Consider the following 121,896-nt stretch of genomic DNA (forward strand, 5'->3'; position numbering starts at 1 on the left):
GAGTACCGCGAGAAGATGGTTGAGGTTGGGACAGTGGGTTACCGCAAGGGATTTAAGCTCAGTAGGTGGTTGACTTGGCGTGAATTTCCCTACCTCGACCTCAGCACCATCACGATGTATAAGATCACCAAGGAGATGGCCGTTGAAGCCGCGAAGGACCTGGACTCCGAGGAGGAGAGCGAGGACGACCCACTCGATGATAAGACAGCGGGAGAGGGTAAGGGAGCTGATGCCGCCGAGGACCACATGGAGACAGATCCGCCCGTCGATGCCTCTACTGGGGATGAGGAGCCCTTAAGTGACTGATGCCTCTTTTCTTAGACATCCCTTTGTAAATACTTGATGTCTTGAGCCTTCGAGCTCGGCTAAACAGTTGTAATCTTTCTTTTCTTTTTTTTTACCAGGTACTCGAAGTGCTTTATCAATAGAATGCAAGTATTTTGCAAATCCTGTGTGTGCAAAATTTTTCTAAGTGTAGATTTCTCCCAAGCTCGCGAGCTAAACCAAATAGGAGCAAAATTTTTCTAAGTGTAGATTACTCCCGAATTGGCGAGCTTGACTCAAATATGAATAATCTAATTGTTATTGTACGCTGGGGTGAACAGACACTGTAGGGTACATGCCTGACCTGTTTGTGCCCGGGCTACTTCGCCTTGCCCATGCCAAAGCGATTGGGTTTTAATGAGCCTATGCCGAAGAGGCGATCGGGTCTTAAGTTACCTATGCCGAAGAGGCGATTAGGAGTTCTCTACCCATGCCGGAGAGGTGACTGGGTCTTATATCGAGCTGAGGTCTTCTTGTCAGCTCAACACCATAGCCCTTAGGCTTCTGGGAGTGACTTAAGGTCCTCTCTCCAGTTCGTCATCCATAGGGTCAACTCGGTGATCTTATGGACTTAACCATTTTGACTGCGTTGAGGTTTACAGGCTCAAGGTACCTGTTTCCCTTCCATGGTCTCGAGCTCATAGGTTCCTTCTCCGAACACCCGTCTCACCCGGTAAGGACCTTCCCAATTCGAACTGAGCTTACCCACGCCGAGCTCAGGTACAATTACCTTACGGAGGACCAGGTCGTCGGTTCAGAATAGTCACTTCTTGACCCGTGCGTTATAATACCGACCTACTCGCTGCTTGTAAGCTGTAGTCCGAATGTGGGCCAGATCACGTACCTCCTCGACGAGGTCCAAGTTAGTTCTGAGCTTGTCGTCATTTGTCTTTTCGTTGTAAACTTCAAGCCACAACGTCGGTACTTCAATCTCTGCCATCACGGCTTCCGTCCTATATGTGAGGTTGAAGGGCATCTCATTGGTCGCGGTCTTGATGGTAGTCCGGTAGGCCCAAAGGACACTAGGTAGTTCGTTTACCCACAACCCTTTAGCTTGCGTAAGGCGAGCTTTCAATCCGCGAAGGATAGCCCTATTCGTCGCTTCAACCTGTCTTTTTTTTTTGCTTGTGGATGTGCTACCGAAGTGAAATTTTGTTGAATCCCCATCTCGGCACACCAGTTCTGGAATTTGATATCCTCAAATTGCTTTCCGTTATTCGAAATCAAGACTTTGGGCAATTTGAAATGGCACACAATGCTTTTCCAGAAAAAAATTTTGTACATTCCGGGCTGTAATGCTTACCAACAGTTCGGCTTCCACCCACTTCGTGAAGTAATCCACTACCATGACCAAGAACTTCCTCTGCCCGGTTGCTGGTGGAAAGGGACCGAGGATGTTGATTCCCCACTATGTGAAGGGCCACGGGCTAGTGAGATACTTCAAATCGGCAACAGGTTGATGGATGATGTTGGTGTGTCTCTGACATCTGCCGCATTTCTTGACGAGCTCGAGCGTGCCCGCCTTCATTGTGGACCAATAGTAGCCCTGCCTTAATGCCTTTTGAGTGAGGGCTCTGCCCCCCAAGTGTCCTCCACATAAGCTTTCATGGATATCGTGAAGTACAAGCTCAGGTTCTAAGGGTCGCAGGCAACGTAGGTAGGGGAGCGTGAAGGATCTCCTATACAGTTGTCCATCTATAATGACGTAGCAGACTGATTGATGCTCTACCCTCCGAGTTGCATTGCGTTCTGCAAGTAGGCTCCCGTGGAGTAGATAATCAATGAATGGGTCAATTCAGCTGGGTTTCGCTTGCAATACGGGAGTGACCTCCTCTACCCCCTCGAGGATGCTAGGCCGAGGCAGATCCTCAATGTACACGGTTCGCATAGTGTTGTCACTTATACTTGCTAGTCGTGATAAAGTGTCGGCCTCAGTGTTCTCAGACCTCGAAATATGCCTGATGAAACAGGAGCTGAAGCCTGGTAGGATCTCTCTGACTTTGGTCAAGTAGGTTGCCATAGTCAAGTCGCATTCTTCATAGTTATCATTGACTTGGTTAACCACCAGTTGAGAATCACTACAGACGAATAGGTGTTTTGTTCCCATTTCCTTTGCTAAGTTTAGCCCAACAATTAGCGCTTCATACTCTACCTCGTTGTTCAATGCCTCGAATCCGAACCAAAGAGTGTGACCCAATCTATGTTTAGCCACGTGCCCGCCTCCACTGGTATGGTGACCCGACCTAGAGGTCTCACTTCTTCTTCGCTGAACCCTACTAGTGGGGCATTCACTGGTTTCAAATCGCTCTGTCGTAGCTACAACTTGTCAAAGGTTTCTTTGAAGAGGATATCGACCAAACTGCCTGAGTCCACCAAGATCCGCTTCACTTTGAAGTCATTGATAATCATTTTTACAACCAAGGCGTCGTCATGAGGATATTGGATTCCACGAGCATCGTCCTTGGTAAAGTAGATGGGTTCTTCGATTTGAAGTCACTTGGGTGGGTTCTCTGCCTCATGTTCTAATTCTCGGACTGAAGCTTTGCCGACTGTTGCTGAGCACCCCGCTATAATGGATCCTCCAGTGATCATATTGATCACTCCACGGACCGACCTCTCATTTGGTAGCAGGTGAGGTGGCTGCTCGTTTTGTTTGTTGCTTTTTGGGGCATCTTTCTTCCGATCTCCCTATCGGTCTCCCTGTCATTTTTCCTCACACAAGATGTACTTCTTCAAGTACCCATGGCGGATTAGCTCTTTGATCTCATCGTGAAGGTTTCTACAATTTTTTGTGCTATGACCATGGTCTCGATGAAAGTGACAATAGATATTCGGGTTCCTGGTAGCTGGGTCTCCCCGTTGCCTGGGTAGCCATTTGACAATGGAGGAATCTTTAATGGCCGTCAAGATCTTTCCTCGCTTTGTGTTAAGGGGAGTATAATTAGTTCTCTCCACTGGTGGGGTCCTAGAACGTCGACCCGACTTGTAACTTCATGAGGGGGACTTACTCCTCGAGTTCGGGGACTTGCTTCTTCGCTTTGGAGACTTACTCTTTTTCCTTTTTTTGTTGCTCGTTCCTTCTTCCTCTCTCTTCCTCTTCTCACCTTGTTGGTTGTCAGTTTTCTGGTTTATTTCCTCTTCTGTACTAATGAATTGTTCGGCTAGCTTGAGGAACTCGATGATGTTCTTCGGTTTATTTACCATGACGTGCCACTTGAACTCCTTGTGAGTGATTCCTTTTCGCGCTATGGTGAGACGTACTACTGGGTTAAGGTCTGGTATCTGCAGGCATGTCTCATTGAAGCGCTTGATGTAGCTTCGAATTGATTCTCCTTTCCTCTGCACCACGTTCAGAATGCTCTCCTGTGACTTCGAACACTTCTTACTGGTGATGAAGTGGGTCGTAAGCATGTCTACGAACTGTGCCCAGGTTTTGATGGAACCCGGCGTGAGGTTTCTATACCAGGTCTGAACTACACCTATAAATGTGGTGGAGAAAGCCACGCACATGCAAACCTCGTCGGCCCCGGTGAGATGCATCTAGGACTGGAATGCATCTACGTGATTGTTAGGATCGAATGACCCATCATACTTGTCTAGCGGCGGTACCTTGAAATCTTTCAGCATTGGGGCCGCTAGGAGCTTGGGTGACAGGGGGGATGACCGGCTCAACAAAGCAGGTGTTGTTCTTGTGGCCACTAAGCTCACCTCCTCTCTTTCTCGACCTTGATGCGCTGGATGGCTGGGCTTCGCTGGTAGACTGTTCCTTGCTGATGAACGGCGAGTCTTGCGACGTTGTTGTTGCTGCTTCTTTGGTGGTGCAACGTTTGTATTGCCAACTTCAGTATTGTCAAGTACTTCGATCTTACTCCGAATGGTAGGGCGAGGTGGTTTAGGGATTCTCCTTGCCGCTTGTTCTTCATCGCGTGTTCGGTGTTGGCTGTCGCGGGGAATTGAGGGGTCTCCTCTCGAGCCCGTACCTCGGGCCCTGAGCTGATGATCTACATTACCTTGATGTGGAACTTGTTGACCACGCCTCTCGGGCTGGTTGGGTTCGGGCCTATCCCTCGAGCTTTCTCTTCAGGAAGCAGGGGAGTACGTCGGTCGCCTACTGTACCCCATGGTGGGGTCCACCCTGAGGGAGGAACAGGTACCTGTGAAGTTCTTTCACTGCGGGGAGGGGACTGGCGGACGTTCTGAGGAGCCCGGTGCTGATTCTAGTTCTGAGTCTGCCCTTGATGATGATTTGCCAGCTGGTTCGGTTACAACGGTGGGAACTACTATTGGTATTGTTGATAGAAATAGTACTGCTGAAACTGCTGGATCTGCTGCATTTGAATCTACATCGTTTGGACGCTCTAGACGAGGTCGTTGAACTGAGAGTGCCCGACCCCAGTGAGGATCACAGAAGGCTCCAAGAATGTGGCACTCACTTGGGGGAGTGGGACACTCACCTGTTGGGTAGTATGTGGCACGAACAGTGATGGAACCCCAAAGACAGTCAGTGGAATGGTGAACTGGCCAATAATCATCGAGGAACCCTGGGGAGTGACTGTTTGCTGCTCTTTTCCCCCAGTGATGTTCATGTTGCTCTTTCTGTTGTGGTTGGATGATGCCATTGAGGTTGAGATTAAGACTAAGACTGTAACTAGGATTGGGATGACCTTTCGATCGTTTTCCATAGACGACGCCAATTGATGATGCGCGATCTGGAATCTCCTAGCTGGAAGGCTGCCTGGACGTTGCTCACGTGGCGAGCTGGATCAAACTACAAAATAGGGACCTGAGAGACCGGGGTGGATGACTCAGTGAGGTCGCTCCGATGCTTAAGTTAGTATTCTTGCTTGTGGTTGTGAGTTGAAAGCTTGAATGCAAATAATCGCGCGTACCTAGGCCCTGGAGGGGTTGATGCCTTTATATAGCTGAGTTGTCGTGGGCCTTACAAAACAGTTCTGGGAACTTCGGCCTGAATAGATAAGATCCGTTTCAGCTTTATCCAGGGAGTAACGTATCAATCAATGAAGTTTATTGTTACCGCTTGATTTGGGCGGGGAGAAGATAAGGCCTGCCATTATGCAGCGTGATCCCAGGAGGTTCGGAGTCCGTTGAGAAGCTTCTGGAGTCAATTAAGTGTCACTTCGGTTCCTGGGCCCCAAACTGCCTTAGGTGCCGAGGTGCCTCTATACCGAGGTGACCGAACACCCGAGCTCCGAAAACTGCTGAATAGGCTCCTCTTGCTGAGTTGTCACCCTACGGGCAGATCGCGTCCATGTGACCTTTACTTGCTAGGTCATGGCAAATTACCCCTCATCAATATGCATTTTCAAGATTTTAATCGATTTGATATATTTTACGTTAAGAGTATATATTTTTATAAATTATTAATTGATATTTTAATTTAAATTTTATAATAACATATTTATTGTTTACAAAAATATAAATATTATTTATCAAACATTTAAGAATTAATTTTTAGTTGATTTTTTTGTTAACGTTAAAAAATAAAAAAATAAAAAATAGAAAAATGATATAATAATTCAAATATAATAGTTGCATATGCTTTATGTCTTACACTTTAATAGATAATAAAATAATATTGGCTTTTTGCATATATTAATTTGTAAAAATCTATATAATATTTCCCTAGACTCTTGATTGATGCATTATTTATAAAATTGTATAATATCTACATGTCCTACTATATTAAATTAATTATAATATATTTCTTCATATGTATATATATATCATTTAAATATATAATTCCTATGTATTTATATATTATGTATAGTTGTTTTGACATTAAACTTAATGCTATTAATATATTTATGGAATTTGTGTGGATTTTCTTAGCATATCCAAGCGTTTTCATATTTTTTCGTTCGTATCCATGCATTTTCCAAGCGTATCCATATCCAAGTTGTCTAATACGATACCCGATACCAATACTTTAATCCTTATATAGAGGTAGATCATGTGAAAGCTTTAGCCAGCTAAGGCATCACCCAAATAGTGAAAAAGTAGTAGTATGGGTGTTAATGGACCGGTTTTGGACTGGACCCCATCCCATCCGAAATCAATTTGGATAGATTGGATGGACCAATAAGACATATTGGATTGAACCAATTTGGTCCAAAAAGACATATTGGATTGAACCAATTTGGTCCAAAATATTTATTAAATTGGATTGGACATGGTCTGCTCGTAATAAACAGGGACTAAATTCAAATTGGACAAAATAAAGTCGAATTGACACCCCTAAATAGCAGTTCAATTTACAATTTAAACCTCACAATTAAACAGGGACTAAATTCAAAATTGAGTATTTTAGTTAAAAGAATGTTCCATAATCTTATTCATATTTTTTATAATAGTGCAAATATAGAATTATAGATGTGCTTAATTTTTTCTATAATTCTTTTTGTATTTTATGTGCAAATGTAATTCTGACATGTCACACTTACTTCTTGTTTGATATGATAATTTTATGATACATGTGCCCAAATGTTCTTTTGCAAAATTTGTGTATTTTGTTATTTTGTATTTTTATTTATTATTTATTTATTTATAACATTAAATGCTAACAAATTTGACCCAAAGTTGAACTATTGATCTTTGCTAAATAGTAAAATAATTTCATTTTGTGTAGTTCTAAATTATGTATTTAATTTTTTATTATAAATAAAAATAATTATTGTTTATTGCACTTATTTTTTAATTTCATTAATAAATATACCATAAATGTGCCTAATTTATTCTATATTTTGTAATTTTTTATATTTATTTTTATTTTAAAATTTTATTACCTAACTATGACTATATAGGTTGGTCAATTTGATTCAAATGGTTTAATTTCTTAGCCACCACTTTGATAAATAATGGTTTTTTTATTGAATTAGTTTTAAAATATATAGGTTTATATTGTTAAAAATATTGGCATAAATTTAATTAGTATCATTTATTAGTGAAAAATAACTTAATATAAGATTTAATAAGAGAAAATGAGAGTTAATACTTTAAGTTATAAGACTTAATGAGAGGAGATTAAATGAGATGGAATGTAATAGTTGAAGTTTGATTTTCAACCCTTACAATTAGAGATGCACAAAATAGACAAATATGGGCATTTTAATAACAATTAAATTTGACATTAAAGCTACAATAAAATAACTTTTATGCCATTTCTCAAATAATGAAATATGGAGTAATTTTAGTTCAAAAAAAATTCCACTCTGCAGAAATAAATATAAATGGGCCGATGGGGGGCCAACCATTGGGTTGGGGAGTGGGGGTACATGGAAAATTATATTATTATTAGTGAGGGATTTTTGGACAGGGAGGGGGGGGGGGGGGGGAGAATGGCTCCCTTGGGTCCCCCCACACTCCACCCTGGGCCACACCATCCTTCCTCTCAATAATTGAAATATTAAGAATATTAAAAATCTTCTTAAAATCTCTCTCTCTCACACACATACACTTCCAATCACCTAAATTATATCCTCCCCTAAAATTTCTCCTAAATGACCCCCCACCTAAAACTTTCTCTAAAAACATCTTCTAATCTATCTCACATTTCCAATGAACCATATAATTTTAATGTCTCTCCCTCCCTTCGCTCTCTATCTATTTCTATCTTTCTTCACCTTTCAAATACATGCATTTACTTTTTACCAATGTATTAAAGTATTAAGGTTTAAGTCAAAACTATCTTTCCAAAACTGTTTCAGTTAAAACTCAAATATTGAAATAAGATGAGTAAAAAATATCTTAAATACTAATAAGAGAAAAAAATAATAACACAATAAGAAAATAATAAAAATAAAGTTATAAAAGTTAATAACCAATTAAAAATATTATTATAATTATAAATAATGTTTTAATATTGTTATTATAAAGTTAATAATTAATAGTAATAATTATATAATTATAAAGTAGTAAAAAATTATTTCCATTTAAAATTATTAACATAATAGAAAATTCAAAATAAATTAGTATTTTTTAGTTTTAACAATAATAATTGTTAAAATTAATCACAATAATATAATACTTAATTTATAATAACAAATTTTAACATTATTAAAAATTTTTAATAGTAACAAACGTAGCATAATATCATAATTTAAAATTACACATCAATAACAAGTTATAAATAAATTAAAATTAGACAAAAGTATAAATATTAAGTTAAAATCATTTTAAATTCAATTTTAAAATAATACAAAATAAAAACAACGAGCCGGGTTTAATATGGGTTTACCTTCACCTTACCTAGTTCCTTCGTCATTTTGCTATGTCATCGCCTCATCGGGCTCTTAGCTATTGCCATGTCACACTACCTCCCATTTCACCGTTGTAACAAAGGCAGAAACTTCCAAAACATTAAGGTGGCGTTTGATTGCATTTTTCAGAGGTCTGAATCTGAAAATGCTGCTTTTCAGACCTCACCCCTTATTTGGTTGTACCTCTTAAACTGCTGATTTTCAGATCTGAAAATCATAGACCTTGGGGGGCCGACTCTTAATGTGCTCAGACACGTTTCAGAGCCAGTGCATAGTCCAAAATATCCTTACAATATTTTGGAAATGACACGAGTTACCCCTAATAACCCCAAACCCAGAAAACCTAAACATTTTTCCTGTTTCCTCAGGGAGGAACGATCCCGAAGCGCCGCTGGTGAATCAAGCTCAAGGAAGAACACTGCTATCCAAGCTCCAGGCTCCAGGTCGTCATTCTTCTTCTTCTTCTTCTTCTTCTTTATTTGATTTATTTATGTATGTTTTTTTTTTCGGAAGATGAGCTGTTGTTTGTTTGCTTTGATGGTTTTGGGAAGCTTGCTTTGTTGAACGGATGATTATTGAGGGCTTTTTTTCCTCTTTGCTTTGGTTATCCAGTCATGTACTCGCTTGCACAGGTCATTTTTTTCTCAGTAGCACAGGCATTAGTGTTCTATGTGCATAAAGAACAATCTCAGCTGCCTTTATTTTTTTAGTAGCACCATCATTTTCAGTAGCACAGTCGTTGGTGTTCTCTGTTTAGAGGCTTGGTGATGGCTTGAGGATGTAGTGAGGCGATCTACCACTACTAGAATGACTGATTTCCGATGTGAGACTGTTGGCCTTCAATGAAGTCCATCGAGATGCTGGACCTAGCATGATTCGGCCCTTGTACCATATCAGCCCACCTCTGTACTCCATTTTAGAGCCCCCATGGTTTTCGGACTGCAGATCCTGCAGACCCCTACTTCTAATTTTAGTTCTTCTATCCAATTAGAGGGCCCATAATTCTGCTTCTTCACGCCTAGATAGAGCATCACCCACCAAATTCTCTTTTCAAAATCATACAAATGTATTCTTCACTATTACAAGTGTATGACCCCTGTGTATTCTTCACCTGTCATACCCACCACATCCTGCAGACCCCTCCCAACTCCCATGTTTGAAATCATACACTTGCAGAATTAAATGTGTATTCTTCACTATTAAAACTCAAATGTATGTAGGTAAAAGTACATTGTAACTAGTAGGAACAAATGTGAAAAGAATCTTCTGAGAAGACCAATAACTCATGTCTTAAATGAAATAGAAACTAGAAGAACAAAAACCAGTAATAATTAATCTATATTATTTAACCAACCTTGTAAACAAGGAGATTATATTCACAAAGCATACCTCCATGGTTTCTCTGGATCTCCCTTGTATGAAACAGACCTTGCAGCCCCTTGAACACCCTGCTGAGAAATACAAGGGCAGTCCTCAACTTGTGTGATCCCACAAGTGTCTTCAGCCCATTATCTGTCACATATATTTAAATGGGAATTTCCTCTATTGGCAGAACTGTGGTGGTCTTTCTTTTAATTATTTATTCTCTTAATTTGTTAGAAGTAGATGGCATGACTCCATTAAGGAAGGATGCAAAACCAAGCAGGTGGAGAGGCTATAAGATTTGGCATTTTCTTTCCTTATTTTTTATCAGAAATCATCGTATGAGTCGACTGAATAATGGATCCCCAGCCACAAATCTTGCATCCCTTTGTTCCACAAATGCTGACCAATAACCATCCAACCCACATTATATAAGACATGTTGACCAGATCAGCTCCTAGAGAGAGATAGAAAGATGGATAAATAGGTAGATAGAGAGAGAGATTCAAAGGTTAATTATCTGACATATCTGGTGCCTCAGTTCTCTCAGCTGGTTTCATGTCTAGTACATACAAACCACCCATTCAGTTTTAAGCAGTTTTTGCCTTTTTGGATTGGCCAAACTGATTCAGCTCCCGTAGTACTTATCCGGAAAAAAAACCAAGGCTCTATAGCAAGCAATCCGTTATTGAACTTTTCCACTATGAAATTGATCAGAGTTTTAAGTGCCAACTTTTTAGTTCAATGGAAAGGTCTAAAAGGGGCTTCCCAAAAGAGTTTCTTTCTTTCCTCAAACAAATTTTCTCTTCCCTTACCAAATCTAATTTCCTGCCATTATTTTCATTTTTCTTCTTTTCTCTTCTCCTCTATATATTAAAATTGCTCTGTCCATGTCAATATGTCTCTCCTTTGAGAGAAGTTATTTATCTATTCTCTCCATTTGTTTTCATTTTTCTTATTTTCTTTTGTTTTAAAAATATAAAACAGTAATCATTTCTTATCTTGATTGGATTAATAAGGCTGCACACTATTAGAGAGAGACTTTTGGGTTTTTCAATGCCTCTTATTTTAATGCATGTTATTATTACATTTAAAAGAGAGAGAGAGAGAGAGAGTAGTAATAATAATAAAAATCGAATAATATAAATAGGTTGAGGTTAAATAATAAAAAAATTATTAAATTAAAAGTCCACTAAACTTTTACTAAAAATAAATATTAATAAAACTTAGTAAATATTAAAAATGTGTTTCAATTCCACTTAAAAATCAAACTTAATAAACGCTAATAAAGCAAGAAATTTAAATATAAAAATATTAATTGATAGTTTTAAACTTTAAATAATATTATTAGATAACTTGTGAGTTGAGACTTTATTGTGCACAATGAACTCATTAAAAATGATGAAAAATAATGAAAATTTAAAATCTAAAACCCATTTTATTAACAATATTTTATGACAAAAATTACTGAAGAATAATGAAAAATACCAACAATTAATTAAAAATTAAATGATAGCTTTAATAATATTATTAGATAAATTTGTATTAATGCAATCTCATTTAATTAATAATTTTTATGAGTTGAGACCTTTATTGTGCATAATGACATTAAAAATGATAAAGGTTAAGGAAAATTTAAAATGTAGAAAATATTTTATTAACAGTATTTTATTGAAAAATTACTCATTTGCAAAAATTACAGAAAAATAATGAAAAATACCAACAATTAATTAAAAATCTAGAAAATTATAAAAAACCTAAACATAATTAAAATAGTAAAATAATTAAAAAATATTAAAAATTAATAATATTTTATATTAATAAGGGTATTTACTGAAAATAATTAAAAAGTACAATTAATAGTATTTTATTATTAAAAATACCCATGCCATAAATTATTGAAAAATATTGAAAATTAGTTATATTTTTTATTAACTATGGTATTTATTTAGTTATTTAATTTATTTTTTCTTGAAGCAAATGCAAATTAATTTTGTAGTGACTAATATGCAAAAATAGATGCTGAAAATACTAAAAATTATTGAAAAATACTCATATGAAAAAGTTACTGAATAATAATGAAGAAACACCAAGATTTTATTAAAAAACCAAAAATTCTAAAAAACCTAAAACTTAATTAAAATAATTTAAAAATTAAATTAATTGTATTTTATTGCAAAAAATACTGAATAACAATTTAAAAAATAATGTATTTTAATTATTAATAGTAATATAATTAACAATAATTATTTTTAAACTATAATTAGTAGTAATTATAATTTAAGCTATAAATAGTAGAAAATTGCATTTAATTACCAAAAAGTTATATTTAATTATGAAAAATTACTTTTAATTAGTTTTAGCCAAGAAATTAGCAATATTTCTGAAGATATTATAATTTCCATAAATTATTGTATTTTAAATAATTAATAATATTTTAATATTTACAATATTTTAATTTAGCCAAGAAATATTCTAATATTTAGCCAAGAAATTAGCAATACATTAATTTAGTAATTACAATATTTGAACAATTAAAAATAAAAACTAACAAATTGTTTCTAACTTAACCTAACCTGATTAGATCTATAAATTTGCAAGTTCAATCAGCAATTTTCTTTTGAGTTAGGTCTAGCTGAGATATGCACCGTGCCTGCACATTATCAAGGATAATCAGCTTCGAAGTCTAATTGGGTGCTAAACTTTTGGAATCCAATGATGACTTTAGCAGATAGGACCCAAGCTAAACAACCCCTAATAAGCTCAACTTGGAAGTTATATGCATATATGGTAAATATTATTATATAATATTTAAATAAAAAAACTTATATTACTATATATAGAAATGTTATATATATATATATATATATATATATATATATATATATATATTTATACTAAAAAATCATAGTTTTATAATTAACACGAGCCTCTTTATCAACAGAAAATGTGTAAGCCCGAGCCCAAGCCCGGCCCGACCATCAGGCCTAGATCTTGAGCTCGGGCCCAGCCCTTATATAAAGCCTAAAGCTCGAGTCCGAGCCTGAACCCAGCCCTTAACTTAGTAATATTTAATAAATTAATAAACTAATTTATATTTCCTAATAGTAAATTGATATTTATTAATAATTTAAGAAGCATATGTGTGTGTGTATATATATATATATATACTATATTTTTTTTATATAACATAAGTACTTTTTTTATATATGTAATAGTATTGGGTCGGGGCTTATTTGAGAGAGCTCGAGCTCGATCCCACATGCCTAAAATTTTGTCTAAGCCTAAAAAATAATGGGTCAGGGCGGGCTGGGCCGTCAGGCTACCCGACCCATGAATAGGTCTAATTGTATATATAAACAATTGTATTCATCAAAAATCATATGAAATAAAAATGTAAACATTTTTTTTTAAATGGACCTCTCATAGCTTGGCTCGGTCTACGGCCTAGCTTGGCCCAAGGCTTGGCCCATGGACCAGTCTAGCCCACGGCACGCACCTCTACTTGAACTCGCTCAATATTGGGGATGGGGCAGGGAAATTTGAGGATTCCCCATCTTTGATGAGGAGTGGGGTGCCTTGCCCCTAAACTCACTCGACATTGAAGAGTGGTTGCCTTACCCTGAACTCGCCTAACACTGGGGACAAGTCAAGGATGGGATAGAGTGTCTTGACTATGGGGCAGGGACAAGGATGGGGTGCCCTGCCCTGAACCCACCCTGTTGTCATTCTTATATAATTGTTAATTATTAGTGAAATTAATAAAAATGTTAGCTTTTGTAATTATTTTTATTTATTTAACGTTAATCAAAATTTCATTAAAAATAATAACAATTATTAAAATTACTACAAATTATTAATAAAACTAAATTTATTAAAAAATATTTGTTCATATTAAATTAACAATAATTATTTTTGTAAATCAACATTAAATGAAAAATACAATTATTAAAATTTTAGATATTAATAATAGCTTTGAATACTTTTATTTAATTAACAACAAATTTTGATTATTAATTTAATATTAATTAATAATAAATAAAATTGTTAAATCTTTCAGATTTTCCCATACAACGCACGGGTCCCCGCTAGTTACCGTTTAAAACTCAAGGAGACATTACTTGCATGAGTTAAGGCAAGTAAGGCCTATTTCATGTTAAGCACACGATAATCTTCATTAGTGGTCAGTTTACAAGCAGATGTTTTTCATTATATTCTGTATTGGTTGTTGTAGATTGATTAGATGGTCCGATTTCCTATCTAGAATCTAATTACTCTTTAACGGTCACCATTTTTTTTTTAATTTGTTTCAATAATAGTCACTAGTTTCAGTAGGTTGGGAAATTTTAATTTAGTGATTTCCATAAATTAATTTTCATATTCTTTGTAATTTAATTTAGTGAGAGTTAATTTAAAATTTCTAATTTTTTGGAAATTTTTGATATTTTTATTAATAAATTATTCTTAAATTTAGAAATTTTTGAAAATTAATTTATTCATATCAATAATTAATGAAAATATTAAGAATTATTAATATTTACTGAAAATTTTCAATACTACTATTATTATTATTGTCTAAAATTGATAATTATTACCTAAAATTTTGAGTAGTTTTTAGAAAATTATTTTAATTACAATGATTAAAATATCAATTTATTTTGATATTTTTAGTAATTAATTATTCACAAATACATAATTTTTTTGAAAAATAATTTATTAATATCATTAATTATTGAAAAATTAATAATTAATAAAAACATTAATAGTTACTGATATTTAGTAAAAGTTTCAGAAAATTATTTTTTAGCAATTTTCAATAATTTTGAGGTAATTTTAGAAAATTGTTAATGTTAAAAAGTTAATTTTGCTAATGAAAAATTATTTATTGATATTTTCATTTACATTGGTTTTTGTAAATTTTAAATATTAAATTGGAAAATTGTTGGGGAATTTTAACTATATTTATAATTTCCATAACTATTAGAAAATTTTAACATTCTTTTGAAAATTATTAAATTAAAAAAATTAATAATTTATATAATTAATTTGGTAATTTTCATTGTTTTTTGGTAATTATTAAATTGGAAAGTTATTGGGAAATTTAAGTATTGATTATTTACATTTAGTAATTATTAATAAGTTCCATAATTTTTGGTAATTTACATTGGTTTTTGGTTTTTGTTTGGAAATTTTAATTTAGTGATTTCGATATTCTAATTTTTATAATTTAATTGTATCAATTGAGAAATTTATTTATAAATTTTTAAAAGTAATTTATTTATCTCAATATTTGTGCCAAGGATTTTTAAGATGTTCAAGTTTTTATTTCTATCATTTTATTTTTTGTTATAAAAACAATAATTTATAAATTTGTTTATTAATTTAGTTTTAAACATTCCCTACCTGTGTCAATTAGTTGGTTGGTAAGGTTTTCTATTGGTCCTAGGGAAGACTTGGGACTAAATCCCGTTGTTGTAGGGTTGGTAAGGTCCCCTAGTCATGTGTTTGACTTGAGTTAGTGCAAGCCCATGTTCATACCGATTGAACAACCTTTTGCAACCTTGCATTAGGAATATTATCTGCCCATGAAATAAAGCACATAACTGTGGAGATATTCCCAATGCAAGGCTATAAATAGGGGTGGCGACAACCGAGCTTCTCATGAGCTATTCGAGCTTGGCTCAACTTGGTTTAAAACGAGCTTTGAGCCGAGCTCGAGCCTAGTGAAGCTCGGCTTGTGAGGTTCATGAGCCTAGTATAATAAATAAATAAATTTTTTATTATATACCTACATACCTACATACCTACATACCTACATACCTACCTACATACATACATACATACATACATATACATATACATATACATATACATATACATATACATATACATATACATATACATATACATATACATAACATATACATATACATATATATAATAAATAATTTTTATTATATATAATAATATGTATATTTTTTATGTATAATAGTAAATATTATAATTCTTATTTTTTATATAAATATAAAACATTTTTTATATGTATAATAATAAATAATTTTTACAATTCTTAATTTTTTGTATGTAAAATAAAAATATTTTTATATTTAAAATTTTTGTTTTTTAGAAAAAACTTGACTTGTAGTCGAGTTCAAGTTGAGCTCAAACTTGCAAGCTTTGAATCGAGCCAAGCTTGAGCTCAAGTCTCTAGCTCGAATTGAACTTGAGTTTAATACAGTTTTAGTGAGCCAAGCTCAAAGTATTAGGCTTGGCTCGACTCGAATCCACCCCTAGTTATAAAGGCCGTTCAAACGGGTGCTCCACTGATCGAGGCCGAGTCCCCTGATCCTATAGCTCCATGGAGCAACAATTTTAACTTTTTCTATATTTTGACCTCATAAAAAAAAGAAAATATCAATTAAAAAAATTAATCAACTTTCGGGAGTCACACAAGTTATTCAGTTTTCTAATAATGTTCCGTGGATAAAAATGTAAGAACGTGGGTAAAAAATCGGAACCCTCCAAAGCCAAGATCAATTCGTGCCCCGCATGCACATCTCAGCATGTATTAGGAATATCTCCCGAAATTTTTAATGAGAGATGTTTCCAATACACGGTTGGAATATACTACGGGGCATATATGGGGCGCCCTGGCGCAGATGTGGATTCTCCAAAGCCAAGTAACCAACTAAGGAATTTCCTAATAATGTCTTGTGGGTAGAAACGTTGGAACAACTTGTGGGAAGCAAATCGGAGCCCTTCAAAGCCAAGTAACCAACGAAGGAATCACAAATCCGTCCCAACTCATAACAGCCTTTTGCAGCCGTGTATTGGAAACATCTTGTTATTGTATATTCCCAATGCAAGGAAAGCCGGGATACATTTTTTTGGCGGGTAAACTGATCTGGCAATCGGCCACGGGATCATCCAACTCAGTTTTCCCGCCAAGCAACGCCCATTTACCTGGCCAAGCCCCTTTCTGCTATCTCTCGCCACTCTCCTTTCTCTCTGTCCTTCGGTCCAACAATTCATCCATCCATGGAGTCCTCCGGTAACACAGAGCCGACAGAGAAAATTTCTGCAGCAGAACCCTCATTTTCGAGTTTCAATACCTTTAGGTCGAAGAAGATAATCAGATCGAGTTCGAAATCGGCTTCCTCGAATGAAGCCCAAGCAGCAGATCTGCACCAATGGAGCTTAAAGACACCGGAGAAGCCGACGCAGCTCCCTCGTCGAATCAGAAATCAAGGTTTTGCCCTTTCGGTAAAGGAAGTGAAGAAGATCGCTCAAGGGCTCCGGAAGACAAATACAGATGCACCATCCGATCAACTGAATCGGATTGGGACAAGCACAAATCTCTCGTCTGAATATGGACCGAGTGCCAGTGCGGTCGGTAAATCTTCCAAGACCGAAGCATCAACTAAGCTTCCTGAGAAGTACGGAATCTAAGATTAATTTTCTTTCTAACGTTGTGTAAACTATCTAGGTTTTAATTGATCTGAGCTTCAACCCATTTTGGTATTCGCTTTGGTGATTCAGGTATGAGATGTTGGCCGAGTTCTTTGACAGTATGGAAAGCTCAATTCGGCTGCTTCGGTTGAAAAAATCACTGTCGACGTTTACAAACATTTCACCGAAAGTTGAGGCCCTAACAGACCGGTAAGCCTTCCCCTTTATTTCTATTGGACTTATGTTCAACTCGAAGTGCAGAACTTCAACCCGGGTGTCGAAATTATTGCTCTGTTTGATTTTAGAATCAGATAGAATTTGTTCTGGGTTTTCACAATTGTTCTAATTATTTTCCTTTTTAACTGTTCTATGTTTTTAGGAGGTTTTCTTATGGGCATTTAGCTCAATTGAAGTACATTTTACCCGAAGCTATTATAATTCAGAAGGTTCTTATGCACGATGAGGGAACACTGTGCATGAAGCCGGAACTTCAGATTACTCTTCAAACAGATGCCTTAGAAAATGATGAGAAGCGGAAGGTCGGAAGTGGGTATTTGAAGTTGAGGAAGATTTTCCGTGAAAGGCTTTTGGATTTCTTCAAAGCTCACCCCGAGGTACTTGTTAGTTTCTTTATCTTCTGTTGTCCTAGAATGAAGAATCTGAAACTTAAAAGTGATTCTTTGTTCCCTTTTTCCTTGAGAGATTACCATTGTTGTCATTCATATTTACATAAATTCCAAAGGGACAGTTGGCCGTGACGTGCAGCGTCTTTTGTTTTAATTTCTGAATAAAATTAGAGATGGCAACTCAATTGTGAAGCTTTTTGTTTTATTTCCTATTGATGTGAAAGCACTTACTAGATTTAAGAAAGGCCTGTTGTTTTTCTTCATCAAGAGGTTCAATACTTATGATGAATTCAACCTTGTAGTTATTTTAGATTCACTGAAAATGTTGATAGTTTGCTATTGCAGCATTAGTCACAGTGGACAATAAAGATGTCTGCTTATCACTTTCTTTATTCTGGACTGCGTGTGCTAAACCATTTTAGCTTGCTATGATTCTTATGTTGAGTTGCTCTTTTATGCTCAGGGAGATGAAATTCCAGAGGAAGTGCTGCCGGAGCCATTCAATCAAAAGAAACAGAACATACTCTCAAGTGCTATCAAGACCTACAACCCCACACCCACACCATCTAATGATCTTCAAGAACAACTCCCGGTAGTAACAGCGTCTCATCTTTCTCGGTCTTTCCAGAGGCGTTTTTCACAGAGAGTTTCCATATCTAAAACAGAACACGATTTCCTACAACTACCCAGCGTTCCTCCCGAATCTTCAGTTTTATCAGTCTTAAACCGATGCCCCAAAGAAAGTTCTTCTATTGAGGAGCCTTGCACTTCTCCAGCTTCGTCACCTCTTAAATATTCTTCAAAATCATTGACCAGTAAAAGATTGCCAAAAGTTTGTGCTTCTCCATCTCAATTACATCCCTCAAGCACTATTGCAGAAGTGGGCAAAAAGGCAGAACTTATGAGGAATGAGGATTGTTCTTTGACAGAAACTGCTGGTACCCAAGGGACTCCTGCAAAACTCGTTTCAACTCCAGCCAAGCTGATGAGCATTACACCCACATTGCAGACACCAAAAAGATGTCGAATGAGCCCTGACAATGATTTTGCTAACTCACCCAACAAGCTGGCCAGGCGTCCAAACCGGAGCAGATCTTTGAAATTTGACACTCCTGTAAAGAATACAAAAACTGGGGAAGAAACAATTGAGACATGGGGGTCATCTGTTGAGAAGGGCATTATGGAAATTCTTCCGGAGGCACTTTTGCAATCGGTAAGTCCAGTCACGTATTCAGATGCTATAATCTTTTAGATATTTTCTTCTGACATTTTAACCAGACCCTAATCATGATGAAGAGATTTTTTATTTTTATTTATTTTCTGTTCAGTTTAGTGTAGAATTCAAAGGTTCCAAGTTAATAAATGTAGTTTCCATTGATTTCAAGTACTTAGAAAACTAGAAATTACAACTCCTTCAGATCCTCGTTCCCATTGAGGTGCCTTAACATGTCAACTCCATGCCCATGACGGGAATACTTGGCCAACTTGGATAAGTTAGTATTGGTGGATTAACCAGATTAGTTCTGTGCAGATACGAGAGAAGGAGAGAAAAGCAATGGAGGAGAGGGATGCAGGAATCTCTCAAGCGAAGAGGCGGCAACAAATGATTGCATGCCTACCCAAGCTGTTTGACATGATCCGCCTAATATTTCAGTCAGCTAAGCGTTCTGTTATGACAAAGGAGGAGCTTATGCACAAGATAATTGCCAGTCACTGTGATATAACTGATAAAAGTAATTCTCCTAAATCTTATCAGCTATTACTGTGAATTATTAGTTATATGGAATATTTGCACAATATATTGAAGCTTCATGTGATATTAATATTGTGAATTGCTTCTGCAGGGGAAGTTGAAGAGCAGCTGAACTTGATGGATGAACTAGTTCCAGATTGGATTTCGAGGAAGGTGGCATCTAGTGGGGATTATATATTCTGGTGAGCTTAACTCATAATAAGTTGCCTTTTTCTTCTTTTGTTTTTTGTGATTCCAAGCAATGGTTGACATTATATTTTGTTGGAATTTGTGCAGTCTCAATATGAATTCAAATCCTGAGTCAATACGCCTTAGACTTGCAGAAGCGGAGTGAGAATGTGCACTGATTGAAATTCAGTTGTGACGGAACTGATGATGTCCGGTAGCAGAATTCAGATGTCCAACATAGCTGAAGACAAAGTGATCAACATTGGCCAAATATCTAATTTAATTACCTCTTATTATCACCCCTCTATGTGGGTCTATTTGTAAATAATTTTCTTGATTCTTTTCCATTAATGTATAGCAAGCTTGTGAGAGAGTTAAGCTTGCTCTTAACAATGTATAATCACGTAGTCAGTTTGGTTCATTGTAAATGGCTAAATGCCAATTACCCTCTAATATGCTGTTCAATTCTTTCAAATGCCAACATATATTACAGAAGAATCATGTTAAATTATGGTATGAATATCTTGGATGGCATTTGAATCCATAGAAGAGATGTACCAATTTTCTTTTTTAACACAAACTCACTTCAGTGTTAAGGAATCGTGCAACCTAAAAGATCGAGCTGTTAGGTGAGGTGAGGTATCTGAATGAACCCATGTGGAAAAATTTGGTCGACTTGGGCTCGGACTTCCAAAATTCTGGGTCCGGTCAGTTACGGGCTTACGATTATCTGGATCCGACCCATTCTTAGCCCGGTACCGGTAGTTTCATGTTTCATCATCGCTAAAGTGGCAATCTCATCCGAAGTTGACCAGAATATCATCCGATCCATCTTAACCATATCCAAAGTTGCAATCTTATTCTTATCTTACCCGAACTACTCTCCCAGTCCCAGGAACAGTCATCCTCTTTTTCCTTTTCTGGGTTCTGCTACGGTGCTGGTGAAGAGCAGCAGAAGAACAAAGATGAAGATCATGGTTGCTGTCAAGAGAGTCGTCGACTACGCCGTTAAGATCAGAGTTAAGCCTGACAAGGTAAAAATAAACATAATTAATTAAATCAATTATCTTTAATCATCATCACCGAGTTCATGATTTTCGTGATTCAAACAATGACTACGCATGCATGCAAACAATCAGAGCGGTGTTGAGACGAGCAACGTGAAGATGTCGATGAACCCATTCTGTGAGATTGCTCTCGAGGAAGCTCTTCGGATCAAGGAGGCAGGACTGGCGTCGGAGGTGATCGCCGTCAGCATGGGCCCCAATCAGTGTCTCGACACCCTTAGGACTGGACTCGCTATGGGCGCTGATAGGGCTATCCATGTCGATGCTCCGCCCACGCTCTATCCCCTCTCCGTCGCCAAGCTCCTCAAAGCCCTTGTCGACGTCGAGAAACCTGGTCTCCTCATCCTCGGTAAACAGGTGCGGCAATATTAGCCTCCAATTCTAGCAGGTTACGGTCTTGGAGTTTCGAGTTCAATTGGTTTAATTTTGATCTCCCTTTTGGATTTTTGAATTTTGGTTACTGAGGGATTGCTCTTACAGTAGATTGCTTTCTGTTGGTTGTCCTAATTAATGTGCAGGCTATTGATGACGATTGCAATCAAACGGGGCAAATGGTTGCAGGGCTGCTCAACTGGCCACAGGGAACATTCGCTTCAAAGGTTCATGCTTTCATATTTTCAATACATAGCGGAATATCTGACTCCTTTAATTTTCCGCGTAATCAACTCGGACGCAGTATTTTCATTTGATTTAGAATACTTGATTAAAAGAAAGAAGAAAAGACTTTGATGATTGATTTTCTTGTTCTGATCATCATGTAATGTAATGATAGAAAACTTTTTATCTATCATTCTAGATAATGGATAAAGGAAGCCACAGTGCATAATAGTCTTTTGAACCCCCGTACCTACTCCTTTAGACCAGATTCATAATTAATTCATTAAACATAAGGCATGAGTCTTAAGTTCAATTTAGGTTTGCTTGGTGGTTTGTTCACTTTTTAGAATTGTTTTTAAATGTGCTTGTGGAAGATAGAAATTATCTCATGGCATCATATGCAATTCTCAATGTACGAGGATTGAGAATGTAGATCACCCTTATCCAATTCCTGCTTTATGGTGGTTTGTAGTTCTACATTCTTTAAGAAACTAAATGATAAATAATGCTAAGCTGGTATTCTTACTAATTTTCAGCTTTTAGGGTAAGAAGGTACATCTGTTCCAAGAATGATAGAAGTCTTGTTATGTTCAAAGAATTGGAGTTTCCTAATTGCACAAGCCTGTGGACCTTATGTTGGGAAACCCTTATTACGTTTTGCAAATCCATCAGACCTGTAAAGAAAAACATGGAAGGATGGGAACAACGGGAATAATGCTTGATTATTCCTCTTAGTGAAAAAAATTCCAATTGTCTGTATACTAATGGTTTGGTATCTGTGAAGGCCTGGTTTTCTTGACTACGAGTTTCATTTTCTGCTTATATGGTGACTTACAGCGGTCTGTATGCATGTTCCATCCAAATGTTGGAACCTAATGCATAGACTGTAGACTCACTACAGTCTGTAAAGGCCCTTTTTTTAACCTCTTTCTTTCTTTACCAATCAAAAAACTATTCCTTTCTTTAGATGTCTCCTCTGGTATGATCTGTATTCTTTTCCACATTCGTAACATATTGAATATTTTTAACTTTACTTTTTTTGATGCATCATGGTATGATGGCATTTTTAACTGCCTCTTTATTCATAAATCATATGGTTTTATAGATCTTGCAATTAAGCTTGTGGTTAGAATTTACTGGAAAACTTTGTTATTGGTCCCCAAAAATGGAAGGATTATGTTTGTTTCATACTGATAGTTCTTCTATTTTGTTATGATTTTGTTGTTATTTCTAGTAGGTTGTACTGGATAAAGAGAAGCAGGTAGCAACAGTGGAAAGGGAGGTGGATGGTGGTCTGGAGACTCTGTGTTTAGACCTACCAGCAGTAATCACGTAATTATCATATCTTTATTGTTTCTTATGTTTATGACAATTGACAATTGATTACATTTTCCTCTATGTTTATAATTGCATCTGCCAGTGCTGTTCCTTTTAGTTAGAATTGCAAATGGCATCCTCTTTATCAAGTGATTCTGGAACATACTGCAGATTGAAATGGTTATGCTGCTTTTTTGTTTTTAGTTGAAAAACTAGAAATCTATTTATGTTATCTCAATTTTCTAGATTTATATATCTTTTGTGACAGGATGCTTTATTTAATTGAACAACTAGAGTGTAGTATCTGTGCAGGTGCAGCTTTTCAATTCTCAGGTTGCTAATGTGATAGTCTTATTTTTTGAGCATGGAGATGCATATATTGGCTTAAGCTTTGTATCTGGTGTAACTTAATTTTATGAACACCCCCCCTCCCAGAAGAAAAGAAACAGAAAAAAACTTGACGAGAACATTGAAAAACTTGAAGGTACTATTTTTGAGATTTTAAATTTTCTGAGGGCATTTAGGACTTAACTTTCTTCTCCCTGGTGGAATCTAAATAGTTAGATATTTGATACCTTCAAGAGTGGGAAAATCTATGCTACCAGATTTGATAAATACCACCTGATTGTTTACCGCTTTTATGATACCGGTTGATTGGTTGCAAGTTTTTCCTGTATCAGAGTCGAACCCTTCAAGAAAACAGTATGGACATATATTTATTTCTGAGTGAAGCATCCTTTGATCTTTTGTACCATTGTATCCATCTTCCTAATTATCATGTATGAGGTGTTCCTGAGATTAATGTCTTCCCTGTCCTTGGAAAGGCACTTACATGTTTTTGCCATAGATATTTTTGAGTGGGGAGAAAAGGTTTACTTCAGTAACAAGTAAATAAAGATGCTACTTTATTAATAGTGGAAGGTATGGCTTGGCTTTGTCCCTGGAGTGGATATGAAAGCAGAATTTAGTCTTGGGACTAAGTTCTTGGTCATACCATGTTTTGTCTTATAGGGTATGTCAGTTTTCCCAGGGATGTTTAGGGTTGGAGAAAAGTGTCAAGGTTTAAGGACGACAAACCCACTGATGCATATACAATCCTAGGTGTGGCTTAGGGATGAGAAATCATCTATGAGGTTGATATCACGGAAATTATTTAATGGGTTTATTAGGGTAGGCTATTTTTCTAGGGATGGAAGGAAACATTCTTTCTCCATTAGGATCGGATCAATTAGGCTAGGAATGCAATAGAACATGAAGGATGGCAGCAAGAAGAAAGGCTCAGGAAGAAAGTATTCAAGAAGGCAGAGTTTTCAATCAAATATCAGACTCAGGAATTACTCAACAACAGTTAAGAACTGGCCAAGAATCATTCAAGAGTGCAGGATGGAATAGTTAAAAGAATAAAAAACAGAAGCCCCTGAATGAAATTTGCAACACAAAATTCTTTATTTAATAGAGGTACCATTTTTGGCTTTGTGAACATATTATATACTAGAAGGGAGGGTTGCCCAGCCCTTTAAAACACTCCCAATTCTGTTACTAAATTAAATAAAAGAGATAACTTAATGGTTACTTAATCATAAGCAGGCCCACGACCAAGTATGGTCCAAGTCAACTAAAGATGCTTATTTAACACTTATCTTAGACCCTTAGAAAACTGACCCATGTGAAAAGTTGATAGAAATTATAGAATTGCCTTACACTGCCAAATTTAGGTGATTTCTGATTTCTCCCATGAGTGAGATTATTTTGAGAAGAATAAATAGCAGGATGTGTCCTGGAAAAAAGCCTTAGGGATAGCTGGGGTGGTTGAACAGAAGAGGCTATGGGCCCCACTTGTAGGTATTCTTATACTTTTCTTCCTCACTTAGATCACTTATTGGTTGCATTAAGAAAGTGATCAGACATGTTTGGCATAAATTTCTAGAAAGAAACTTTTAAAACCAATACCTGCCAAAATATATCCTATGACAATAGAACTCTTAACTTAAAAATTTAATGCTTATGGATCTTGGAAAGGCACCCCTAAAGGCAATATTATACTGTCATTCCCTTTAGAGTAATTCTTTTATACTTTTAGTAATTCCTTCCTTGCCAAGGATACAAAGATCTTGGAGAGTAACTTGGAAGGTGTGTGACAACTTCTTGAGAAGGTTATGCCAATGCATGTTCATACCATCTGTTGTTTTTTTGGTAAGGATTAATTTTTAGTAATATGATATCCATTGCCCATCATCCTTTTGCTGTTGTTAGGTAAGGAATAGAAATTCAAAATGTATGGCAGAGATGTGAAGGAACATGTGCATTTACATGAAAAGTGCAAACAGCAGGTTTCAAGTTCATATCATGGGGAGGTTTGTATGATCTACATCCTGGATCGTCACCAGCCACATAATATGATAATATCAAGGATGTCAAAGTCAAACTATCAACGATAGTATCATTGATGCTGCTAAAAAACATTATGGTCATTTAGATGAAAAAGACACTTAAAAATGGAAAATTAAAAGTAAAGATGTGAGGCAACAGAAGGACAAGTTAAAATGTTCAACTTGTTTATAAATACTGATGGGTTTAATTTTTACATGCTTTGAGTATTAGATTCTATATCTTGGCATTATGTATAGTGATCATGATCTAGGATAGATCTGGATAACGGTTTCAAACTATCTAGAACAACTTGTGATGTAATTTGGTTAAATCTGGTGAAAGAAGAAATTACTGAGGCAGAATTGGTTTTTCTATGGTCCAGTCTAAATATGTTTTTCTATTGATCCACAATCCTAAAATTTCCAAATTGCACAGTAGTGTATATTAAGATGTTCCAGTGAAAAATTATTATTGTTATTTTTGGGCAGGTCTTTACAATGACTTTTTTGGGTAAGATCATTTATTTTTTTGTAACGACTGGAACAATATTGTTTTTGATAATGGGTGTCAGGGTGGTTTAGTCTCTTGAGATTGGCAGTCTGCTCAACTACTACTACTACTACTACTACTGTAACACATACTTTATGGACCACAATGAAGAGAGCTTGTTTTCTATTGTGAAGGAAAATCCACTTTCAACCTTAAAGTGATGTTGAGTGAAAAAATGAAACTTTAGGAGCTATAGGTATCAGGGACTCAGACCATGATTTAATATGGGACATCATCTATGCTGATTTTACCAGTGTGATGTATAAACTTATATTTTGTAACTTGCAATTTTGTGTATCATGTATCGCTAATGTAGTTAAAGGCGTTTGAGGTGTATGCTGGGGGCCTGGATGTCTCTGAGGTGTGTGTGTCAGGTGCTTGAGGCATATGCCTCCAATGCCTTTCGGAAGAAAGACAGAAAAGAAAAGAAAGAACTCCTCTTGATGAGGCTTACGCCTCGTGCTCAGGAGGCTTATGGTTCTTGTGTTCTGGACTAGTGTCACGCATCCAGGTAGTGGAATGCTTAAGCATTATGCCTCCACATTTTTAAAACATTGTTGTACCTAATGGCAATTACCCACTACCTTCGGGAGTTTGTAATAGTATTAGCTTCATTTATATGGCAATGCTTCTTCCACTGCCATGCCCTAAGATATTCTTATACAACATTCTGAAAGCATAAACGGTAGTGCTTAAAGTGCAGTAATACCTATCTCTAGAAAACTTTTTGGGACCTTCAGAATTTACTTTTTCCAGAATACATTTGGTTCATATAGATGTAACCTGTCATCTTAGCCTTTTCTCTTTTGTTGATAACAAAATTTAGTAGGAACTTGTTACTTGTTAAGAAGAGATTGAAGGCAAGGCCTAGTCCTAAAGTAAAGGAGAAGCAGAGATATACAGAGGAAAGCCCTAAGAAGAAAGGGAACACAACCTATTATGTTGCTCTCTCTCTCTCTCTCTCTCTCTCTCTCTCTCTCTCTCTCTCTCTCTCTCTCTCGTGTGTGTGTGTAGGGGGGTGGGGGGGCTGGGGGGTTGTAGCTTGTTGTAAGCACAGTTTCACCCAAACATGTTAATTAATCTCTTTAACTAACTATATGCTTTAATCAATTTTGGTAATCTATAACTTACAATAGTTTTATTTATCAAAAAAAAATCTATAACTTATAATAGATATGATTTTCTTAAACTTGATTCAAATTCTTGTTTGAAAAATACCTTCATTCATCTCTTCTGCCCTTGATGCAGCACGGATCTGAGACTGAACCAGCCAAGATATGCAACGCTCCCCAACATAATGAAAGCAAAATCAAAAGTTATAAAGAAGGTTACACCCCAGGAGCTGAATGTGGAAATCAAGTCTGATTTGGAGGTAGTTCAAGTTACTGAACCCCCCAAGAGGAAAGCTGGGGTGCTGGTCTCCTCTGTGGATGAACTCATTGACAAGTTGAGAAACGAAGCTCATGTTATCTAATCATTATTTTATTCTTGTTATACTCTGATCTCTTTTCCTTGCTGTATTCTTTTCCATTTCTTCTTTCACTAAAAGGAACTAAGACTTGCATATATGTAAATCCATATGCATATCCATATGATGCTTGAAGGTATGATACCAGAAGAACTTTGACCAAATTTTGCTTTTAGACCAACCTATTAGTTACCACTTTTATGATACCAGTTGACTGGTATGATGCCTTTCTGTATAAATGTAAAGTTGATCCACTAATATCCGAACTACTATGATCTTCTCTTTTCGTTACTGTATTCTTTTCCATTTCTTCTTTCACTAAAAGGAACTAACACTTGCATATATGTAAATCCATATGATGCTTGAAGGTATTATACCAAAAGAACTTTGACCAATCATAGATTATCCTATAAATTTTGCTTTAACACCAACCTATTAGGCCCCGTTTGGCATTGTTCTTTCCTGTTCTTGTTCCTTGAGAAATTCCTGTTCCACAACAGGAATGGAATTTCTGGTTCCTGGGGAATAATAACACTAGTGTTTAGCAATTTGTTCCTTAGGAGCAAGTTTCTATTTTAAAGAAATAGAAACAGCATTTGGATTGTTAATCTTAAGATTAGTTTTTCAAATCCATACTTGAACAAGTCCTTATACCAGTGGTTCGATTTGATCAAACCACTTGAATAAGCCAGATCAATTCAATGGCACCTAATACATTTTTACAATAAGTAAGCAAATTGCATGTCAAATAGAGATAATGAAAATAAAAAATAAACAAGGGCAAAATGCTTTGAAAAGCGAACTAAGCAAGGAGAGAAAGCTCTTACTTGAGCGACGGAAAGAAGGTGAAGATTGAGTGCAAGAAAATTGGCTGAAAAATGCGACCGATTGAACAATTGCAGCCTGGTCGAAGTTCTGCAAAGGCTTGGGAGTGCATTGGCAGTAGGAAGAACCCCACTAAGCTTGACTAGGACTTCCTTATGGCTAAATGGTTGCGAAATGATGTCGTGGGAAGTGGGAACTACGTGTTCCCAGTTTCTCATTCTTGTATTGGGAAACGAGATCGGCTTCCATTAAACCTGTGCCCACACCGTTTTAACAGCCTTTCCCAACCTTGTATTGGGAATATCTCCCCATGAAATAAAGAACATAAGTAAGGAGATATTCTCAATGCAAAACAGCAAAGGCTGCTCGAACGGGCTTTGTCCTGACTGAAGCCAAACTCACTGGAAATATGCTGTTCCCACTCCAAAAGAACACGGAATGATAGAAAATGTCATGCCAAACGTGTTCCCATTCTGCAGGAGCATCTGGAACGCAAGGAACACTCCCGCGGAATGATGCCAAACGAGGGGAATGATGCCAAACGAGGTCTTAGTTACCACTTTAGCTTTGATTGAGCCATATTGAAAAAAACTATTATAACTAACTTCATCAGAAAGTTGATTTATTAGAATTCAGATTCAGTCTTCTCAAGATCGTGCTCTCATTGTATTCACAGCCACTTGCAACTGTATATTGGGAACATCTCCATGTTTGTATGTTTTTATTCATGGGTAGATATTTCCAATGCACAGCTGCAAATGACCATGAAGGCGGTGTGAATTTGATCTTGATTTATTAACTCAATTAATACATATTCCGGCTTTCTAGGTTTTTCACCAAGCATAGCTTTTAGGCTTTTTTATGGGGCCCATTTTGCAAAGTCCGAAGTGGCCGCGTGAAAGCCCTCCAAAACAGGTACAAGAAAAGTGTCATTTGAAGGAGTCCGGATCTCCTGCCCACACAAACTCTGCCCACGTCTACCTACATAACATTGCAGCCACACATGGAGAACATCATATCCTCCTACATAATATTATGTAGGGGAAGATGTTCTTAATTCACAGGGGTAGTGTGTTGTGGGTAGACATTGGTAGAGTTCTCATGGGCAGGCGATCCGGAGTCCATTTGAAGTGCGTTAGAGCCCACACTCTATGTGTCTTATACAATGTTCATGACCATTGGACTGCTAGCAAATTTGCTTTGTTGAAATTACGTAGCTTAATGGTATGATCAATCATTCAATGGTTAAATTTTGGGCCCCATTTACTAGTAAATAGGGGGGGGGGCTCAACGGGCATTTCTTTTCCATTGAACAATTGGACAAATTTGTTCATTTTAACATTAGTTTTTTATGAGTAAAAAAATCAAAAGAACATGGGTAAATGAATTTATCTAAGTTTGTGTAACTTAGGAAACGTTTATCTTGACAAATACACTTGTCCAAGTAAATGAACGGGGCCTTGATGTAAGAGATGGCATTGCGGATCTTTGTCATTTTTGGATTTTATGGTGTTTTGGTGCCTATGATTGCCTTATTTTGATTGTCCTGCCTTACAGGCCTCCTGTTTACATGAGTTCAAATCAGCCCCCCACAATGTCCCACACCACTTCCCAGCCGTGTATTGAAAATATCTCCTGATAATAGTATAAAAAATAATAAAACATTGGGAGATGTTTCTAATACACGGCTGGAATGTACGACGTTGTTGGGGGGCTGATGTAAACTCTCTTTCCATCTTGTATTATTTATTTTTGATAAATTAATACCTTTAAAAAATTTGTGACGGGGATCATTTGATTTAAATAAAGGGACCATTTTAATTTGATTGAAATAATACCTGATAGTGGGGAAAGTTGCAATTTTCTTTTAAACGCTAGCTGTGTGACGTCAGGTCCAAGCAAGTAGTAGCAGTAAGACCAGATCTAACAAATTCTTTATATTTGCTGTATATTTTTTGCAATTATTAATTAACAATTTAACTTAAAATAAATAATATATTAATGGATTCTATAACCATTAGCTAGCATGTTAAAATCAAGTTAAGTTAATCCTTTTGCTTCAAACTTTCAATTTAATAACATAGTATTACTTATTATCCTGAAGTTTTTTAACCATTTCTAAACCTCTGTGAAGTTTGGTACTTGCAATTATTTCTCTTGAACTTTCTGATATAATTGCAAGTAGATTCTCTCGGTTCAAATCCTCTAACAAAAGCAGAAAAATGTCTAAAATACCAATGCAGTTACTAACAAGGTTGGTTCTTAAGGCTCAGTTTAGGAGTACAAATACAAATATATACAGTGTAAATACATACAAATTAATATAAAATACAAGGTTTTGCACTATATGGGTATTTTGGATATTTTCATGCCCCTTCTTAGGATTCTAACAACTATTTGTAATTGTGTTAAAAAGTCCAGATGACCCACTAATCTAAGGCAAATATTAAGAAAATACAATATTTTACTCAAACAAAAATACAAATATTAAAAAAATTATTAAAAACTATCAAAATTAATAAAACACAAAAATTGATATAAATTTGTAGGAAAAAACGAAAATGATAAAATAAAAAAAAAACATATATTATTTTAAAAAATTGAAATTGCATAGAATACCTAAATTGACAAAATTTCAAAATAATTATATATTTTAACCCAAAACTTGTGGAAAGTTGCACCAGATCTTGAACCTTCGTCGCCAGCTATCCCTGCAACTGTAAAAAAGTAGAACATCCTCTTGTTATATAATGGTGGAAAGACCAGAGAGTCAGTGTGAATCCAATCTTAGTCTAAGGCTGTCATTGCAGTGGCACAAAAAAAAAAAAAAACTTTCTGCAGTGGTGGAAAGACTAGAAGAGGAAAGATTTGCCCTGTCTTTCATTAGAGGTGAAGAATAAAAACACAAACATCAGCGGAGTTATTCGAACCTCTATTTGTTAATCGCCGGCCACCGCTGCATCTCCCTACTCTCTCCTTCTGTTGGTGGTGAAAAGGAAAAACACAACCCTCATCAAACTATTCAAACCTTTGTTAATCACTAACCGTTGCATCTCCCTTATGTTAGTGGTGGAGAAGAAACACTCAGCCGTCATGGAAGTATTCGAACCTCAGTTCTCTAGTCGTCGGCCGCCGCTGCATCTCCTTTCTCTCCTTTCCATATGCCATCCCTCGATTATTAAAAGTTGAATTAAACACTTTCCCCCTCTCCTTAGTTAATTCGACCATTAATGTTGTGACCCAATGGTACCCTTGACCCAACCCCACCCTGACCCTTTTCTCTTGACCCCAGTGGGTCACTTACCCATATTGACCCACGTACGTAAGAGATGGGTGGGCCAAATGGGTTAGTGTCAAAATTGCCGGTCCTTTGCAATTACCAAACTTCAGTAGAGGTTTTAACAATATAATATCAGAAACTTCAGGGAAGGTTTTAGCAATTTACCTTTTATAGTGGCCAGTGAATTAATGATGAACAGTGATGAAGGATAATTTGACCCAACCCATGAAACGACGACGCATGGACGTTGACAAAGCGTAAGCGACAACTCGGTATCGTGGTCCAGTATGGCTAAGTGATAGGCCCCTAAAGCAGCTCGCTACATGGTAGTGGGGTAAAGGAGGGGCTCGCCACAACGCGGGCTACGGGTCCCCCGAGCTACCTCAAGGGATATTCCGAGGAAAACTTTAACTTGCGAGCTAAGAAAGCCAGCTCGCCTGAGCTCCCGAACAAGGCAAGTCATCCGAGGACCAATTCTACCAAGGGTACTTCTGAAGTATTTGAAGCTCGTTGCAAAGTAGCTCGCAAATGGGCCGCACGTGCATTCCTCAGGAAGCTTCTATTTAATAAGCCGTACCCGTCAGACTGGGCCACGTTCCTAACTGACGGCGCAGTCCCTGTCCTTTCGACAGTCTGCGCCCACGTCTCTCAGTAGGCGGAGGCGTGCCTGTCACTTGGGGGATGTGTCACTCGCTCGAGTAAGGGGTACGTCCCAACGGCCACTTGCTCAGCCCTGGCAGGTAACGGCTGTGGCAGGGACCCAATGGCGGTTATGATCGATCTCGCAAGAGCGCTCCGATAAAAGGCCCTCAAGGCAAAGGAGAAACTCTCTCTTGAGACCTCTAACCTCTAAAATATAGTGATAAAGCGCGACCTCCACTCTTAGCTCTCGTTTTCTCTCTTTACTCCCCATACACAGTACTAACTTAAGCATCAGAGTATTCCCACCGGGCAAGTCCCCAGGAATCCTTCCTTTCATCTTCTCAGGTGCTGCGTGTTGTCGACAAGGAGCCAGCCAGCCGCTAGCTAGGAGTGCCCGGATCGCTCCGCATCATTTGGCGCCGTCTGTGGGAATACTTCAAAAGGCCTTCCCCTTTAAATTCTTTCAGTTACTTCTTCTTCCTTGAAACAACCCAACGCTCATGGCTTCCTCTAGCGACGTCGGACGAGGCACGGAAGTGGATAAATCCAAGGGGCAACCCTAGTCTCCTACTGTCTGTATCGGACAGTTCACCGTCCCCCTCTCAGCGGACGGAATCCCCAGCTTGAACGTGCCTCTCACAATGGCACTTGTCATCGCCCCACTCCCCGCTACAGTCGGAACGACGTTCACCGAACCCTCGGTTGTGCCCCCAGCGGCCAGCCCGAACCAGCTGGAGGACCTGATGCAGTGCATGAAGGCCATGCAGGCCCAAATGCAATAGTTCCAACAACTTTAGCTCTATCAACAGCACGTGCTGCACCAGGTCTCCCAGTACCAGTATCAGCAGCAGTTCCCCCAGCTGCCCCAACCTCAACTTCAACAGCCTCAGCACCCGGCCTCCCAGCAAGCCAAATCTCGTTGCCAGAGCGAGCACTCCGGCCGAGGAGAGGCCCCCCAAAATCTCCCGAAAAACCAGGCCTCCCCCTACGGCAGACGGGAGAGACCGGCTACCCCGATCTCGCCACGGGTGGACAGGTCGGGAGGACCCCGGCCCGACAGGTCAACGTCGCCTCGACAGTCGAAGTTCGGAACCCCGATCGTTGAAAACCGGTTCGAGATCCTGGCAACAGACTCTAAGCAGGCCCCTTCTGTCCGCAGCCATCACCAGCAGACCGGGCTACTCCCGGCGCAAACCGTTCTAGACAGCGCGGAGGTGAGCAGCACGAACGCCGAGCCCACCAAGAAGCAGAGACGCCGCCGCCGAGCTCGTCGATCTGTCACCCGCGATTTGCCCGAGTTAATGGGCAAGGAAGAGGTAGGCTCAGCCGAAGCCAAGGCTCCCCTCCTCTCGGTTCCGTCCCCCCCTATCCTCCAAACTCTTGGCAGTCCCGATGCCCAACGATTTCAAACTTCTCCCTCTTGACAAGTATGACTCATTCAACCCGAATGATCACGTAGACGCTTTTCAGTCACAGATGCACCTGGCGCGAGCTAGTGAGTCATGCATGTGCGTGGCCTTCTCCACTACTTTCAGGGGAGCAGCCCACACGTGGTACCGGAACTTGGCACCCGGGTCGATAAGAAGCTGGGCGCAGTTTGCACAAGCTTTCACGTCCCACTTTGTCACCAACAAACGGTGCCCACAGACTGAAGAAAACATCTTCAACGTAGCCCAGAGAGAAGGGGAGTCCATCTGAAGTTATATCAAGCGGTTCAACGACGCTTGTATGCAGATACTGCGCCTGGACCCCGCCGTACGCCTAGTAGTGGCCAAGAAGGGCGTAAAACACAAAGAGTTCAAGTGGCACATGGTCGTCGACCAACCCACGACCATAATCGACTTTCTAAAGCTTGCGGATAAGTTCATAGCCACCAAAGAGGAGATCAACCAGAAGGGTGAGGGCGCACCCGAAAAAAGAAAGAGAGAAGGGGAACCTTCCAGTCAAGAGGACACCCGAAGGAAAAAGGAAATAGTTCGGGTGCAAAGGCGGGTCAGTTGTTCCAAGCTCCTGCACCAGACCGAGCTGACTACACTCCATTGAACGCAAAGCGGGCCGAAATCCTGATGGCAATCAAGGATGCCTCGTACGTGAAGTGGCCGCCCCGTCTGAGGGAGAATCCCAATGAAAGAAATAAGAGTCTGTATTACAGCTTTCACAAGGACCACGGTCACAATACCGAGAGTTGTAAAAACCTCCGCGACGAGATAGAGGAGCTCATCCGTCGCGGATATTTGAGAAACTTTGTACAAAATAATAATAACACTAATAATGGTAATAAAATAGGTCGGCAAGGGGAGCATGGCAAAGACGCTCCCGAGTCCAGTAGTAGGCCGACCGAACAACCACAGAGACAGCCCCCAGAGGAGAGGCCAGTTCGGGGAACCATCCACATGATAGCGGGAGGTTCAATCGTTGCAGGGTGCACCTTAGCGGCATCTCGGACGTCGGTTCGCGAGGTCACCCGAGAGGAATAGAATCCCCCAAAGCGGCTGAGAACGGAAGAGCCAATTTTCTTCACAGAAGACGATGCGCGAGGGGTCCATTACCCCCACGACGACGCACTCGTAATAAAGCTGAAAATCAACGACTTCGAGGTTAGGCGCATACTCGTCGACTCGGGCAGCTCGGCCGACATACTATTCAAAGCCGCATTTGACCAGCTCCAGTTACAAAGAAGCGACCTGAAGCCCGCACACACTCCTTTGGTAGGCTTCAGCAGAGAAGTCGTCCGACCCTTGGAAAAATAACAGTACTTGTAGAGATCGGCACATGGCCTTGTGTGGTCAGATTCGAACACAACTTCCTAGTGGTAGCGACCCCCTCTCCCTACAATGCCATAGTAGGTCGACCGATCACCCATTCCCTACGGGCGGTGGTCTCCACTTACCACTTGGCCATGAAGTTCCCAACAGACTTCGGTGTGGGAGTAGCGCGGGGCGACCAGCTCGAGTCCTGCAAGTGCTATGTTGTCGCCCTAAAGGGGAAAACCAAGGTGGCCGATAACCTTGAACTGGAACGACCCACGGAGCAAAGCGGAGAATGAGCCGCGCCCACGGAAGAAGCAGTCACGGTCCCGACCTCAACAGCAGACCCAGCTCGGACGCTCCTGATCGGCGCTTCCATCCAAGAGCCCCTACGATCCGAACTGGTAAGTTTTTTACTTCAAAATTTAGATATTTTTGCATGGTCCGTGGCAGAAATGCCCGGTATAGACCCCAAACTCATAACTCACAAGTTGAACACTGATCCTGTAGTTAGGCCCGTTAGATGGAAGAAACGCAACCTAGCCCCGGAACGGTGGGAAGCGGTCGGCGAGGAAGTCGAGAAGCTCCTCGCGGCGGACTTCATAAGAGAAGTCCACTACCCAAGCTGGTTAGCCAAACCCGTCCTAGTAAAGAAGGCTAGTGGCAAGTGGTGCATGTGCATCAACTACACCGACCTGAACTGGGCTTGCCCGAAAGATTGCTTCCCGCTCCCCAGAATCGACTGTTTGGTGGACGCAACCTCAGGGCATGAGTTGCTAAGTTTCTTGGATGCCTACTCGGGCTATAACCAGATCAAGATGGACCCGAAGGACGAAGAAAAGACTGCCTTCATCACTGAATTCGGCCTGTACTGCTACAAGGTTATGCCCTTCGGGTTGAAAAACGCAGGGGCAACCTTTCAAAGGCTTGTAAATAAATTGTTTGCGCCGTTAATCGGCGGAAAAGTAGAATGCTATGTAGATGACATGGTTGTCAAAACCCAATCCTCACATGAATTAATACAAGACTTGCATTCTATTTTTGGAATTTTGCATAAGTTCAATATGAGATTGAATCCGAACAAGTGTGTGTTTGGCGTGACCTCGGGTAAATTCCTAGGATACATCGTTAACCGGTGCGGCATTGAGGCCAACCCGGATAAGGTTAAGGCCATCTTAGACATGAAACCACCCCGGAAGCCGAAGGAGGTTCAGAGGTTGAATGGCCGCATAGCCGCCTTAGGCCGTTTCATGTCTAAGTCGGCAGACCGCTGTTTGCCGTTCTTTAAGGCAATAAAGGGCAAAGGGTTCGAATGGACCCAAGATTGCCAGCTTGCGTTTGACAAGCTCAAGGAGTACCTCGCTGGTGTGCCAACCCTAACCCGCCCCAATGAGGGCGATGTTTTAGAACTATACCTCTCGGCAAGCGACGAGGTAGTCAGTTCGGTACTAATAAAGGAGGCAGATCGGGTCCAACGACCCATCTATTAAGTTAGCAAAGTATTGCAGGGAGCAGAAACGAGATACCCGGAGATGGAAAAGCTAGCATACGCATTGATAATTGCAACTCGGAAGCTCTGCCCGTACTTCCAAGCTCATACTATTATCGTCCTTACCGACAGACCTCTGAAGCAAGTATTGCTTAAGCCCGAGGTCTCCGGTTGGTTGACGAAATGGGCCATCGAGCTCAGCGAGTACGACCTCCAGTACAAGCCGCGAACTGCCATTAAGGCCCAAGCCTTAGCAGATTTCATAGTCGAATGCACATTCAACTTCGAAGTTCCTAGGCCGGTTGAGCGCGAGGCTCCCACCTCAGGTGAGCTCGAAGCTCCCAGGACGGTCGAGTCCGAACCCCGTGCAGTAGCTAGTGTGGCACCTCTCCTAGCTCGGCCGACCGCGAGCTGGGATGAGGAGCCCTGGATCCTTCACATAGATGGCTCCTCGAACCATCAGGGCAGCGGTGCCGGAATAGTTCTGCACGGCCCGAGTAGCATGAAACTAGAATACACGCTACGCTTCGAGTTTGAGGCCTCTAACAATGAAGCAGAGTACGAGGCGTTGATAGCCGGACTAGCCTTAGCCAGGGAAGTAAAAGCCAAGCATATCGTTATCTACAGCGACTCCCAGCTCGTGGTCAACCAGGTCACTGGTGAATATGAAGCTCGCGAGCCAACCATGGTCGCCTACTTAGCCAAAGTCAGAGAGGCCCTGCTAAACTTCCAATCACACTTCATCAGACAGATCCCTAGGTCAGAGAATGCTGAGGTCGATGCCCTGTCCAAGCTAGCCAGCACGAGCGACATCACCATGAGAACCGTGTACGTAGAGGACTTGTCTCGGCCTAGCATTCTCGGGGGGGCAGAGGAGGTCGCTCCCGTCGTTCAAGCAGAGCCGAGTTGGATTGACCCACTCGTGAGCTGCTTGTTACATAGGACCCTCCCTGCAGATCGCAATGCAGCTAGAAGGGTGCAGCGCCAGGCAGCTAAACGTCATGATAGACGAGCGACTATACAGGAGATCCTACATGCTTCCCTACCTGCATTGCTTGCGACCTACCGAAGCCGAGCTCGTACTCCGCAACACTCATGAGGGTCTGTGCGGCGGACACTTGGGGGGCAGGGCCCTCACCCAGAAAGCGCTTCGACAAGGGTATTATTGGCCAACAATGAAGGCAGATGCCATTGAACTCGTTAGGAAATGTGACAAATGCCAGAAACATGTCAATATTTACCACCAACCCGCTGCCGACCTCAAATATCTCACCAGTCCGTGGCCCTTTGCACAGTGGGGCATCGATCTACTCGGGTCATTCCCGCCAGCAACGGGTGGAAGGAAGTTCTTAGTGGTAGCAGTGGACTATTTTACCAAGTGGGTAGAAGTCGAACCCTCGTAACGATAACAACCCGAAATGTCCAAAACTTCTTTTGAAAGAACATCGTATGCCGCTTCGGATTACCTTGGGTATTGATCTCCAACAACGGCAAACAGTTCGAGGACATCAAATTTCAAGACTGGTGCCGAGACATGGGGATCCGACAAAATTTTACTTTAGTCGCGCACCCTCAAGCAAACGGCCAGGCAGAAGTCACGAACAGAGTCATCCTTCGCGGACTAAAGGCACGGCTAGACCGAGCTAAAGGATTGTGGGTAGATGAACTACCCAGTGTCCTATGGACCTACCGGACCACGGAAAAGACCGCCATTGGAGAAACACCCTTCAATATCACATACAGCACCGAAGCAGTGATCCCCGCAGAGATCGAAGTACCTACGTTGCGCCTAGAAGCATACAGTGATCAAACAAACGAAGATGAGTTACGTACCAACCTCGACCTACTCAACGAAGTAAGGGACCTCGCGTACATTAGGACCACAGCCTACCAGCAGAGAATAACTCGGTACTATAACGCCAGGGTCAAGAAGCGAAACCTCCACGTTGGCGACTTGGCACTTCGTAAAGTTATGGTGCCTGAGCCCAGCGCTGGCAAGCTCGGGTCCAACTGGGAAGGTCCTTACCGAGTGAGATGAGTGCTTGGGGAAGGAACATACGAGCTCGAGACCCTCGAAGGGAAACAAGTACCTCGAGCTTGGAATATTATCAACTTGAGGCAATATTACCCATAAGAATCGAGTAGGCCACGAGCCGCTCCCAAAGCCTAAGGGCCAGGATACCGGGCTAACATGACCTCGGCACAAGAAGACCCCAATCGCCACTTCAGCTTGGGAGAATCCAAGAGCGGACTACGGGTCCCTAAGCCTAAGGGCCAAAACACCGAGCTAACGAAGACCTCAGTGTGAAGAAAGATAGCTACCTCAATGGCGAAGGCAAAGTATGAAATATTAAAGGTGTAAGCAGCTCGGGTTTGAACCCTACGAAGCACAACTCGTTTCGATACGTCGGTCGAACTAAAGGATAACCAACCAATGCCTAGTTCAAACATGCATAGTAATCACTTCGCGGTATGCCATGGAGGCCCTAAACGTGACATAGGGAGAACGCCTACCGAAGAGCCCTACTTTGGGTAGGTTACTTCAATAACTCAAATGATGAGATCGCTTTAGCAAAAACGAAAGGAGTTCATCATATTCAGAAGAAGGGAGAGACTATCATCGTAAAAAAAAAAAACAAACAAACAGATACACTAAAGGAAAATAACAAGTGCAGCAACTGAGCTAAACAGCTCTGGAAAGGTTTGATCATTATAGGGCACGATCGCCCAACCAAAAACCTGGTGAAAGACCGGGTTTTCGGCACCCGGAAGCCACAGAAGTCCAGAGAAACGCCACCTCAAGGATCCGCCTCCTCATCCTCCGGAGAGTCAGGCTCCTCTTTATCTGCCTGGTCTGCTGTCACAGGGAACAGACCCTTCATAGTAATGCCATCGAGGTTGAGCCCGGAGAACTTCTTCTGAACCAGCCACCGACAGAGCTTGAACCCTGAGCGGTACGAACCCGAACCATACTCCGCCTGGAGGTCATGAAATTCCTGGGAGTCTTTGAAATCCCAGATCGCTTTCTCTCGCTCAGCCTCCACCATCTGATCGAAGTTTCGGGCCCGATTTAGAAGAGTGGACTCCAACTCCCGCACCTGTTGCCTGAGGAGCTCCCTCTCCCCCGCCATCCTCAACGACTCCTCCCTATAGTGTGCGCTCTCTTCAGTAAGCTGAGCGATTTGAGCCTCCTGGTCGTGGACGAGCAGCTCCTGAGACTCGCTCCCCTTGCGAGTGTGATGGAGCTCACCCCGGATCCGGTCGAGCTCGACTTGGAGCTTCTAATTGGCAGCACGTTGGTCGAGGGCGTTGACGCGATGGATGCGTGTCTGGAGAGCCATGGCATGGATGGCGGAATTTACCTATCAGCGAAAAAGAAGATCAGACGAAAAAAGGGCAAAACGAGAGGGAAAAAGGGAAAAAGGCCACTTACCACCATGCAGTGGGCGGAGGCGAAAGCAGAGAGATCCCCGGGCTCCATGTTTCCCCATTGAGCGATCTCATCATTACTGATTGCCTTCCGACTCCTCCGGCGAGCTACCAGATAATCGTTTACCCCTTCCCAGTTTCCCACTGGGAACTGGGGGTAAGGATGGGGCTGAAAGGGGTTATAGGGGGCCTCCCCCGGTAGAGAGGGCTCACTTCCCCCAGGGTTGACCCCACTAGTCCCCTCAGGAGGGGGCATTGGAACCTCGGGCGGAGGAGAGGGCAAGACCGACTCGACAGACCCGAACTCAGTGCTCCCTAAAGGAGGGGTCCGGTCGGGGCGCGTCCTCTTCACCTGGCGTCTCTGGCTGCCCGAGAGAAGGCGGCGCGAATCGGCACTAGACATGATGGCTGCCAAAAGACCACAAGATATTAGTCCAACATGAAACAAAACGCATGTATGCACAAGTCACAAAGACACTACGCGACCCAAAAAGCCGACCTACCCGGGTTCAAGCCTGCCTGCACGAGCTTCTCCTCGGCCAAGTAGTCCGAGCAAAGGAGGCCTATCGACGGCCAGGATAGCATCGTTTTCCGAATCTCAGGGGTCAGCTCGGCCCTAGGGTCCTGGATGGCACCCCTCCAAGCGGTGGGAAAGGGCCACCCCTCGGGGTTATGGACCACAAAGTAGTCCCGCTTCCAGGCAGGGATCTTATTCGGCAGCTCGTACAAGAGCTTGTAACCGCGACGGGGAGAGAAGTAGTAAAAGCGCCTCTCCGGGGGAACCTCAGGAGCAGCATTCTTTATACAAAGGATAGAGGCGAAAATGTCAAGGTCCAAAGGGAGGCAGTACTCGTGGCATAGGGATATAGTCCCAACCATGTTTTGAACAGCGTTGGGGTGAAGCTGGTCGATACTGACGTTGAAGTGGTTCAGCACCTCCACTATCAAGGGGTGATGGGGAAGACGCAGGCCAGCTTCAAGCTGTTCCTAGAAAATCACTATGTCATTGGGACCATGCTCCCAAGGAAAGTTGCTAGTAGGGAGGCTGTAAACCAGGTCCCCAGGAAGGCGAAAGTAGCGGATCAGAGACCTGAGTCTCTCCGCTGTCATTAAGGAAGGGCTAAAGGTATCAGGCTCCCTCCCCCTAGAAGTGGACGCCATGTCGCCAGAGGCCTCCCGGGCCTCTGGAATATGCTCCCTGGCTCTCCCCGAGCCTGAGGGAGCATCGTCATCGTGGCTATCGCCCCTATGGTAAGTATGGCGTGGGTACCCAGACATGGTTGACGACGATTGGGACTCACCAGAGTAAACGGAACGGAGCGGACTGAGAAACTCGAGTAGACTAAGCGAAGTACGCGACCTCAGAGCCCAAAGCAAGATGGCGTGGACGGAGATTGGGCCGATGGGGCCCCCCATTTATAGCCCTTGCCCTCTCAAACTGACGGCTCGGATCAAAGCAAGATCCAACGGTCCGCGGGCGCCCTGACCGCACGCCTCCTTAAAACCGAAGGCGATTGGCAGCACGTCTTCCACGATTAAGGTAGTCGCAGCCGCACGACATTTGGAATTAAAGGCCACCTCAGCACGTTTTCAGAATCCGAAAAGTCAGAGAAATCAGAAGATCTCTTGATTCCCGCAAATGCATTTATTGAAGACAGTCAATCAAGTTTGAATTTCGGTCAAACCAGTCCATCGAGCTTCATAAACTCCCCGCGCTATGGCAGCACCCTTAGCCCGAGGAGTGGGGGGCAATTGATGAAGGATAATTTGACCCGACCCATGAAACAACGACGCATGGACGCTGACTTAACGTAAGCGACAGCTTAGTATCGTGGTCCAATACGGCTAAGTGATAGGCCCCTAAAGCAGCTCGCTACATGGTAGCGGGGTAAAGGAGGGGCTCGCCACAACGCGGGCTACGGGTCCCCCGAGCTACCTCAAGGGATATTCCGAGGAAAAATTTAACTTGCGAGCTAAGAAAGCCGGCTCGCCTGAGCTCCCGAACAAGGCAAGTCATCTGAGGGCCGCACGAGCATTCCTCAAGAAGCTTCTATTTAATAAGCCATACCCGTCAGACTGGGCCACGTCCCTAATTGACGGCGCAGTCCCTGTCCTTTCGACAGTCTGCACCCACGTCTCTCAGTAGGCGGAGGCGTGCCTGTCACTTGGGGGATGTGTCACTCGCCCGAGTAAGGGGTACATCCCAATGGCCACCTGCTTAGCCCTGGCAGGTAACGGCTGTGGCAGGGACCCAATGGCGGTTATGATTGATCTCGCAAGAGCGCTCCTATAAAAGGCCCTCAAGGCAAAGGAGAAACTCTCTCTTGAGACCTCTAACCTCCAAAATATAGTGATAAAGCGCGACCTCCACTCTTAGCTCTCGTTTTCTCTCTGTACTCCCCATACACAGTACTAACTTAAGCATCGGAGTATTCCCATCGGGCAAGTCCCTAGGAATCCTTCCTTTCATCTTCTTAGGTGCCGCATGTTGCCGACAAGGAGCCAGCCAGCCGCCAGTTAGGAGTGCCCGGATCGCACCGCATCAAACCGGGCTATATTATTGTCTCTATGTGATTGATATATTATTGTCTAATTTATTTTATGCCATTGGTTTCACATGTAATAGATTGGAATGGAGACATTGGTTGATGCATTATTGATGAAATTACTAATTAAGTTATATCTTCATTAATTGTTCCCACATGTTGATTAAAGTGTATTTCTTCTTATAAATTATTAAAATATGTATTATTCTTATATCACATTGTTAATATATTTATGAAATTTGTATAAATTTTTATAATATTTATTTTTTATATTATGATATATGCCCGAAGTAATAATATTTGAATCTCAAGATACAGGCTGAACTTAATAAGCGGATGACTCATGGTAAGGTAAGTGGATTAATGAGACCAACCCCATACGTCCCTCTGAAAATGGAGGCATGGGATCAAACCCATGGAACCGAAGTCTCACCTGGACCTCAGGTTCCCGTGAGTGCCCATATAATATGTGATTAAAAAATAAAGGCAAATCAATTAATGCTAACATGTGATCAGCTTAATTAATTAAGAACTATTTTGCGTGATCAGCTGAAATCATCCCACGGTGGTCCTCATACATCAACCTTTGGATTCAACTATATATTTTACTTAGAGCAAGACCCGATAAAATATAGTAGGAGATGCTTTTAAGTTTTAATCAACTTGCAATTGCTTTCATCGATCATCTATTTTGACCTGAAGGGAATCTCCAAGTTTGGAGCCGGGACCCACACCCACAAATCCTGTGTTTGGTAATCATGTTAATTAGTTGCCACGTATTCTCCAAGCGATCCACTGCATGATGAAATGAAAATGATATTCATATTAATTTATTTATTTTTTTATTAAGTTTTGGGATAGTATCAAGTTAGTATTGGGAATGACGGATGGTGTCAAGTTAGTATCTTAGAAATTTGGGATAGTGCCAAGTTAGTACTAGAATTTTTTAATTTATTATAATATCCAAACTTTTAAAAAGTATCAAGGTAGTCCAACAAACTACGTTAAATATCATATAAAAAGACAAAAATGCCTTTCACCTATTGAATAAAAATCAGATATCTCATCTCTAGACGATAAGTCACTCATGGAAGGTACAACTCGTTGCATCATCCGGCAATGATCAAAATCGTTAGTTATGCAGTTGTGGTTCATACTGTTGCAGCTGCGAACGCCATTGCCGTAGTTGCAGTTGTTAGTTATTGTCATTGAGGTCGACGGATGGTGTCCGAGGATACGCATCATGGCTGCCAGCAGCAAAGTCGGATCTCGCCGTCACGGGATGTGGATGCCGAGATATGTCAAGCATATCCTTTAACTGAAGGAAGTCGCTGCTTGGCTCCGCTCGGAGACGGTAGAGATGCAGTAGAAAAGATGTATGAAGTTGGATCAAATAATATATCATTCCAAAGAAGGAAGTCATCTTTTCAACCGATTCAGTCTCGAAGACAATGAACAGTCTTTTTTTAAAGGATAGTTTTAATATTTTTTAAAATTTTAAATTGTATATATCATCATGTATTCAGATGACTGACGGTCAGTTAACGGTAAAGACCATTTGGATATTAATATTAATTAGACACTACCCAAAATTCAGGGTACTAAAGTCGATTTTTTTTTTAATATATTATATATTCGGATGTTGGTGGTAGACTTTTTTAGACACTACAACACACAGGCATGAAAACAGAAAGAAGAAGGCAAACAAACTACTACAACAGAAGAAAATCAGAAATTAAACCTACAAACGATTACAGAAAGCTAAGTCCAAATTAACTATACAGACACAAGGGCTAGCAAGACTAGATTCAAAATCCCTTGAGAAACCATATCTGGCCCCGTATGCACTTTTTGGTTTGCTTCCCTCAATAGAATTGAACTGTGAAGTTTTTTGTAGATGTAATTTCTTTTATATCCCTGCAACAAATTTCTGAGTCTTCAAAGCCATTAGCAATCAACTAAATATTTGCAATCGGATTCAAAAATGAGATCTAATTTGTTCGTTTTATCTACAAAAACAATTGCCTTTAGGAGAGTTTGAGCTTCTGATTTCAAGAGAGACAAAGCTTTTGATTTCTCAAAACCCGCACCCTAAATGGTCTCTGATAATGAAGCCAAAAGAAGCCTGTCTAGAAGATTCCAAAAAACCACCATCAATATTAACTTTCAAAATGCCTTATTTTGGTGGAGTCCAAAACAACATTTTAAAAAATGACCTAGAAATAGAACCGTTTTGGGCACCGGTTTTTGGGTTAACGGTCCGACTGTCCAATTCGAATGGACGGTCCACTCTGATATTAAAATTAAAAAATAAAAAAATAAAAAATGGTAAAAAACCGTTGAACAGGTTGATGGTTCGACCGCCCGGGTCAAACAGTTTTTGACCAAATTTTGGGTTTTAGGTAAAATGGAACCGGTTGCCTGGATGGTTCCCGAGCTGAACGGTCCGACCGTCCGGATCAATGGCGGTTCGAAAATGTTAGTTCAAAAAACATCCTTCTTGCTCTGACTAATCTTGGAAGAACTTTCTGATCTCTGCTACCAGAGATGATATCTCTCCACTATTGACCTACAAATTTGAGAGATGATAACAAAGAAATGTCGGTGATAGACTCATGCATGAGTATCTTTCACCATTTTCATCCGTCGTCGAAATAATACGTTACGTACGTTGATTGTCTAAGCAAGAAAGAACTATCACAGCAAAATGGGTCGTCTTCATGGCAATATCCGGTGTTCGAAGCCTCCAAGTTGCCTAGTTATATCACCTTTACAACAGTGCAGACACAAGACAAAAAGGGCAGAAAAAGAAGACAAAAACAGTGGAGAGTTGTATCCCCGCTTCTCATATATGCATTTAATGGTTAATGGCAGCTATGGAATCAGTTCCCAGAAGAACAGCTTGGTAAAACCAACTCTGATCTACCCTGTATCACCTAGCTTAAATGGTACTAAAGCTAATTAGTCAGATGGAGCTTGGGTTGAAACCTTAATCAACTGCCATGGGGGTGGTAGTGGCCAACCAGGAACAAGGAAATAAATCTGAGAGACCAAGAGAGTGGATGAAGGAGAAGGCGAGACGATGGGAAAGGGAGAGCTTTGATAGATTGAATAGGATTGGTGTAAGATGGATAAAATGGAATGAATAGAACGAAATTGAATCAAAGTCTCAGTTTGGAAGGAGTATAAATACAAATATATGAGTACAAAACCTTGAATTTAATTTGTGTTATTTTGTATGAAATGGGAACAACACTTTGATGGAAAGCCATATCGAATAAGGTGGATTCAAGTTGAGCTGTGCTGAATATCTGATTATTTGAGCTCAGCTTAGTAGAAAAACATGAGACTCGAGTTCGAGTTCAAGCTTAATTTGATCTAAAAATATGAGCTCAAAGTCGGCTTGACTCAAAAGCTCACATGTTCGATTAGTGAGTCAAGCTTCATACAAAAAATAAAAATTATACATTTAAAAAATTGAAAATATACATACAAAAGATTATATACAATTATGCATAATAAAACAATTATTTCTTATTATATATAAAAATTATTTATTATTATACGTATAAAAAAATTAAAAGTACTATATATATATAACATAGTATAAGCTTGATTAGGTTCATAGTTTCATGATTTGAGCTTCATTGGGTTTGAGTTCGGCTAAATTAATAAATAAGCCTATATATTAGGCTCGAGCTCGATTCAAAGCTCAGTTTAGACTGAATCAAATCGAACTTTTCATGAATCAAGCTTGAATAACTTGTTGAAAACTTAATTTGTATCAACTTGAGAGGAAAACCAATGACTGAACATAGAGTCTATTTGGGAGGGATTTTGCAATGGAGGTGAGGTACATTGATTCAGCCACGGTGGTTGAACACTCTTGTTTTGAAGAAGCTACCTAGAATAGCTTCCTATTTCAGCTGCGTTTCTTGTGTCGGAACATAATGATAAGCTTTTTGGATTTTTACCAAACATCACTTCCAACGTTCCTATGTGGGTCCTAGTTTGGAACATCACAAGCTATGTCCCAAAAGCCCTCCCGTATATAGTATATATAGATATAGGAGGAAATGAAGCTCATTGCTGACGTTCCCCCACCCCTTTGTGACTATTGTTGATATATAAATTTCTGGGCTAGGAAGTAAAGAAAATACGGCTCACTATAAAATCGAAATAGGCTATTGGGCCCATTAAGAGGAGATGTTTTTTTAGCTGGGACCAATACATTAGCCCATTAAGCTTAAGGAGACACTGGTAGGGTCCAGTGAAAATGCAAATTAAGAAAGTGATAAGCTTTAGCCTTTAATCACTTAAATTCCAAATACACCTATCCTATACAAGATATCAAATTAGAAAAGAAATCACAAATTGCAATTCGGATGACAGATTGGCAAAATTTAAAATTGGACTTATTGGATCCAATTTAAAAGGCAATTGAGAGGCTTAATTGATCTAACAAAGAAAAAGATCGTGGCTGGGTAATGGATTTAAAGCTGCATGGGCCCTACCCCTTTGCCAAGTGGCACTTGACTTTAAATAAAAGGGGGACAAACCCAACCCATTTCCTAATTAGCTTTTAAATAGGATCATAAATTGATTAGTAAATCATCAATCTAGTTGGACGGCTACACCAAGATCAAGGGAAGAAGAATCGGAATTTGGGCTCCTCAACCATTGAAGTTCCGAAACCGTTACAACTTCGTGTAACGTCCGTTGAAGGATTCTGGTCTTTGAGTTGCTGCAATCAAAAGCTTCATCAAATTACTACAATAAAAAAAATAAAGAAAGTTCTTCTATCTTGTGTTGGATCGTGTCCATGATAAGCTACAAGTACAAGATTGGGTTGTGTTTGTGATAAGAGAATCAGAGGATTTTCTTTGGAAAAAAAAAAGTTTGTATCCCATTTACATTTCTGCAAAAAAAGTTAATTAAGTTTCTTTGAATTTATCCGCATTTTTTTGCTCCAAATTTAGTGCGAAATTTGTATCAACAACTACCTATGCGTTCATGGTAGTGGTTCCTACAAGAAGATCATGTAGATCAAAAGTATTTTTTTATACTAGCAACTAAACTCATGTAATGCATGGGCTTAATAGAAGTTAGGTTTTTTATGTCAATTTGGGTTTAGGCTAGGTCAATATTTAGACATGGGTAGAAGTTAGGTTTTGGTTGGCAAATTTTGGTTTCTGGCATCATTTTGGATTTAGGCTAGGATCCATATTAAGAGTTGGAAGAAGTTAGGTTTTGGTTGTCAAATTTCGGTTTTTGGTGTCAATTTGGATTTAGGCTAGGATCCGTATTTAGAGTTGGTAGAAGTTAGGTTTTGGTTTGAAAATTTCAGTTTTTGGCGTCAATTTAGGTTTAGGCTAAGGTCTACATTTAGAGTTGGGTAGAAGTTAGATTTTTGGTTGACAAATTTAGGTTTTTGTCATCAATTCGAGTTCAAGCTAAGGTCCATATTTAGAGTTGGGAATATGCTAGGTTTTGGTTGGAAAACTTAGTTATTTTGTGTTAATTTGGGTTTAGCTAAGGTCCATATTTAGAATTGGGCACAAGTTAGGTTTTAGTTGGCAAATTTAGGTTTTTGGCATCAATTTGAGTTTAGGCTAAGGTCCATATTTAGCATTGGGCACAAGTTAGGTTTTATTTGGCAAATTTAGGTTTTTTGTATCAATTTGGGTTTAGGCTAAGGTCCATATTTAGAGTTGGTGATGGATTGGTCCTTGACCTAGGGGTGTCAATTGGATTGGGTTTGGTCCAATCCAATCCAGTTCAATGTGAGTCCACTATAAATGGACCAAGTCCAATCCAATCCAATGAATATTTTGGACCAGTCCAATCCAATCCAATGAATATTTTGGACCAGTCCAATTCAATGTTTGGACTGTCCAATTTGTTCAAATTTATTTTGATTTAGATTGGTTCAATTCAAACCCAATCCATTGACACCTATATTCTTATTTTATATCAATGGAGCAAATATTGGCTTAATCCAACCCAATCCTATACAAATTTATTACGGATGGACCAGGTCCAATCCAATCTAATAAATATTTTGGACCAGATTGGTCCAATTCAATGTATTGTTGGTCCATCAAATTCGTCCAAATTGATTTTGGATTGGATGGGGTCCAATCCAAAACTGGTCCATTGACACCCTTACCTTAACCTAACCAAATCCATCTAATTTATTGAGAACCAAAGGGGTTGAGAGTTTGGTGGGGGGGGTGGAGTTTTAAGAATGATCTTATTGAAGAGAGTAATGATCAACTTTATCAAAGACAATTGAAACTCAAGAGGGTTTTTATTTTGACTTTTTATATTTTTAATCATTTAATATAAAAATAAATAATCACATGTATGAGAAATGAGAGGATAAGGAGGTTTGTGTGAGTTGTTCAAAAATGTATTTTTTAAGGGAAAAATGAAGTAATAGTGATTCACCAAAGCTTTTATATATTTTTAGTTCTTTACATATAAATTAGTAGAAAAATGATTTTCTTTCCTTTTTTAGTTGTTGAGTTTCAAATTTATTCCTTTTTCTATATAGCTTATATATTATGAGAAGTACATAAAAAGTCAAATTTATTCCTTTTCTTTTCTTTTCTTTTCTTTTTTAGTTGTTGATGGTGGCTCAATTGATAGGTTCTTTCACTTCTTTGGTTAGATGTATTAGACTTGGGATCAAATCTTGTTACCACCTGGGTTAGGGGATTAAGGGATTAGGGGATGGGCTACTCCCCATTGTATAGTCCTAAAAAGCCAAAAATTATGCTTATCAGAAGATTATTAATCAAGTTAAAAAATTTTCAAAATTGAACTAATGAAAATAACCAGAGGTCCATGTTAAGCTCTTTTTTGTTGCATTTTATTATTGAACCAGAACAATCCATGAAACAAATCTACACTAAATTAATAAAAAAGAGAGAAAAAAAAGATTATCCATGGAAAGGAGAAATGTTTATTTTAGACTTTCATAGAAGAAGATTGGTTCACCTTATGAATTGGGTGAGCCAATTTGGATTTGATTAGAGTTGTCCCTAAACATAACCCAATCCATTCTAGTTTACGCTGCTACTTTATTAAAGAGAGACAAAAGGTATTAAGAGTGAGTTAAGAGTAAAAGAGGGATTTAATAGGGAGAGGAAATGTTACAAACATTGACTATCAAGGTGTGGAGAGAGAGAGAGAGAGAGAGAGAGAGATTTAAGAATGACCTTATTAGAGAGCAAATATGGATTTTATGAGAGAATGAAGACCCATGAGGGTTTTAATTTTCCTTGTTATATTTTTAATGATTTCATTTAAAAAATAAATATGCACATGTGTGAGAAAAGGGAGGAGGAGACATGCATGAGCTCTCTGGTGAGAGGGCCCCTCACCTCTCTTCTTTTCTCTTTTTATTATATTAGTGGTGACCCATGCATTAGATTATTGTTTAAAAATGTATTTTTGAGGAAAAGACAATTAAGTAACAGTTGTAGGATGGAGATGTAAGGTTGGGTTGGGGAGCGGTCTCTTTGAAAGACGAAGAGAAGCCTCAAGAGTGAGGGAAAGTGAAGGTCTTTAGGTAAAGGGCTTAGAGAAATGAGAGGCTCGTGGATACTCGAGAGTATCACTAACAAATGCTTAGGATCGGATGAGTTTTAATGTGAGGAGGATCTCTATTTATGGAGGAGGTCCCTAGATCCTAAAATGTAGGAGATTAAGATATTTGCTCCGTATCGGGGAAGGGAATATTTGATTCGCTGTCAATCTTTGTGTGCGTTACTGAGGTATTGCCACGTGTTTCATGAGGATCTTCTCAAGGATTAGTTTTCCTTATCCTTGAGATTCCTCATTACTCGCGTGCGCTACTACCTTTTTGCCTGTCATAACTAATCCTATGTGGCAATAGTGATGTCACCGTTTGACGGTACTTTGTTAGTTCTACGTGGCGGCTTGCGAAGTCTTTTGTTGTCTTGGGTTCGCATGTGTCTAGGTACAAGTGAGCCTCACCGTGGGCTCGGCCTATTGTCCTTTCTATCCCGTTATCCAGAGTAGACTCGTAGGTCGTTGTAGTGGGTGTGGCTTCATCGCACACTTAGGTGTGTTTGAGTCTCTTGGATAGGTCTTTCTAAGGTTTATTTTAGGTTCTAGCGTTAACTGAACTTGGTGAGCCGCGGGTTTATTACAGCTTTGCTTAATATTTTGAGTTCATTACAAATGTAGCGGTGTATTGCAAGTTCATCGCAGCACGGGAGTTGATTGCAAGCAGTTCATGAATGATTCTGCGGCATTACTTTTGGTGTCAGAGTGTTCTTTGAGGGTCTGGGTGAGCTGTACATACCTACAACAATTATTCATCAAAGTTTTTATATATTTTTAATTCTTTAAATATAAAATAGTAGAAAAATATTTTTCTTTTCTTTTTTAGCTATTGAGCTTCAAACTTATTCATTTTTATATAACTTATATATTATGAGAAATACATAAATCAACTGCTTAGCATGAAAACCAATTGATGATGGCTTGGTAGGTTCTTTGGTTACTTGTAGCGAGACTTGGGATCAAATCCTAGTATTAGTGGGGTTGGGGTTAAGGGTTTAGGGGATAGATTACCCCCCTTCCGTTGTGTAGCCTATAAAGCCAAAAAATATGCTTAGCATGGGATCAATAACCAAGTTAAAAAACAATTTCAAAATTCAATTGTCGAAGATAACCAAAGGTTAATAATCATATTAAGTGCTTTCTTTAGACTTTTATAGAAGAAGAAGATTGGTTCAACCCATGTATTGGGTGGGCAAATTTGGGTTTTGACATTAGTTGACATTTAACCTAACCCAATCAATCTAATTTATAGCTCTACTTTATTAAAAAGAGCCAAAAGGGACTGTGAGAGATTTAAGGAAAAGAGGAATTTAATGGAGAGGGAAGATGCTACAAATATTGACTATTAAAGTGGGTGGGTGGTGGTGGGGAGAGAGATTTAAGAATGACCTTATTAATTAGAGAGTAAATATAAATTTATTAATTGATAATACAAATCCATAAGAATTGTAATTTTGATTTGTTATATTTTTAATAATTTAATTTAAAAGTCAATATACACGCGTGTGATAAAAAATAAGAGGAAATATATGTGAGCTCTATCATGAGGGGACCCCTCACTTGCTCCCTCTTTCATCTTTTTCTTTTAGTGGTCAAAACATAGAGTTCATAAGGACTTGCACATAAATCCCTTACCTCTCTTTTCTTTTTCTTTTATCTTTCCGAATCGGTAATTTTCATTCCATACACTCGCATGAATATTCCATCAAAATTTAGGGTGCTTTTATGCCGTTCTACAAATAATAAGAGTACAGTTGACGAATTTTACAAAAAGTAGTTGAAGTATTTTTATCTTACCCCAGTCATTCACAAAAAAAAAAAAATGTATATCACGTGATGTTTTAAATTTATTTCATTCATGAATCTTGAAAAAGACTAAAGAGAATAATGCGGCCGCGGCAAATTGGCAACCAAGGTCGCAGCAAATGTACTATTGACTTGGGATTCTTCTATGTTTATGGCGTACTTTTTGATGAGAGGACCGACCGACCACCCAAGGCCGAGGGGGTCCATCGGCGTAGTGGTGAGCCCCAACCCCCCTTCGGACTCGGACACATTGAATTGAAGTCTCCGCTTGAATCTTGAAGGGCGACCACCCAAGTACCAAGTACCAACCATTTTTTCAACGTCTTTTGTTTTTTCTTATTCTCGTTGCTTCCATCTTCAAATCCAATTATATCAATGCCCATCAAATAAAAGAGAAAATTCTATTTTTCTATCCTAAATTTTTAAACGTGTTATTATAGTATCTAAACTTTTAAATAATATCAAGTTGGTATAAAATTAGTAACGGACGTTAAATATCATGTAAAATGATAAAAATGTCCTTCACCTATCATCTAATTTTTTTTTTTTTTATAATTGGTATTTAATTTCTAACTAGTAACTACCTCCGATATCAAGTTGATTATGGATTCAGGTATTTAGTCAACGATAATTGATGGTTTTTTGAATCGGATAACTGACAATCGGCTAGTTACGAGATTCTCTTCATTGTAGGGTAGTTTTAATATTTACACACAAAATTTAAGTTGTACATGTTATCACCTAATTGATGGTCGGTTAATAACAAGAACTTGAAAATTTTAACTTTTAATATTATAGTAAACATTTAAAAGTTTGGGTACTAATTTGACACTAACCCAAAGTTTAGAGTAATAAAATGGAATTTTTTTTCAAAAAAAGTTCAATATACGGAGAGATCATTAATCCATTATATTTATATATAAATTATATCAAAACATTTATTTCTTTTTTTTGTATGTGTTGTAGACTTGTAGGTTCTTTTATATGTAAATTATGTCAAATGGTAGTTTTATATTATTATATGTTAGCATCAGGGTAGTTTTGTCTTTTTATGTATATAATATTCGAAGGAAAGTAGACGTGTACACCATCACCTTTTCTCAGTGTCTGCGCTGCGCGGTTTTTTTTTTTGGCTTTTATCTTTTCTTAGGATCGACAGCAGACTGAGGTCGACACGCCACAATTTCCTTTATTTGTAGGGCTTCTGCATCTTTTCTTCTCTCTTCTTTTCTTCTTTTTTTGTATTTGGATTTTTTTTTTTCGGATCGCAAGAAATGGATTCATTGAAGGATAGTAGTTGGAATCTCCTCGATTATGATATGATCGAAGATGGAACGTCATCCGATTTCTATTGGAACAATCAAATGTATGTTTTCCTGGAAAGACGAAATTTTTTTCTTTTCCTTTTTCATCTTGTTTCCTTTCTCTCCTATTCCATTTCTGGCCTTCTGGGATTGATTTAATCCGACTCTCTACATGAATATCTCTGATCGAATTGGTTATTTTGTACGGTTTCAATGCAAAAGTCCTGTTGTCAAGTGAACTTGCTAGTTTAAACTGATCTCCACTTTTGTAATATTTCTGTGAAAAACAAAGATTATGAGCTTTGTTTCTATTCAAATGTATGAATTGAAACTATGGAAAATATGAAAAAAAATGGAAAGAGCTAGATCTTGTCAAATGCAAATTGAAATAAAGGCAGGAAAGTTAAATCTATACTAGGATAGCAAAATACTCTTTAATAGGTATACGGAAGAAAAAAACTAGTGATCTGATTCAACTGAATGGAGTTGGTAACAATTTTTCTTAAGGGGGGGATGACGCTATATTGATGCTAGTCAGTTAATCCTTGCTGCCAATTATGACAGTTACTTCCTCAATATTGGTTGAATAAATTTGAAAACCTGTGAATCAAGGATTATTTATTTACTATGTGGTTGGACTTTCCTTTGCAGCTGCTGCTTGGATTTTCAATCACCTACTGGCTCTGTTCCCCAAGAAAAAGCATGCGCGAGAAAGAGGTATTTTCTCAGTATATTTATTTGAACTCTTTATGTGGAACTTTGAGACTTGTATCATAATTGAAAACAATGATCTTTTTTCTCAACCTTTTCTTTAGGTAGTGGATGGTTCTATATTTCAGTATTTTTTTTGTTAGTGATCAGAAAGGAAAACCTTTACAGAAGACAAGAATAAAATGCCTGTGTATCAATGTTTTTGAACCTGGTTTTGCTTCTTACATGATTCAATTTGGATGCAGCTATAGTTGAGTATCCTATATTCAATGGGGTTCATGATACTTGTTCATCTCATGTAGTTCAATCAATCAATATACAAGAATATTTCCTGGGGCTTATCTGCTGTGAGTAGTCGATAAATGGGTAACATGTACTGTCCTGTACTTGTTATTTCCCTACTCAAAACTGCACTTTCTTTGGGGTATTCAAATGAAAAATATTGATCAATGCAAAGTAGAGGAATATGGCCATGGATAAGCTATTTTCTGGGATGTTTAGATAAAGTGAAATTTGTTGAATTTGACTAATCCACTTAAATTTGGTTGTCATTAAATGTGTCAAAGAACATGTTACTTTATTCTAGAATAGTGGTAGATTACACAAATATTTCTAGTAGGTAAGTTGGGATCAAACCTTCAATCTTGACAAACAAGACAACAATAACTTCCCCTATTCCAAGATGTGGAGATATTCCTGATTAACTGTATGAGGCTTTGATTGTTTACTTTGCAAAATTTTAAAGGTTGTTTTATTGTTTTGGTAATTTTCTTTGGACTAACAAAATCCAGTGAATTTTGCAACAAAGCAATTTTGATTATCTACTGTCTTCTGTGCTGGAAGATCTTTTTCTTTGGCATTTGGGTTTTAGCTAATTTCTTGATGCTCTTCTGGTTATTTTGTTTTTTTTTTGTCTCATCAGTTGTTGATTTATTCTTTATGTTTCCTGCAATTTTATATTTTCATGAAAAATTATTGTTTGGTAATAATATACAGGGGACGCAATCAGTCGTGCAGTGATCCTGGATCCAAAGCTTGTCGTGAGAAAATGCGTAGGGACAGGATGAATGACAGGTATGCTTTTTCTTTCTAATATGGTTCTTCTTCTGGGTTTAGCTATTACAATTAGAACACTTTTAGCTAATAACATGAAAAAGAAATATTGCATTTCATATTGCCACATATGGTCCTGGACAAAGGATTTAATGGTATGACTACCAGGCTTTCTAGTTGGGGCATTAATGAGCTTCCCTAAACAACCCAGGAATATTACATGAAACAAATAAATTGGGAGCTCAAATGGAACCTGCCAGTCTGGTCTTTTATAAGTTATTCTTGTATTAAAAAAATAGGACTTTGAATGACTAGTATTAGTTCCGAGAACTTGGGGTGTAACCGTGTAAATTTGGTGGGTTAGCCTTGGGTTGAATATTAGTTCCGAGAACTTGTATGTATGTATTCATATGCATCAATTATTTTAAGTTTAAAGCAAAGACTTTTCAGTGTAACATGAATATGGTACTCCCAAAGCACCATAACTTTGTCTTATATGTAGTTAACCTTAATTGATCAATCTTGAATTTAAGAAGTGAGAACATTTATTTTTAAAGAAAAAAGAAGCAAAGAAATTGGCTAATCAGAATTCAACCTGATCCCAACCCAATCCGAATTCAACAAGTTGGGTTTAGGTAACCTGGTCTGAATTGCGTTGCACCCTACTGAGAACCACAAATACACAGTGGAGCATATGGCTGAAATCAACTGTGAGAATATGTGATTAGTCCAATGGATCCCCTATCTAATGGATGATCTACATTGGCCACAAGATCCCTCCACCTAGCAGAATAAATGGGTTTGTTTAGGAAGGCTCCCTACATGATCCAACCAGTGAACTTTTTTTCCATGTATATACACATAGTATGGTTCTTTTATCAGAATATATTTGCTTTCTTAATGGCATTCCAGGGGTAGTTGTTACCTATTACTGCCAGGTTCCATGCACATAGAAATATGATATTGTTTCTACTGTTGCTACAGTAGTCCGAACCAGTAAGGAGAAGAAGAAAGAGAAGAAGAAGAAGAAGAAGAAGAAGAGGAGAAGAAGAAGAAGAGGAGAAGAAGAAGAAGATGAAAGAACTGTCGAACCTGATAGCTAAACCCTATTAGTCGACCTCTTAATAGTGATTAGGCTCTAATTAAATGTACAAGGACTAAACTGCCCCTACTTAAGTATGGGACAGAGAACCTCTAATAACACTGCCACATAAGCTCATAACTTAACCAAGGTGAATTGACTAATCTACCCTTATTCGGCTAACTCTAACACTCCCCCTCAAGCTGGAGAATATATGTCATGTAATCCCAGCTTGTTACATATATAGTTCATTCTCCCTGAGCTTAAGGCTTTTGTAAACAAATCTGCCCACTGATCACCTGAGCCTACATGTTCTGTGCTTATCTCTCCAGTAAGAACCTTCTCCCTCACAAAGTGGCAATCAATCTCTATGTGCTTTGTTCTCTCATGAAAAACAGGGTTGGGTGAGATATGGAGCGCAGCTTGATTGTCATAGTACAACTTCATAGGTTTATCCATGTGGAACCCGATTTCTTGTAGGAAATTCCTCAACCACACTAATTCACATGTAGTGTGTGCCATGGCTCTGTACTCGGCTTCAGCACTGCTTCTAGCCACAACCGTCTGCTTTTTACTCTTCCACGTCACAAGATTTCCTCAAAGAAATGTGCAGTAACCTGTAGTAGATCTTCTATCAGACACAGAGCCCGCCCAATCTGCATCCGTGTACCCAACTACTTCAAGTTTTCCTCCTGGTTTATACAATAACCCACGGCCCGGAGCTCCCTTCAAATATCTTACAATTCTAAGAACTGCATCCTAGTGAGATATACGAGGGTTCTGCATAAATTGTCTCACCACACTGACTACAAAGGAGATGTCTGGTCTCGTGATAGTCAAATAACCCAGCTTCCCCACTAGTCGTCTATACCTTTCAGGATCATCAAATATTTCCCATGTATCACTGCTCAACTTAACATTTGGTTCCATAGGAGTCTCAGCCGATTTTGCACCTAACAGTCCTGTTTCGTCCAATAGATCGAGAACATATTTTCTTTGGCACAGGTTTACACCTTGTCTTGATCTAGCAACTTCTATACCCAAGAAATACTTCAATGTCCCAAGGTCTTTTGTTTGAAAATGATTTTGCAGAAAGACCTTGAGTTTGTCGATCCCCAATTTGTCACTGCCAGTTATGACAATATCATCCACATAGACCACTAATAAAATCTTTCCAGCTTCTGAGTCATAGCTGAACACTGAGTGATCAACCTGACATTGTTTCATTCCAAAATTCTTCACCACTTCACTAAACTTCCCGAACCAAGCACGAGGCGATTGTTTCAACCCATAAATTGCCTTTTTCAGTTTGCACACTTTACCAGCCTCCCCCTAAACAACAAACCCAGGTGGTTGCTCCACATATACCTCCTCTATAAGGTCACCATGAAGGAAGACATTTTTTATGTCAAGTTGAAATAAGGGCCAATCATACATAACTGCCAGGGAAATTAACACACGGACAGAGCTAATCTTAGCCATTGGAGAGAAGGTCTCCATATAGTCCGCTCCATACAACTGTGAATACCCTTTAGCAACAAGTCTGGCTTTCAGACGCTCCACACTACCATCTGGCAAGTATTTAACAGTATACACCCATTTACAACCCACAACATGCTTACTAGGAGGAAGAGTAGTGAGCTCCCACGTGTGAGTATGCTGAAGAGCAGAGAGTTTCTCCTCCATTGCCTGCCTCCACCCAGGTGAACTAAGAGCCTTTTGGACATTGTTAGGTATGGAAATAGATGACAATAGTGAAACAAACTGGCGGTGTGAGGCGGAAAGGCGAGATACTGAAACAAAATTGGAAATGGGATGGAGAGTAGAACTACGTTTACCTTTCCGTAAGGTAATGGGTAGGTCAAGTCCTGAAGGTTCAGCAACAGGAGCAACGATAGGATCCGCGGACAAGGTAGAAGCTAGAGGAGGGGCCGGTGTTGTTCGACGTGTATACACTTGCTGAATTGGTGGTCGTTCAGTAGGGATCTGCACTGGATGAGGTGACGAGTCAACTCCAACAGGAACACCCGGAACGGGATCACTGACCAGAAGAGGAAGAGGAAGTAAAGGTGGAGACGAAGATGCTTCAGTTCTTGAGAAGAATGGAACAGACTCAAAAAAGGTGACATCAGGACAAACATAGCACTTCCGAGTAATGGGATTGTAACACTTGTACCCTTTTTGAGTCCGAGAGTAGCCAAGAAAGACACACTTAATGGAGCGTGCATCCAACTTGTCTATTCCAGGACTCAGATTGTGAACAAAGCACACACAGCCAAAGATACGAGGTGTTAATGGAAAGGGAGACAAGGTGGGGAACAAGATAGAGAAGGGAGACCGACCATGAAGAATAAAGGAGGGCATCCGATTAATGAGGAAACACGCAGTAAGTACAGCATCACTCCAAAACCGTTTAGGAACACTCATATGATAAAGAATAGACTGAGCTGTTTCAAGGAGATGACGGTTCTTCCGTTCAGCCACCCCATTTTGTTGAGGAGTGGATGCACAAGAAGTTTGATGAATGATGCCATGCTGTTCTAAATACTGTTGAAAGGAAGTTAGAAAATATTCACGACCATTATCTGAACGAAGAACTTTGATTGGAACACCAAATTGTGTACGTATTTCAGCATGGAATTTTTGAAAAATGGAAAATAATTCACTCATTTCTTTCATTAAATAAATCCATGTCATTCTTGAACAATCATCAATAAAAGTGACAAAATACTTGTAACCATTATAAGACTCTATTTTGATTGGGCCCCAAACATCTGAATGAACCAAAGCAAAAGGACTCAACATACGACTTTCAACTCTAGGACTGAAGGAAACACGACGATGTTTCCCAAACTGACACGACTCACACCGTAACACTGACAAATGACTCAAAGACGGAACTAGTATCTTGAGTGCCTTGAGAGAAGGATGTCCCAGTCGACAATGCCACTGTAGAGGAGTGAGTGAAGTCTGAATAAAGAAAGAGAAGCCATGTCAACATTGCTAACACCACAGATGGGAGAGGAGGAACCATTGGCAAGGGTAACAGTTTGAGATGTGGAAGTTTCAGAGAGAGAAGAGAACACACCTAGAGTCCCGGTCATGTGATCAGAGGCTCCAGAGTCAATAATCCAAGGAGAGGTTTTAGATGACAGGCAAGCTATACCTGAGTGGGCAAGAGTAGCAGTAGTGTGCTGTGAAGTGGACTGAAGAAACCGCTCATACTCATCACGCGGTACACTCACCATCTCCCTTCCGGAAACAGATGTAGATGTGGAAGGAGTTAGGTTTGCCTGTTGATTATCATTGACATCAACCCCACCAGCAACAGCATGATTGGCCCATTTAGAGGGAGGGCGGCCATGAAGATCATAACAGAAATTTACGGAATGTCCTTCCCTGCCACAGTGGGTACACTTCCTTGTAGAGCTGCCTTTTTCTTTGCCATGGCCTCCCCCTGAGTCACGACCACCACCACGGCCAAATATGGAACCACCACGACCTCCTCGAGAGGCATGTCCTCCCCCTTTCGTACCACATCCACCTCCTCTGGCTGTCACAAAAGCTGATCTATCAGACTGTGTGGGATTCTCTGTCTGTCCCAAAGAAATCCTGCGAAGCCGAGCAAACACTTCCTCAAGTGTAGGAAGGGTAGAGCCCCCCAATATTTGGGCCCTAACTGGTTCATATTCTGATTTCAACCCCACTAAGAACCTTGTGACATCTAATTGTTCCCTCTGTTGTTGCTGAACCTTAACATCTGGAGTGAGAGGATGATAGACATTGAGTTCATTTCTGAGGTTCTTCATACTGGCATAGTACTCTTCTAGGGTTTTATTTCCTTGTTGTAGACCAAAGTACTCCTGATAGAGCTGATATACCCTTGTAGTATTATCTTGCCCAGAATACAGCTTCTTGGCATGTTCCCATATGTCCTTAGCTATATCTAAGAACATGAAGTTGGCACTTATTTTGGGTTCCATACTGTTCCATAGCCATGTCATGATTTGAGCATCCTCCTGTTCCCAATCATCAAACCCTGGAGAGTCAGCCGGTGGTTTATCTTCTTTCACATGCTTCACTTTTCTCTTTGCCTTGAGAAAAACTTCCACCGACTTGGCCCATGGAACATAGTTCTCACCATTCAGTTTAATTGAGGTCATCTATACACCTAGATAGTCAGAGGAAACCACCACACTAGGTTTCTGATCACTACAGCCATCTCCCATTGCTGCCATGATACTCTTTCAATGCTGCCTCTAATCTGAATTCCCATTCACCAACTATGTGCTGCTGTCAAGAGTTTGATGTTCCAGAACCTACAGCAGTCCCTAAACACAATGATAGATACACACGCCTTTGTTCTTATCCACACCACTACTGATTTCACGAAAAAACACAGACTACACTGACATTAATTCAGCACTTACTAACCACATGCAAGCTCTCTTACAACTACTCAACAGAGTTTGTGCATCACAAGCACCACCACACAGCCATAGCTGTCACACACAATACAGACCTGCTTTAATGCTTTTAAGAGGGCACCACAAGACCAACAAGAACTCAACTAGTACCATTGCATTACACCTTGCACCATTCGGCCACCTACAGTAGCCCCTACACCATTCGGCCACCAGCAGCAGCCCTTACACCATTTGGTCACTGTAAACATAGCTTGTTCTTGGAATTTTTCCAAGAACCAGGGCAACAACCAACCTAGTTCTCTAGGTTTGATCAGTCCTCTCAAGTTCTTGAAGATTTTCAACCCAGAAATACCAACAGCACAAAGAGAAGAGATAACCAACCTTTGTTTGAGAGCTTCAGCCAACCATTCACTGCTGAAGTTGTTTTCTTAGGAAAGGAGGTTCTGCGCACCAGAAAAAAAAAAGAGCTGAGATGTTTCAGGCCTGGGACGAACCACTTTTCTTCATTGACAGCCCAGAGAAGAAAAGGAGAGAACTGAAGCACGAACTGAAATTGTCACGAATTGAAATAGGTCACGAACCTGGCTCTGATACCATGTTTCTACTGTTGCTACAGTAGTCCGAACCAGTAAGGAGAAGAAGAAAGAGAAGAAGAAGAAGAAGAAGAGGAAAGAACTATTGAACCTGATGGCTAAACCCTATCAGTCGACCTCTTAATAGTGATTAGGCTCTAATTAAATGTAAAAGGACTAAACTGCCCCTACTTAAGTATGGGACAGAGAACCTCTAATAACACTGCCACATAAGCTCATAACTTAACCAAGGTGAGTTGACTAATCTACCCTTATTCGGCTAACTCTAACAGATATAAACTCTTCTTGAAGAATGAAAAGAAAGAAGAATCACTTATCAGCCTGTCTCTAATTTTACCTAGGATGAACATTGATGCAGTTCAAGTTCATGCCCTATGAAGCACCATATCATTTTAAAAGGAGAAGACAAGATGACCTACATTTCAACTCACTAATGGGCTTCCAATAGCCATTTTGGTTAGTGGGTTTCTAACAGCTAGTTTGTTAGTGGACTGACTTCTAACAGCTAGTTTGTTAGTGGGTTTATAACGACTAGTTTTATTTAAATGTTTCAACAACTAATTTTTATTCTCTATATAAAGCCTTGTAAGCTCAAGCTAGAGGCATCAAGTTATTCCCTTTGTTTGAGAAGCTTAGAGATTTTTCTTTGAGAGTTGAGAGAGTCCTCTCTTGGGTGAGTGAGTCTCCAACCTTGTTGCCTCGTATTGTAAGCCATCTCATATTAATAAAGTTCCATCCAATTTTCTTCTTCTTTTTCCTATTTTTTTGAGCAAATTTCTTTTTTTTTTAGAGAAATTTAACCAGAATTCATTGAAATAGACAAAAGTACATGAGCAGATGTACTAGATGAGAGAGCAGCAGAAAAGCAAAATTACAAGGGGGGGAGCTTGTTGCTGTATAAGTTTTCTAGATTTGCTCCCAATTTAGCTAAACCATCTACAATATGATTCATTTCCCTTGGGATCCACTGCAGATTAACACTCAAATGTTCCAGAGTGTCTCTAGCCTCTGACAGGTAGTGACTCAACCTCCATGGGCCCCCCTCCTTCAGCCATTTGATGGTATTGGCTGAATCTCCTACTATGGATAATTTCTGAATGCCCAGGTTTTTTATTATTCTGATACCAGTGAGGGATGCCATCACTTCAGCCTTTGTTGAGTCTGTAATACCTAGAGGACCACTAAACACCCAACAAATCAGACCCTGTTCATCCCTCAGGATTCCATCTATCCCAGCTTTGCCCGGATTGCCTGCAGCACTCCCATCAAAGTTTAAAATCATCCCAGCTTCAAGATGAGGGAGTTGAAGACTTTTGATTGGATGAGCTTGATTTGGGAGAAGTAAAATCGAATGGATATTTCTGTTAAGGTCATTAAGTGATAGGTCTTGAAACATCTCCGTGTTAACTGCCCATGAGTTACAACAGAAGAAGATGTCTGCAATTAGATCCTCTAGAGGTTTAGATCTGTTTTCAAAAATATGCCTGTTTCTTTCCTCCCAAATTCCCCACATGACTGCATGAACCACAGTTTGCCAATACACTTTTGCTCTTCTACTCAAACCTGACCCATCCCATTGGTTGAGGAACTCCTGAATACGATTGGGGGACACCCAACTGTGACCAACTAGGTTTAAGAAGTGCTACCATATTTTTTGAGCAAAACTGCAATGAATGAATAGATGATCTGCTGATTCCCCTTCTCTTAGGCAAAGCACGCAAACATGTGGAGAGATGTAAAACCTTCTCTGACTTTTCTTCTGAAGATCACATGTGTTTATTCTCTGCAGACATGCTTCTCAAATAAAAAAAAACATATTCTTAGAGGAATATGACTGCTCCAGATCCTTCTAGAAGGGAAAGAAGAAGTCTGCTCACCTGCTAGAAGAGCCTTAAACAAAGATTTGGAAGAGAACACACCATTTGGGGTTAGAGTCCAGATTCGGGTATCAGAGGAATGAGGGGAGAGATAAACTTCTTTTAGGGTAAGGAAGAGGTTTAAAAGGTCTGAGATCTCACTTTCCTTTAAAGGTCTTCTCAGGTTCAGAGTCAAGTTGGTGTTGGCAGGTAAGGCTGGAATGCATGAGGAGACAGTTGAGTCTTGATTTGAGGAGAGATTAAAGATTCTAGGGAATGATTCAGCTAGAGTGGAATCCCCCCACCAGAGATCTTTCCAAAATTTTACTTTATTTCCGTTCCCCACTTTGAGTCTAATGAAAGGTTGTTTGTGCAATGCTTCAATTAAAATGACAATCTGCTGTGTTTATGAAATTCTTCAATGTTATTTCATCTATTCACTTGAAATAATGGTAAGTGATTGACCTATATCAATTAATGAATTATTTTGCCTCTGCTTCATGCAGATTTTTAGATTTGAGCTCTGTTTTGGAGCCAGGGAGACCTGCTAAGACTGATAAATCTGCCATAGTCAGTGATGCCATTCGTGTTTTGAATCAGCTAAGAACAGAAGCTCAGGAACTTAAAGATGCGAGTGAAAAGCTTCGGGAAGTCATAAAAAATTTGAAGGTATTATTATTATTATTATTATTTTGCATCTCCATATACTTTATATCAGATAAATCATCCCTGAAAGGTATATATTTACCAACACTGTATTACCATAATCATACTTATAAAAAAAAACGAAATAGTACTTGAAAAACTGGATGAACTATATAAACTTGTTACTTGTAAGGCACTAAATTGCACCCTGTTCTCACTGTCTCCATGCCCTTGAATTCTTATTCACGAATGAGGGAAAGCCAACAGAAAGATTCACATCCATGCAATCATCCAATGCTTGATGCAAGCTCCTAGCCCTACGAAAAGAACCAAATAATGCCATCTTTTATTTTAATAAAATTAATATAGTCATGCTCAACCAATGGCATATTTTCATATAGTAGTGAAGATTTAGTTCAAATATGTTATACAATTCTGTATTATTTGAATAAATAGCTGTTCTTTTTTTTGTTTCTTTGATAAGTAATAGAAAATTCATTAATCAAAACTCCTAACTGCCCCATAAATAAGACAGTAGGCCTAGAGAGATACAAAATCATATTACAAAAGAAAGTCCACAATTAAGAGTTACAAATTCATAGCTGGCCCCGGAGAACCCCAATCTATTTGATCCCTAACAGCACCTGTCTTTGACAATTTATCTGCAATCACATTTGCACTTCTAGGTATCCATTTGAAGATGTTCAAATTGGCATCTAGATTTTGTGCAAGTATTACTGAAGGGCAGAACTTTTTAAGGAACCTCCTCAACTCCTCTTGCTTCTTCATCCAAAAAATAACAGATTGGCAATCTCCTACCTCTACTTCCCTCAAACCAAGGTTCAAAATATTGATACGCCTGACACGCCGGTAGTGGCATATCAGGCAGTATCGATAGCTTTTTATTTTTTTATTTTTTTTAGTTTTTCTGAATCTGGTTCAGAGGGGCCGGTTTAAAGTCCGTCTACCCTCTGAACCGGTCGAGACCCCGAAACACCCCCTTAGGGGCATATCTGGAAGCCCCTGATACGATACGTATCAACCATTACGGACCGTACGTATCGATACTTTGAACCTTGCCTCAAACCATTTATATTTATAAGTCTTAAATCATGAAGTAATGCCAGCATCTCTACCCATAAAGAATTTCCATGTTCTGCCTGGCCCAGAGTAGAATTAATGGCTTTTCATTAAACAAGCTGAATTATTCTAATCATCCTTATAACAGTATACAATTGTAATACCTTTTGGGTGATGCCAGTACAGCTTTCACCAAGATCCAACTGTTGCATCACTTTCAGGCATTTCTTCTAGAGTTCTTTTATTTTTTTCTTCATCCCCTTTGCCTCTATAATTGCAGGCAGAGAAGAATGAACTTCGTGAAGAGAAACTCCAACTGAAGGCAGATAAAGAAAAGATGGAGCAACAGGTCAAAGCCATGAGCTTGTTGCCTGCTGGTTTTGTGCCACCACTACCTGCAACATATCATACTGGAGCAAATAAGTTGATGGCCTATCCAAGCTATGGTGGCTTCCCCATGTGGCAATGGATTCCCCCAGTTGTCCTTGACACATCCCAAGATCATGTGCTCAGGCCTCCTGTGGCTTAATTGGACAATTATTGCTTACATCATTTCCAGATGCTTGATTATGCTAACATTTCAAAACTGCAGCACGTTTACCCTGTATATATCTCTTGCTAGTTTGCTTGTTTTTAGATTGGTAAGCTGCAATCTTTGGTGGAGTTGACTACAGAAGTCAGTCAACTGGTATTTGTTTCTTCAGTAAAATTGATCATTTGTCTAACCTTTGTAATGAATGCAAAAGAACAATGTTTTTTGATTTGCAGGGAGTTTTAGGTTGTAATGTTTAAATGTTCAGGTTTTGGAAATGGGTTTCTGGATGTAAACTCAGTGGGAAAGGAATGTACTATTCACCTAACCTAACCTAACCTTATCCACAAGTACCTCCTGCTGGCACAAGGCGTGGCTTCATTTAGCAGAATAATGGGAAGGTGGTGTATGGTCTCGTCAATATCTATAAACATAACCAACGATTCTACGGCTAATGTTCCAAAAGCTGCTTGATGGGTTTATCTTTAGTGACTTTTATGGGATTAATCCTAGTAGGTACAGGCAACCATTGATAATGGGATATAGTTTTTCATTGACCTCATTTTATATTATATAGAGAGGTTCAATTTTGTCAGGTATGAACTTGTCCGAACCACACCATTTAGTATTTAGATCATCCTTTTTGACTACATCCTCTATTACTGACATGACGTAGCCCATCATCCATTGTCCAGGCTGGTAGTTCTGATTTTATCTCCCAATATCAACCAATGTAGTTCTAATTTCATAAGCAGGGTGGTTTAATTGGCTAGGCATTTTCATTTTTATAGGGTGGTGTGGGTGCTAAAACAGGGAAACAAGTTTTAGCATGAGATGATATACATCTGTATGGAGTAAAAGCTCAGTAGCTTCTAGGATGTCGCATATTCAAACGTTTGAAGACTAGTCTTTGTACAAAATTCTTGCAATTAGCCTGGAAGCAGAATCTGAGAAAAAAAAGGTGGGTGGGGGGATGCTAAGAAAAAGCTAAAACATGAGACACATGAAATTGGATTTTGTTCATTTCCACTTATTCGACATGAAACACATACGAATTGCTGATGCTATTCGTTGTGATTCATTTATCATTGCAAATCTGTTGAGAGTTTAGATATCCTAGGGCTCTTTGGAAGCATCTACTGAAGTAATTACTTCTTCTATCTTGTGTTCTTTTCCTTTTTCATAAGAGAGCTCCTGGGACTCGGTGCTGAATTTTTGGTCCACTTCCTTGCCCCATAGTAACAAGTAGAGGCCGATAATGACCGTAAGCCCTCCCAGTACCCTAAACATAGTCCACAAACAAAACCCAGAAATCTTTAGATGCACAAGCATGGATACTACTGTTTGCCCAATATACCACCAACGTCAAATTTACCTGCCAATATGCAACTTTTCACCCAGAACAAAGTAAGCTGCAAATGCCACCAACATGGTTCCTAGGGGATTAAACATGGTTACAAATACTGGTCCTTTCTGTTTGGTGCACCATAGTTGAAGGAAGATTATGAAACCAGAGCATACCACTCCCTGCAATACATCATAATTTAGAATTCTTCTGAGTTTTAAAATTTTTCTTTGGATATTGTAGATCGACTGTGTAGATTGACTAGATTCCTTTCTTACAGCATAGATGATGGCCCAAAATTCAATATTGAATCCAATGCTCCATGCTGTGGGTTTATGTTCTGTGAACACTGTGAAGACAGCTGATTGTGCTCCCCCAATAAAGCACATCCATGTGGTTAGTGAAAGTTGTGCTGGATATCTCTTCAATGTGAATGCCTACAATATATATATATTCAAGAAAACATATCAAATATCACATATGTATGCACGGTTATATATTCATCAGGCAGCTATGGGAGAATTCTCATTCATCGACTCTTGAACAATGACTTGCTTAGTTTTCTGTTACTAACTTTTTCTGAAGATCCATGAAGAACTGTCTTTACAAATATTTGTCCAGCAGAGGTTAATGGTGAATGTTTACCTGCATGATGTACCATGATGACCATGTTATGCAGCTCACGGCAGTAAGAATGGAACCCTTCAGCCAGTTTTCATGGACGGTGTTTGTTCCAACATGGATTAAAGCACCTGAAATATTTCTCAGTGCAGGTCCCTTGTACAATGTCATGGTCATGGCTCCAGCCAAGGAAAGCAAGGTCCCAAGAATTTTTGCTATTCCACGGGGGTTGGTTACATCAAGAACCTCCAACCTACATCACCTCCATTCATTAAGTTCCTAATATTTTACATGGTAATAACTTGACTAATTAAATGCAGGGAGATCAGAGACCAAAGGGAGATGATTTTCTGGATTAACTCAAGATGACTCTAACCTGAATATAACTGCAATTATAAAGGTTATGGAAGCAATAGTGTTGATCATGGATGCAATGAATGTTGGGGAGGTATATCTCAAGCTTGCAAAATACATGTTCAGGGTTAAACCTATCCTGTATTCACAAATCAAACGTTGTTAAACCTATTCAGTTGTTACTGAATGCAATTGCATTTCTCTTCAACATTACTTACCCTATGAGAGACAGCAGAAATATCTCAATAAACAATGCAAATGTCAGCTTTGGTCTTATTTTTCTGCAGGAACCAAGTAAATAGACAAACATCAAATGTTATTAGTGCCCATATAAGTGTTCTTATCTTTGCACCTACTTCTTCTGTTTATCCAATTGGATTTGCTTCAGTGAGGAGAAGATTTTCAATATGGCAAATCATGTAAATAAATTCAAATGCAAACATAGATACTGGTGCACCTTTCAAGAAAATATGCAAAAGGCAACATCACTAAACTAGCTACAATATGTCGATAAGTCACAAAAACATGAGGATTCAATCCATGATTGAATGCAGCTTCTGCTATGAAGTAGAGGAATGTGTAAGCTATCTGAATCAGAACAATGAGGAGGTGTGGCTTGAACTTCCTGTAACGTGCACCAATTTCACATGCCTTGAATGCCATTGCTCTTTAAATGTAACTTCCTGCCACCACTGCTCCAATACATGAATAGAGAGGAGCAAAAGGTACATATATAAATATATAATGATGGGCCAGGATTTGATTATTCTCGTATACTGTTGGCATCATGTTCCTTTTGAACAATTTCCCACTTGGAGACTGGAAAGTTCCAACTTAGGAAATGGATAAATTGAAACAATATTCTCTTCCATTGTTAGTGAGATGAGTGACTGCCAAGGTTGGAGCCACCAAAAAAGCAATTATTAATAAAATATATTGGAATCAAGTCATTTATGATTTGAAAGAGATTAACCCATTTCTATTTTTATTAAGAGAAATTCTAGGAAGCAGCAAGTGTATGCAGCTTTTGGATCTTTTACCCTGCAAACATGCTGGGGGCAATGGAAAGACACACTATCAAGAACAAAAAACTATCTTACTAGATAGACAGTGGAGATAAATTAGGCACTCCTAACATCTTGTGGGATCTTTTATCTTTGGGTAAATTGCTGAAACCTCCCCTGAAGTTTGGTAATTGCAATCATCTCCTCTGAACTTTTGGCATAGTTGCAAGTAGACTCCCTTTGTTAGAATCCTCTAAAAAGAGGCATGAAAATGTCTAGAATACCCATGTAGTTAGTTTTGGCCAAAATGTTTATTTTTCAAATCTTCTCTTCATATGAATTGTTAATCCAAACTTTTCCAATCTCTTCTCTGAAATTGATTTATTTTCCAAAACTTCCCTTCAGCTGCATTTGGTGGAAAGAGTACGAATACAAATATGTACAGCACAAATACATACAAAATACAAGGTTTTGCACTCTACACATTTGTATTTGTACTCCTTCTAAACTGAGCCTTCTCTATATTTTGTTGTTTATAAAGTTTGTATTGTTTTTTTTCTGTAGAAACAAACGTCAAAAAGTTCAGGGGAGGTGCTTGCAATTACCAAACTTCAGGAGAGGTTTTAACAACGTTCAAAAACTTTAGGGGAGGCTTTTGCAATTTACCCTTTATCTTTAATTAATCATATCAAGTACTAGAGATTTTTCAATGTCTTTTAAATTTCAGTATGTACCAAGACAAACTAAAACAGTAGCTCATGAACTGGCTAAATGAACTATTTCACAAATGGGACTACTTCCAATAGACATCCCTCCACCTCGCTAGTTTGATAGTTTGCTGAGGAGGGACCCGTAGGCTGTTTTGTTTATTGTGTATTCACTATTGAGAGAAAATCTGCTTAAAAAAGGAATCATTGTTTCTCTACTTTAAAAATTTCAAGTTGTGGAATTATGTTCTATGTGCAGGTTTTCCCATGACTTCAATTGTCTTTAAATTCTTTTTGTTGTTCTTCTTTTAGGGCCTTCCACGGGACCTGGGGCAAAAATGGAATTTTTAGGGGGACCTGCTAAGTTGCATTAAGGCCCCGTTCATTTTATGGGAAGCTACTTACCCGGGTAAATGCATTTTACTTGGGTAAGTATTTTTCAGCAAACACTTATTCGGGGAAGTGCATTTATTCATGTTCTTTTATTTTCCAAGTAAATAAGGCAATGCCCATTTAGTCATAAAAAACTATTATTAAAAGGGGTAATTTTGTACCATCCAAGTGTTGTGACTTTTTCCCCACAATGGAAAAAGTAGACCTCACATAAATCTAAAAAAATAACATGGGTATCTCAATCAATGAAAACTAAAATCCTGTTGACTAACTTTGCCCCTCTCAAAATCCGAAAAAGAACGGGCCATAAGTTTGTGCGAGTATTGAGGAGATATGAAAGTAAGTTTGTGCTTCGGAAAAATGGAGAGATCATGATTCTCTGTGAGCATATGAAGCTGCAGTTTTATTGAAGAAAACATGTGATTCATTGAATGAGACCCGCTAATCTTAATGTGTCTCTCAGATAGATTTCCCCGTATCAGTAAGATGGAAAAGAAAAGCATAATTGTGTGGTTCATGTATGCGAATTGTTTTGTTGCTTATGTAAGTCAAATTCGATTCCATTTTTTGGCCAATGGATTCAAGTTGGCTTTTAATGGTTCCCTATAACAAAGTTGGTTTTAAATAACATTTTAATAGTAGAGAAAATTGTTCAGGAAAAGCGAAAGGAAAATCCTAGCATCTCTTTTCTTTCTTTTCAAGGCTGTGAGTTACTTGGAGATGTAGCTAAATTTTAAAATTTAAAAATGTCAGAGGAAATTAAAGCAATCTTCTGCAAATGTGCTGGTGTTTTGTGCTTCACAAAAGAGAAATCACATCCAATGACAGCCTTATCATTAGCAGTTTCATTGTCGGCCAGAGGAATCAACATTTGATGGTCTGACAGAGGAAAAGAATCCATGAGCATGGCTTTGAAACATCAAACTTGGTTCTTAGTCAACCAAATAGAGCTTGCATTTGAGAAAGAAGCATTCTGAAATAGTCCCTCTGCACCACCCCACAAGAAAAAATAAAATAGAAAGATGAACTTCTTTTTTAATTAACCCGGAATTCATTCAATTCAAGTGCCACGGGATGATTGACCTTAACATAAATAAAAGAATGATGGTGAAGTGGCCATAGGCCCTTGTTTAATCCTTAACATGTAGGAATATCCAATGGCCATGTGACAAGCCACATGTTGATGGTTGATAGTTGATGGTCATCTCCATGCAACACTCTCACACACAATTATTCGTTTTTAAATAATTACCTATTTATTTATTTATTTTCTATAAAAACAAATTTATTTGATTGTTTATTCAAATCCTTTTTTCATACATGGAGATACCAATGTTGGTTGGATTATTTGGACCCATATTCTAGCTCTCACTGGGTCAATGGATATCCATTACACTGGATAACCAAGTGGTTATATCCTTGGTCAATATGAGACACTTGTCTCAAATCTGATGGAGCATGAATTCTAATGTTAAGGAACACTTATCTCAATTGGTTATACTGCTAACAGTTTGTTCCTAATGTCAAGGAACTTAACGTTGGAGAAGCAACCATATAAGGGATCTCTCCAAGTGCTTCAACACAATGAGATAAGGCTCTTTACTGAGAAAGGAAAATTATCCTCTCAGCCTTAGCTCTAATCAGATTAAGCTATTCTCTCTTACATATTGTTTAAGAGGTTGGTGTCTTGGATCCTATACTGTGAAGATGTTATTATTCTCTTTGCATGCAGGTAAGACAAACAGAGATCTCAGTCGTTCGATTCTGCATGCATTTGGACCAACATTGGTATCAGAGCTCAGCAAGGACTCGCATAGTGCTTAAAGCATAGTTGCGCCTCACCGAATCGTGTCTCATCTTTTAAGATCCAAAGGAGAGGAGAGAGAAAACAAACCCGCTTCGAGGGTTTCCTCTCAACATCTATGCCTCTTTGCTCATCTATCCCATCTGTGCACCCTTCATGGCAAGAACAGAACGACAATGAGGGTTTCGTCTGGTCTTCGAAACCCTGTTCAACTGCCCATCTCCAAACAAATAGTGGCTCCGGCAACTCCGAGACAACAGAACCCTGTTCGTTTTTTTAACCTTTTGCCTTCTAACGACAACGACTTCGATCCTGCATTAACTACAACCTCAAAAGCGTCACTGGTAGTTCGGGTTTTTCCAGTTACATGAACGAAGAACTGCTCGAAGAATTGCAGAAATGTTAGCTGCTTAGATCTGAAGTGAGGCAAGACACCCTAAATAAATTTAGGACTTTTTCACTATTTTCGTTCACTATAACACAAATTTGGTTTGAAAAGGCATATTCGACCAATGAGGCGAACCCAAACATCTCAAATCGGGTATTAGAATTTCGTTTATTCATTTCTCCTTTTTTTTTTTTGTTGTTCATTTTTTTTGGTATTCATTGATCCTTACTGTCATTCTTGAGGATATTTTTGTACTCCAAGCCACATAGAAGCATCATTGCCGAATGCATGATCTACTCCTGAACTAATAGGAGCAGTGGAAGCTGGACAGAAAATCTGATAACTGACCACTTCAGCTACGGATTGGGAATTTTTGCGTATACAACTAAGTGCTCTATCTTCGTTCATTTATTTTTTCTCCGAACTTGAATGGCAGTCTCGTAAAATACAACCAACTGATATTGCACTTGCTTTATTTATTTCTGGAATACTGTTGCATTTTTTTAATCATGTCTGCTACTGCCTTATCCCAAGAACTCAATAAAACTGAGAAACTGAATGACACCAATTTTGCTCTTTGGAAACGTAGAATTAGAAGGATACTTGATGAAAAAAATGTTGATTATGTTTTAGATAAATCTATTCCTGCTAAACCTGCTGATGATGATTCTTTGACTGTAATTCGTGAATATCAAAAATGGGAAAGGGATAATAGGAAGGCAAGAAATTGTTTATTAACTTTTATGGAGCCTGACATAGAAGTTGTGTTTGAAGAATATAATAATGCTAAAGACATGTTTGAGGCCATTAAAGAAACATATGGAAAAATAACTGAAACCTATGTTCAATTGTTAATTGAAAAATATTATGGCTGTGAAATGGGAGAAGAGGATTCTGTAGTAGATCATGTTAGTAAAATGAATGTGATGCAAAAGAATTGGCAGCCACTGGGAACCATACTCTTGAGAAAATTCAGGTCTCCACCATTCTTAATAGCCTCCTATCTTCTTGGAATTTTGTAGTGACAACTTTAAACCTATCTGGAAGAGAAGTTAGCATAAAAAACTTACCTACTTTGTTAGGATTAGAGGTTGAAACGAAGAGGAAGAAATCCCAACCTTTATCCTTAATGGTTACTCCCAAACCAACTGAAACTTCCCAAATGGCCGAAAAGCCTAAGGGCAATTTTTTCAAAAATACTAATGGGAAGAAATTTAACAAGAAATTTAAATTCTCAAAAGGATTCAAGAAGACTAAGGGTAAGCATTGCTTTAATTGTGGAAAACAAGGCTATACAAAATATAATTGCCCATAATGCAAGAAGAATAAATCAAATAATGAAAAAGGAAAAACTGAAAAGAAAGACATAGTGTGTGTAGTCTCTGAATTCTACTTTACTGATTCAGTTTTTTCTGATTGGTGCATATATTCTGGCGCCTCTAAGCATATTTATAAAATTAAAAAGATGTTCCTGGAATTGAAAGAAATGAAGATAGGAGAACGCAAAATTTTTATGGGAAACAACACCTACACTGATGTACTTGGAACCGGAAAAGTGAAGATCCCCATAAATGAGAACACAAATTTAATCATTCATGATGTGTTGTATGCATCTAATTTTAGGAGAAACTTGTTGTCTGTTCCTCTGTTAGATGAGAAGGGTTTTGATGTATGTTTCAGGGGAGAAAAAGTAACCATAGGAAAGCATGGTAGAGTTTTAATGTTTGGGAATAAGTCTGATGGATTGTATCGTTTGACTATCAATAAAGTGAATGCTCTTTCTAGTTATGATTGTGCTATTCATGTGAATGAAAATGCATACATATGGCACATGAGACATTGTCACATAAACAAAGATAAAATGATGAGAATGAGCACCAATGGCTTAATTCCCAAAATAGAAATGAATTTTAATTATTATGAACCATGCCTTAGTAGAAAAATGACTAGGATCCCTTTTAAGAAGGGAAAGGAATCAGAGGAATTATTGGTTATAATACACTCTGATGTATGTGGCCCTTTAAATGTAAAAACACATAGGGGTATGGAATATTTTGTAACTTTTATAGATGATTTCTCTAGATTTGGTTTTGTGTATCTGATTAAAAGAAAATTAGAAGTCTTAGAAAAATTTAAAGAGTATAAAACACTTGTAGAAAACCAATTGGGTAGAAAAATAAAAACTCTTAGGAGTGATAGAGGTGGAGAATATATCTCTAACCTATTTAGTGACTTTTGTGCACAAAATGGAATCGTACACCAATTAACCATGCCTTTCACGCCACAATAGAATGGAGTGGCTGAAAGGAGAAATAGGACTTTGTTGGATATGGTGAGATCAATGTTATCTCACTCAAGTCTAGAAACACACTTTTGGAGAGAGGCCTTAAGTATTATTGTGTATATCCTAAATAAGGTTCCAACTAAAGTTAATAGCTTAACACCCCATGAAATGTGGACTTGTAGAAAACCGGACCTGACTAACATCAAAATTTGGGGGGCTAGTGCCTATGTAAAAGTACCAAATCAGCAAAGAAGCAAGTTAGATAACAAGAGTCTAAGGTGTACCTTTATAGGGTATAGTGATAATATCAAAGGGTATATGTTCGTTAATCATAAATCTGATGGAATAGTTGAATTAATAGAAAACAGGGATGCTGTTTTTCTAGAAGATCAAATTGATGATAATAAACATTTACCTAGCTTATTTGAATTAAACAAAGAATTTATAGAAGCTAGGACTGCACCTGATAGACAAGGTTCACCTAATAATGACACCTTAGGTAAAACTCAAAGGGAAAGATTCCCTTCATCAAGATTAAAAGACTATTATACCTACTTGAATGAGGAGTCTCTTGATGATCCGATTGACTTTGAAGATGCTATGGATGCACTTGATAAAGAAAAGTAGTGTGAAGTTATACAAGATGAGTTAGACTCAATAAACAAAAATCAGGTTTGACAATTAGTTGATTTACCCAAGAATAGGAAACCTATAGGGTGTAAATGGATATTAAAGAGAAAACTCAACGTTGGTGGGTCTATAGAAAAATATAAGGCAATATTAGTAGCGAAAGGGTACACCCAAGTAGAAGGGATTGATTATGAGGAGACTTACTCTCCAGTTGCCAAGTTTACCTCTATTAGAATCCTAATGTCCTTAGTTTCCTTTTTGGACTTAGAATTATGCCAATTAGATGTCAAAACTGCTTTTCTCAATAGAAAACTGAATGAAGAAATGTACATGACTCAACCACAAGGTTATGTAATAGAGGGACAAGAAAATAAGGTGTATAAATTAAAGAAATTATTATATGGTTTAAAACAGTCCTCTAGGATGTGGTACCATACCTTCAATGAAGCAATCTCTAAACTTGGATTTATACCTAATCCATTTGATCATTGTATTTACTCTTTGAATAGTGGGAACAGTTTTGTTGTTCTTTCATTATATGTAGATGATATTCTTATTACTAAAAATGATGTATCCATGATTAATGACACCAAAGATTGGTTAAAAACCAACTTTGAAATGAAAGACATGGGTGATGCAAGTTATGTACTTGGAATTAAAATAGAAAGAGACAGGAACACTAAAACCTTGACTCTTTCACAAGAGCATTACTTAGAGAAAATTCTAAAGAAATTCAATATGATTGTAATGGTGTTGAAACTCCAATTTGTAAAGGAGCCAAATTAAGTAGAGATATGGCTCCCACTAATGATGAAGAAATAGAGAAAATGAAGTATAGACCCTATGCTCAAGCTATTGGTAGCTTGATGTATGTCATGCTTTGCACAAGACCGGATATCTCATATGCAGTAGGCCTTGTTAGTAGATACCAAAGTAACCCAGGTAAAATACATTGGAAGACTGTTAAAAGAATATTTAGATATTTGAAGTTAACAAAACACTTCAAATTAACCTATCATACAAACGATCTAGAGTTACTGGGTTGTTGTGATGCTGATTTTGCAGGTGACCCGGATGATACAAAATCCACAACTGGGTACTTATTCCTCTTGGCAGGAGGTGTTGTCTCATGGACCAGCAAGAAACAAAGCTGTATAGCCAAATTCACCATGGAAGCTAAGTTCATCTCTTGTAGCTCCGCGGCATCTGAAGCAGTTTGGATTAGGAGATTCTTGGAAGAACTCTGAATTGCTGATGTGCCAATAGGAGCTGTGAAGATCTTCAATGACAACCAAGCTACCATTAAGACAATTAAAAATGGTGAGATCGGCCCTAAAGGGAGACACATAGATCTCCATTACCAGTATTTGTATGATGTCTACCAACGGAGTGAGATCCTGGTAGAATATGTGCCTACAATATGCCTACAATAGATATGAGTTCTGACCCTTTGACTAAACCCATTGCAATTACAGATTATGTAAGGCACGTTGAAGCAATGGGGTTGGTCGACACCTATTCATCTCGGACCTAACTGGTCAAGTGGGAGATGATGGTAGAGTGGCCATAGGCCCTCGTTTAATCCTCAACATGTAGGAATATCCAATGGCCATGTGACAAGCCACATGTTGATGGTTGATAGTTGATGGTCATCTCCATGCAACACTCTCACACACAATCATTCGTTTTTAAATAATTACCTATTTATTTATTTATTTTCTATAAAAACAAATTTATTTGATTGTTTATTCAAATCCTTTTTCCATACATGGAGATACTAATGTTGGTTGGATTATTTGGATCCATATTCCAGCTCTCACCGGGTCAATGGATATCCATTTGACACAGTGTAGACTAGATAACCAAGTGGTTATATCCTTGGTCAATATGAGACACTTGTCTCAAATCTGATGGAGCATGAATTCTAATGTTAAGGAACACTTATCTCAATTGGTTATACTGCTAATAGTTTGTTCCTAATGTCAAGGAACTTAACATTGGAGAAGCAACCATATAAGGGATCTCTCCCAAGTGCTTCAACACAATGAGATAGGCTCTTTACTGAGAAAGGAAAATTATCCTCTCAGCCTTAGCTCTAATCAGATTAAGATATTCTCTCTTACACATTGTTTGAGAGGTTGGTGTCTCGGATCCTATACTGCGAAGCTGCTATTATTCTCTTTGCATGCAGGTAAGACAAACAAAGATCCCAGCCGTTCGATTCTGCATGCATTTGGACCAACAAAGAAACCCAAAAGCTCAGGAAAAGATGCGTTGCTTCTTTTTCTTCTTCTTCTTCTTCTTCTTCTTCTTCGTTTCGTTTTTTTTTTAAATTCAAACTTGAAAGCAGAGTCTCCTAGCCATCATGGAAGATATTGTGGCTCGTATGTCCTCACGTGCATCAAATGACGAAAGCATATGCAAAGGATGTTGCTTTCTCTAAACTAATGACACGCTGAGAGGTCATTCCAACAAGATATCATCAACAAATTCGAGCATTTTTACATGATTTTGTGTTAGATAAATCAGTGGTTATTAATAGAGCATTTTTATGACTTCAAAAAAAAAAAACAGAGCATTTTCAGATGACCAAACTACCCCTGAATCGTCAATCAAACAAATTAAAAACTCCCGATGCTAAATATTTGCGAATTTTGTATCATTTTGCTATAATTTCACGTACTAAGTACTACCTAAAAGCAACCATAAACCCTGTTATGTTTCATGACATTGTATAAAGGCACATTAACACAACCTATAATTTCAGATGTTTATTAAAAACAACCAAACCCCCAAATACCTAAACATTAAATTCTAAACCCTTCAAATACTACTCTTAAAACCAAAAACCCTACACTCTAAACTCTAAACCCTATATCCCTAAAGCATCGAGCCAAATCCTTATAATCCTATAAAATTAAACCCCAAACCTTAAAACCATAAATGCTAATACACTAAATCCTAAACCTTGAATCCTACAAAACCTTAAAATCCTAAACCCTAAAACCCCAAACCGTCAACCATAAACCCTAAAGCCCAAACCCTAAACCCTATACATAAAACCATAAAGCTAAAACCCTAAACCATAAATCCTAAGCCCTAAAACTCAAAACCCAAAACCTTGAACCCTAAAGCCTAAGCTCAAACCCTAAATTCTAAACCATAAATCCCTAAAACATTAAGCCCTAAATACCCTAAAACACTAAAGCCCTAAAATCTAAACACCACAAAACACTAAAAAGCCCAAAACCCTAAAAGCCTTAAAGCCTAAAGTCTATACCCAAAAAACACTAAACTCTAAACCCTAAACTCCAAAACCTTAAAACCCAAATAACCATAAACCCCAAAACCTAAAAATCCTAAAGTCTAAAGTCTAAACCCAAGAAACAACTAAACTCTAAAGCCTAAACTCCAAAAACCCTAAACACTAAATCCTAAACCCTAAAATCCTAAAATCCCTAAAACTCCAAACCCTAAACCCTAAAACCCACTAAAAACCCAAAAATCCTAAAATCCCTAAAACTCCAAACCCTAAACCCTAAAACCCACTAAAAACCCAAAAACCTAAAGCCTAAACCCAAAAAACACTAAACTCTAGACCCTAAACTCCAAAACCCTAAATACTAAACTCTAAACCTTAAAACCCAAATAACCCTAAACCCTAAAGCCACAACCTGAAACCCTACAACACTAAACCCTAAGCCCTAAAACCCCAAACACTAAACCCTAAAACCTAAGCCTTAAAACCCTAAACTCTAAACTCCTAGAGGTGTAAAATGGGCCGTGCCACCCTCCCGGTGAAAAATTTGGGGGTCGGCACGGCACGGCCCACAAGCCAGCCTGGCCCATGGGTCGAGCCTTGGCCATGTTGGGCCAAAGCTATTTATTTAAAAAAAATTGACAAAAAACTTAAAATTTTAATTTTATATGAAATTTGTGTATAAAATTGCTTATATATGCAATAATTAAATAAATTCGTATAATAAAATTAAAAAAATATCATGGTCGTGTCGGGATTGGCATGGCCCGCGGATCGTCGTGTCAGGCTGTGGGTGGAACGACCCGATTTACACCTCTATAAACACCTTAAAAGCCCTAAACGCTAAATCTAAAGCCCCAACCCCAAAATTGTGAACCATAAACCCTAAAAAAAATCCTAAAACCTAAACCCTAAATTCTAAAAAGCCTAAACCCTAAACCTTAAGCCCAATCCCAAACACTAAAAATTATAAACATTAAAAACCATAAAAGCCTTTATATGATAACTACTCTAAAACCCTAATCCCCAAATCCTAAAGCCACAACCCTAAAACCTTACTGTTGTTTAGGAAGTTTACTTTCTGATGGGTGGCGACTCCATTTCTAGCCCAAGTGGCAAGTGAGCCATTTTTCGGCGTTCACACCTACAACACTAAAACCTACAACCCTAAAAAATTAAACCATAAACCCTACACTCATAAACCCTAAAATATTAAGACCATAAACCCTAACCCTAAATACTAAAACCCTAAACCCTAAACTCCAAAACCTTAAACACTAAATCCCTGAACCCTAAATCATATAACCCCAAGCCAAAAACCCTAAAACCCTATAACCACAAAAACCTAATACCTAAACCACAAAACATATACCCTAAATAAACATAAACCCTAAAACTTAAACCATAAAACCCTATACCCTAAATGCTAAACTTGAAACCCCAAAATCCTTAATCATAAAACCCTAAACCCTAAAGCCTAAAACACCAACTTCTAAGCCTAAAACACCAAACACAAACATAAACCCCAAACCCTTTAACACTGAAACCTTAAACTCAAAATCCTAAACCCTAAACCCTAAAACCTAGAACACTAAGTTCAAAGCCTAAACCATATATCCCATGCCTTAAAACCTAAACTTTAAATCATAAACCCTAAAACCTAAAACCTTTTAACACTAAACCTTAAATCCTTAAACCCTAAACCATAAGACCTTAAAACCCTAAACCTTATAAATCCTAAACATAAAACCCTAAACCATATAACACTAAAACCATAAAACCCTAAACCCTAAACCCTATTGTGAACTCCAATAGTTCATGGTTGGCTTAAGAAAAAGGAGTTGACACCCATTTTTAGAGGAAATGGGCCATCATTTTAGTTTCAAAAACTTGATTTTATCTATAGAATAGTGATTCCATTTCTCAATAGGGAAGACATTCAACCATGAGATCTTGGATTCATATGGATTGGGAGAGGGAAGGTGTTAGCATCCCACTATCTGATTTGTTTAGAAATAATCTTTCAAGAAACAGCTTGAAGTAGGAAGGAATAAAACACCAAAACCTTAAGAGAAGATTCCCAACTTCCTTTAGACTTGGTTTGAGGTGATGTTATCGAGAGTTGGGTATTGGTTTCCCTAAATCCCTCACATCTCTACCTCATTCTTCAAGACTAAATGAAATATGGAACAAGTTAAAAACTACAAAGATATAAAACACTAAAACACTAAATTCTAAAGTTTTAAACCCTTTTATCTTCCTATATGTATGAATGTTGGCCTTGATGGAAATTCCCTTTTAAACACCTAGTGCTCATATGAGAGTTGTGGTAAACAATTGGTGGATTGGTGCAAGTTTATGTTGACACACCCTATTTTTGTGGTGAGGCTTCAAAATGTTGGCCTTTGGCAAGTTGTTGACATTGTGGTTGTCTCTGAAAGCAATAAGAAGGCGGATTTATGAATGTACTCGCTTCCAGATGGTCCTCTCATAGCCAAACTTTTGTCACCACTTGGGAGGAGTTTGCTATCACTTTAGAGGACGTCTATAATGTCACCTACCGCCTTCGCATCGGTCTATCTCCCATGGTTTATCTATTCAACGTCTAGTTCCATTTGAAAGATCATGTCGAAGCTATTTATGATCATCTTATGGAGGAAAGTGAGAAGTTAAATGAGAGCATGTCTCGTGTTGACTACCACAGGAAGTGATATTTTACTAGTTTGACAAATCATTTTTTAAGAGATCTAGGGAATTCCATGCTAATGAAGATATTATTTATTTATTTATTTTTTGCTTTTGTTTTGATTATTTTTTCAAAGTTCATTTTTCTTGGTTCTCTAAATGATGGTATAGTGCACATCTCTATCGAATTGTTGTGGTTTTATCTTGTGGTGAATCTTTTCCACTTGCCTCATTTTTCGAGTCACCTCTACTAGTGTTTTGATAGTGTGTTTGCTGATTTTAAGAATTTAGATTTTGGTGGTTCTTCTTGTTATGTAAATATCAGTTTTATGTTTAAGTACATATGTGAATGCTTTCCTAAGTTGGGAACTTATCTGTCAAAGCTTTAGCTTTTCTAAATAAACATTGAGGTCAAAGGCTAAAATGTTTTAGTGGATATGTACCATAGCTAGGTTCATAGGTGGGTAAATTGTAAAGATAATAAACTAAACATTGTTGAGGCTCTACTAAATTCGTTTAACAACCATTCATCATTTGTTGTGGGCTGTAATCTAATAAGTGTTGGTGTATAATTGGGTAAGGGTATTGAATATGTCAAAATAAGAAAGGAGGCCATTGCATTTGAGATGTTATGTTGCTTCCCTTCCACTGTTCATTCTCCTATGGTGAAGTTCTCTCCTATGAGCTCTGATTATCAGCTTGATTGTGTATACCATTAGTTTGGTCACGACATGCTACCTCCAGTTTTTCATGAAGATTTTGAAGTTGTGTATACCATTAGTTGTGATGTTCATGAAAAAGTGTCATGTTGCTTGTGTTTCTGATAGCTATGAAGAGTATTGGGTGGCTCAAGTGATGGAATGTAAAAAGCTTGTCCACTCATTCTAAGAGGGCAACTGTTTTCCAACTGTCCAAGGTTTTTTTTGGCAAGAAAGAGAAGAAAAAGAGGAAGGAGATCCCACAAAGAGTAAGACTCTTTGCATGGAAGGTAAACCAAGAGAGTAATCATTTTTGAGGACTAGATTAAGGAGATATGTGGGAGCAGAACTCTTCAAGAGCGTAGGGTGAGGTTTCCTTCGTAATAAGTGTTGCAAGGCCAATAGAGATGAAACCTATGGAAAAGGGCATTAGTATTAATGGAGATTCCCCTGTTGTCACTACTACACCCACCCCTATTGTTTCTAGTAAGGGGAAGGAAGTGATTGGAATATAAGTCTGCTTCATGTTTGAAAATAAAGCAAATTGTTAGGCATTTTGTTAACAAGGCTGACCCAGCTTTGAAGAGGCGTGCTATAGCTGGTGATGGTTCCTCTTGACCTAAGGTATATACTTCAATGCGTATATTGTTTCTCTTGGTTGTTTATATATTCTTATGTGAGGCTCAATACATATCCTCTTGTTTATGCTGTAAGTCAAGATGGTGGAGTCTCAGATTTTTATCATAGAGGAAAAGTTATCCATTTTAGGGTTCTATACTTGAGAATCCTATAGAGGCTACTACACGAGAAAACATTCATAAGGTAAAATTGTTGAAGTTCTTTGTGTCTTATTTTGTTGATATTTTTTATTTTGTTCTAATTCTATTTTTTGTTTTGTTAGATTGAAGGGACGACAAAGGAGCTTAAAAATTAGCTTTGTAATTTGTCACCACTACTGGTAGTGTAGTGCCCATTGTTCCTATAGGGTTTCCTACTGAAAGTGTGGCTAATGATCCATCAATTTCTCCTAGTGAGACTATGAGTGCCATTGTTTCTGACTTGAAGTGAGCCAATGAGGTTGTAGAAATGTGCAACTATTATAGACTTACCTTATTAATTTTTCAATTTATGATGAAGCTCTAAGAAATGTGCAAAAGTTTATGGAAAGTTTGGCTTCTGGTGTTGTTGATTTAGAAGATATGGATAGGGAGGTTGCCACTAAGACTAGGTTGCGTAGTTCCAACTACAACAGTTTATTTTATGCGGTTAAAAGGTTATAAGCCCAATCAAGAGTTAAGCAAGTTCTTGCAAGGAATAAGTGAGCTCACTCACAAGGGAAGAGCTTATGAAGATACCATTGATCTTGGTTGCCTAGTTACGGATGAATTGAAGAACTTTGGAAGACCTTAGGATAAATTTCAAGAGGATTGGAGTTGTATCATAGGGTTTGAGTACCCCTTATTCCTTGAGACTAAATGAGTATTTTGTGCATATAGGTGATGGCGAGGCCAAGGAACACAAGACTGAGGTGTAGTCTATAGTGGTGATTGAGGCTTGGGGGGTTGCAGCCTTGCATTCTAAGTGTGCATAGGGGATAGGCTGTTGGATCTTTTATTGAGGATGTATAAGATGAAATAAAGGAGGGAGGTCCCAATGACATTGTACAAATTGAGTTTTCCATGGACAAAGTTGAGAATAAAACCTATTTGAGTGACAAGGCTACTAATGTAAAGAATAAATTCATTGCCATGCATGTAGAGAATAATGTCCTATTGATTAGCACGAGTGAAGTCCGTAAGGCTACTGGGAAGAATAAAAGTTTTGAACATGAGGCTGCTACACATGATGAGGGTAATAAGTTAGGGCATAGTTTCCAAGAATATAGATATTGTGGATGATGAGGTCATAGAGACTAAGGCTACCATGGAGGATGTAGATGCTAAGTCAATGTTTGAGTCCAAGAATAAGGTCTCTGACCATGATAATGTTATTATTATTCCAAACACTTTGTCATTAAAGGATACTGTTGGATATTTGTTTGTTGGAGAGGTCATTTTTGACATTGTGGCTCATGACAATAGTAAGCCCCCATCTATCACACCCAAGACTGTTAAAGTTGTAGGTGAAGTCTTCCACAAGAAGGATGTGTGCTCCTTTGGGAATGGGAATAACTACTTTTGAGATGTTTTTTCTTGAGAAAATAAGATACCATTTATATGAGGAGGAAACTCCCTTTCACCAGTGGAACATGTGACAGGACATAGATCTATGGATTTTTATCTGCAAATACCCCTAATAATTCTCATATCAATCTATTAGAAACAAAAAAAAAAACATGGATCCATTCTCTTTGACATTTTCACTCATTTTAAGAGGTCAAATGACCATTCCCAAACATGGATGAAAGGTCGACTAAATAAAACAATTATAAATTATAAGGGGTGTTTTAGTAATACACAATCTAGAGGGGGTGGAGATGCCAAGTAAAAGCTAAAACATGAAACACATAAAGTTGGATTTTGTTCATTTCCACTAGTTTCTTTCTTTTTTTCTTTCCTTTTTACTAAGCCCTATGGAAAGTTCATTCAACAATAATAAAAAAAGTTATATCTCTTCTAATACCAATAACCTCAAGAAGTCAGGGACGTGCGACTAGGTCATGGATCAATCGTGCCTAATGGCATAATGGGCAAGCCCATGGGGTGGTCTATTACAAAGGCAAGATGTATGATTTTCTTATGCAACTACTAATAATAATTGTGATCCATTTACTTTGCAAATCTGTCGAGGGCTTAGATATCCAAGGACCCTTTGGAAGTATCTACTGATGTAACTACTTCTATCCTGTTTTCTTTATCTTCCTCATAATTTAAGGAGAGCTCTTGGGCCTTGGTGCTCAATTTTGTGTCCATTTCTTTGCCCCAGAGTAGCAAGTAGAGGCCGACGATGATTGTAAGCCCTCCCAGTACCCTAAACAAAGTCCACAAGCAAAATATGATGAATATATAACATTAGAAATGTTCCCTAATGTTTTCGACAAAATTTTATATTTTTTTTCATTTTGTGTTCCATCTTTTTTAAATATTTATTATTCAATTATGACATCATGAGTTTTTTAAAAAGTTGGATCATTGAGCCGCTATCTAGATAAGAAAATAGCTTTGCTTTCCAATCGGTTTTAAATTATATATTTCATCTACATTATATAAATAATTTTTACTTATCACACCTAATTTTTGCTTGACATAATTAATATATATTTTTTTGATTATTTGTACTTTTTTTATTTTTTATAGATTTATTATTTAACGATCATATCATTGATTAATCCATTTAACCCAAACCACTAACAAACCACCCAAAAAGGAAAATATTTTGATTTCTAGGCTGACATTAAGTTTTGTATTACATTTCCATCATTGATAAAATCATTTCTTATGTATAATATTTATTTTTGTTCAATATAATGAATTTATAATATTAGAGATGTACCCAATATTTTACTTTTATAAATATATAACATTAGATATGTTCCCAAAGATTTCTCTATTTTTTATTTTTGTGATTCTTTGTATTTTCTGTTTTTAAAATTTCATTTTTTGACTATGTTGTCATTTCATTTCTAGGCTGATTTTAAATTTGGCATTCCATTTTCATTATTAATAAAAATACTTCTTATATTGGGTACTTATTGTTGTTTAGTGTAATGAATATAGAATATTAGAGATTTTCCCAATTCTTTTTATTTTTTTATATTATATATTTTATTTATGTTTATTTTTTTATTATTTAATTATGGCATTGTTTATCAACCCATTTGACCCCAAATGGTTGAATTGTTTTCCCACCATTGGGAGGGAAGAAAATGATTTTGTTTTTAAATTACTTTTCAAAATATTTATTTCTATACTATTAAAAATAATGTTATTAATTTAATTAGTAAAATTTAATGATAAGAAAAATATATCTTAAATATAGGATTTAATGAGAGAATATACCTTAGGTATAAGATTTAATGAGAGAGAATAGGAAAATAGTTTTATTGCCAATTGATTTTAAATTTTACATTCCATTTTCATCATTAATAAAAATATATTTTATTTATCATACTTATTATTGTTTAATATGTCAAATATATGATATTAAAAATGTTTCCATTTTTTTAATTTCTACATTGTTTTTTACATTTTATCTATTTTTTGAATTTTATTATTTATTTGTGGCAGCATGGATTAGCCTATTTGACCCAAAATGGTTTAATTTCTTACCACCACCTAGATTAAAACACTAATTTTCTAGGTAGATTTTGGAAGTATACTTTTTTATGTTATTGGAATTATTAATTTATTATGTAAAGATTTAATTAATAGAATTTAATGATGAGAATAAACAAAAATGTCTTAAATATATGATTTAATGAAGGTGAATGCAAGTTAATACCTTACATGTTGAATTTAATGGGAGGGAATTAAATGCATTTAATATCTTAAAAGTACCTCTTTTTAACTCATTTAATATCAATAACTAATTATCATATTTGCCCTCACTTTTTTATCAATAATTTTAAATATGAAGGGATAAATTTTGTCTTCAGAAAATTTCAGAAATATTCTTGAGGCTATGTGTGTGTGTATATGCATGTATGTATGATTCTTTTCTTCTAATCAAAAGAAGATTCATCTTTTAATTTCTTATTATTTTTCTTTGTGTCCTTCCAATTCAAACCCTTTATAATGCGAGTTGAGAACTATGAGAGAATTCTCATTCATGGGCTCTTGGATAATGAAGATGCTTGAAAAACTACCTTTACAAATATATGCTGGCCCAGCAGAGGTTGATGGTGAATGTTTACCTGCATGATATACCATGATGACAATGTTATGCAGCTCAGCACAGTGAGAATGGAACCCTTCAGCCAGTTTTCATGGACAGTATTTGTCAATATGGATTATGTTTCTCAGTGCAGGTCCCTTATACAATGTCATGGTCATGGCTCCAGCCAAGAAAACCAAAGTCCCAACAACTTTTGCTTTTCCACGTGGGTTAGTTACATCAAGAACCTCTAACCTACATCACCTCCATTCGTTAAGTTCCTAATATTAACTAATTAAATGCAGGAGATGGAGATATCATACACGCAAGGGAGATGGTTTTCTGAATTAAGATGACTTTCTTACCTGAATATAACTGCAATTATAAAGGTTATGGAAGCAATGGTGTTCATCATTGATGAAAGGAATGTTGGGGAGGCAAATCTCAAGCTTGCAAAATACATGTTCGGGGTTAAACCAGTCCTGTTTGTGATCACACATCAAAACCGGCCCGTTAGTCCTTTCCATTCATCAGTTGTTACAGAATGCAATTATATGTACTTCTCTTCAGCATTCCTTACCCAATGAGAGACAGCAGAAATATCTCAATAAACAATGCAAATGTCAGCTTTGGTCTTAATTTCCTGCAGGATTAGAGGAAATAGACAAAGATCAGATGTTTCTGTAGGTCACAAAAACATGAGGATTCAATCCATGATTGAATGCCCTGCAATGAAGTACAGTAATGCGTAGTAACCCATCTGAACCAGAACAATGAGGAGGTGTGGCTTGAACCTCCTGTAACTTATTGCACCAGTTTCACATGCCTCGAATGCCATTAATTAATTACTCTTTAAATGTAGCTTTCCTTGTACCTCCGCCCCATTAATTAGTAGGAGAAAGAAATACATATATACTTATACACATAGATCTAGACCTGGCTTTGATTCTTCTCCAATGTTGTTAGCATCAGGTTCCTGTGATAACAATTTCCCACTTGGTAACTGACCAATTCCAACTTAGTAAATGTATAGATCGAATAAAAAATATTCTCTTCGATTATTAATGCCAAGGTTGCATGAAGCCACCAAAATAGGCAATTGCTAATGTAATATGCAAAAGCAAATTAATCAATTATGTTGTCGGCCAGAGGAATCAACATTTACTGATGATGTGACAGGAAGAGAATCCACGACCATGGCTTTGAATATCAAACTTGCATGTTCTTATTGAACCAAATAGAGCTGGTATTTGAGGAAGAAGCATTCTGAAATAGTTCCTCTCCACTAACTCACAAAGAATAAAAAAGATGCAACATCTAATCATAATTAAAAGATGAACTTCTCCTTTAATTAACCCGGAACTCATTCAATTGTCCCGGGATGATTGAGCCTAACCTAAACAAACAAATCCAAAAGCTAAGGAAAAAAGATGCATTGCAGCTTCATGTGCATCATTATATTGACCAAAGCATTTACTATTATATTGTAGCAAATTTGGGCTGTCTCAATACGCCATTCCGCTCCAAATCCAATTATTCTGGATTTGGTTGTTAGAATTTGCATCCAGATGAGTTGCGGAATTAATTGAGTTTGATAAAAAATTATGTATGTATAATATATATGTATAATTATATAAAATTTATAATTGATGATAACTTTAATATTTTATATTTATATACATTATATGTATATACATATAAGTTAAAAATAATTACTTTTTACTTTTTAAAATTTTGGTCATTTTAAACTTAATAAGATGATTGTAGATTAAATCCAAATCCGATCTAATTACATTCTTACCCTTAATGATACACAAAGGTTGTATTAGCAAATGCACACGTGCTTTGCATGTGCATAGCAATTTTAAATGATGATGATGATGATGATAATAATAATAATAATAATAATAATAATAATAATAATAATAATAATGATAATAATAATAATAATAATAATAATAACAACAATAACAATAACAATAATAATAATAATAATGATAATAATAATAATAATAATAACAATAACAATAATAATAATAATAATAATAAAATTCTCTACAAATTTTTATATTTCTATGTGTATAAGATTAATTCTCATTAACTCAACACATTTATTTTTATTTAGTATGATGAATATATAATATTATAGATGTGTCCAACTATTTTCTACAACTTTTGTGTATTTGTTTTTCTTTTTTTTGTATTTTTGTATTTTTATTTTTTATTATTTAATTATGGCATTAATTAGCAGAAAGTCCCCTCGTTATTAAACCCTTCTCAAAGATTTTACTAAACTTGGTATTATAAGATGCTACTTTCAAAGATTAGAATGTTGATACACTTGGTACCCAAACATGAGTATTAATGCATATTGATATGGTCGATACCATTTTTTTTTTGCTTTTTATTTTGTAATAATTAGGGGGTTGGGGAAGAGGTTTGAGATGTTTTAAATATTTTAAAAAGTTTGTTTATTAGTGTATCCAAGCATATCCAAGCATATTTTAATCCTTAGGTACCTTTGCTTTCTTTGATTATTAAAAACTAGTATAAGAGCATGTATTGTACATGTGTGAAAGTAAGTATTCACCTTATATGATATCATATAATGTTTGGGTTTCACTTTTATGACCTGCTCAGAGCCCAAGGCAAGTATCTACACTTTATATAATACAGATATATTGAATTCTATAAATATGGTTTATGACAAAAAGAAATTACTTAAGCAGTCAGCGTTGCATGATGTGGCAATGCACACTTCAAATAAACAGAAAGAGAGAAAAACACATGTAGAAAATCAAGAGAACACTTGATAGGTAAGACGTACAAATTGGACCAGGTAAGTTCAGGACGAGGCCAACCCTAGATCAACCTGAATTGTTGAACCCCAACTTTAACCGACCCCGTGGGTCATGGAATTGGGTTGGGTTCAGGTTGATCCAATTTTTTTTTTTCAGTTCTTTTAACTTTAAAAATGTTGTGGCTTCTCAGTCGCATAATGAGCCAATTAAGGGCTAACCAGTTTCAGCATTAGCAGATACATGGAAACAAAGTAATGGTGCTTTAGGCTAACCATTACATATAATAGAAATATATATTATATATATAATAAATATATATAATATGTATTTATTTATTAAATTATTATCAAATTAATATAATATTAGTTTATTAAATTACAACAAAAATATGATATTTTATGTGCAAATCAGACTTCGGGCCTTATATAAGAGTCAGGCTTAGGCTCAAGATCTAGGCCCGAAGGTGAGGCTAGGCTCGGATTCAGGCCTGAACATTTTCTATTGATAAAGAAGTAAAGCCCAACTCGGCCTGACCCATGAATAGGTCTAATTGTAACTAAGAATGCAATTTGAACAGGCCCAACCAGAGCCTAAATTAATCCAACCTGCAATTTTATATGGGCTGGGCCTGAGCCTAGCCCTATGACATTTCAAGCTAAGTCGGACCTCCTTAGCCCAGTCTGAGCATAGATGCATATACACGTACGTGCATGTCAAATTTAATGTTTAGTTGATTAACCAACCCGAGCTTGTCCCAGGCTCAAACTCAACCCAAGCATTTCAAATTTGAAAGCGTCTGGGATGATATGGACAGATCCTGTTTGATCTGGGGCTAACTCCGGGCTTGGCCTCGCCTTATACCTATTTCTTAATGTTGAGCCTGGATTGTAAGCAGTAAGCATCTCACCTTAAAATGACAGATTTCTCTTTTCCACAATTAATATAGGGTCTGGATGTAGTAATCACGTTAGGTAAGTACAGTAAATGAGCATGTAATAGCTGATACATGTCCGAGTTAATGTGATTTTCATTCAAACGTTTTTGTTTCTTAGACAGAAATTAAAATTAAAATTAAGACAATGAAAAAGAAGGCCTAAACGTGTTGGGAATTGGGACCATTTATGTTTTCTTTTTTTCATTGTTTTTTATTTTTATAGACAAAAACCGTATGTATTTACGCTTTACATATTTGTATTTATACTCATTCATGGAGCTTCAATTGGCTAAATTTTATTTTACAGACTGTTGCTTTGATCATGCCTAGTTGTTTGGTTCTGCTGCTAGTTTTGAAGTGTGCTTTCATTGTATGTCTCGGTTTCAGTGTCTTACTCATGCCATTTGCCCAACTTTCAGATTGGTCAGGCGCAAAATTTAGTGGAATTAGAAGCACCAATCGAGTAGTATTTATTTGTTTCTTCAATAAATTTATTGTTACGTTCTCTCTTTCTGTCTGTATGAGTAATAAAGGAAACGACGTTAATTTGGACTTTTCTCTAAGAAGTATCGTTATTATATATGGAATGAGCAGGAAAGACGTTCGTTGAGTTTAGTTTCTCCTTTAATTAATTTACTCATTTTAGGAGACTGTTTCTGGAACAGGGGAATGACTTACAACGAAATACTCTGTCATGCATGTTCACATGGAATTAATACATGAAGGAAAAGAATTGAAGTAGCTTCTCAGACGCAAAAGTTTTAATAGTTGCACCACGAGTGTAATAATATTTCTTCGAGACTGGAAAAACTTGGTAAAATTCTCCCTTTCTTTCTTTCCGGATTCAAACTACCATTTGTTTACAGAAGCTTGTGAAGAAAAAAAAACCCAATACATATAGAGGGGCTTAGTTCATTTCACCTGGGTTTCTAGTTATCTCACAGGATGTGTGCCAAATCGGTTGCAGGTCTAAGGATCTCTTTCATGTACCTCCTTTTCCACTGAACTATTACTAACTAATTGTTTCTTGTATTCCTTTTGCTTTTCGTAATCCAAATAGGAGAGCTCTTGAGGCTTGATGCTAGTTTCTTGGTCTCCTTCTTTACCCCACAACAGCAAGTAGAGACCAATGATGACAATAACTCCTCCCAGTATGCTAAAGAAGCCAAAGGAAAAAAAAAAAATCAGTTCCTTCTGTCTTTGTGTAGCTACTACTAGCTAGAGTGTTTGTGAACATTTGGGTTGGCTGATGAACAACCGAGCACTAATGTGTTCTGATAACTGTGTATTAATTTAGGTAAAGGTAGACGGAATGATAACTTCTACATACCTTCCCATGTAGAGTCTTTCACCAAGAACAAAGTATGCGATAACTGCCACTAATATGGTTGAGAGGGGATTAAACATTGTCACAAAAACTGGGCCTTTTTGTTCTGTAACCCATAGTTGAACGAAGATTATTATACCAGAGCAGACCACTCCCTGCCATGAATAATCAATCAAATTTTAGGATTCCCTGAAAGCTTTGTAGTCTATACCAGAACTGTAGTTTGTCTCAAAGGTCCTACTTACACCATATATGGTGGACCAGAAGTCGATGTTGAACCCAATTATCCATGCTGCTGGCTTGTGTTCCATGAACACTGTGAACACAGCTGATTGTGCTCCCCCAACAAAGCACATCCATGTAGTCAGAGAAAGTTGTGCCGGATATCTCTTCAATGTCACAGCCTACAATGTATTGCAAAAGAGTTATTATTATAGACAGTGCTAACATCAATTATCTTGATTAATTTGAACTCTTTTAACTAAATGAATATGTCTGTTTTTCATATCTTTTCTTTGTTTATATCCTTTGTTTTTCTTTTCCTTTTAATTATTTCCTTCCAATTTAAACTCTAAGTGATGGTGCTGGGATCATTGTAAAGAATTTTCTTCAGCTGTAGACTGTAGTACTTACATACACTTAATTGCTAGGTTTTAGTTGCTCCTGTTGGTACAATCTAGCTAGTTACCTCTAAAAGATTAACTGTATCAGACATTAATCTTTTTCAATTCTCTGGAAGTGTAATGATCCATGTTAAAGATAAAGAAAACAAAGTAGCCTGCTCTATATCTACAAACTTCAAATGTGACCTTATCAATTAAATGAACTTGTTATGTGCATGGACCTGCTTACTGAGATTTTTCTCTATAGTTATAACCAATTATCATTAGTACACCATGGAACAGCAGTTAGTTGCCTAATAATATTTTACCAAGTTTACTCTTGGATCAGTCAAAGTGTTCAGTTACCTGCATAATGTACCACACTGACCATGTTATACAGCTTGCCACAGTAAGGATTGAGCCCTTCAACCAGTTTTCATGGATTTGGTTTCCCTGGATATGAATAAAAGCACCTGATATGTTTCTCATTGCAGGTCCCTTGTACAATGTCATAGTTGTTACACCAGCCAATGAAACCACGGTCCCAAGAATTTTTGCTGTGCCACGGGGGCTTGTAATATTGAGAGATTCCAACCTACATTTAATTAAGGCCATTTAGGAGAAGGAAAAAATAAGAATCGAAGAAGAAAGAAAACCTGTATTATAAATAAGAATTTAATTCCACTGAATACCATACCATGCACCCAGTAAAGATAAGGAAAAGTAGTTAATTTATAAGCTTTTACTGATTAAGAAAATGCATACCTGAGTACGACTGCAATTATAAAGGTCAAGGAAGCAATGGTGTTGACAACTGAAGCAAGGAATGTGGGTGAGGTATATCTCAAACTTGCAAAATACATGTTCAGAGTTAAGCTGACCCTGCAATTCATAAGTCGAGGCTGTTAGTCATTTTCTAATATCAGGTGCAACGTACTGTTTATCAGTCATCTTATTCAAATGTATTCATGCATCCTCACCCTAGGAGAGACAGCACAGATATCTCTGCAAACAATGCTATTGTCAGCTTTGGTCTTCCTTTTCTGTGGGAAAAGAAAAACAAATAGAGTCAAAACATGTCTCAGATCAGATATATGAATAAAACCCAAGTGAGTTAGGCCAATATTTAGAAATACAACATTAAGTACTGTGTAAAAATTACAACTAAGCTAAATTCCATTTCAGGATTCTTGGGCATCAACATGTTTCCATGTTCACTTAAATATACAAGAAAATTTAACTCTGGGAAGATGGGGTGGGGGTGGGTGGTGGGATTAACACACAGAGATTGGAAACAAATAGCAGATAACTCATTACCACCCAATTATCCATGTAGTGTTGTGAACTACTAAAGAGCCGTTGTACATGTGTTTGCAGGAATGTATGTGATAGAAGCTACACAATGAATACACATTAATATTATACCTTTCAAGGAAATAAGCAAAGGGCAGCATCGCAAAACCAGCTACTATATGTCGATAAGTTATGTACACATGGGGATTCATTCCATGGTTAAATGATGCCTCTGTTATGAAGTAGAGGAATGTATAACCCATCTGAACCAAAACCATGAGGAGGTGTGGTTTGAACCTCCTGAAAATTTGCCCAAAGCCACATGCCTGGAGTGCCATTACTCTTAGATATGTTGCTTCCCTACTCAGTTTTCTGGTTTCTACTTTGTACTACACAGATGAAGGTGAGGAGCATAACATGGCCATACATATAGATGACCCTGGAATATTCTAGTAACAAGTTCCACTTAGTTCCACTTGAAAATTGCAGACTTGCTAAACAATGCAATTTATGAAATTAATTAACGTTCTAGAAGCGAACCCAACACTGAATTAGTGGAATGGATAGAGGAACTTAACACAAGTGTATATATGTCAAGCTGGCTGACCTGGTAACTGTAAGCCCTTCTCATCACATATATATCATAGACGGCATTGATTAGTTTAGAATCTGAACTTTTACTATACCAAGAGAATGGTCAGCCAGAATGGACAAGATTCTAACTTTAACCAAATGCATATCGATTATGTGTAATTAATTATTACAATTATTTGAGTCTCAGAATCCACTAATGCAACTTTTCTGGACCATAAATATTCCACGAATCACAATTCCATAGCGACAGTGACACACTAGTTGCTATTTGATCAAATGGGCTTACATCACTTGTTTCTTAATTTACACCCAACCAAAGTTCAGAGTATCAATTAATACGTATTGTATGATATGAACCGGTATTTGAACCCACTGATAATATAAATGCTAGGAATTAGAACATGTGGCCATGCAGTTTTGAAGGTTAAATATTGTGCGTATCAATACTTTCAGAATCATGTATGAATTGAAAAGTGGAAGGTCATCATATCTATAATGGGTTAACTGTTACACCCACTTGTCTGATCATAGTAGCTACACTCGTGAACACACTGAAGTGCCTGTTTGGCACCTCTGCTTCACAATTATATTTAAGTCATTTCATGGTGGGTTGAGAGACACTTAATTATATGGCACACTGATTGTTTGGAATTCACATTGTGCCCCACAGCATATCCCAAACCATGTTGAGATGTGCATGTGGGGCGCAGATGTGATCTCCATTGTTTGCGTACTCATCAGTGTGGTTACGGACTGTGCCTACCGGATCCACTCCTGAGAGGCACACAACTGAAGAATCATTTATATCCTCAAATCCATTTGTACATATGCTTCTTGTATTGGAGATTGGAGAATCTATCCAACTGCGTAATTGTAGAGAATGTACCAGCAAAGAGGTGATCATATTCTTCTTTGTTGGGCATTGTATTCTACTTTCACTAAAACATGAAAAATGTTGTCATCATTAGGTGTATACCAGAAGAGACCTATGCGATGCAGTGTGGTGTCAAAAGATGCCCATGTTAAAGGGAAGTAATTACATTCAGTTTCCTAACGAAAAGGAAACAACTGAATCGATTGTAATTAAGTAGCTCCTGTTTGATTAACCACAAAATTCAAAACGGTTTGAGAAGCAAAACTGAGTAAGCTGACATGGACAACTGCATTTTAGAATATGGTATAGATACTTGGAACATTGGAATGGATTTCTTTATTCTTGGAAACAAGGGTGTTTCTCTTCCTAGCTACTTTTGCATTACCAAAACTAAGGAAAATGTTCGACACAATTATATGATAAGAAGCTTTATTTGTACATCAGGCTTTGGTTCATTAACTGGTATATATATTGGTTAAACTAAAGGTTCTTGTTTGGGAGGACTAAGATTGAAAGTAAATGATGTGGTCTCCACTCTATAGACCCAGAAAATTTGAAGTAGAAGGATGGTTGTTTATATGGGGGAGTAAGACGGGAAGTAAAATGATGTGATGATCTCCATTTAACGAAAGAGAAGAAAGGTAAGAGGAAGGTGGTGCAAATTCTGCATCAGTTTTTTGATGCAAAATTTGCACTATTAATTAAAAGTGCAAAATGAGACAAAAAAAAAAAGAAAATTGCAAATTTGAGGTTTAGGTCTAGCACTAACAATCTTTTAGTGGAAGGGCAAAAGGTCATTGTTGCACCCTAATGATGATGGCCACTGCTAATCTATGCAGTATCGTGTTAAAATAATTTAACGCAATATGGTGTCGTGTCCTCCATTATTAAAGGTAATGATATATGTACAATTAACTAATGACCACCTCAACTACTATAGCTCTATATGTTTTGTTTGGAACCCCCACTATCCACTTGGTGACTTGGGTTGGGGTTTTTATTTTATTTGTAATTAATAACCCACTATATTCCAAGAATGTGACCCATTATACAAATGTATTCAAAATTTCAAAGCCTTTCTGTTGAATTTTTTATCTGGTTTAGGAAGCTAAATTGTATCTGGTTTGTTAAAATATCGGTTAAGATTTATTTATATCTTTTTCTGAGTGGGAGGCCAGCCAGTAGCCAATAAGCCAAATGTTTGAAGGAAAAGTCCACTTGTCAGAGGACTTTGCTTTAATATTTAATATTTATATTTGATTGATTCATATGTATGTCGAAACAGTGCTTAAGTGTTGTAATGGTATCAAATTAATCATCATTAACAAAAATAATAATAAAAAATAGCCCAACTAGGCCCAACCTTGTCGCCTTCATTTGGTTGGCAGATACCAGACGTTTACATCATTCCCTAATTCCTTTGAGGTAGTCAGCCCTTTTGTCTAATGCAAGCTTCCTTTATTTTTCAGGGCATTTAGTAGTGTCAAATGAGGTGGATTGCAACCATTTTGTCACTTCTTAATGTGATCTAATTCAGTGATTCTTTACTACTCAACCAGATGGTTGATGCAACCAATTGGATCATATTGTGGGTCTGATTTGGGCAGGATCCATCCCATTTTTGTGGTCCATTCATGGTCAGGGTATTTCATTAGGTAGATAAGATTCGAGCACTTGTGCAGGTAAAAAAGTGTAGTGTAACATGAGGAATAATTGGGTAAAAGAACAACTGAGGTTCTGAGTCCTGATCACAGAATAGGCAGAACAAGGAACCCATTTTATTATTCTATATTAGCATACTGACAGACAAATCCTTTTAAACAGTAAAGCACAGGGTAATGGGAATCAGTTGGCTTACCCTCTAGACTAAAGATCTTACAGAAATGAGGACAAAAGGTTTATGTGGTTTTACCTTGTGCTTACATATGAGAAATTATCTGTTCTTCACTATTGTTTTGATTAGCATGTTCTTCAAAATGTGAAATAATAGAGAAAAATACAAGTATACTTCAAGAGTTATTTTCCCAGAGTGCTATTGTACCAGTCTCCATCCCCCCCACCACAAAGAATAAAAAAAAAAGTTAATAATTGATCAACAGCACACAAACAACCACAAATAGCTCTTTGGTTTATCTTTTGTATATTAAATATTTTGCTAATATGAAAGATGAAAGCTCTACTTAAATGTCAAAACTCCAAAACCGATTCCAAGAAGAACTCTTTTACTGTTAGCCAAATACATGTGAACAGTAATTGATTCCTGTTAACCAAAAACTTCATCAAAATTACAAGCTCACTGAGACCCCTATCAACAGAGATTGAATTTTCAATACATTCAGCCACTTAATTTTTCAAATGTTGTCAAGTCTATACAGTTTTGATGCTTCTCCATCAGAAATCAGTTTTCCAGATAACCAATCTTGCTGATAGGCTTCAAACCTTTTCTCTTCATCATTTTCCAACTCTGTGTTAGAGATGTTTCCATTTGTACACCCATTTTTTGAATTTTGGGGGAGACCATGCAAGACAAACTTAAGAAGAATATCCTTGTCCTATTTCTTTTTTCTCCTCTTTTATAATTGGAACAAGGGTTCAATTTCTTTATGAAAATACCAATTTCCCTGATCAACAATGAATCTTAGCTGAAGATGGAAGCAATTGAAAGAAGACCTAACCTGCAGCCAGAAGCCAAAACATGATAAGAGATGACATCTCAATCATTATCCAGCTCAAAAAGGCCAGGCAGACTGACATCTGGAATTTTGGGCAATCTGGCACCCTGCAGCCTCCCAAGTCTCTGGAGTATAAAACTGTTATCCCTGCTGCAGAGGATGCTGCTGCAAGAGACAATGTAGCTGTAACCTGTAATAATTCATTCAAGACCATAACATAATTTCCCAAATAGAAACACAAGACAACTGGGCTTAATAGAAGAACAAAGAAACATTAGAAAGTTTAAGGGAGACCAACCCAATCCCCAACCACGAAGAGGCTGACCAAAATAATATTGTGAAGGATCTTCTTTCTTGCCAAGGCATATGCATCCAATAGTGCAAGCCCAAAGCTCCAAATGACTTGCAAGCCCATTGAAGCTATCAGGTAGCTGCAAAGGACAATTTAGAGTACAAACATGATTAAAAACTCTACATACAAAAATGAACAGTATTGTGCTATGATACTAGTAAAGAACAGTATTTTGAAAATAATAAAACCATGAATAATTCCCATAAGAAATGTTGAGGACTATGCCGGTGAGAGTAGGGATTCTCACGGTTCACCGTGGGCCTATTTTTGAAACCGAACCGGTATTACCGGTTTTTGGAAAACTGGTAAGCGAAACCGAACTGAAGCCGTTTGGTTAACCATCGGTTTTTCGGTTTTTCTATATTTATAGTATATATTATAAAAAATATACAAATATATAATAAAAAAACTAGAAATATATAATATAATATTTTAAATAATAAATAATATATTATATATTATAAATACATAGTTATATATATACTGCATATTTATTAATTTATAATATATAGAAAATATATAATATACATAAAATATATAGAAATATATGTAAACCGGTTGGTTCGGTTAGCCGCCAGTTTTCTATATTGGTTAACCGAAACCGAACTAGTACCTTCGGTTTTTTAAAAATACCCAGTTCGGTTAACTGGAATTTTCAGTTCGGTTTCATCAGTTTGGTTCAGTACGTTTTTTGGTTTTTCTTGCTCACCCCTAGGTGAGAGAAGATAATATTTGCACCCAAGTTTACAAGATAAGAACGGAATAACCAATTTGACATTATCATCATACAAGCCTTATCCCAACTAATAACCAATTTGACATAAAGAAGGAAAGTATGAGGTAAAATTTGGAGATTTGAAGCACCCCAAGTTCCTTCTATAAGCAAAATTGCATCAATGCACTTAAAATGTGACATAGACAATTGACTTGCCTAGACAGAATCACTATTGTGTTAGACGTAGTGGTAAGTGGCTATTAGACCGTCAACAATACCAAACTAAGGCAATATCAAATAAACTTATGCTTGGTACAATTTATATAATAACAAAAAAATATTCATTTTTATATTAGTATAGTTCAATAAGGTGAGTAATTTGGTTCTCCTTCGATGAAAATACTAAAACCAATATGAAGGACGCCTATTAAAGTTTTCTTTTGATTGTTAAATAGGGTAGTTCTGTTTGCAAAGAAGGGGTATCCCTTTTATCAAAATTAGGTGGTCGCTGGAACAATAATGCATACAAGGAACACTGTCAGAAGTTCAGGTTTGACCAGTGTAGAGACTAAGAACAAGGTGAAGATGAAAGATAAGAAAGAAAACTAAAATTATTTTTATTTACCTACAATATTAGGATTTTAAATATTTCTAACTTCTTGTCAGCTAGACAAAGCATGGTTTTTGTCTGGGTGAAGCCTGGCCCTGAGCAACTGTTTAACCAACTAATCATCTGATTCTCCTGATGCCTTGACTACACTGGTCTGTAGGATTGATAGTATGAAATTTTCAAGATGCCACTGCTGCAACTTCTAGATAGAAAGTGCAATCTGTATCAAAGTAATCTAGAAGCATCCATCTAAGATATGCAGTCAAGGAATAAAATACTAGACAAACCACTTCATTGCTTCAAGGAGTTATCCAAACCATTTTTTTTTTTCTTTTGATGCAGAAATGGCTTTACACATAAGTAAATCACTTGTACTCTAGGTATTTTCAGACCAAAAAGAAATTCTTGAATAGCTAAGATGTACAATTGCTAACTAGAGCAGCAAATCAGCAAAATGGAGTGTTCCCTGTCAGTAAAGCATGTCTACCACCTGACTCAAATGGAAGGAAATACAAAACCTACAGGGAATATATCCATCATGGAAAAAGAAATCTTAAAAATCGTTTGCTCCAGCTTCATCATTTTATCCTTTTGAAAACCAATATGGAATTCCTGTTACTCTTCTTCAGAACTATGCATAATAGTTTCCATTCATGCTACCCAACTTCATCCTATCCACTTTCCTCTGCTTAAAAGGGAAGAAAAAAGAAGTAAAATTAGGAGAAAAGAACACAAATTTGATAACTCACAATTTCCTATAAGGCTAACTGGTGCAAAACTACAGACACTATCATCCTCAGTTCTTAGATTGTATGATACACACATCTCTAGGTTTTCTTATTAAAAAGGCTAAAATACTAAAAGTTGCAGTATCCTTAGAAATCACTAAGACCATTAAGGCGGTTAAAACTGCAGAAGGCATGCATAATAAAAAAGAAAAGAAAAAGTAAATTTCGTGATGGCAAGACTTATGAGTTACAGATAGTGTTTACTTTTATTTCAAATCTCACCAATTCCTATAAGTTCTGTTCTTTCCACAAGATAGGAGGAAAATTTTCAAGTTGTAAAATTTCAGTTGTAGGGAAAAATGCTGTAGATGGATTTCTGGATGCTTACACACATGTCACTATTTGGTGTTGGTAAATGGAATAGTAAGGGACTTCTTTCCTGCATGTAGAAGGCTCAGGAAGGGGGCCCACTTTTCTCCTTTCTTTTTACCCTGCTAGCTAATGTTTTTGTCAGGATAATTTTTAGAGCTGACAGGGAACATTTGATTAGGGGGTGAAATATAGGGAGGGATGATATTCAAATCATTCACCAATAGTTTGTGAGTGATATAATAATTTTTTTGAGGTGGTGATTCTCAAAAGGTAAGGAGCTCAAGGTTGGTGGCTAAACTGTTTGAGTGTACCTCAAATCTGAAAACAAACCTTGAGAAGGGTTGCACTGGGATAAACTTGGGAGATAGGGAACTGGAGTCTTTTCTAGGAATTCTAGGTTGTTTCATCTTGGCCAATGATCTAGGTCTTCCTTTAGGAGCAAACCCTGAAGAAAGTAGGAATTCGGATTAGCTGAATGCTTTATCTGTTCAGCGGGCTGTGGAACCAATGATGAGGTTCCACACCAGTAATAAATTCATGGGCCCCACTGTAAAAGATGCGGGCCCCATGTATTTAATACTGGCGTGGAACCTTATCATTGGTTCCACAGCCCGCCGAACAGCTAAAGCGTTCAGCTAAACCTTGCTCTAAAAGTAGATTTTGGAATCTGATTCTAGAGGTGTGCTGATGAGTTACCGCTCACCTCGGAAGCCCCTTCGAGGGTGGCTTAACCTCCTGAAACAGAAGATGAAGGGGAAGAAGAAAAGGGAAGGTAGGAAGAGGATGGACTCAGAGAGAAAACGAAGGGATATTCATTCACACCTTTTATTATATGATTATGGCCTTATATAGCTGGCCTACAGGTGTAATCATAGAGGGAATATCCTCTGATTGTAGGGTAACTAACTCTGGAAGATATCATGGAGGGAATATCCTCTGGCTGCAGAGTAACCAACTCTGAGTGTAACTAACTCTGGGGCTCTGTCGCGTGTCCTTTCTGTCTCCTTGTGAACTGCTGATGGGTGGTGGTCTGCTCCACTCCCACAGTTGGGTTCGGGGGGAGTGTTTGGGTCCCAACAATTCCTCCCTCCTTAGCATTGACCTTGCCCTCAAGGTCTAGGTATGGAAACCTCTCGTTCAGCCTTAGATAAGGTTCCCAAGTGGCGTCTTCTGGAGGCAGCCCGGCCCATTCTACCTTGGCTTCTGGCACAACCTGCCCACCTTGTCGAACCCAACAGAAATCCACAATTCTGATAGGCTCCGTGTAAATGTCCCCTTCCTCAGTGAATTGGGGTAAGTTGGATGAGATAGGAGTATGATTTCCCATAGCTTTCTTGAGAAATGAGATGTGAAACACCGGGTGAAACTTTGAGGTAGCAGGGAGGTCCAATCTGTAAGCAACAAGGCCCACTCTCTCCAGCACCTTATAGGGCCCATAATACCTGGGAGCTAGCTTGTGCCAAGCCCGTCTTACCACTGAGACCTGGCGGTAAGGTTGGAGCTTAAGGTAGACAAAATCACCCACCTGAAACTCTAATGGACGGTGGTGAGAGTCATAGCGGACCTTCATTCGTTGTTGGGCTTTTGTTAAGTTGGTCTTAAGCAGTCTAAGGATCTCGTCTCTTGCCAGTAGGCGGGTCTCTACTTCTGCCACCTTGGACGACCCATATTCATAAGGTAATATGGGAGGGGGTTCTCTGCCATATAGAGCCTTGAAGGGTGTCATTCCTGCAGCCGACTGATAAGTCGAGTTGTACCAGTATTCTGCCCACGGGAGCCAGTGGACCCACTGTCTAGGCTTCTCCCCTATGAAGCATCTAAGGTATGCTTCTAAGCATCGATTAAGAACTTCAGTCTGTCCATCAGTCTGCGGGTGATAACTTGTGGATGGGTGCAGTTGGGTTCCTTGCAATCGGAAGTATTCCTTCCAGAATGAACTCAGGAAGGCAGGGTCACGGTCCGAGACAATGGATCTTGGTGTTCTATGCAGTTTTGCAACGTCCCGTATGAAGATGTCAGCCACCATTGCTGCGGTGTAAGGGTGAGGCAATGCAGAGAAATGGCTGTACTTGGTGAGACGGTCAACCACTACCATGATAACCTCCTTCCCTGCAGAACGGGGAAGTCCCGTGATGAAGTCCATGGAGAGGTCTTCCCACACTTGCTCTAGAATCTTGAGGGGTTGTAGAAGGCCCGTGGGAGACTGTGAAGAGTATTTCTTCTATTGGCAGGTTTGGCATTCGGATACATAGTGCAACACATCCTTGTGCATTCCTACCCAATGGTAGTGACTGTTGAGCCTCTTTAGGGTCCGTAGCACCCCTGAATGTCCCCCCAACGCGGAATCATGAAACAACCTTAGCAGTTCAGTTTTGTGGACGGAGTTCGGAGCAACCACAAACCTGCCCCTAAAGAAAAGATCAGGTCCTACAATTTGGTAACCCGCAACCTGGGAAGGGTCACGTCTCCACTTATCCCTAATGTCCTGTAGCTACGGATCAGACTTGGCTTCTTGCCGTATAGCTTCAAACAAGGGAAAACTGGGCTGAGAGCAGGTCAGTTGGGCTAGCTCTTCTACCTGTGATAAGGCATCAGCTACTCTGTTTGCAGGCCCAGGCTTATACTCTATGTGGTAGTCAAATCCCATCAGTTTACTAAGCCATTTTTGCTGCTCCGGGGTGTGCACCCTTTGTTCTGCTATGTACTTCAAACTTCGTTGGTCTGTCCTTATAATAAATTGGCGTCCCAATAGGTATGTACGCCATTTCTGTACTGCCATTACCACAGCCATCATTTCCTTGACATAAGTGGACTGATTTTGGTGAGCTGCTGAGAGAGCCTTGCTGAAATAAGCAATGGGCTGCCCTTTCTGCATCAGGACGGCCCCTACCCCTACACCCGATGCATCACACTCTATTTCAAAGGGCTGAGAGAAGTCCGGAAGAGTGAGGACTGGAGGACTAGAAACTTCTATCTTCAAGTCTTCAAAGGCCCGTTGGGCATCATCAGCCCAACCGAAAGAATCCTTCTTTAACAGACGCGTTAGAAGGGCGGCCATAAGCCCATACCCCTTAATGAAGTGCCTATAATAACCGGTAAGCCCAAGAAAACCCCTGAGAGCCTTTACAGTAGTGGGCTTGGGCCACTTTTGGATGGCATCTATCTTTTCTGGGTCTGCCATGACCCGCCCTGCTGCAACCACATGGCCTAAGTACTGAATCTGTTTTTGTCCAAAGGAACACTTTGTCATTTTGGCATGTAACTGGTGCTCCCTTAGAGTTGTGAGGGTAAGTTTCAGATGTTCCATATGGGTGTCCCAATCCCTACTGTAAACCAGAATGTCATAAAAAAACACCAGAATAAATTGCCTTAGGAATGGCCTGAAGATGTCATTCATGAGGGCCTGAAAGGTGGAGGGGGCGTTGGTGAGTCCAAACGGCATAACCAGAAACTCATAATGGCCATCGTGGGTTCTAAAGGCTATCTTGTGGATGTCAGCCTGGTGAACCCGGATCTGATGATACCCGGACCGCAGGTCTAGTTTGGAGAACACTTGTGCTTCCCCTAACTCGTCCAGCAGTTCATCAATGAGGGGTATCGGAAACTTCTCCTTCACTGTAATCTGATTCAGGGCCCGGTAATCTACGCAAAAACGCCAACTACCATCCTTCTTCTTCACTAGGAGTACAGGGGACGAAAAAGGGCTGGTGCTGGTCTGTATATGCCCTTTGTCCAATAGCTCTCTTACTGCCTTCTCAATTTCCAGCTTCTAGAAATAAGGGTATCTATATGGCCTCACACTGGCCGGTTTGGAATCTGGTAAGAGGGGTATCTGATGGTCATGGGCCCGGGGTGGGGGTAATTGGTTCTGTTCCTTGAATATGTCACCAAACTGATCGAGTATCGATCGTAAGGCCTCGTGTTGGGCTTCCGTGGGTTGGTTACAGCCTTAATTGTTTAAAATTGGGACTGTGGGCCGAATGCCTAAGTGCATAAATAAGGTCTGTCCAGCATCCTTGGAGGCCCGTATCATGGAAGCTAAAGTATCACCTTGGGGAATAGGGGGCCGCACCCCTTGTAAATGACAAGTCTGACCATCCTGGTAAAAATCCATTGTCATTTTGGCCCAATCACAAAGTGCAGGACCTAGGCCACGTAACCAATGAATTCCCAAAATAATATCAGCCCCCGAGAAATCTAATGGGTGGAGATCTACCACGAAATTATGGCCCTGTATGAGGATATTTTCCTTCTTACATACACCATCACATAACATCTGACTCCCATTAGCCACATGGATCGAAAAGAGAGGAGTGGGTTGTATAGTCATACCTAGGTGCTTTGCCAAACGGCAAGTGATGAAATTCAGGGTAGAGCCACTGTCAATCAAGATCATCACAGACCGGCCAACCAATCTTCCTTCTACTCGCATGGACTGAAGAGGGTTGAGGCCCATGAGAGCGTGTAAGGAGATCTCGGCTCCGACAGGTTCTAGTTCGTCTGATATCAGTTAACAGTCTTCTATGTGCTCTAGTTTTGTCCCTTCCGGCTCTTCCTCTGTCTGAAGGAGAAACACTCGTTGGACCCGGCACTTATGGCCCGGCCCAAACTTGTCATCACAGTTGTAACAGAGGCCCTTCTCGCATCGGGCCTGCATCTCATCCCATGAGAGGCGTTTGAAGGGCATAGTGGGCTTAGGCAAAATGGGCTTCTGAGAATCCCCAACTTGTTTCGTGGGTTGATAATCGGCCCGTTGGGTAACCCTCACATTTGGGAGGACAGCTTGCTGGCTCTGCGTAGGTTGTCGATTTTCTCTTCTTGCAGGTGAGCCAAACCCATCGCAGCCATGACTGTCGCTGGACGGAGAGCCCTCACCTCCAGGCGGATATCCTCTCTGAGGCCTCCCACAAAACACCCCACTAAGGCCTTCTCCGACCACCCATGTACCCTGGTCGCCATTCTCTCGAACTCGAGCTGGTAGTCTGCTACCGTCCCAGTCTGCTTTAACCGAGTGAGGAGTTCGTCGTAATCCACGAATGTCGTCGGCCCAAAACGGATGCACAGAGCTTTAGTGAACTCCACCCAAGTTACCTGAGGATGGTTTTGACGATACCACTGGAGCCATAGAATCGCGTCTCCTTCTAGGTGAATGGAAGAGATGGAGACGCGCTGGTGTGTAGGGGTTTCGTGGTACTCGAAAAATCTTTGTACTCTGAAGATCCAAGGAATGGGATCTCCACCGGAATAGTTGGGAAAGTTGATCTTAGTGAATTTTCCGGGGGGGTAACACCCAGTTCTTTGGCTGTTGGAAGCAGAGGCTTCCGCCCCTGCTGGGTGACTAGTCTCGCCGGATTGTTGCTGAGAGGCGATGCTAGAGACGACCACTTTGAGTTCCCTGAGTTCGTTCAGCACCTAGTGGAACTCAATCTCAAGCTGGTCGACTCTATCATCCATGGTAGAGGAACGTGTCTGCGGCATAGCTAGCCTGCGATCTGGATAGCCTGGCTCTGATACCAACTTGATGAGTGTTATGGGCTCGGGCGTAGGATCTCGTCACGGGTCGGTCCACGGGGAGAACCTCTTGCTTCCCCTTACGCCTTCCCTTGCGTGCAGACCCTATTGTGGAAAACCGAATGGGTGATTTGTCCAAGAGACCACCCAAACTCTCCTCACTCTTCTCTTGACTAGAAACTGAATGCTTTATTCCAATTCACAGCTCCTTAAATAGGAGATTACAAGAGGAGACTCCTTACTCCATTCGACTAAGCTAGGACAATCCAACTTTAAATCAAACTCCTACTTCTAACAGACTTCTAACAGAACTCAGTTCTTATCTCTAATAGATAAGTAAGAACAGAACTAGATAAGTAAGAACAGAACTCCTACTTCTAACAGACTTCTAACAGAACTCAGTTCCTATCTCTAATAGATAAGTAAGAACAGAACTGGAATAAGTAAACTATTGGCGAGCTGGCAAGAAGAGCTGACGTGGCAAGATAAGCTGTTGTGTGGGCCCCCCTCACTGCTGCTGCCGGCAGCGGTAATTCTTCCCACGAATGCATCCACAACAATGAGTTACCGCTCACCTCGGAAGCCCCTTCAAGGGTGGCTTAACCTCCTGAAACAGAAGATGAAGGGGAAGAAGAGAAGGGAAGGTAGGAAGAGAATGGACTCAGAGGGAGAAAACGAAGGGATATTCATTCACACCTTTTATTATATGATTATGGCCTTATATAGCTGGCCTACAGGTGTAATCATAGAGGGAATATCCTCTGATTGCAGGGTAACTAACTCTGGAAGATATCATGGAGGGAATATCCTCTGGCTGTAGAGTAACCAACTCTGAGTGTAACTAACTCTAGGGCTCTGTCGCGTGTCCTTTCTGTCTCCTTGTGAACTGCTGATGGGTGGTGGTTTGCTCCACTCCCACAGTTGGGTTCGGGGGGAGTGTTTGGGTCCCAACATGTGCAAAGAGGTTAGTAGGGTGGAAGAAAAATTATATCTCATTGGAAGGTAAAATAGTTTTAATTAAATCTACTCTAGCAAACCTTCTAGCTTATTATCTTCTAGTTTTTAAGATCCTGCAAAGGGTGGGTAAGAATTTTGAGAAAATTAAGGGGTCTGGGAAATTGTGAAATTGTGTGCAAGAATAAAAATCAAGGGAGTTTGGAATAGGAAATGTGGGGAAAACAAATATGACTGTTAGGAAAAATGGTTATGGATAGGGTGGTGGCAAGCATACATGGAAATTTGGATAATGGTTGGGATGCTAGTGTTTCTCATCGAACAACCTTGGCTTCTTCATGGAAAGCAATCCATAACATCCTTCCTCAATTTCTAAATCTTGTTAAGTATGATGTGTGTTTTTGGAATAAAATGTTGCTTTGGGAAGACCTATGGTTGGGTAGCTCCACACTCTCAAGGACCCCTTTCCATCCTTGTATTCTATTTCATTTTTTATCAGTCCTTGCAATCCATTTCTTTACTTATAAAGGAATCCATTGTGAAATTTTTATCCTCCCCATTGTCTTCAAATGGTTACATTTGGAACCTAGGTTTTAAAAAGGGGCTAAGGGATGAAGAATTTCATTTGATATCTCAATTGTTCATAGACATTGGTCACATCCTACAGATGGATTTGTTAAATTAAACTTTGATGGGAGCAGCCATGGTAAGTCAGGTCCTTATGGGATAGGAGAGTATTTAGAAATGAAGAGGGTCACATTTTTGCTTTATTTTCGGGACCAATTGGTATCGGGGACTCCACAAGGGCTGAGCTCTTAGCTGTACTTCAACGGGTGCAAGTAGCAAGAGACATGAATGTGGAGAGGTTGATTATTGAAAGGGATTCTAAGGTGGTAGTGGTGGAATGGTTAAGAAATCTGAAAGCTGTGGTTTGGGTTTACAAAAATGAAGCCAAAAAGTTTAAGTGGTTTACTAGCAATATGGTTACAAGGATACAATGGATCCAAAGGTCAGCTAATGGATTGGTGGATGTTTTAGCTGAGCAGGGAGGGTAAATAGGGAGCAGTTATATTGCGCTCAGTTGTAATGTGTCATTAATTTGAGGAGAGGTAGTAGCTTGTACCTTTCTAAGGGGTTCTTGTATTGTTTGTACAAATATTGTTTCGATTTAATGATATATATATAAAAAGAAAATTTCAATTGTGTTTTGCTTTTACATAAATAAATTGAGTCATGAGAGAACTTCTTCAACTCCTCTGCTCTTCAATTTCCATCTGCTGAACCTTAATTCAAATTTTTGCAATATGTTGGGATTCTTTGCTGTAAATTAGCTATAAATTAGGCTACAAATCAGGTGTAAATAGCTATATAATTGTTTCCTTACTTAGAATAGATTAGGCAAGATTTTCTCTTTTAAAATAGGGAACAAGTCCTAACGTTTAGGACTCCAATTGTATATAAAAACATGTTCTGCTGGAATAGAAAAAACAAGTCATTCAAACCTAATTATTCACATGGTATCAGAGCAACCCTAGATGCCTCCTGTTCTTCCCACAGCCGTCCTAGGTCAGTTCTCTATCTACTGCTTTTCTAGCAGCATTCTACACTGCTTATTCCGGCAGTATTCATCAGCAACATCAAATACCATCCATGACAAACCCCAACGAATCTTCAATTGAAACTCCAAAATCCTCCTCCTCAAACGTCGAAACTGTTATGCTCAACAACAATGGTGGAGACTTTACAAACTACTCATCCACACCCATCACCATCAACAAATTGAATGGCCGAAACTACATCCAATGGTCTCAAACCTTCATGTTTCATGTCCGCAGCAAGGAGAAAGAAGATTATCTCACCGGAAATATCACCAAACCAGATGAAAAAGATGCTGGTTATCGGATTTGGAAGAGAGATAACAGCCAAGTTATGTCTTGGCTAGTGAATTCCATGGAGCCACACATAGGAGAAAATTTTCTCCTATATGAAACAGCTGCAGAGATCTGGGAGGCTGCAAAAGACACTTATTCTCACAAAGACAACACCCCCGAACTGGAGACAATTGAGGGCGTCTTGCATGATCTCCGACAAGGTGATTTATCTGTGACCGAGTATTACAACAAACTCCATCAAAGCTGGAAGCAACTGGACGCTTTTGAAAAATATTCCTGGGATGCTACCGCTGATCTCAAACATTACAAGAAGATAATTGAGAATAAGTGGGTCTACAAATTTTGCTTGGGACTAAATTCAAGTCTTGATGCTGTAAGAGGAAGGATATTTAGCACAAAACCACTGCCAAGCTTACATGAAGCATTCTCTGAGGTCCGAAGGGAAGAGAGTAGACGCCATTTGATGCTGGGGATGGAAAAATCAGCTGCTGGTGGTGAGTCATCAGCCTTGGCTGCCCAAAACCAGCAGCAGCCATGCAAAGGGGGAAGGCCATGGTGTGAACATTGCTGCCGCCCTGGTCATACCAAAGAAACCTGCTGATTGGAAGCCAAAGACAGCAGCAGAGAAGGAAACTCGAGGCAACATGGCTGACAGTTCAGAGCAACTTGCAAATTTTAGCAAAGAGGAATTTGATGGACTGAGAAGGCTGCTGCAATCACAGAAAAATCCATTAGTTGTTGGGTCAGGTTCCATAGCTCAAAAAGGTAACTTTCTTAAGGCTTGAAATGTAAAACAAGAGCACTATAAACCTTGGATTGTAGACTCTGGTGCTTCCGATCACATGACAGGAGATAGGCGAGTTTTCCACACATTCTCCTTGTAATGAAACTCTCACAGTTAGAATTGCAGATGGTTCTTTGGAAAAAGTTGAAGGAACTAGTTCGGTTGTGGTATCCAGGGACATAATACTCAAATTTGTTCTATATGTTCCTAATCTAGACTGCAACCTACTCTCCATAAATAAAATTACCCAAGATCTTAACTGTATAGCTAATTTTTCTCCTTATGTCTATGAATTTCAGGATTTGACTTCGGGGAGGATGATTGGTAGTGCTAGGAGTCATGCTAGGCTCAATCATCTTGAGGTTCAACCGGATTCTGTAAGACAATCTCATCTAGGAGTGAGTGAACCTATTTCTTGTCACAATAATTCTTGTGTGTCTGTTAGTGAGTTGAAAAGTGAGAGTGAGAGGTTGGTGATGGTGTGGCATTACAGGTTAGGTCACCCAAGTATTATGTACTTATCCAAACTTTTCCCAAGTTTATTCAGAAATAAAAGTGCTAGTTCTTTTCAGTGTGAAATTTTTCAATTTGCAAAACACTCTCGCATTTCATACCCAATTCAGCCATACAAAGCATCGAAACATTTTTCTATGATCCACAGTGATGTGTGGGGTCCATCTCAAGTTCCAAATGTCACAGGAGCTCGGTGGTTCATCTCTTTCATAGATGATCACACACGACTCACATTGATTTTTCTTATGAAAAATAAATCAGAAGTTCCTCAAATATTTAAGAATTTCAAAACAATGATTAAAAATCAATTTCAAACTTCTATTCAAATACTTAGAACTGACAATGGAAGAGAGTTTTTTAACTCTAGTCTTGGCTCATATCTATCAATTGAGGGAATCATACACCAAAGTTCCTGTGTAGATACCCCTCAGCAAAATGGGATAGCCGAGAGAAAGAATAGACACCTTCTGGACATTGCCAGGTCTCTGTTGTTTTCATCCAATGTTCCAAAACGTTTTTGGGGTGAGGCTATACTTACAGCAGCATACCTAATCAATCGACTTCCATCCAAAGTACTAGATTTTTCCACTCCAAATCAAGTATTTTTACAACACTTTCCTCAAAGTCGGCTGATTTCCTCTCTTCCGCTAAAAATATTTGGGTGTACTGTGTTTGTGCATATCCATCAACAACATCGAACCAAGCTTGACTCTCAATCCACCAAATGTATCTTTATAGGGTACTCTCCCAACAAAAAGGGTTACAAATACTTTTGTCCTAACAACCAAAAGTTTTATCACACCATGGATGTCACATTTTTTGAAACCAAACCCTATTACCCCAAAACTGATATTCAGGGGGAGAGTTCTAGTCAAAGTCAACCACAAGAATATCAGTTTTTCTTGGATAGCATAGATTGCACACCAGAAACACCGGAAACACCTGAAACACCTTCTCCAAGTGTCCAAATTGAACCTGAACCGAAACCAACTGATTCTGAATTTCCTGAGATAATTGTCTATCACAGAAAAATGGGAGAAACGAAGGAATCAGAGACTCTAGCAGATTCACAGATACTGCCAACATCTGAACCTAAGGTAAAAATCCCTACATCTGACTTACAGACTGTGGAGGAAAATTCTGCAGGTACTAGTTTAAGTGATCATGATAATTCCGATGAGAACCTACCCATTGCACTTAGGAAAGGGGTGAGAGAATGCAGAAGTAAGCCATTGTACCCTATTGGCAACTATGTGGATTATGAGGGACTATCTTCATCTTACCAAGCGTTCACCAGCAAAATCAATTCTATCTCCATTCCTGATTCAATCCAAGAAGCCATGGCTATCCTAGAATGGAAGAAGGCAGTTAATGAAGAAGTTAATGCTCTAGTGAAGAATGGTACTTGGGAAATTACTGATTTGCCTCATGGAAAGAATGTGATTGGGTGCAAGTGGATCTTCACTGTAAAAACAAAGGCAGATGGTAGTATTGAGAGATACAAGGCTCGGTTGGTAGCTAAGGGATTTACTCAATCCTATGGCATAGATTATGAGGAGACATTTGCTCTGGTTGCAAAACTCAACACTATTCGGATACTTCTCTCTCTTGCAGCAAATTTGGATTGGCCCCTCCATCAACTAGATGTCAAGAATGCGTTCTTGAACGGGAATCTAGAAGAGGAGGTCTATATGGACATTCCTCAGGGACTATAGAACTCATCAAACATCAACAAAATTTGTAGACTAAAGAAGTCACTTTATGGTCTCAAACAATCACCCCGAGCTTGGTTCGAGAGATTTACCAGAGTTATGAAGAGTAATGGGTATATACAGGGACAGTCTGATCATACAATGTTTGTCAAACATTCTTCAGAAGGACTGATTTCTGCGTTGATTGCCTATGTTGATGATATTGTTCTAGCAGGGGATTATGTTGAGGAGTTTCCAAGAGTCAAAGAATTTCTGACTAGAGAGTTTGAAATCAAGGACCTAGATAAACTCACATACTTCTTGGGAATGGAAGTGGCTAGGTCTAAGCAGGGCATTGTAGTTTCTCAAAGAAAGTATGTACTGAATCTTCTTAAAGAAACATGAATGCTTGGGTGTAAACCTGTAGAGACACCTATGGACTACACTACCAAACTTGGTTCAAATAAAGAAAGTGCTCCTGTAGATAAGGGAAGATATCAAAGGCTTGTAGGGAAGTTGATCTATCTCTCACATACTAGGCCTGACATAGCATTCTCAGTAAGTGTTGTTAGTCAATTCATGAACAACCCTACTGAAGAACACATGACAGCGGTGTACAGAATCTTGAGATACTTGAAAATGACTCCAGGAAAGGGACTGTTATTTAGAAAAAACTCAAGTAGGGAAGTGGAATTGTATTCTGATGCAGATTGGGCAGGCTCAATCACAGATAGATGATCCACTTCTGGATATTGTACCTATGTTTGGGGAAATTTGACAACATGGAGAAGTAAAAAGCAAGCTGTGGTGGCTAGGAGTAGTGCAGAAGCGGAATTTCGAGCTATGACTCATGGTATTTGTGAAGGAATTTGGGTGAAAAGAGTATTAGCCAAATTGAAGATACCTTCTGAGGGAACAATCCAGCTACTGTGTGATAGTCAATCTGCCATCAATATTGCTAAAAATCCAGTTCATCATGACCGAACCAAGCATGTGGAAATAGATCGGCATTTTATCAGAGAAAAGATAGAAGGGAAAGTAATCAAGCCTGTTTACATTCCTTCTAATCTTCAGACTGCCGATATCCTAACTAAAGCACTTCCAAGGGCGCATTTTGAAGATCTTAGTTGCAAGCTGGGTATGATAAATATTTACAACCCAGCTTGAGGGGGAGTGTTGGGATTCTTTGCTGTAAATTAGCTATAAATTAGGCTACAAATCAGGTGTAATTAGCTATATAATTGCTTCCTTATTTAGAATAGATTAGGCAAGATTTTCTCTTTTAAAATAGGGAACAAGTCCTAACGTTTAGGACTCCAATTGTATATAAAAACATGTTCTGCTGGAATAGAAAAAACAGGTCATTCAAACCTAATTATTCACACAATATTTTCAAATCTTATTTCATTTAAAATATAAGTTTCACTGGTTTACTAAGAAACATTAAGAACCAGTCTGCTCTTTCTACCTAAGACAACTCTTCACAATGAGAAAGAGTGGGACCAAATAAAATAAATACAACTATTCTTGACTGGATACCAGTAGTCAATTTAAAGAACATGTTATCTGAATCATTTATGGATATAGAATGCAGATATTTTCCCAATTATTACAGTACTCAAATACAACCATTGAAGTTAAAACTGAGGACTTTTGATATTACTTCCACCCCTTCGTGAACTGTTTCAACTTTCAAGTTTTATATCCATTCAAAGGAACTTGTAAAACCATTAAAGACAAATCATACAAGGCATCTTTCAAAGATCCTCATAATGATTACTGAAAGCCAAATCCATCTAGACCTAAATTGCATTTTTTTAAGAAAATTACATTTTAATTATCAGACTCCCATGCTGCAATTAAGTTTCACATCATACTTTAGAGTATGAAAAGCACTAGCCCTTAGATGTTTTAACACCAACATTAGATTCCTGTTGTTCAAAGAAATTGAACATGAGATTCAGGTTGCAATCTGAATAGACATATGCATATTGACAATAGGAGTGAGGCCCCTTGGAATTTACCAAACTAAATCTGCAAAATGATTCTATAGACATATGCATATTGACAATAACCCTTTTTTCTACGATCATCCTTCACATTTTCAGTAGAATGTTGACCATTTAAAACATTGACAAATGAACTTTATTATTCCCAATGTGATCACAAGAATATTGCAGCTTTATCCTTGTTAAAGATCAACAGTTTTTATTCAGTTTTTCCAAGAATAATTTTTATATCATACATGGATTGAAATCATGGGCCATTACTTGGTGTATTGGTACAATATCGGGCTGGAAAGTGTGAGAACATTGGTACAAGTCTGAAAGCAGCCACTTTGTGAAAAAAAAATTGCCAAAGGTTAGGAATGTATCCAGTCTACCCCTCCCGAGACTCCAGATAGCTGGGACCAACATTAGGTAATGTCCTTTTTACAAGGCTTGGAATCACTTTAAAGCAAATTAGTTGTAAGATAATTTGGATATCAAACACAAAGTAATAAATACATTGCTTTACTAGTCTTCTTTCTGGACAATAGTTTTGGTCAATAATCTCCTACATATCAAATGCCTAGCAAATTGGTTATAAAATAATTTTCATATCAAACACAGTAATAATTTCCCCTTCTCATTTGGATTTCAAATAAAAGATCGTTACAGCTTTTCCACTTTTGAAGTAACATCATCAGCAAAGGAGGATGTACAGTTATCATCAGGTGAGGATATTTCCTGCTAGTTTCCATAGTGCCCCATACACTTTATGCATCCTTTAGTATTATATTAGAAATGCCAATGTCTTAATTATTATTCTATCCATCCATCTATGGAATCATATTTGGGAAGAATTGATGTGATGCCTTACCACATTTTCCATTCTCACTGGTTCTTAATTTCCCTTTATTCTCAAAACTTCAATTTATCAAGCATCTAATTCCTTAATGACCTTTAATTTCTTACACAAACACTAATCATCAACAGAAAATGGACCAGTGAACAGTGGTTTGATAGTTCAACTACAAATGTTTAGAGAATTTTCTGTTTCTCAACAATTTCCATAATAGGAAAATGGGAATCACTTCAGGTATGATTTGATAGGCATTTTATTTTCCATCATACACTTGTCAAACTCTTTGCCACCTTAGGGCCTTGTAACATTTAGGATGTTGTACTAAACAAGAGCTAGAAATATAATAGAGAAAACAGAAAAATGTCTGTGTTTTTATCTTAATAAAACAATGTTGGGCTGATGGTAAATCATTATTTCTTCACTTTCATGAAGTCAGGCTTCACTGCATGTGCAAGAAAGATGCTTTATGAGGATAAGTTAACAAACTGGAACTTCTTATTGAATTGTTCCAGAAAAGGAACAGAGCAATAGCATGACTGGTCAGCTGGTCCAAGAAAACTTTCCTTCTTCCCTCAGTGATCTATGTCCAAAGATAATAAACACCTTTTAAGGAGGCTCCTCAACGAACAAAACATAACCCACTGAAATATCTTTTTAGAAGGAATAGATCATGGGATCAAACCAAGTAAAACCTTAAGTGCTTGAAGTTGGAAACAAATAAGAATTTCCTTCTTCCCTCTGTATTGCCAAAAAAGGAGGAAAAACAAACGATAGTGGATTGGATTTCTTTTTAGGGTTGTTGGTTAGCAAAAGAGATGGATAAAAAATTTCCAAGAAATATGGAGAAACAAAGCTCACTAATAAAATGGGATCAAGGACCCAAAACATGTAAAAGCCTCACATCAAAGAAAATGTTGTGAAATTGTTTCTCCCTCAGAAGTGCAGTTCACAAACAGAAGTCAATAAGATAAGTAGTGATATCAAAAGTATCTATTTATCTTCTTACCCAGAAAAGAGTATCTACTTATCTACCTAGATGGGTGATTATGTCGAAAGTAGTAAAATTCTGGGAGATTTCTAGTAAGAATGGAAGATGTAGTAAAATCAAGTAAGTAAAGTCAAATCCCAGAACTGGAATTCAATCCTGCCTTCATCTACTAAACATTAATCATAATGTTATCATATCCAAAAAACAATAAACGTTGATTTTTTTATAGATTTAACCACTAACCACTGAAACATCGAAAGGGCACTATAAAGATGACACCAAATCTTATTAGACCAAAGGTAAACTTAGGATGAAAAGGTAAACTTAGGATGAAAAGGTAAACTTAGGATCAAGATCAATTATACCACTTCAAACAAAATGGACAAACATAGAAGGCCTTTCTGAGGTGGGAAATCCAATAAACATTTGAATGAGAAGTTTTAATTAGCTGAAGGATTAGCCTTTTCATAAAGAAAGTCAAAGTTAAGAAGCTCCATCAAACTGAAGATGGGGATGAAGGGGGAAAAGGTGTACAATTCGGAAGAGTCAAATACCAGAAAGCAGTAGAATTGAAGAAGGTTGATGCAGTGGCCATTGAAATGATCGAACCAACCGCGAACAAACACTGTGAAATTCGAAGAATAAGGCCAGTCAAAGTCCCAGGTGTTCCGGGGAGATCCTTCATCTTCACTAACCCAGAAAACTTCAGATCCTTGACTGTACAGAAGGAAGAAAACCCATCACCGCAATCATCACAACACATAAGAAAGCTCCATTAAACCCCCCACAAAAGGGACCCCCTACCGAATGCCTAGTTGGAAAGAAAAATAAAAGCTAAAAAGAATCCATCTTTAAAGCACTAAAGCAAACCACATTTTGGACCCTGTAACTGATACCAACTGCGAAGAGAAGAGCTCATCTGAGATGGAGAGAGAGAGAGAGAGAGAGGTTAATTTTGGAACACTCCAACGTCATGGTCATTAGGCGGCTCTGTCAAGGTTGTGGTCGCCGTTACAGTTAACCGTAAATTCTGGTGGTTCCGTCACTTTCCGTTGTGCGGCTTCTGCCCATGTCATGTTAAATTGATTCATTGTTATATTAGGCAATTTCTACGATGTCGGAGGGTATGATAGCTGAACAACTTTAACGATTTGATCAATGGGAAGTGAGAATCCCTGTGAATTTTGATGAATTAACACTGGATTGGCTATCTTTTTAAATGGGAAAATTTATTTAAACATCTCCTTTTCATTTTTCTGACAAATCTTTCTTTATTTTAAGGGTAAAATATAAAAATCTCCTATGAAGTTTCTGAAAATCCGAAAAAACCTTTCTTAAAGTTTCACTTTCATAAAACCTCCCTGCAGTTACCTTTCTTCCGTCTTTGTTTCAATAATGACCACTTCAAAACTATGAAATTACCCTCGTAAAAAAAAGTTATGAAATTACCCTTACAATTTATTAGAAAATCTTTCAATATAATTTAAAATGCCAGATTTGCTCTTTAAGCTTCACTAGATCTAACACTTTTATAGAGTAAAATTACTTTATTCTTTTCAAAGTGAAAAATTCTTTTAGGGGTATTTTAGTAAATTATTATATAAATTGATAGATGTAATGGTAAAATTAGTATTTTTGAAAAACTAACGAGACAATAAAAAAGGAGGTAACTGCAGGTCTTTTCAATACTGCAAGAGAGGTTTTTGTGAAAATGAAACCATAGGAGAGGTTTTTATATTTTACCTTTATTTTATTCTCTACAAAAAAATATTCCTCTATTAATCATAATAAGGAGAATGATCATTCAGCCTAGGGTCAGAATTTTTAGGCTCAAAGTACAATTGGGGTGGATGTCAATTCACAGGCGGGCATTGGTGTATAGAATGGGGGCTTTTGACCTTTTGAATGTTTATAAATCTGTAGTGGAAATCAGAAATCTGCATTGGGCATATCCATACTTCTTCGAATTATATAATGGAGTGATTGAAATTTTAATTATGCTTATGCCCCTGTTATGTTAGAATGTGCACAAACTAATATCATTGTTCTCTCTTACGATTGATCGATGGAAAATAGCATTTCTACTAAGAGTCCGCATTCTGTGCACCCATGGGTGCACTCGACGAATGCACCCTAGATTTTAAAAATTAAAAATTAAAAAATCAACATATTTGAGCAAGATAATTAATGGAATGGGTGTTTTGCATATTTATTTGAAACATGAAAGGAAACTTTTGTAGAAGTCAAATATATTGAGGAGGTTTAAATATTTGTGAACAATATGAAAGGTTTGAGTAATTTTCCCTTTTAAATATACATGGTCATAACCATTCTAATAATTAACAAATGGACCAGAATATATAAAAAGATGGATAATTGTTAATAATACAACTACATATGACAGATTGTATGGCAATGGAATTATAGGGTGTGGTGTGCTTCCAATCATGATAGGTAACATCTTATGAGGCTATCTCCTAGTATGACATGTTAATCCACATTGACTCCATGCACCAATAACAATGATGGAGGCATGACTGTGAGGAATGCTAAGTGATCATCTTACTTGCCAGGTCATTGGTGGCCACATAGGCTACTGTTTCATTGGAGAGAGCTTGTGAACAACCAAAGTATTGTCTTCAACCACACCATACCTCAACCATATTAAAATATTGAACACCCGTCTATAGGAGTGCAACTTTGGCAGGCTCAGGTTGAACTTTTTGTATCCCTTGTTTCTTAGTTGTTACTACTCTTTTTATTTATCAAAAATAAATAAAAAAAAGGTTGGACTTTTTGTTAAATTTTGAATGGGCCGGCCTTTGGGCCCAAGCCTAAGGTAGTGTAAATTGTTAGCTTGGGTCAACCTGAGTTGCACCCCCTACCCCTAAAAATACAAGTAAAGAAAAAGGGTGGGAGGTGAGATATGATCTTCTACTTTACCACTATGTCCATCTGAGAACCATCCCTTTTAGGGAGTGTCATCTATCCATAGATACAAGATCTCCCCTTTTTTCGATCTCTCTCTCTCTCTCTAAAACCAGCTTCAACAACTAGGCACAAAGGAACAAGTTTAATCTCTCTTCTTGCACAAGTATCAAATAAGGACAGGAGAATTTTAAACGACCCAATTATGATAGATGGTAAGATAGGTATGACATTGTTAGTGGGGGTTTGTTGTGCATTAAGGGAGTCACCAGAACTTAGGAGTTTGCACACATGCGTAAAACTTATACACAAGAGTTAGACATCATTTTTAATTCAAAAGCTTAAACTATTTTGTTGTGGGCCTATTCTTGTATATAAATCCTTTGCATCTCTTTTCTTTTTTGGTCTCTTCACTTTATACACTCTTACATGAATCCCAACAATCTCCCACTTACGTGTGAATCTCTTCCACATTAAGTACTTTGCACTCCTCCTTAAGATGAAATTTGTTTTCATATCACCAAGTTTGAAGTACATCAACCAAGAACCCTTTGCTCATAACCATTTGGAACCATTACCCAACTACTAGGTGCCAAATGGAGAGTCATCCAAGGATGGGCTAGGCCATGGCCCACGGGAATCACCATAACCGCTCAATTATGAAAACACATTCCTATAGGTAGAATCGTTATGGGAGACCAAACCACTCTTGCCAACTACTTGACCATGGGGAAACTAGCAAAGCCATGAGAGAGTCACCTAAAGCTGCAACTTGGACTGCGTTAGCCCGAACCTAATCTAAAAAAGTTGGATTGGGTTAAAGTTTGGTTAGGGTTAGGGTTAAAAAAAGTATGAACCTAATCTAACTAGTGAGTTGGGTTAGGGTTGAGGCACTGGCCAACCTGAACTTGACTCAGATTCACATTTGTATGTATAAATATTATTTAACATTTATTTATACAAGTATTTGTATATAATACATCCATTAATGCATGTATGTATATATGTAACAATTTTTAATTTAAAGGCAAAATTTTTCAAAAAGTATGATGATAACCATGTCTTTTTACATATAATAATATTAAAATTTAATACCTCAACCGTGGAATTTAGGAAAGAAGAAGTGAAGAACATTTTGTCAAAATAAGTAAAGACATTAGGCCAACCCAAACCAACCTAAGCCCAACCCAAAAACTTCAAATTGGGTTAGGGTTGACCTCAACCCAATCTAACCCAAACCTGACTTTCACCCCTAAAGTCATCACATGCAGCTGTAAATATTTACATTTAGTCGAACATTCAACTTTGATACCATTGTTGTGTATTGAAGGAAATAATCAAAATTGGGGAGCTTGCGCATACACTTAGACTTATGCATAAAAGTTGGACGCCATCTTTAATCTAAAAGTTCTAATAACTATTAGGTTGTTGATAATTCTTGTATATAAGTGCATGTATAAAGTTATATATATATATATATATATATATATATATATATATATATATATATATATATATTAAAAATTAATATTTAAATTTAAATCCGATTAAATATTCAAATATTTGAATATTTAATTTGAATTCGACTAATTAATTATTTTAGGTAACTAATAAATATTATATTTTTATAAAGTATGTCCGGTCTTAAATTGGCCCCACCTAAATTCCACTCTTATCCACCAGGAATGGGAATGAGAATCTCGTTCTACTCAACCAAACAGTGTGAATTCCAATTCAGACACCCTATTCTGCAAATCAAACATACGCTTATTGTCAATTGCCATATCAGCAATGGAAATCTCTGCATAAGAATGCGATGGAGGGAGTGTTGGCCACGTCAAGCACAACATAGATTTTTGGATTTATTTGGGTCGGAAGCCAGAATGTTTACATGTGACCTCGAATTCCCTTTTATTTTATTTGTCACGAGTAAGTGTTGTTTTTTTTTATTGGTCTATTTTAAATTTTTTAATGGGGCAGCTATTGAGTCACACTCAGACAAGTCGTGGTCTGACGTGGCCAAATTCATGGCTAGGGCAATGAATCATCCAGTGTTTAGCATAATCCCCAAATATTCTGTACTAGTGAAAGCTAATTTTCATGTCATTAATTAGCTGCTTATGCTTAGTTTCAGTGTGGAAGGAGTACAAATGCAATTATGTAAAATGTAAAAGTATTATTTTATTTATATTTGTATTGTATAAATTTGCATATTCCTTCCAAACTGAGCCCAAGAACTTATTGCCCGAGCATTACCAGCGAATGGTCATATTTCAAGGCTGCAGGACTGAAGGGTGCACTATTCCTGACTTTTTTCAATCACCTAATAACATATCTCATAAATTTAATATTCATTTAGATGTGATATTCCTAATGTACGGCTAGATTTTGTGTTATCAATTTTTTTTTGTTTGAGCTGAGATCTATTTACAACCAAAACTGTCCCAACATACTTCCAATATGATGATATGATCTGTATCGGCACATCTCACCATAAAACTGAGAACTACTACCTACGTTTCCTTATCTGTAATGTGCGGACACCGATCCTATGGATGAAACATGCAGGTTTTTGTTTTAACTTTGAACGGGTTTGCATGATTTTTTGCTTTCAAGAAATCCCGACTGCTTACCCAAATGAAAATAAATAAATAAATAAAAGAAAAGAAAAGGACCCTTTACCGAACGTGATTTAGACATTGTGTATCTAGTCATGGACATATTCTTTTGTTTGCTTATTTTCTTGTAATTTGGTTAAGCGATGTGATGAGGGTGGTTTTGGCCCTCCAATGATCTTGTGACACCTGACACCTCATGCCAAATAAGTGCACCTTCTTGACAACTAGACAACTCGAGCTCGCCACATGTAGCTCGCTACAGGCTGCTCGCCACAGGCAGCTTGCCATTAGGCAGCTCGTCATCTTGTAGCCTGGCAACTCAGAACAACTAGGTGACACTTGGGACCACTTTGGCAGTAAATTGCCTTTGCTAAGATGATGGTGTCCCACAAACACGGCCTGGCACAGGCGCGACCTGGCATAGGTGCGAGCTGGCAGCTTGACCCTGGCCCGACCTGGCGGCCTAGCCTTGGCACGAGCTGGCAGCCTGGCCTTGACACGAGCTGGCAGCCTGGCCTTGGCACGAGCTGGCAGCCTGACTCTGGCGTGACCTAGCCCTAGTACGGGCTGGCAGCTTGGCCTTGACACGAGCTGGCAGCCTGACCCTGACGCGACCTGGCCCTGGCACGAGCTGACGGCTTGGCCCAGGCACCGACCTGGCGGCCTGACACAGGTGCCAACCTGGCAACCTCGAGGCGCTCACCACCGTACCCAACATTTTACGGGATTGTGACTTGTAAGGGCTATATTAGTTCACCAACTCCCCGATTCTGATGAGAATGGATAGTTTTACTGTTTGATGGCATTTCACCCACCTAACACGCAAGTCAGTCCCATCACAGTTGGGATCCAAGAACTGCTCCACCTAACCCATGAGGACTCCAGTATATAAAGACCTCACCTCCTAGGGGCAAAGGTATGATGCAAAAAGGGATGGGTAACCTCTGCTCTCTAGTTCTCCATAAGCAGCTCGCCACTAGGCAGCTCTCCATCTTGTAGCCTGGCAACTCAGAACAACTAGGTGACACCCGGGACCACTTTGGCAGCAACTTGCCTTTTCTAAGATGATGGTGTCCCACAGGCACGGCTTGGCACAGGCGCGACCTGGCAAAAGCGCGAACAGGCATAGGCGCGAGCTGGCAGCCTGGCCTTGACACGAGCTGGCAACTTGGCCTTGACACGAGCTGGCAGTCTGGCCTTGGCACGAGCTGGCAGCCTGAGCCTGGTGCGACCTGGCCCTGGCACGAGCTGATGGCCTGGGCCAGGCACCGACCTGGCGGCCTAACACAGGCGCCAACCTGACAACCTTAAGGAGCTCACCACCGTACCCCGCATTTTACGGGA

General features: G+C 38.4%; 6 protein-coding genes, 1 long non-coding RNA gene and 1 pseudogene across 11 annotated transcripts; 4 read left to right on the forward strand and 4 right to left on the reverse strand.

Moving 5' to 3' along the window:
* Positions 1-8,888: 8,888 nt before the first annotated feature.
* On the forward strand, positions 8,889-20,453 carry CDT1A (CDT1-like protein A). 2 transcript variants are annotated; one of them, XM_088894991.1, is made up of 8 exons: positions 8,889-9,043; positions 17,081-17,398; positions 17,502-17,621; positions 17,791-18,025; positions 18,501-19,250; positions 19,569-19,770; positions 19,882-19,972; positions 20,067-20,453. In XM_088894991.1, the coding sequence occupies exons 1-8, from the start codon at positions 8,904-8,906 to the stop codon at positions 20,122-20,124; spliced, it is 1,914 nt and encodes a 637-aa protein (XP_088751117.1). In that variant the 5' UTR covers positions 8,889-8,903; the 3' UTR covers positions 20,125-20,453. The 2 variants fall into 2 exon arrangements, with proteins under 2 accessions (XP_088751117.1, XP_010274794.1); XM_010276492.3 differs by lacking the exon at positions 8,889-9,043 and having other exon boundaries at positions 16,857-17,398.
* A 314-nt stretch (positions 20,454-20,767) lies between these two features.
* On the forward strand, positions 20,768-27,617 carry LOC104610039 (electron transfer flavoprotein subunit beta, mitochondrial-like). The gene is made up of 5 exons (XM_010276493.3): positions 20,768-20,992; positions 21,098-21,382; positions 21,544-21,624; positions 22,860-22,954; positions 27,107-27,617. Exons 1-5 carry the CDS (start codon positions 20,924-20,926, stop codon positions 27,330-27,332), a joined length of 756 nt encoding a protein of 251 aa, XP_010274795.1. The 5' UTR covers positions 20,768-20,923; the 3' UTR covers positions 27,333-27,617.
* Positions 27,618-52,829: 25,212 nt separating this feature from the next.
* Positions 52,830-65,203, forward strand: LOC104610041 (transcription factor bHLH104-like). The gene is made up of 5 exons (XM_010276496.3): positions 52,830-53,052; positions 53,642-53,707; positions 54,698-54,775; positions 63,218-63,380; positions 64,717-65,203. Exons 1-5 carry the CDS (start codon positions 52,961-52,963, stop codon positions 64,963-64,965), a joined length of 648 nt encoding a protein of 215 aa, XP_010274798.1. The 5' UTR covers positions 52,830-52,960; the 3' UTR covers positions 64,966-65,203.
* Positions 63,395-68,003, reverse strand: LOC104610040 (WAT1-related protein At4g08300-like). Of its 3 annotated transcripts, XM_010276495.3 has the most exons (7): positions 67,746-67,997; positions 67,507-67,569; positions 67,311-67,427; positions 66,959-67,187; positions 66,592-66,750; positions 66,344-66,495; positions 65,878-66,250 (listed from the first exon to the last, which is right to left on the reverse strand). In XM_010276495.3, exons 1-7 carry the CDS (start codon positions 67,949-67,951, stop codon positions 66,085-66,087), a joined length of 1,092 nt encoding a protein of 363 aa, XP_010274797.1. In that variant the 5' UTR covers positions 67,952-67,997; the 3' UTR covers positions 65,878-66,084. The 3 variants fall into 3 exon arrangements, with proteins under 3 accessions (XP_088751119.1, XP_010274797.1, XP_088751118.1); XM_088894993.1 differs by lacking the exon at positions 65,878-66,250 and adding an exon at positions 63,395-63,673 and having other exon boundaries at positions 66,344-66,750; positions 67,746-68,003; XM_088894992.1 differs by having other exon boundaries at positions 66,344-66,750; positions 67,746-68,000.
* On the forward strand, positions 67,023-67,496 carry LOC148804073 (uncharacterized). The gene is made up of 2 exons (XR_016080513.1): positions 67,023-67,162; positions 67,255-67,496. It is a non-coding gene; the product is annotated as an uncharacterized LOC148804073 (long non-coding RNA).
* Positions 68,004-75,513: 7,510 nt separating the features above from the next.
* On the reverse strand, positions 75,514-86,790 carry LOC148804074 (WAT1-related protein At4g08300-like; annotated as a pseudogene).
* A 3,708-nt stretch (positions 86,791-90,498) lies between these two features.
* On the reverse strand, positions 90,499-93,354 carry LOC104610042 (WAT1-related protein At2g39510-like). Its single transcript, XM_010276497.3, has 7 exons — positions 93,042-93,354; positions 92,597-92,659; positions 92,382-92,498; positions 91,983-92,211; positions 91,260-91,418; positions 91,018-91,169; positions 90,499-90,843 (listed from the first exon to the last, which is right to left on the reverse strand). The coding sequence occupies exons 1-7, from the start codon at positions 93,245-93,247 to the stop codon at positions 90,657-90,659; spliced, it is 1,113 nt and encodes a 370-aa protein (XP_010274799.1). The 5' UTR covers positions 93,248-93,354; the 3' UTR covers positions 90,499-90,656.
* A 3,146-nt stretch (positions 93,355-96,500) lies between these two features.
* LOC104610043 (CASP-like protein 5B3) lies at positions 96,501-116,037 on the reverse strand. 2 transcript variants are annotated; one of them, XM_010276499.3, is made up of 4 exons: positions 115,561-116,037; positions 97,348-97,480; positions 97,130-97,239; positions 96,501-97,052 (listed from the first exon to the last, which is right to left on the reverse strand). In XM_010276499.3, exons 1-4 carry the CDS (start codon positions 115,767-115,769, stop codon positions 97,016-97,018), a joined length of 489 nt encoding a protein of 162 aa, XP_010274801.1. In that variant the 5' UTR covers positions 115,770-116,037; the 3' UTR covers positions 96,501-97,015. The 2 variants fall into 2 exon arrangements, with proteins under 2 accessions (XP_010274801.1, XP_010274800.1); XM_010276498.3 differs by having other exon boundaries at positions 96,501-97,239; positions 115,561-116,029.
* Positions 116,038-121,896: the final 5,859 nt, after the last annotated feature.

Source organism: Nelumbo nucifera, chromosome 1 (genome assembly GCF_055504915.1).
Source record: "Nelumbo nucifera cultivar China Antique chromosome 1, China Antique-T2T, whole genome shotgun sequence".
Classification (NCBI taxonomy): domain Eukaryota; kingdom Viridiplantae; phylum Streptophyta; class Magnoliopsida; order Proteales; family Nelumbonaceae; genus Nelumbo; species Nelumbo nucifera.

Coding starts and splice junctions, on each gene's coding strand:
- CDT1A (XM_088894991.1), top strand. CDS start 8,904: ATGACACGAGTTACCCCTAATAACCCCAAACCCAGAAAACCTAAACAT. Junction 9,044..17,080: donor ATCCAAGCTCCAGGCTCCAG/GTCGTCATTCTT, acceptor CAATACCTTTAG/GTCGAAGAAGATAATCAGAT. Junction 19,771..19,881: donor CTGTGATATAACTGATAAAA/GTAATTCTCCTA, acceptor TTGCTTCTGCAG/GGGAAGTTGAAGAGCAGCTG.
- LOC104610039 (XM_010276493.3), top strand. CDS start 20,924: ATGAAGATCATGGTTGCTGTCAAGAGAGTCGTCGACTACGCCGTTAAG. Junction 21,383..21,543: donor TCCTCATCCTCGGTAAACAG/GTGCGGCAATAT, acceptor ATTAATGTGCAG/GCTATTGATGACGATTGCAA. Junction 22,955..27,106: donor GACCTACCAGCAGTAATCAC/GTAATTATCATA, acceptor CCCTTGATGCAG/CACGGATCTGAGACTGAACC.
- LOC104610041 (XM_010276496.3), top strand. CDS start 52,961: ATGGATTCATTGAAGGATAGTAGTTGGAATCTCCTCGATTATGATATG. Junction 53,053..53,641: donor TTCTATTGGAACAATCAAAT/GTATGTTTTCCT, acceptor TTTCCTTTGCAG/CTGCTGCTTGGATTTTCAAT. Junction 54,776..63,217: donor AGGGACAGGATGAATGACAG/GTATGCTTTTTC, acceptor TGCTTCATGCAG/ATTTTTAGATTTGAGCTCTG.
- LOC104610040 (XM_088894992.1), bottom strand. CDS start 67,951: ATGGCATTCAAGGCATGTGAAATTGGTGCACGTTACAGGAAGTTCAAG. Junction 67,188..67,310: donor ATAATTGCAGTTATATTCAG/GTTAGAGTCATC, acceptor GAGGTGATGTAG/GTTGGAGGTTCTTGATGTAA. Junction 66,751..66,958: donor CATCATGGTACATCATGCAG/GTAAACATTCAC, acceptor TATATATTGTAG/GCATTCACATTGAAGAGATA.
- LOC104610042 (XM_010276497.3), bottom strand. CDS start 93,247: ATGGCACTCCAGGCATGTGGCTTTGGGCAAATTTTCAGGAGGTTCAAA. Junction 92,499..92,596: donor TCTGTGCTGTCTCTCCTAGG/GTGAGGATGCAT, acceptor TATGAATTGCAG/GGTCAGCTTAACTCTGAACA. Junction 91,419..91,982: donor CAGTGTGGTACATTATGCAG/GTAACTGAACAC, acceptor AATACATTGTAG/GCTGTGACATTGAAGAGATA.
- LOC104610043 (XM_010276498.3), bottom strand. CDS start 115,769: ATGTGTTGTGATGATTGCGGTGATGGGTTTTCTTCCTTCTGTACAGTC. Junction 97,481..115,560: donor TTCAATTCTACTGCTTTCTG/GTATTTGACTCT, acceptor TGTCCTTTGCAG/CTACCTGATAGCTTCAATGG. Junction 97,240..97,347: donor TCTTCGTGGTTGGGGATTGG/GTTGGTCTCCCT, acceptor GAATTATTACAG/GTTACAGCTACATTGTCTCT.